This window comes from Arvicanthis niloticus, chromosome 6, assembly GCF_011762505.2.
Source record: "Arvicanthis niloticus isolate mArvNil1 chromosome 6, mArvNil1.pat.X, whole genome shotgun sequence".
Classification (NCBI taxonomy): domain Eukaryota; kingdom Metazoa; phylum Chordata; class Mammalia; order Rodentia; family Muridae; genus Arvicanthis; species Arvicanthis niloticus.
The window spans coordinates 58,726,653-58,843,052 of record NC_047663.1 but is presented as its reverse complement, the minus strand read 5'-3'; the positions used below and the strand labels follow the sequence as shown (position 1 = coordinate 58,843,052).

Here is a 116,400-nt window from a genome sequence, read left to right as displayed (position 1 = left end):
CAACATACCAGCCCACTGTCTACAAGAGACTGGATCTTTGATGATGGGCAGGACCACACCTTGACCAGTGTAAGTGTTCCTGTCCGGATGGAAGGGTATCCTGGGTCTCGGAAGCACAGGAGCCACGCAACCCCAAGGGGAGAAGGTATTGTAATGGAAGGGCATCCTGAGACACCCGGGCCCAGGAACCACACACTCTGAGAGGGAGCCTTCTCAGCAGAGGCACTGAAGCTCCCAGGAGAGGGAATCTCCAGCTGAGCTAAGTAGCTCAGGAGTCTCAGCCTTGCTCTACTTTTCTCATTCTTCTTTTCTCTTCATCGCTTCCTGGTTTCTTCTGATAGGAGGGTCCACCACACAGCAAATCTCACGAAAGATGTATTGGAAGGATGAATCCAGGGAGAGGAGGGATAAACCCAGGAGTGGCTGCCTCTGTTCCCACGAGTGGACAGGCTGGAGCTGAACGAAGAACAGGGCTTATACAGCTGTGGACGGAGCTTTTGGGGAGGGCAAAGATTTCCAGATTGTGGACTGGTAGGATTTCAAGTCCTGAGATTGGGGAGCACAGGGATTGGTGGGGTTTCCTGTTCAGGGATTGGTAGCTTTTTCAACCTCCTTTCCCTGCATTGGGCCCAAGGGTTAGGACAGGAAGATCTTCCTGGCCACAGGCCACAGGCCACAGGTTGAGGTGCCATCAATGCACAGCTGAGCTGTTTGGAAAGGCTGGAGAGGAGGTGGCACCACCTGGACAGCTCCTGTGGTGGCTGCAGACTGAGGCAGGAAAGGAGTTAAGGCTGTTGTTTTTACAGGTGCTGTCATTTTGGCACACCGCTCGGGGGACTCCAGCCAGGACCATTCTCCAGTTAAATGTAAACACGTCAGGACCTTGAAGATGCTCTAGGGTGCGGGTGTCACTAGACTTTCGTACCTTTTCCCAGTGCGGTCACATTGTGCATATTGTGGGAATGCCACTAGAGTTCTTTATTTGTTCTCACTGTGACTGCATCGAATAGATCCCACTGGCCTCTTTTCACCACAGTTTCAAATGGGGCAGGCCAGAGCTAAAGGCCTCTTAATAATTTCATCTTTTAACTCACTGTAGCGGTGCCAGCAATCCGTTCCATTAGTATTCATTTTAATTTTTATGACTTGATCTCCACTCTGGCGTCTCATGATGGTTTTTCTTTTGTGGGTATGCTGTTAGGTTTTAGGATTGCTTTGTTTTTTGTCTCTCCAGTCAGTCTACTGTGAGGTATTCCTCACTGTACTGGTGCTGGTCACGTCTCATGCTCTCCCCGTGTATTCTCAGTCTTTTCCTTTCTCTCATATTTACTTCCTCCTTTTGAAGACCTCATTACTACTCCCATATCTTGGATAGTTTCTGAAATCTGTCCAAATGTATCCAAGTCTCCCTCCAGCTACTCTTCCCGCCTTGATTTCTTTCTTTTAAAGCTGATCATCAGCCTCCACATGTTGCCTCAGTTGAAACATTTGCAATATTCATGCAGGACTTAGTTGTGCAGAGTTGAAGTGTGTAGTTCAGAAAATAGTTCCTCAGTGCAGACTTCCGTTGCCTGGTGTATGCATATGCTATATTATATTCCCCGACTAAAATCTTAACCGCGGGAGCAACCACAGCTGCTGGGCATTGCCACTATGCCAATGCTGTAGCCCGTTAACGACAGTTGGCCCCTTTAGCCTCAATAACTGTTGAAGGACAAACAGCTAAGTATGTTGGGGGGTAAACAACAAGTGAAGTATACTCAGGGTTTAGTTAATGATTAGGGAAGGGGTATAGACAAAGACTCTCATTCTAAAAGCATAAAAAGATTCTCAAAAGAATCATACTAATATTACAGTTAGGCAAAGAGATTTCAATCCAGATACAGGAGCCATTTATGACACCAAGTGGACAAGACCAGAAAGGAATCTCCATACGTTATATTAAAGCATTAACTATACCAGACAAAGAAGGTGTATTTAAAATGGCAAAAGAGGAACATTAAGTCATACACAGAGGCAGGCCCATAAGAATAACAGTAGACTGACCAACACAAACTTTAAAAGAAATTAGGGACTGCAAGGATGTTTTCAAGATCTCAAAGACAACTGCAAATCCAGAAGAGCGACCCATCATAGCTGAAAGAGAAACAAAGACTTTTTGTGATGAAAATAGATGAATATCTTTCTAACCATTAAGTCAGGTGTGCAGAAGATACTTAAAAGACATCCTTCAGATTGAACTGAAAAACAAAGCCATCCATGAGGCCACATGAGAGAGTAAATATGCTAGAATAATAATTGAGAGAAGGTGAGGAAAAGTCAATCATTACAAAGTTAAGAAGTGGCAAGGATCAATGTGTATCTTCCAATAATAATAATTGTAAACATTAATGGTCTTAATTCCACAATGAAAACACACAGACTTGGGATTGGGTCAAAAAGCAGGAACCATGCATTTGTCGGCTCTAATAAATGTTCCATGTCATAAAAGAGAACGACCACCTTAGAGTGGGAGGATGAAAAGACTAGAACATGGAACTGGGAGACAAGCAGGGCCAATTGCTCTAATAGCGATCACACAGACTTCAAGCAACAATTAGTGAGAAAAGATAACGATGAGCTCACACTGACTAAGGACAATTCACCAAGAGGACATTACTGTTCTAACCCTGTGAACCACAAGCACAGCCACACCCAGTTTCATAAAATAAATACTACCAGATATGACGCCACAGAATGACTCAGAACAATAGTAGTAGGTGACTACAAGACTCCATTCTCCTAAACTGACAAACTACCCAGGCAGAAAACTGAGAAATATTGGAATTCAATAACATCATAGATAATGGAACCTATCAGACATCTACAGAACATTCTATCCAAATACCTCAGAATATATATATATTTCACAGCCCACGGGCCTTTCTTTATGATAGATCATAGACACGCATTGGAGAAAACTGCATATCTACATGGATTTGTGTTTACCAGAGATTTAAGAGGTTGATTCATCAGGACATTGGACATAGTCTGCGACTTTATTGGCTTTGCTAAGCTGTATGGTGGGACACAATCTTCTTGTTTTAGGATAGGCTTTGGTGGATCTAAGTGACCTAGCTAACTTCTACACTGGACTTATAAAAACCGAAAGGCAATTTAGAGCAGAGAAGGGAAGAGCAAAACAAGAAAAGGGGCCTGTCTGAGTTACTCGATGGCAAATACAGCAAGATTTGTGTCTCCGTGGAGTTCATAGAGAAAAACCAGACAGCTCAATGACGTGCTTATAAGCTTCTGGAAGTTTTTAAAACCAGAGACGTTCACAGAGGACACAACTGATAAAGCAATACAGATTAAAACATGGTTAATCCTGTCCAAGGAGGGTACGAAGGGTGGGGATTGTTTGGCTCTCCTGGGGCACTTTCAGCAAACAGGTGTGGTTAGCAGAAAGGTGAGCACCACAGAGCTAGTCTGAAGCCTATCAGAACCAGGAAGCTGGCTCCACTGGCAGGCACACAGGCTACAATGTAGCACATAGGCTTCAGCCAGGCTCCTCAGAGACTATCTGAGGTAGGAAAGGGCACGCTGAGCCCATAGAACCAAAGCTTCCAAGGATGAAGCCAGATGGATAAAAGGAAAACACCTGTGGTTTACGGAGGGCCGGGTGAGGTAATATCTACCAACTGAGCCACCCTACCTGACGTTGCTCTTTTGATACAACTGACAGAGTGATGAGATATTTTCATCCTGTATTGAACTTTGTTAATGTTTCTTTTTTAGTATCTCCGTTGCTGCCCAAGGTCAACGGACACTTGATATGGATTATGGTGAGCCTGCAGAGATCTTGCCAACCCTCCATAAAAAGACTTCTTTACATGTTAACCCATGAGTGTCTTAAAGGTGAAAAAGCACCAGGAGGAGCAATAAAGACAGCAGTTAAAAGTCTAAAGGACACTCCCTGCATGGGTAGAAATGGGAACTTCTTACTCATAAAAGTGGTTGGGTAAAAATCTGATACCAGAGGCGGACAACCCCAGTAGGAGTGGGCCAAGGAGACTGGATCTTGGCATCAGCTGCTGTGATAAAATACCGTGACCAAAAGCAACTCAAAAAGCAACTCGTGGAAGGGTTTATTTTGGCTTATAGTTCCAGAGAAAGAGAGAGGAGAGAGAGAGAGAGAGAGAGAGAGAGAGAGAGAGAGAGAGAGAGAGAGAGAGAGAGAGGCTATTATGGTTAGGAAGGTATGGTTGAGGTAGCTAGAGCACTCTCTCATTCTCTGCACATTGTCCAGTTGTGGTTCTCTTTTGAAACTTCCATCTATTGCAAGAAGTTTCTCTGATGAGAGCAGATGATGCTCTGACCTATATGTATAGCAGCATGTTGATTAAGAGTTATTTTATCTCTCTCCTCCAGCCGAGCAAGACACCCAAAGGAAAGAAGGACAAGGGGAAGAAGGTGGCCCCACCCCGCCGTCGTCAAGAAACCGGAGGCCAAAAAGGTGGTCAATTCTTTGTTCAAGAAAAGGCCCAAGGACTTTGGCATTGGGCAGGCCATCCAGCCCAAAAGAGATCTAACACGCTTCCTCAAATGGCCCCGCTACATCAGGCTGCAGTGGCAAAGAGCCATCCTCTATAAGCAGCTCAAAGTACCTTCTGCCATTAACCAGTTCACCCAGGCCCTGGACAGGCAGCTACTCAGCTGCTTAAGCTTGCCCACAAGTACAGGCCAGAGACAAAGGAAGAGGAGAAGCAAAGGCTACTGGCCTGTAATGAGAAGAAAGCTGCTGGCAAAGGGGACGTCCCAACTAAGAGACCACCTGTCCTCTGAGCAGGAGTCAACACAGTCACCACCTTGGTGGAGAACAAGAAGGCTCAGCTGGTGGTGACTGTCCGTGATGTAGACCCCATTGAGCTGGTGGTTTTCCTACCTGCCCTGTGTCGAAAGATGGGGGTGCCTTACTGCATCATCAAGGGAAAGGCCAGGCTGGGGCACCTGGTCCACAGGAAGACATGCACCACTGTTGCCTTCACACAGGTTAACTCGGAAGACAAGGGTGCTCTAGCTAAGCTGGTGGGAGCCATTAGGACCAATTATAATGACAGATATGATGAGATCCGCCGCCACTGGGGAGGCAACGTCCTGGGTCCTAAGTCTGTGGCTCGCATTGCCAAGCTGGAAAAGGCAAAGGCTAAAGAGCTCGCCACTAAACTGGGTTAAAAATGTACACTTGGGTTTTCTGTACATAAATATAATTACAAAATTAAAAAAAATTATTTTACTGCTATGTTCCTTTAGCAGAATAATAGTAATAGGTTTTCCCTTAGGGCCCATAGCCTGTCTCGTCTCGAGCTCTTGGCCATTTTATCCCTATCAGGTATGGGTTCTGTTTCATGGAGTGGGCCTTAAACTACTTACTGTTTTGTGGAATGTTCTACAGATTCTATTAGGTCAACTTAATTTATGATGTTATTTAACTCCAGTGTTTCTTTGTTTAGTTTTTTTTTTTTTTTTTTTTTTTTTTTTTTTTTTGGTCTGGACCACCTATCTATTGGTAAGAATGGGGGTATTGTTAGCATTTATATGAGATTTTAGCTGTAATAGTTTCCTTTATGAGCTCGGGTGCCCCCGGGTTTGGTGTATAGATGTTTAGAACTGTAGTCTCCTCTTGGTGGGTTTTTCCTTTAATGAGTATGCAGTCTCTTTTCCTATCACTTCTGATTAGTTTTGGTTTGAAGTCTATTTTGTCAGATATTGAAAGAGGTGTGTGTGTGCTTGCTTCTTGGTTCCATTTGCTGGGGATACCTTTTTCTATCCATTTACCCTAAGGTAGTGGTTCTCAACCTTCTGAATGCAGTGACCATTTAATATAATTCTTCATGTCGTGGCTATCCCCAGCCATAAAACTGTTTTCATTGCTACTTCACAACTGTAATTTTGTTACTGTTACAAACTGTAATGTAAGTATCTGAAATGCAGGATATCTGCTCTGTGACCCTCTAAAAGTGTTGCACCCACAGGTTGCAACACTTGCTCTATTTGATATTCATTTTTGATGGGGAGGTATTTTTTGGATGAAGCAGAAGGATGGATAACATTTTCTATTTTGTTACTCTGTGACTTTTTATTGTGTAATTGAGACTATTAAGTTATTAATAAGCAGTGTTTATTTCTGTAATTTTTATTAAATTCTCCACTTTTGAATAATTGTTCTTGAATTATTTATTCCTTGTTTCCTCTTGGGTATAGCTAACCTTCTTTTCAGACTGAAGTCTTTCTTCTAGTGCTTTCTGTAAAGCTGGACTGGTGGGTAGAAATTGGTTAAATTTGTATTATGGAAGTTTTCTCTCTCTCTCTCTCTCTCTCTCTCTCTCTCTCTCTCTCTCTCTCTCTCTCTCCTTTTAGTGTTTTATCATGCCAGGTTTCTCTGTTTAGCCCTGGCTGTCCTGGCACTCTCTTTGTAGACCAGGCTGGCCTTGAACTCAGAGATCCACTTGCCTCTACCTCCTGAGTGTTGGAATTAAAGGGGTGGAATTAAATCACCACCTGGATATGAAATGGTTCTCTTTCTCCATTGGTTGTGACTAATTGTCTTGCTAGGTATATTAGTCTGAAATGCCATCTGTGGTCTCCCAGGGCTTGTAGAATATTCATCTAGGCTCTTCTGGTTTTTAGACTCTCCACTGAAAAGTCAAGTATTATATCAATGAACCTGAATTTACATGTGAGTGGTCTTTTCCCCTTCTAATGACCTTTCATTGTTCTGTAAGTTTTTTGTTTTGTTGTTGTCAGTTACTTATTAATTTTATTTATTTATTTATTTGGTCCTATTTGGTATTCTGTATATGCCTCTTGTACCTTGGTAAGCATCTGTTTCTTGGGATTGAAGCAATTTTCTTGTATGATTTTTTTAAAGAATATTTTTGGTGCCTTTGGCCTGAGCTGCTTCTTCCTCTATAGGCATTATTTACAGGGTTGCTTTTTTCATAGTGTCCCAGATACCCTGGATGTTTTGTGCCTTGATTTTTTTTTCTAGATCTAACATTTTCTTTGACTGAGATATCCATTTCTTTTATCTTGTCTTCAAGACCTGAAATTCTCTCTTCAATTTTTTTTTTTTTAATTGCTGGCGAGGCTTACCCCTGTGTTTTTCATTTGACATCCTGCGTTTTTCATTTGCAGTTTTATTTTAGTTTGGGCTCTCTTTAATGATTTTATTCCTTTGTTAAATTCTGCATTCATGTCTTGAATTAGTTTCATTATTTCATCCATCTGTTTGTGTTTTCACGTTCCTTAGTTCCTTATCATTGTTCATCAGGCATTTATTTGCACCCTCTTTAATGTCCTTGAACACATTCATAGTTGGTATTTTGAAGTCACTGTCTACTGCTTCAGCTAAATTGCTTTCCTCTGGATCTATTGCAACAGGTTTCTGGCTTCTGGAGGAGGCATATTGCATTAAATTGCTCATGTTTGTGTTTTTGTGCTGGGATCTAGGTATGTGGAGTTAAGTTGGAAGTGTTTCTTGCTGCAGGTATCTAATCTTGTCTTTGTTAGGTGGGTGTTCTGTTCTTTAGTTGCTGCTGTCCACCCTGGGTCCTAGTCTACTGTCCACCCTGGGTCCCAGTCTACTGTCCACCCTGGGTCCCAGTCAAGTGTGGTGGCTGTGGAGTCCCTGGTAGAAAGCTGTTCTGTATGTCACTTAGGAGTCATAAAAGAATGGAGACAGGCTAAAGGAAAGACTGAAATGGATGTCAGAGAAGAACCAGGGAGAGCCTGGGTCTGCATGAAGAGGCTAGGTCCTAAGGGGAAGGAGGTGAGCTAGGAGGAGTGGCCCAGGTTAGCAGGCTGCAGCAGAGATAAGGGTAAGTCTGGGGGAAACTAGAATGGAGAACAGGAAGGAGGACAAAGGTCACCCACCTGGGTCCCAGCCAATGTGGGTCCCTGGCAGAATTTGATTTTTTCTGGTCAGTGGGCGTCACATAGGAATGGAGATGGACTAGAAGAAAAACCTAAAAGGGGAAGCAAGGAAAAACTATGGGGACCCTGGGCCCACTCCAAAAGGCTGAGTCCCAAGTGGATGGAGGTTGGTGAGCATAACCTCAGGGCAGATTACCTGCCAAATTTGTACAGCTGGTATTTTTATGCAATGAGTTTTATATTCTGAATGGTGACATTGGCTTCCCCAAGTAAAATGTGATTAAAAAACACCGCTAAATTGTGTGTGTGTGTGTATCCACATATGTGTGGACGGCGAATAGCAATGCCAAGTGTCTTCCTTAATCATTCTCTACCTTGTTTTCTGAGCTAGGGCCTCTCACTGAGCACGGGGTTCCCTTATTTGGATAGACTGGCTGTCCAACAAACTCCAGGAACTGCCCTACCTCCATGTCCCCAGCACTGACATTACTGGTGCACACTGTCACACTTGACTTTTGATGTACTTGAGTGCTGTGGACTGACTTCAGGTCTCTGTGCTTGTGTGGCATTTTACAGATGGAGCCAGCAATCAATCCGCTAAATCATCTTTACCATGTAACGCCCACGTTTGCTCTAGTTTTCAGATAGCCTTCTACTTTCCTTGTCACCTGTCCTAAGTGAGTGGTACTGTATGGTTCAGGGATTCAAGTACTACTTGGTAGAAACTCCTCCTCTTTCCGATCTTCTCACAGGTATACGAACTGCTGAGGGATATTCTGATCTGATGCCTCCAGAAGTTGTGAAGTCTAAATAAACAGTTCAAATGTAACTGGTTTCTTGAATGATGCAGTAGTGTTTATGCTTGGTCTTTCTTTACATTTTATTATTTTCAGGACAGAGTTTCTCTGTAGAACTGGCTGCTTGAAACTCACTCTGTAGACCAGGCTGGCCTCAAACACAGAGATCCACTTGCTTCTGCCTCCTGAGTGCTGAGATTAAAGACATGCAATACCATGTTCAACCCTTTCTTTACATTTAAAAGTATACTCATAATAATTTAAAAGTATTGTACATAAACTTCTGACTATATATAAAAAACATCTTTATTGACAGGGCATTAGAGCAGTCAAATTTCATAGGAAATAATTAAAACTTCCAAGATTCATGTTCGAATACAAACATGTAGTTATGTTGAAAATAAGGCATAAAAAGGACAAATAGTGAAATACAAAGGACCAGAGTCCCACCAGGAACTAACTTGAAGCAAAATCCCTGGGAGTGATTTAAGCTGCAGGTTCTAGTCTCTGGATGGATTCTGCTTAATGGTATTCAGGAGGGAAAAAGGCATTTCTCAAGGGATGTGAGAATGAAAGTATTGGAAACAAAACTGTAGGAGGGGCCAGAGAACAATGCTGCCCCATCGACGCCTGTAAACTCAGGCTGGTAAGTACTTTAGTAATTCATTCTGATGGATGTGTAGCTGCTTCATTAAAAATATGCATTTAAAAATATATATAATAAATACAATTTAAGTGAATAAAGAATAGAAGTATTTGAGAGCACACAGGAGCACATGGGTGGTTGGGTTGCTTAACGTGTGTCAGGTCCTTTATAGGCATTGTCATCTTACTATTTATATAATGTAGTTTTTTGAGAACACACATTTGCTAAATGGGGATGGGAGAAATAAGACTCCCATCAACTTTGGAAAGCTCGCATTGGTCTTATTTCATTAGTAAGATTTTAGACTCCAGTTGAATTGCTCCGTCTAAGCTTTGAGGATGCTGAAAAAGTCTTAACTGACAAAATTAGAGATATACAGTAGCTTCCTAAGGGCAGGAGTACTTCAGCACTCCATTTCTCATCTCTTATTTTCTCACTCTACTGCTCCCAATATCCTGTAGCCTTAAAAATTGAATAGATTGTCCATGGTGATTCCCTCTCCAAAGGGCTGACTGTGCCCCTTTCAGGCATGTAGCAACTTGGAAGAAAGCCAGGCATGCCCAAGGTCTTTGGTGAACAAAGAGTACTTGTTTCCTTTGCCTTCCTTTGGCTGCCTACATGCATGTCTACTTAGTCATGATAGGTAGTGTCCTCTGATGGTTGTATTATCTTTCTTGACCTAGGTCAGAGGCATGGACGAGCAGCAGGTCTCCTTAGTCCTCATTTACGACCTTCCCACCAACAGGGAAAACTACACCCACAGAATCCATCTAGGTGGTTGGTTTGGCCATAAGGGTGTGGCTATTAACGTGGTGACAGGGCAAGAGGACTCTTTCAGACATTGAGACTTTCTACATCTCCACGTTGCTGACCTGATTTGAGGGGCTGTCCTGCTACATGGTCCTAGCGCAGGGTTCAGTCCTGGGGCGCACTGAGGAACAGCTGGAGCGGGGAGGGAAGGGGGCGAAGGGATGGGCATCTTGTTTTTTGAGGCAAAAAGAAAAAAAAATCAAGTAGATTGAGAGGACTACTGAGCTTCTGAGTGTTTGCAGTGGGAAATGCTCCCACCTTGCTTATCAGTCTGGCCTAAGAGAGTAGACTGGGTTCATTCCCCAGTGACGAGCGAGTTCATTACCACTTTCCTACTCCATCTGATTTCTTATGGTTTTATCCTTCCTCCTTCCTTCTTGACATGGGTGAGCTAGCACCGGGCCAAACAGCAAATATTACAAAAGTTAGGAGATGATCTGCAATGAACCAAATATGCCTTTCCAAAATTCAGGTGTTGAAACTTTATCACCAGGATGGTGGTATTAAGGGGCACCTTTCGGAGGTGATGAGATCAAGCCCATAGACTTCTCATGACTGGGATCAGTGTGTTTAGAAGCATCTGAAGAGACTAAAGCTCTTCCCTCAACCTGTGAGGATGAGGTACCTTCTGTTAAAAAGGAAGTAGCCCTCGACCAGACCCAAACATGCTGGTGCCTTGATCTCTAGTTCAAAGTTTCAAGCCTGCATTTGAATTTTTCTCTTGGGTCATTAGGTACAGATCTGTTGTCCACAAGCTACTCATGTTTATGAAATTGGTTACAGCAGACACATCTCTGAGTAGCTACTCAATTTTGATGTTGTACACAAAAGCAGCCAGGCAACATGTAAACACGCAGTGCAGTTGAATTCCAATACAATTTACAGAAATAGGTGATGGCCAGACTTGGTCAAGAATTCCAAGCCTAGTTTGCCAAATCCTGCTCTTGAGGATGCTATACTGATTAAAGTAAGAAAAAGTATATCAACTTTTCTTGGCTCAGCCATTCTCCTAGGCTGACTTCAAACTCTGTACTGGCTAGTTTTGTCAATTTGACTTAAGCTAGAGTTACCTGGAAGGAGGGAACAACCTCAATTGAGAAAATGCCTCCACAAGATCCAGCTATGACATTTTTCTGAATTAGTGATTGATAGGGAAGGGTCCAACTCATTGTGGGTGGGGCCATCACTGGGCAGGTGGTTCTGGTGTCTATAAGAAAGCAGGCTGAGCAAGGCATGGCAAGCAAGCCAGTAAGTAGCATCCCTCCATATCCCCTGCATCAACTCCTGCCTCCAGGTTCCTACTCTGAGTTCCTTGTTCTGACTTCCTTCAGTGACAGACTATGATGTGGCAGTATGAGCTAAATAAAGCCTTTTCTCCCCTATTTGCTTTTGGTCATGGTGTTTTACCACAGCAATAGAAATCTTAACTAAGACAGACCCTAGGCCTTTCCGCCCGACTTAACCTCCTTAAGTGAGTTTCTGTTCATTCCAAAATGTCCTTATGAAGAGTCCCTTTATCCTTATTTCCTATGACTTCCATAACTCCATTCACTCATCAGGCAGTGCTTTGCACCACCACTGCTTCTCTAAGCTAGCTCCCTGGCTCCTTTTAGTCATAGAACACAGTCTACTGAAATGAACAACAGAGGGAACGTGTGGTGGTCTGAATAAAAATGGACCCCATGGACTCATAGGGAACAGCATTATTAGGAAATACAGGCTTGTTGGAACAGGTGTGATCTTGCTGAAGGAATTGTATCATGAGGGAGCTGGCTTTGAAATTTCAGAAGCTCAAGCCAGGTCTACTGGCTGGCTCACTTCCTGCTGCCTGTGTACCGAGATGTAGAACTCTCGGCTCCTCCAGCATCATGTCTGCCTGCATGCCGCTATGCTTCCCACCATGATGAAAATGGACTAAACCTCTGAGCTGTAAGCCAGACCCAACGAAATGTTTTCCTGTATAAGAGTTGCCATGGTCATGGTGTTTCTTCACAGCAACAGAGAGCAAGAACATACACTAGAATGTATAGGAAGGCAAAAAACTAAAAACGTGCGATTACTTTTTCCTAAAATTTTATTCTCCAATAACCTGTAATACAGAATAGAATGATCAAAAGCTGCCACTGTGTATTGTTTTACTCAATAGTTACTTGAGCTTTCTTTTTTTTGTGTTTCTCATCCTCTCGATGGCTTTTGGTCACATCAGTCACTCACAGAAATAGGACACTATGATTTCATGGCATGTTTACTTAAGAGGTCAGGGATAAAGACCAACTAATGCATGGAAGATAAGAATAATAAAATAATGTGAGCAAGCATGAAAGTCAGATAAGTGGGAGAAAGAGATGTTTATCCTTGGGTAAGTCAGGGCTGTCCTGTGAGCTCTTTTTATACTGCAGAGTATGCTAGGGTGCCACACAGTTGCTTCAGCATTCTTGAATCAAACAACACGTTGGTCCCTATCAACTTTTCAGATATGTTAAAACTGCAACACACCCAGAGAACTTTTTAAAGGTCACAGAGCACAGCTTACCAAAGGCTGAATAAGGTATCAGAATGAACTCTCCTTGGTGATCTGATTATAAAAGCCATGGACTCCATGAATGGCACAGATGAGAAAAGGGGACCTTGGCACACAAAAGGCAAGGGAAGACTGACCTATTGGGTACTGTGGGGTAGCTCCAAGGGAAGTAGAGAATTTTCAAAACAAAAGGATAACAATGCCATTTATTTGAATCAATGAGCAATACAGTTCATGTAAACCCAACCTAGAACCTTTTATAAGTACATTTAGTTATGGTCATCAGATTAGACAACACTCTTTGTGGGGGATGGAATCCTAAGCAGTTTTCACCTCTCAACTTTCATTTAGTTTTTAATACAGAAATCACTCTTGAAGGAAATGATGCAGTGGGTCTGTCTGTCTTTGAGTTGAGAGCAACAACTCTGTATCTTCCTGAGGATAAGGAAGCCTAATCTACGACACAAGCCTAATCTACAAAGTAGATTCCTTACTACAAAAGATTTCCTTACCAAACAAAAGGCTTCAGCAGGCCTTGCTATGACCAAGCATGGTGAAACCGGGTTTCACAATGTTCACAATAGTACTATCTCCCAAACATTTCTTGAATTTAAAATTGGGCATTTGGAAAACTAAGAAGAAAAAAATATTGAGAACTATAGTCAGAGGTTTTCACTATTATCAAGCCACTGGGTATAAGGGATTTCCCATCTGTTCAAAGTTATACACTGGACAAGTGAAATCACACACACACAGACACTCCCCAGGGTCACGTTATGGTCCTCCTATTTCAACAATTAAATAGTAAACCCAGCGACAAAGCCAACCTTCACGAGACACTCGGTACATTTTCAGGACTGCTCTTCCGTGTGAGTTTTTTGATGTCGGATGAGGGATGAGCTGCACTTGAAACTTTTCCCACACTCATCACACCTAAAAGGCTTCTCTCCCGTGTGAGTTCTCTGGTGTTGAATCAGAGCTGATGAATGAATGAAGGCTTTCCCACAGTCTCCACATTTATAGGGTTTCTTTCCAACGTGAATTCTTTGATGCTTTGCAAAATTTGAGCTCCGGCTAAATGTCTTCCCACATTCGTTACATCTGTAGGGCCTTTCTCCGGTGTGGATTCTCTGGTGCTGAACAAGGTGCGTGCTCTGACTAAAAGTCTTCCCACACTCGCTGCACTCATATGGCTTCTCTCCCGTGTGAACTCGCTGGTGCTTCGTAAGCGATGAGCAGTGGCTAAAGGCTTTCCCACACTCTTGACACTTATAGGGCTTCTCTCCAGTATGGGTTCTTTGATGCTTAATGAGAGCTGATGAGTGGATGAACGCTTTGTCGCACTCGTTACATTCGTAAGGCTTCACTCCAGAATGAATCAGCTGATGCTGGGCAAGGTGTGTACTTCGGTTAAAGGCTTTCCCACACTCAGCGCACTCATAAGGTCTCTCCCCAATGTGAATTCTCTGGTGCACTTCGAGGGATGAACTTTCTATGAAGGTTTTCTTGCACTCGCCACACTCGAAGAGAATTCTAGTGTGGGTTCTCTGGTGTTTAGTTAGGTTGGCTCTGTGGCTAAAGGACTTCCCACACTCACTGCAAGTGTAGGGCTTCTCTCCAGTGTGAACTCTCCGGTGTCGGAGAAGCACTGAACGGAAAGTGAAGCGTTCACCACAGTCATCGCATTTATGAGGTCTTTTCTCTTTAAAAGGTCTCTGCCTTTTCATTGACTTTGATTTCTTCTTCTTCTTCTTTCTTTTCCTACGTGTATGAAAGTCATAGGATCCTGTGGGATCTCTGTCACCGGTCATAAGGAGAGGTTTCTGACTGAAGCTTTTCCAACATACATCACTATCTTTTTCCACAGGGAGGGAGTTCGTGTGAGCGGACATTTGTCCTGGGTCAGTCTCCCGATTCCCTTGCTGATGCTCTAATCCACGCTCACATTCAAGAGCAGTTTCCATGCCGGAGTCAGAAGCAGTATTTTGTGTCAGTTTGTCTGATTCTTCTTTGGAAAAGTCTAGCACTGAAGTTGACTCCTTGCTCTCAGGTCTGGTTTCCACGTCTGAAAAGACATTGCAAATGCAAATGTTCTTTGTTTTCTGTGCTTAACAGTAACACAGTCCTATAACAGGTAACGATTAATGAAGATGAAAGCATGCCTTTATGGAATAAGTAGGTCTGACACTCTTATTGGATGGCTTGTAAAAACAGAAGGAAATCGAGGGAAATAAGTATGAAGATGAATAGGCTGTATCCAGGAGAACTGGATGTGGGAAAGGTGGTCAGAAATATAACACAAGGAGAAAAAAATATGAAAAAAAGTGTCAGCAGAGGAACAGGCAGTGAGTACATTAGAGCTGGATAGGAAAGCCACACTGTATAAGAATCTGTTCTGCTATAACAAATAGCTAGAAAATGGCATACACAGATATGTATAGCTAAGTATGTGTAGTTTACTAATATGTAGCACAACAGTATAATACTATGCTATTATAAATGCTATTCAGGATAGTAATTTAAATAGTATGGTATTAAAACATGGACATATAAGTCTAGAAAGAAATTCAAATATCTATAAGGGAATTGGGCTCACCTAAAGGTAGCAACACAAACCAGTTGCAAAGATTACTTAGTAAATGATGCTGAATTATAGGCTGTGAGCTTGGAAAAGATACACTTCACATCATTTAAAAAAAGAAGTACCCACACAACAGAACTGGATTCTTTTATAATAAAAGTCAGATTATCTTTCTGACACCGGAAGGACAAAAAAAATTCACAACAGATAAACTTAAATTAGTATGGGCTGGGGCTGGAGAGATGGTTCAATGGTTAAAGGCACTTGCTGCTATGGTGGAGGACCCAGGGTCAATTTCCAGGGTCCACAGGGAGGTTCAGAACACTGCAATCTCGGTACCAGGGGATTCAACATTGTTGCCAGGCCCTCGCTCATACATGTAAAGTAAAAATAAATGTTTTAAAAAATGATTTTAATTGTGTGTGTGTGTGTACATATGGGTATGTATGTGTGAGTCAGATGCCCACAGTGGCCAGAGGCCTTGGATCCATCCCCTGGAGATGGAGTCATAGGCAGTTGTAAGCTGCTTGACATGGGTGTTGAGAATCAAACTCAGGTCCTCAACAAGAACAGTATGTACCCTTAACTTCTGAGCCATCTCTCCAGCCCCTAAGATGAAATCTTAAAAAAAAAATCAGTAGCAGTGAGAGATGCCACTTGAGGCTGGAGTACTTGCTGCCCTGTACAAGGCTTTGGGTTGCAACCCAAGGAATGAAAAAAAAAAAATCAGTAACTCTGACCTTGAAATTTGAAAGTTTACTAACTTTGGGGCTATCAAATATGCCCCAAACTAGAAGACTCAATTCCTCCTCATTTTGTAGCCCTGGCACTATGAAGCATTAGAGTCTAAAATACACGAACAGCTCCAACAAATCAAGAATCTCCCCTCTCCCCTCTCCCCTCTCCCCTCTCCCCTCTCCCCTCTCCCCTCTCCCCTCTCCCCTCTCCCCTCTCCCCTCTCCCCTCTCCCCTCTCCCCTCTCCCCTCTCTATGAATAGGCAATAATCATAAATGCTCATGCAGTTCAGATGAGAAATACAAATCAAGAACATGAAGTGACATTTTTTACAAGATGGACAAGAGCCACTGAGTCAACTGGTGGCCCATAAACCAGTATGTGACACCTTAAGGCCCATCTATCTTTCTTCCAAGCATCTACTTTAAGTTCAGTTCTCATGAGGAACACAGTAATAAAAGATGATCATGTGGCTCTGCTAACGGCCGGAAGGTGAGAACAAACTGCCCCGTTTATTCCCACAATGCACTTCCTCCACACTCCCTATTGTTTGAAAGAAAAAAATGTACAATTTGTTACATATTAATATAGATTGATAACAAAATGAAATGGTGGAGCTTAAAAATGATCACAGGAAAAGACGTAGCAATAAAGTATACATTTTTATGTATACATGCGTGTGCATACTTACACCTGTACATGCAAAAACAAGAATGATTCACACCAACTTCAAGACAAAGTGGCTACTTCTAGAGAATGAGAGAATGAGAGAATGAGGCCTTTGTCTGAATCTCTAAAACTTTAATTTCTTAAACAGTGGAAGACATCACACATCCATAGGAATGGCTAAAATGAAACAGATAATATTAACTGTTGATATGCATGTGGAAAAACTAGAAGTTGGGACTTCTCTCAGTGGAGGGGTACTTGGAAAGATTTCATAAATCTCTTTGGCAATGTCTACATTTTACACACACACACACACACACACACACACACACACACACACACACACTCATCAAGAGGCATGTGGAAGAATGTATACAGGAGCAGTGTTCATACAACCCAGAGTGCACACTCTCTAAATGCCTGTCTGCAGGAGAATGGGGAAACTGGGATACTGAAATGAGCACGGAGAGTGAGCTGATCTCAGCAACATGCCTCTACCTCACGGGGAAAGCTCAGGAAGGAAGCCGGACCCAGAGAACACATTCTATTTAAATAAGTCATTCTATTTAAATAAGGTTCACCGGATATCAGAACTAACCATCGGTGTTACCAGTTGAACCAAGGTCACCCTTGGGAGAGAGGTGATTGAACACTGGGCACAAGAGTGCCTCTCCGGAGATGAATTCTCTCTTGATCTAGGCAGTAGTTACAGGAATGTGTTCAACTTATAAAAATTCACAGAAACATAATGCTTTTATGCATTTTACTGTTGTAAACAAGAGGAAAGAAAGGAGCTGAAAGTGAAAGAAAACATGCTTAATTTCAGCGATGGTTATTTTATTTTGACATATGTTTAAAAGCATCAGATTTTCAAATATTTTGACAATCACGGTGCATGGGCATTTCTAATGCTCTCTTAAGCTGTGAAAAGCACCACTTGTTCACTCTTCTGGATGCGTCCGGAGCCCCATTGGCCTACCTACCTGAGCCACCGCACTTGGGAGACTTCTCCTTAAGCTCCAACAGTTCTTTTCCACCTTCTGAATCATAGTTGTCAGGGTTGGAAATGGGAAGCCCTGTTTATTAAAAAGAAAAATAAAGGAAGAGAGTAAAATGAACGAAATGAGACTTTATGGTGGGCTAAATTCTCTATTGGAATTTAGGCCCATGCCCTTCAGGTACTGAGAAGACAGGATGTTGTGAGGCCATCTGGGGTGAGGGAGGAAGGACCTCTCAATGGGTCTTAAAATATCTGCAAGAGTCTGCAAGCCTGGTGCAAGGTTCAATGGAGTTTATAAAGGCAAATTTATCTGTTGTAAAGGAAGACAAGTCTTTCAGTTTCCTTACTGTCCAAGGGGTCAATTACAGAACAATAGTTATAGAACAACATTGCAGATCAATCTTTGATTTGGGAAAGAATATGAATAATATAGGTCTTCAGGGGCATCCCCAAATGGTGACTGCAAGTACCACTTTTGTCTTCCAATGTTTTTTCCCTTCTTCCTTTCCCAATTACTAGAATTTCTTTGGGGATTTATTACATGAGGGTTTGACAGTGGCCACCATAGTCAAATAAAGTGCACATGCTCACAGACACACAGACACACATATGCACAGGTAGACACACACACACACACACACACACATACACAGAAAGACAGACACACACACACAGACACACACACAGACACACACAGACACACACACAGACACACAGACACACACACAGACACACACACACACACACACACACACACACACACACAAAGTGATGCACCTAGCTTCCAAAATGGGCCACAAGCACACCTTCTTTCTGCCTTATTCTGTTTCCCTGATAGATATATGCCTATTAGTTGAATTTTCAAAATGAAAGTGTCTCCTTTTTTTGTTCAGCTCTCTAACTGGAAGAATAACCTATGCCCAGAGCTGCTGATGGCCACTTTACCACATAGGAGGATGCTAAGTTAATAGTTAAGATAGGGCACAGACAAGTCCATTGACTATAAACAAACATACAGAATTCCAATGACACGTTTGCTTCCCTAAGTTCCTCCCCATGAAGCTAGTGTGCATTAGGCGGTTATTTGACTCTTGACACACAGATACCTAAACACTTCACCAAGGATCTAGAATAGAATGGGGCGGGATTACAGTTCAGTGGCAGCGTGTGTGCTCAGTACTTGCACGGCTCAGAGTCAATCCTCAGCATCCAGTGAAATACAACATTTTCTTCCTCTATGCCAAAAAGGAATATTTTAACACTACTGAATGAAAAGTGATGACAGCCCCGGAGTGGATTTCAGGGTTATAGGAAGAAACTGTTCTTACAAAGTGAGACCAGGTTTCTGTAGTTCTCCAGCATTACGTCCCTGTGTGCAGGATCCAGCTTCCCCCATTCCTCTGGTGTAAAGTCCATGGCCACATCCTTGAATGTCACGGCTTCCTAAGACACAAATATATATATATATATATATATATATATATATATATATATATATATATATTTTTTTTTTTTTCATCATCTTTTAGTTTTACCTGTGGTGGCTATTCTTGGTTGTCAACTTGACTATATCTGGAATTAACTATAAACCCAAGCAGCTGGCCACACCTGTGAGGGATTTTCTTTTTGTTCATTGGATCATTTGAGGTAGGAAACCCCACCTTAAATCCATATCTCTTCAGTAGACCCACCCTGAGTCTGGACCACATTTTCTCGTGGTGGCTGACATAAAAGACATAGGAAACGGAAGCTTTTGCTTTCTGCCTACTTGCTCTCATTCTCGCTGGCAAGCTATATATCCTGCCGCTGAGGCATTCCTTCACCGGTATTAGAGCCTACTTCTTTGGGATCCTGACATATACTGAAGACTAGCCGTTCAGACCACAAGTCTAGCCTCATGGACTGAACAACTACAGGATTCTTGGACTTTCGGTTAGGCGACAGCCACAACCAGACTAGCTGGCCCACAGTCTCTCAGCCATTCTGACAAATCTCCTTAATGTATATGCATTCTATCAGATCTGTTCTTCTAGGGAACCCTAATACATCACCTCCTCCTTTCATTCCCTTCCCAATGGAAATAAAGCAGAAGGTCAAGATGTGCTCAACAAGAGAAGTGATGGGTTTTCTAATAGTGTTTAGAAAACCAATAGTCTAAGCACTTTCACCGAGTACCAGGCACAGTGTGAGACCCAACATGAAGTAAGACTATGTTTGCACCACTGAGAAACTACCATTTTTATGTGAAAAAAATTTTAAGATATATGTAGTGAGAAACAAAGAGAATGTCTGCATACTTCCCCTATGAGTCCTTAATAAACAAACAAACAAACAAACAAACAAACAAACAAACACTATGACATAGCCTTCAGGAGGATTACAGCACAGGGGTTGCAGACAGAGAGGTCACAGAAGGAAAGAACTAGCAGTGAGCAATGGCCATTAAATTAGAAAATGTGATATGCTGATTAAGGTTACAGATGTAATTCAAAAGTGCTTACGAGGAAAATGCCATAAGGGTCAAAGAACACCACCACTGCCACCACCACCAACAATGCCAAAAGGGGGAGGTTGGCTACACATTGGAACTGAACCTGCCCCTTTAAGGAAAGCGATAAGGAATGGAAACAATATTCCAAGTTTGCTGAAACAATGTAACAAATGCTTCTTACTTGGACCTAAAGCACCTTCTATTTAAACACTCATGGAACATTTGCAAAAAACATCAAAGTAGATTTTAGTAAAGTTCCAAATAGGAATAGAATAAAACCATAGCTGATGACAATTGCAAAACTATAGTGGAACATAAAAACAGAAATAGAAGCAAAATGCCAAGCCCAGTCTTAAATGGCTAAACACCTGGGAGATGCATAGCACTCTTGAAATTTCTTAGATTTGAAACCCCTTTTTACCGTATTTTAAAAACACATAAATACAAGAAAAGAGCACACAAATCGTTTCATAGAATCAGAACAAACTCAGAAACAGAATTACAGGACAAAAGCAGAAACTTTATGTGGATTCAGTACTATAGTCACAACAGACAGCTGTCCTCTGTAGAGAAAGAGAAGGGGGGTGGAAACTTATACCTAGACATAGCCATCTTCTGTGCTGCTTATCAAATCAGTAAGAACTAAAATTAATATACACATTTTCTAAACCTAATAAGAAAAAGATGAAAAAAAAAACCCCAACCAACTCAGATGGATTTGAGCACAAAATTTCCAGAATTAGCATTAACTAAAATCTAATAAAAAATTTAAAAAGACAGACTTTAAAAATATCCATAAAAGATCCAATCTGCCACGGTGCCCTAAGAGTCTTCAGTTTAGTATCCAGGCATGGAAATGCACCAACTACTCTCTCTTATTTTGGTATCTGTACCCCAATTTTTCTGTCCCTCTATGATGGATAACTGAAGCCATGGGGATCAGATAGAACTGACTCCACCTTGGAGGCACAGGTGCAATGTGTCTACACGTATGTGCACAGCTGTACAGCTAGACATGTGTCTACACGTGTGTGCACAGCTGTACAGCTAGACTCTGCAATTACTCCTGGCCAACACCAATAATGGTGCAGAAAATGGCTTTTTGTATGCTGCTAGAATTAATCTCAGCAGTAGGAGAACCCCTAACCTTCAACCTTAATGATGTAAGCCTACATTTGTTTGATGATGGCACAAAAAAAGAAAGAAAGAAAAAAGGAAGGAAGGAAAGAAATAAAAGAAAAGTCTGCTTAAGGGCAAAACTCAGAGTTTTAGAAAAAGGTTGACAATTTTGACATGCTAGCTCTCCATGTTACTGTCTGAATCCTTTATCCAGCTGGACTTTAAATTAGTTTGGTCAATAAAGACACTTTTTTTTTTCACAAGCCAGCATAAGATGGGTATCTCCAGATGGCATGTGAGCCTCTTGGGTTAATAAAGTCTGCAAGACTCACAAGGCAGTTGGGAAAGTCCAAAAAGGGCCAGAAGTCATTTTTACAAACATTATATCTAGGAGAGGCTGGCTGAGGGATCTCTGGGCTGCAGAACGCAGTATGAACACTGTCATTAGTACAGCCACCAACCATTCCATATCCAAGATTTAACTGAGTGGGTATCATCATCACCACCACCACCACCACCACCACCACCACCACCACCACCATCACCACCACCACCACCACCACCACTACCACCACCACCATCACCATCACCATCACCATCACCATCACCATCACCATCACCATCACCATCACCATCACCATCACCATCATCTCTTCAGCATTTAAGGTGTTTTCTTAAGTTCCTATTGACAGCCACATGTGTGCTGCTTCCCTTAGAGAAGTGCAAGTTTTAAGAAGTATATGCTAGCCGGGCAGTGGTGGTGCATGCCTTTAATCCCAGCACTTGGGAGGCAGAGGCAGGTGGATTTCTGAGTTTGAGGCCAGACTGGTCTACAGAGTGAGTTCCATGACAGCCAGGGCTACACAGAGAAACCCTGTCTCGAAAAACAAAAACAAAAACAAAAACAACAACAACAAAAGAAGTATATACTATATTAAATTAGCTTTCCATATGGCAAAATACAGAAATTAGCAGAGTGGGGGGGAAAGAAGAGAAATGTGGCTTACCTGCCTGTAGAGAGACAAGAAATACTAGATGGAGAAGAGAGGTACTATGGGTAAGTAGAAAATATTTCCTACTGAGTCCATTAGTTTCTTAGAATTAGAACTCAGGTCTCTAGATGGGCTCTGTGGACAAAGAAATGCCACATCAAAAAGAGTGTGTCTGTGCTCTGAGACACAAGGTGGGATTTGATCTCAGTAACCCATGGAGACTCACCTGGGATCTGGCTGTGAGTCTCAGAGCAGCCACGTCTCCTTCTGCACTTTTCTCTTGAGAAAGGAGAGAATCCTGGGAAGACAGAGCTAAGGGCAAGAAAGCAGTAGTGACTGGGTCTGGACCCGTCCCTCTACTCAGATTATAATCAACACCCCTTCATCACACCACGAGTGCTCCCTGTTAACAGGGGGTCCAAAACAGCTACTTTCCAGTACTGTGAAATATGCTCAGGCATGTTGCTGCTCTGGGCTTGATTTCAATTGTTCTACTCATGACACATCCGCTCAAACAGAAACCAGAATAAGTCTACAAACTAGAGTAAGTTCCCATTATAATCTACCTGAAGTGGACTCAGTGGTTAAAAACAATCCTTTTAAAGCTTCCTTAAAATGGAGATTGCTAGATCTCACCTCCAAATTCCGACTGGTTGAGTTTGAGGTGACATCTAGCAACCTGAAAAGTAACCCTGGAGGGAATTTTGGCACAGTAGGTCACAGAGGGACGTTCAAGATACACTGGTCTCTTAGTACTGAAGTCAGCCCCTAACGTCTGTGCCTGTGAAGCAGGTTGTGAACGACCTGTATTGAAACAGCCCACACAGTAACTGTTGATAAAGTGGGATAAGGCAGGATACACACACACACACACACACACACACACACACACACACACACACACACACACACACACAAAGAGTCAACAACAAAGCTGAAGCTGAATTCTTGGAAACCAGGATGGGACAATAATTTGGAAGAACTTGTGACTACATTGCGACAATGTATGCACTGGTGGGTCCATTGTGCAGCACACTTAAGTGGACTGGGGACTGGCCCATAGTAAGCCCTGCAGCTTCTCAGAGTCAACCTATTGTCAAGACAGCGTTGACAAATTGCCATCTTTTCCCAAGAACCATTTAACCCACGACAACGGTGGGTTTTCCCTCAAAAGGAAGATTTCCACTCTTCCACAATGCACACCAACCCACGAGCAATTCTACCTCTTTTCTGGGGCTCTTCAGCCAAATCCGTCTCCATGATCACCGCCTCTTCCATGCCCCCAAGGTTCTACTCTTGTCTGGTTCGCGCAGTCAGCAGTCCACGGAGCGTCGAAGGACTTCTTCCCTCTTGGGCTCTGCAGAGAGTCTCTCAGATCACGTGCGACCTGGAAACCAGGGAAAGCATCCTGAATCTGAGTCCTCACCTGTCTGTTGCTGGCGCTTGGAGCTGTCCCCTAGGGGACTGAGTGCCCAAGCGGTACAAGGCACAACCTCTCCAGTTCTCCAGTCTGCACCGGGGTCCTGGATGGCTTGTGGGGCGGGGAGGGAAGGGGACGAAGCTCAAGAACTACGAACTCCAGTCCCACCTGGCAGAGAACGACCACCGGACCACCGCCGAGGTAAACGGAGAACCTCAGCATCCCACCAAGCAACTCACCTCCCATCCCAGGCCTGACAAAGGCTAGGAACTTCTCGGGTTAGCTCTGAGTCGCGCATGCGTGACATTCTGCTGGGCAAAGGCAGGAACTACAACTCCCAGAAGCACCTGTGAGCTGCCAGACCCCCGTTTCTTGGCAGGTTGGGACCACGAGTGGCTCAGCGGCACAGCGGGATCCCTCCCTCTCGCGAGAGAAAAGGGTGCATCGTGTGTGAGGTTGGACGTGGGAGGTACAGTGTCTTTCTCTGCACCTTTGTCTGCACAATTGCGTCTATGTAGCATCAGCCCAAATTTCTTTACTGTTATCATGTGTCTATGGCTTTTAGCCATGGTTTTGCCCTCCCCAAACTCATCTTTTGTCTTCAAACTATATGAAAGCTGTAGTTTTAGATCAGGATTCAGGTAGTACTCTCATCCATTCCAGTGGTCTTGTATTCAATCTATTTTGCAATCGTAAAAACGTGTATGAGCAGAGCTGAAAATATTGCGCCAGTTTCCACACACTTGAGCAGTAAGTTCTTTGCAAGGAAGAATATTCATATGTCAAAAGAGTTGGACTCTCAAGGGGCTGTGGTTCATTTACTCCAATTGTATAAACAGCCCACCTCTTTAAACTCTCTGCGTCTGAGCAGCCCCACCTCAGTGAGTTCATTTGCTCCAATGCACCATTTGCATAGGCCGGAACCAGAATACACTAACTTTTGATTCTCACCGTCTAATCACCAGATCCTTTCGTTAGATTCAACTCTCCATTGTTCATTTCTCTCTGTTTCTACTATGTGCTGTACCCTCTTCTGCATGTCTGCCTTTGCTCCTACACTCCTTCTCCTCCACCACTTCTCCCTCTGTGACTATTATGATCCTTCCTTTTGAAGACATCCCATTTCCTCTACTTCCGTCATCCCCACTGGCTTCCTACTTGAGGTCTCATTGTGCTCCAGACTCATTAGATCCAGTCTCTGTCTTTCCATTGGGAGAGAGAGACTCAGAGGGAGGCAATGACCCTTGGTAATCTATGCCACTTTTTCCACTTCAGATCTGTATAGGTGCAATCCTCCCCCCCCCAACACACCCAACTCTCTTTTTCTGAAAACCCCCCAAACCCCGACTTTTCTTCTGTCCGCTGGTTGTTTGTTTGTTTGTTTGTTTGCCTCACTTGGGATGATTTTCAACAACTCCTTACGACTCCGTTTACTTCAGTGGAACGTGAGCAAGAATGTATTGGGGCCGAGGCAAAGAAGGCCGTTTGCGCTTGCCTGCTGGTACAGGTGGAAGCTGAGAAGCTGCACAAGAAGTCTTCCCATCCAAATGCCCTGATTGGGACCCCAATAAATCCACCAGCTCTCAAGACTTGGGCCCTTTTCACAGCTACCTATGTCTGGGATTTAAGGTTCAGCTTGAAAACCCACTAATTTGTCTAAGACCACTGAGGTTATCCAGGGAATGGAGGAATCTCCTGGGGTGTTCCTCAAGTGATTACAAGAAGGTTTCCAAATTTACATGCCTTATGACCCCTCTTTCCAGAGAATATTAAATTTGGTCTTTTCTTAGTGATTGATGGGGGGATTAGCCCATTGTGGGTGATTCCATCCCTGGGCTAGTGGTCCTGGGTTCTACAGGGAAGCAGGCTGAGCAAGCCAGTAAGCAGCATCTCTTCATGGCCTCTGCATCAGCTCCTGCCTCCAGGTTCCTGCCTTGTTGGAGTTCCAGTCCTGATTTCCTTTGATGATGAGCAATGATATGGAAGTATAAGTAAAACAAACAAACAAACAAACAAACTCGTTTCTAACTTGCTTTTTGGTCGTCATGTTTCATCACAGCAATAGAAACTCTAAGACAGTGTCATATGTGGTTTATATAATAAAGTTTCACTATTGTTTATGGGCCTATTCCTCTGTTCATCTTAGCATTTTTTGCAGTCTCTTGAGTGTTTACTCTCTTTAAGCCTTGTATGCATGTATGTGTGTGTGTATGAACTTGTGTGAGCATGTGTGTGTATATATGTGCATGTGTGCATATATGTGCATGTGTGTGTATGTGCATGTGCATGCACATACATGTCAGGAAGCTATAGGAAATCTTTGGGAAAAGGTACAACATTCAAGGTAATGGGAAAATAATATAATCGACTTGGGTGGCAACCTTAGGTGTGTTTTTGGGAGACTATGGCAACAGGAGAGGAGAGGCAATTTTTATAGCATGGCCTCAGTTGTGGTAAAGTTAACATAAGGAGGGGCTGGATATTAAAATCCAGGGAAATCTGCAGTGGTTCACAGGGTACAAACAACCACTGTGCCTATGTCCCATCTGTTTGGTCACCGGCTGGGTTCTCCCTAGAACCTTATAGGTTTATCATGTTGAAACTATCTGATTCATACCTGTGTTCTCTAATAGCCTATAGATTTCAAAAGAATCAATGTATATATTTTGTCATTTTATCTTAACATATAACAGTGCCAGTCATAAAGTATCTCTGTCTTATTTTTGTGACTAGTCATATTGAAAGCACTGTGATTTCCTCTCCATGCCAGTGGCTTCTTTCTGGCACAGGGAACATTTTTACTTCTTTCTCCACAGACCTGGAGACTAGAGTCAAAACCAAAGGAGGTACTGTCTTGTCTGGAAAAAAAGTCCTATGAAGGCTGATGCAGGGACCCCTCGGTGTCACAGAGGCTGGGGACATGATGGCCATTCAAAAACCCAACAAGGAACCTAAGAGACTCAGGAAATACTTGTTTGTAAAAAAGACCTTCTATAGAGAACAGTAAGCCACACATCCCAGGTCTGGCAGACATGTTGGTGTGAAGTCTGACTCTGTCCTACAAGCAAGTGTATTAAATATTCTTTAATACACTTATATTAAAGAAGATGAAGATACCGATGAAAAAGTTATTCACTATAATGAACGTGGTAAAAAAATTTAACAACGATTCAGTTCATGTTCAATATTAGGAACTGAGTATCAGTAGCAAAATTACAGTTATGAAATAGCAATGAAATAGATTTATGGCTGGGGTTCCTAAGACCACTGGAGATGTGTGTTTTTCTGATGGTTATGACCCACAGGTTGAGAATCACTGCTCTAGTTCATTTTAGAGGAAAAAACTGGAATACAATCATGCGAAGGCCTTAATGACCACTCCACTCAGCATCAGAAAACCGACATTAGAGAGGTCTTATGACTTATGTAGAAAAGTCTGTAGCTGGGATTCATACTTCCCCAAATATAACAATATTCACAATGAGGAAGAATGTAATCTGCATAAAAAAACAGTAGTTCAGAACACACTCCCCACTGATGGCCAGAGAATCCAAAATGAAAGGCCACTTTCTGAGGTGAATATAGAAAAACTTCTGGCAATGACTCTTCTTTTATAGTACATCCATGCTGAAGGGAATCTGTGTGAATGCAGGGACTGCAGAAAGACCTTTAGTTATCCCCCACCAACAGATTCATACAAGAGAGAAGCATTATGAATGAAACCTGTGTCGTAAAGCTCGTACTGAACCCCAGTCGGGTTGCATTGGAAAGAGTAAGTCCAACACGAATCCACAGCGCGAATGCTGGGATGTGGGAAAACCTCCAGTCACAGTTGCTCCTTTATTGTCCATCGATTTGTTCACACAGGAGAGAAATCCCGCGCCTGTAATGAGCATAATGGGGTCTTCAGGCAGGGGTTACAGCTCTACCAACATCAGAGAACTCACACCTGATAGAATAGAAACCTTCTATTTGTAATGATGGCGTAAAGGTGTAAAAGCCTTTAGTGACCAATAAGCCCTGATCCAACACCACAGGACTCACACTGGAGAAAAAAAAAAACAAAAAACAAACAAGCTACAAATGTAAAGAGCATGGCAAAACCTCCAGTCAGAGCTCAACTCATATAAAAAAAAAACATGAGAAAATCCACACTGGCGAGAAACCGGATTGTAAAGATTGTGGGAAGGTTTTCAGCTAAAGATCATCCTGTTCTCAATGTCAGCAAGTTCATAGTGGACAGAAACTGTTCAAATGCCAGGAGTGCTAGCAAGCCTTCAGTAGAAGTGCCCATCTCACTGTGCACCGGAGCACCTACACTGGAGAGAAGCCTTCCCACTGTCATGAGTGTGGCAGAGTGTGCAGGTCTGGGTCAGCCCTAAGTAAGCATCACAGACGTCACATCATAGAGAATTACCCTAAATGTATAAATGAATGCATTCAGATTTTATTTTGTTAAATACTAAAGATTCCTTTCCTAGGTGGTTGTAATTGAGATGTTCTTTTATTTTGGGGGTGGCTCCATTTTTTCCTCCAAAATATTAGCATCCAGGATGTCACCCATCCAAATGAAAAAAAAATCTGAACTCTGGCATAGTTGAATGAATCAATAAGTACGTATGTGTGTGTATAAGTGCATTTTTAACTGTGCCTGAAAATGATTGTTACCATGCATTGATCTCCCCCCAAAGCCTCAAGAATAAGCTAAAGAATTGCACTTGTTCAGAATTGAGCCTGTTCCTTCTTTTGCTGATGGAGATTATGCTATATCCAACCAGAGTAGGTGCTTATGGTTAATTATTTGTCCCAACACTACCTTCCTATAGATCTTCATCTGAATACGTCGTCATTCCCCACAGCACATCTCTTCCTGTGTTCAGATATGGTAGCTTTACTTTGTTCATTTTGTGTACACTTCAAAAAAGAGCAAAAAAACCTCCATCCCCAATAATCCAAACATCAGGACCAATGACACCACACACCAAGAGAACTGGAAAGTTTATTGTTCATGCATGCAGAGGACTTTTAAGGAGAGTGAGGATATATAAGTTGGCCCAGAACGCCAGGAACGAAGAGTAGGTTTGGGTGTGTCTTGTTAGTGACTGGAGTAGGGGGTGGTGAAATAAACACCTAACTATAAATATCTGATCATAGGAAAAATAATGACATTTAATTGTAGTAAACATGATCATACATGTGCGTATGTGATCATATGTGTGCGTCTGTGATCATATGTGTGCGTCTGTAAGTTTTATCTTTCACAGATCTCTGTGACTTACCTGGGACTTGTGTAAATGTGCTTAAGCATCCTGGGTTTCTTTTCTTTCTATTATTCTCATTTGGTAGCAGTTCTTTATTTTAAGGACAAAGCTACCATTTAAAATGATTTCTCATCTCATCTTGAATCTTTTGTATCAAAATATTTCAAATAAATAACTTTTTTTTACTTGATGTTTTCTTTTTTGTTTTATTTGTCATTAGAAGGCATTTCTTTTAAGTAAAATAACAACATTTCAATGAAAACACAGGCACTGTGTCCAGAATCTAGCAGAGAATGGTAGTGGTTCTCTTCTTCTTCTTCTTCTTCTTCTTCTTCTTCTTCTTCTTCTTCTTCTTCTTCTTCTTCTTCTTCTTCTTCTTCTTCTTCTTCTTCTTCTTCTTCTTTCTTCCCTGCCCCTTACTGATACTTTAAACCAACTAATGCATTAATCTATCTGATATTTAAGTGCCTTGATGACATATTCTTAGATATGACTTTTTTAAAAAAAGGACTTATTTTTCCTTTGGCTTTAAATGGTCATGTTACCTTTTTTTTTTGTTGTTGTTATAAATTGGCTGGGATAAGAATCTTGAAAAACTTATGAGAAATGAAGAGGTGGTACTTGGCCAACCCAGTGCCTCTGCATGGGTTGCTGCCATTTTTGGTTGGCATCTTCCATGAGGGTATCACCATCTTTGGCTGATGTGACTACCACATTGTATGTCTTGGGTTGCTATTGAAGTGTGTGTGTGTGTGTGTGTGTATTGGGTGCAGCAACAATATGTATATCTTCCCATAGTTATATCAGGGATGAGGTCAGGGTCTCTGTACTGGATTTGGACTAATGTTGCTTATATTATGTTTATTTGGTCCCCAAAATTGTTTGCGAGAGAATCCACAGGTCTGCATGTAAGACACTGAGGGACCCTGCCCTCATTTCCGAGCCCGCTCAGCCTGTGGTCATGATTTAGGAAGATGGCAGCAGACTTGGGGCATGCTGCTTTGTTCAAGGTCTTGGAGCTCAGGCTTGAAAAGTTCAAATCATGGGGACAGGAATGCCTGGGGGCATGCTTAGTTGTTGTTGGGTTGGGTTTTTTTTTTGGGGGGGGGCACAAACTTTTAGCTGATAATAAAGGAGTCTATCCCTAAAGGTGTCTGCCTCCCTCAGCAGCTAACACTCTCAACAGAGAATGTGAGAATCATTTGCCCCAAAGGCAAAGGGGCCAACAGATCAAAGGAAATGGAGATAAATCTAGAATTGTACAAAATACAGTTTATAAGATCTGTGGCCCAAAGTATATCTTAGCAATACAAGAGCTCTCCACACCCCGAGGCAAGAGAAGGGCATATGAAGACAAAGGTGGCTTATGGACAACTAATAAGTGTACCAACTGTCTTTGAAAAACTGCTAACACATCAACTATCAGTTAAGAAACGAGGTACAGCAAAAGGAAAAGCTCGGCTATCGATAGCTTCATTTATCTTAAAGGCTTTAGACAGCCTGCCAGGGTCACCTAGTGGACAAGATGGCAGTTACAACCAGCATGACCATAATAAAGTCAATTACCATCCCCGCAAGGTTACAGAGACACCCAATGGAGTGGGTTATATTTCCAATGTTGGAACCTGTTTAGAATGTCACATCAGAGGACAGGCAACCAGAATCATCTTTTCCAAAGAAAAGGAATTAAGCAGGAATTAAGTCTGGTGAGGAAGGCAGGAAACTTTGAAAGCCAGGCATAGAGGAGAGGTGGGGCTGGCTAGGAAGGACCGCCGAGTGTGACCAGCAGAAGCTGTGCCTCAGTGGAGAGGGCTATGTGCTGAGGAGCCATTGGGTGCTGACTCAGGCATGTTCATACCAGCTTTATGAGCCAGGCTTCCTGGAATGTGTTATTTCCTCCCGAATAAGACAAATGACACTGTGGAGGTGCAGCTTCAAGAGAAGATTTTATGACAAAAGAATTTGATTACTCACAGAATGTGAGCCTTACACAAATATTCCTCATTAGGATGTTTCGGGCTCTCTGTGGTTCAAACGCAAATGCCGAAAACAAAAGTCAACTTAAATACCAATCAAAGGAATTATCCAAGATAATGAATGGTATTTATCTGGGAATATGTTAAATCTGAGAATTATGAGGAGAAAAAAAAAAAACAATCAGATCACAGTTGTCCAATTAAAGCAAGCTGCATTTGGGGGTGCACCTGGGACTGGTGAGCCAGCTGCCTCATCCTAAGTCAGGATTTGAGAGAACAGCCCCTGATGGCTTCTTGAGGTCCCTTTTATGTGAGTGACAAGGTGTTAGGGATGAGGCAGTTGGCTGTTATACATTGTTAAAAAGAAACAATGTAGAGGAAGGAACTATGGTAAGAATTATGTCATGTGAATGGGGTTGCAAACAGTTTATGCCAGATCTAAGAAACAGAAGCTTACTTTTAATTACAAATAGAAACCTTAACTTGCAAGGACTTAACACAGGACAAACAGGAAACTTACTCTTTTAGCTCCAAACAGGAACCTTAGCCTGCATAGGACAAACAGGAACTTCTTACTTAGAAAACTTGCAAGGAATTAACAGAGGACAAATAGAAACTTATTCTTAAGAGTCTCAACTACAAGCAAAACCCCTAGCCTTCGAAGTGTATTTTTCCTGTTTTGGTCTCACAAATAACATTTTGAGTGGAATGCTTATGCTATAGTAAGCTATGGGCACATTCAACAAAGTCCAGACAAAAGGAAGCTTTACGGATAAAAAGGGAAGACAGTTCATATATTACTTAGACACACAGGTCCCTGGCCTTGTCGATAAGAAGCTCATTGGTGGTGGTGCCATTGCTTAAGGAAGCTGCTCTGAGAGCGTCTTGTGTGAATTGTTGCAGTCTACAGAATGTTAAAGATAAACATTGTTACAAAAACCTGTGCAGAAGAAAATACACAAAGCTCACTCTTAGAACCGCAAGTCCTCCAAGCAGAATTTGTCTCAGACAGGCAGGAGGGCTCTAATTTTGACTGGAGGAGAGACTTAACCAGGAGGAAAACTTATCTAAGTGCCTTTACTAGTTTGTTAGGGCTGTCAGGGCCAAGGTTTTTAATGCCAATAATTCATGTCACATTTCTACCCTCCCTACTTCCTGGGTGGTTGCCTTAGCATGTGGGGAGAGAAGCCACGAATAGTGAGTGTTTATGGTTTGTGTCATCTTGATTATATTCACAGGCTTCCATAAGCTGGAGAACTAGGGTTTCAGTAAATCTGAGGGGCAAGTGATCAGTCTTTGGTCAGCTTCTTGTTTCACATCCTAAGAGAGCTCATTTGAAGAAGGCTTTAGCTCATCAAGTTCTGCTAGGCCTGGGACCATAATATTATTAACATATGAATTTATTCAGCATTTTAATGTCATTATTGTTTTCTCACAAACCCCAGTGTAAGGAGGTTACAGTGAATACTGTATTCCTATTTGGCAGATGAGCAAAATGATGTATTCCTGCATACACAACCAAGATGAACACAGCAAGGTCACACAGTCAGGGGTGCTGAGATAGGGACTCTGGTCACTTCACACTGCTAACTCTAGTTTTTCTTTCTCACTGTTTCTGTAACACGTGGTTAAATTTCCTCGTTACAAGCCTGACTCCTTACTAAAATGTCCTCTGTGAGACAGTAGCTATTGACTCTCATTCAAGTGAGAACTCAGTGCCTGTTGTTTAGTAAAACCCCAGTGCCCGTGTTAGAGAACTGGCCAAAAGAAGGAGCTGATAGAGGAAAGAACTGATGGGGCAAGATAGTGCAGAGGCTCCTCCATCTTGTATTCTTGCTAATGCCGTTTCTTGGTTTAGCTAGAATCAGATATCCTGGACAGAGAATCCTATGGAAAACCACCAAGCGCTATTCTAGGAGCCAAAGGTCAGGATAGCTTGTAATGCCCAAAATTAACCAGTAAGTCCGACCTGCTCGGGATCCAGGTAACTTCCTGGGATGCTGCGAACTGTAGCTCTTAGAAAATAACAAAGCCTCATGGGATTATTTGTTGTCAAATATCATTTGTTGTCAAAGGATTATGTTGTCAAATCGTGGAATTGACAACAGTCCTAGCTAACTTATTTTAGCCTTTGTTAAAACTACTTGCTTATGTTGACGTCCTTCAAGCTAACGGCTTGTCTTAACTTCTGTTAAAACTGTTTGTTTCAAACTGTTTCCTTCCACGAAGGACCCTCACTCTGTGTCCACTTGCAGCTCCTGAGCAAGATGCCAGGATGTGACTTCTGCTTTTAGAAATACCATTTTTTGGACACTCTGGGCTACACCTATGTCCCCTGAACAACTTGAGTGTGGTCACAGCTGACTGGAAGGAAGACTTTCAGTTGGCTATTCACTATGTCTGAGTGGTCCTCTCTGGTGAGCTCCTTGTAACAAAGTAGATTGGTCTGGGCAGTACAGAGTACAATGTACTGAACCTCCAGGCAAAAAAGCCTTAGGCAGCCACAGATCCAGTAGGAAGGAAGAAGGGGTTTAATGTTAAATAGACAAATGTAAGCTACAGGCAACATATCCTATTGCAGTTAAGATTCGGTCTATCAGCGGGCTGCTCCACACACATGGATGAGTATCTGAATGGTTTTGGTAGACTTGTAGGGTTGGGGTATCAACAGGGCTCCTGAGTGGGCCGAAGGGTGGTTTCAGATAGGATGGCTGTAGTCTTATCAGGTTGAATTCCCACCATTTCTTTTGAGCATTGTGGTGCGGTGTGTACTCCTGAAGTGTATTTATTACATATGCTGTTCTCCACCCGAGGAAACCCATGAGTGTAATTCCTCTCCTACACAACTAGGGGAGTAGAAATACAGAAACAGTTCTGACCACCTGGCTTTCAACAAAGAAGCATGAAGGGAAGCTATTTGAGTAAATGTGTATCCCAGGAGACATGGAGAATGAAGCTTCTGAGGTTCCAGAGCCATAGCCATCCTTTTGGGGACTTTGATAGTTACAGGTCCAAAGGAAACTCCAAAAACCTAACCTCCAAGAGGTAGCCTAAAAATATTCAAATATGAGCTCAACCTGGACGATAGAAAGATTTCTGGCAGTTAGATAAAAGCCAGCATTCCTCAGGAACTTGTGAAGCCAATTCCCCTCCGCCAAAGAAATCATTCCCCTTACCTCTGGCATGTGGCTCTCCAATAAACATACATATACCTGTCCATACTACCATCCTGCTCTCTGCCGCCTCACTTTAAACTCCCTCCAGCTCATGAGTATCCCTCCGCCAGCTGCTCACCCTTCTTAAAAAGTGCCTGTTGGCTCTCTCCTTTGCTCTTGCTAACCTCACTATTCTTCCTGTTTTTTCCCCCTGCTATTCTCCCCTCTCTCATAGTTACTTCTGGCCTTGTCCAGTCTGCTGGCCATGTTCAGTGTTCAGTCTACTTCTTTATCTCTCTGCTTTTGATTCTTCTGGATGCCTCTGAATCAATCTCTCTCTCTCTCTCTCTCTCTCTCTCTCTCTCTCTCCCTCTCCCTCTCTCATCTATAATAAAAACTTAGTCATACCATGAAATGGTCATGTCAGCACCCCTGTACCCCTTGCATACATCTGGTGCCAAAACCCTTGTACACAGGCAGGACAGAGAATATGTTGTTTATCTTGAAAATGATGTATTGTTTTCTGACCCTGGTCACATGCTAAGCTTTTGGACCTAGAATGAAAAAAGGTGTGTGTGTGTGTGTGTGTGTGTGTGTGTGTGTGTGTTCAGGGTTCTGAACCTGCAGTCCCTACTGAATATTACAGACGGAAGTCCAAGTTTTTCTAGTTATAGTTGGTGAGAAAGAGTAGCACGGCGGCCATTCTCTGAGATCTTAGCCTCTGAAGGGCTAGGCCTCACTAGTAAAAACAAAACCTGTAACTTGTACCCAGGGCTGCCTGTAGCCCTTTTTCAGCAAGAGACTGACTTACCCTGGCCATTGGCTGCCTGAACTGGTGAGGGGTGACCATGCCCTGGCTAGTCTGCCTGGCTAGTCTGAGGTAATTCTCTCCTTTATGAAGGTGAGTGCACCTTCCTGGAATGCATGGCACCTCAGCAAGCAGCAACATTAGAGGAGAATATTGTGACTGAGGGCTAGGTGCTACCAAGTCCCAAAGGCTGGAAGTCTGAACAGCAGGGACTTGGGACCTCTGTCTGTGCCACCTCTGAAAACTATGCCATGTCCCATGCAAGACAGAATAATTGTCACATATTTTAAAGGTTTGGTTTGTTCTCTATGTGTAGACTGTTCTGCTGTTTTAGTCATTATTTGTGAAGATAACAAGAGTTTACTTGGACTGTTACTTTGAGACTTATTATACCATGATTCTTAGCGCTGTTGTGGAGGGTGATAAGAAGAGTCAACAGAAAGAACACTATTCTTTCTATTCTAAGGAGGGTACAACTTAACTACCACGTTCTTGAGTCTGGGATGCATAAGAGGGGTGGGGGGCAAGTTCTCACTCTTCGTTCTAAGGGCATTACAGACTCTGCCAGGAGGATCCAGAATGAGGCTTCTGCTAATCCTGGCCCTTCGAGCCTGGGGAATAATAGTGGAGCTGAGAGCATCCCCGACTGCTCAGGGAGGAAATGGTCCTGGTGGCTCCTGAGACTGGTGGGTACCTGTAGCTGAAAGAGCAGCCAAAGCTGACATCAGCCAGTTTCTTCACCCAGAGCCTGTGATCTCCTGGCTCTGCTCTACTTGCTGAGTAAGACAGGCAGGGCTTCTCTTTCTTCCTGTGCTGTTGGCAGTCTGTCCTCTGCACCACAAGAGTGTTCTCCTGTGTTGTGGAGGAAAAGCATGTCCTGCCCTGAGGTGGCCCCTCTTTCCCAGGAGCATCTGTCACTGTCCCTGAGGGATGCTGGAGGCTTGGTGATTTGGTGGCGACACCAAGATCTCTGGAAATGAGAGAGATGATCCCTTAGGCTTCCCACGTCCTGTTCTTCTCTTTATTTTGTCCCCTGGCTTTTCTAGCAGCAGATACCACAGCAAACCAAGGGCCCTTTTGATTTGGGGAGAGCTGGGCTAGAGGCCTTTGGCCAAGGGCAACTTCCCTCTCCCTCATTTCCAGGAGATACAGAAAACGCAGGACTGTTTTACAGAAGGGCGACACAAGTTCAAGAGTCCTGAGGTTCGGGGGATTGGCTAGAAAAACTAAGAGTTTAGAGCAGTGACTTAGAAGTAATTCTTCCAACAGCATCAGCTGTCAGTCCTGACAGTCCATTCCTTACTAATGTGCGCTATTCCTTGCTAATGTTCACTATTCCTTACCAATGTGCACCATTCCTTACCAATGTGCACCATTCCTTACCAATGTGCACCATTCCTTACCAATGTGCACTAGTCCTTACTAATGTGCACTATTGCCTTGCTTTTGAATAAAGTTTCTTTGACACTTCGCAATCTGTGTGGGAATCTTTTTTCTTCCATTTCTGAGTAAAACACCCCAAGCAGATCACCTCCCGCTACTGGCTGTGTATGTTGTGTGAGTCATCACAGTTCTGGGCTAGGGAACCGCTTTCAATTCTGGGAAAGGATGGTAAACCACACCTGGTCCTGACCTTCCTGGTGACAGGTTTTTCTTAGGAATTAGGTAAAATTATAGTGGCTTTGATTAGATGAGAGAGATACTTCATTTTACAAAAGTCAGAGACCTGGGGGCTTCGAATGAAGCCAAGGAGACTTTCCCTGTGAGGCAAGGTGAGCTGTAGATGTGGCCAGAGAGTAGGGTTATCAGCGAGTAAGTCTCAGGGGAAATATTTATAGTGACTGGGAAGTCAGATGTGAGGAAGGAGATCCATGTACGTGCTTCAGCTCGGGTGAACTCTAACAATATCCCACCAAATGAAGCTAGCTAATCACAGAAAGATGCACACCTATGCTTATGCTGAGAATAGTTGAGATACAGGAATAGAAAGTAGAATGGTAGTTTCAGGCCTGGAGGGAGAGGCGATGGGGAATTACTGGTTATTGAGTGCAGCTAGTCAGTTGTGCAAGAGGAAACGCTCCAGGGACAGATGATGCATGCTGCCTAATGCTATTGAAACTTGCACTGAGAATGGTTGGAAGGCATACGGTTTTATTGTCTGTGTCTTGTGTTACGTGTACTCTGCAACAGTGTAAAATGAAAAGAAACCTGGGTGTAACCAAAGTTGGTGAGAAGCACTCAGGGAGAATTTCTGAGAACAGAGGGAGCGTTGAAGTGGAAAGGGAGGCTTGAATCTTCCTTCACTTTGGGAAGTGACTGGGAATCTGGCAGAAGACAGGCAGGAGGAGGGGGAGAAGGAAGGTGGCCTTGGGGACAGTGCTATGGTTTATGTGAGTATATACCCTAAAGATTCGTGTGCCAAACACTTTACCTTCTACGTGTACTAGTGGGAGACAGTAGGCTCTGAGAGGTGGCGCTCACTGAAACGTGGTTTGGTTTTAGAAGGAGCTGTTCTCAGAAGGATGGATGCAGTTCTCTTGGGATCCTGATCACTTCATGCAAAAATAAACTAATGGATTGTTATATAGAAAGACTGCACCACGTGCTTGGCTTTTTCTGTATATGGCTTTGTTATGCGGTAATACAGTTAAAAGGACTTTGGCCAGAAGCCAATCAGATGAGATTGCTTGATCTTTGGCTTTCAGCCTCCAAAATTTGAGTTAAACAATGGCCTTTTCTTTATAAAGTGTACAACCTTGGGTGTTTTATTTTATGGCAACAAAAGTAGACTAATATAAGCAACATTTTTGAGAAGGCAGGGGAATGGCAGGCATCTGGGTGTTGCTGTGGGGAAAGAGGACTCCTGTCTTTCCTATGATTTGATAACTAGATGAGAAAGGGGATAGGGTCAGCTGAGAAGTGGGGAGGGAGACAGAGACATTAGGGGACATTCAAGTTCCAGTTACTGTGTAAGGTGGCAAAAGAAACTAACGGACTGACTAAAATTGTTGGGATGTTCTGGGTCTTCATAGAAAGGAAGGGGTGGTCATCACAGAACATAGGAAATTAGACAGAAGGGTATAAGAGAATCCACAGTTTTATATCTTCAATCTTCTGGGTTTGAGGTGTTGAAGGGCATCTAAGGCTTGGACAGTTGTGTTCCAGTCCCTGGTAGTGGGGTCAGAGCTTGGGCCTAGCACAGACCTCCTGAAGACCCTGCTTAATGATAAAGAAAATTCAGACATTTTGATGGCTCCCGTGACAGGCCTCTAGAGAGACCACTGTCTTCCATTCTATGTCCTGATCAGATAGTGCAAACAAAGCATTGTTCTCACCCCCAGGGAGCTCAGGCACAATCTCTAGGAACCAAATCAGAACTCTGTTTGCTAGCCTTGGTTTAGGTCAGTATCTCAGTTATGAAGTTTAGAGAAAACAGTTGATATACCAGATGAAGGTGGGACACAGAATCAAGTTTCCTACACTGTCACGACTGGGCAGTGTCTGTTAACTCTGGGCATTGATAAGGGGACAAGTGCTGCCTGTTCACTGTGTTAAAGTGTTAGTCATAGAAGGGGGTGTGGGGGACAGGAAATAATTCCTTAATGAAAGATGAAAAAGTAGGAATGAGACAGTGAGAGAAAGAATGAGAGATGAGTGGGAACCAGAAGATGGAGATAGCAGTCTCCCCTCTTTCTCTTCCACCTTTGAGGCTGTAGAATGTGGCAGGCAGGGCAACCACTTCCTTTCCTCATTCTGAGAGAGGTCAGAGACTGAGAGGCATGTGGGAAAACCAGTTCGTCTTCTGGTAAGGTCTTGGTCATTCTGGAAATGTCTGTTAGTATTGAAGAAGTGTCTAAGAATGAACTGGGCTGGTTGAGCAAGCTCTCTGTTTTTATGTCTGGAGACAATAAATCCAAGAAATAAATAAGGTTCTTGGAATTGTTTTTTGGAAACCTTCAGAGGGTGGGACACTTAGAGACAAGGACGCTTGGGGAACTTGGCTAAAAAGTAGACTCTAGGAAATCATGACATGGATGCTCTAGAGTGTCTTCAAATAGGGCTGAGCTGCATCTGGGATGAGTTTGCAGCCTTTTGAGTACTCCAATTCTGAGAAGCCTGTGGATTTCTTGGGTTTTTGACAAGTTCTGCCAAGAAATATTTCTGGGTCTGTCTAGTTTACCCCAAGGAAGCAGAGCTGCATGGTGATGCCATATTAGATTAATCTCAATCCTGAAGTCCAGAGCTCACTGGACCAGAACTCCTCTTCCCACTTTGTCTCTATTCCAAAGTTTTGCAAATCCACCTGAGTCCATATAGGGAGCTGAACAAATTGTGTTCTTGTGGGGAGTGGAGAACTTAGAACTTCTCTGAGACACAGAAGTTGGGGTACAGGGCCCTAGAATAATCCTTCTGTTAAACAATGTGTTGTGGGCATGCCATGTTTGGAAGAGCTCTTTCTCCCCAGGAACCACTTGCTTCTCACCCTAGCCTCTAGCCACAAGCTTCATCCCTCTCCTCATCCTCCAAATTCATACACTTAGGTCAAAACCCCCATCATCTCAGAGCATGACTGCTTTTGGAGGTAAGCCTTTGTTAACAGATAATTAAGGAAAAAATGAGGTAAAATGGTTCCCTAATTCAGCTTCACTGATGTCTCTCTAAAAAAGAAGCAATCAGGACACAGACAAGCATAGGGAAGATGGTGTGAAGAACAGGGGAGGGTAAGCCAAGGAGTGCAGCCTCAGAAGACTGCAGTATCTCCATGCATGGGAGCGCACACTTGCAGCACTGTCGAGAAATTAATTTCTGTCATCAGTGTCCATCAGTCTGTGGCACTTTGTTATGACAGCCTGAGAGGATGAGGACACCTCATCTATGAACATTTTTATTAGCTGGATGTGGGGCTGGTTTAGCAATTGTCCCTTCATGGAAGTCACAGAGTAAGTAAGATATGTGGCCAGGAAAGGATGGATGGAGCTATATGTGGAAGGAGACAGTGTCTTCCCTTTTCTACCCGATCCCCCCTCCCAGAACCCATTCCCAGTCAGTGCACTAGCTGACACTGGAGGGTCAGGGTTATAAACATACATCAATCCCCATGGTTACAGAACCGGGCTGCTGCAAAGGATGGCAAACAGAGAGACCATGAGTTTTGTAAAGGAGAAAAATCATATTTGAAGGCAGCTTAGCTGAGCACGGAAGGGGAGAATCACATTAGATCCAGTTCCTGGAGGATAGAGTCTGGTGCAGATGTATGAGATAGGGAAGAGTGGCTGAGGTGACTGTAATTGGTCTTCATGGCTCTTTATGGAATGCATGTTCAGGATAGGCCAGTGTTAGAATGTTCTGAGGGCAAAAGGTTTGGTCCACAGATGCCAAAAGGTCATCCACTAGTCACCTGCTCAGGTCCAGATGATTCAATTTCAACAAAAGGCCATCCAGTTTCGGAGAAGTGACCCAGGCAACTGTTACCATCAAAGCCCACATGTTAGAGATGTTTATGGCAGAGTGGGAGAACCTATCCACCTGTGTAGCCTCTCAAAGAAAGTCAACTAGAAGAGGGGCTAGGAGGATGGTTCAGTGGGTAAAGTGTTTGTTAGGTGTGCATGGTCACCTGCATCCATGCAACGGTGCTCCATGCGGTGGTGCTTATCTATAACCCCAAGAGACAAGAGCATCCCTCTACTTGCTGGCCGCTGGGCTAGGTACCTAGCATGTTCCAGGTTAATTGTGAAACCCTCTCTCAGAAAATGAGGCAGAGAGAAATTGAGGAAGACACTAGACTTCAAACTCTGTCATACACACACACACACACACACACACACACACACACACACACCTAAAATAAAACTAAAGTCTGATAAAACAGATAAAGCTAGATTGATTATTCATTTATTTATGTCAGTTTTTGTGGTGGTAGGACCAAGCTGGTGGCTCATTTAGCATTTAGGATTAGCGGCTGCCCTATTACCAAAGTCCTTACCTTTTTGAACCCCTTTAAAATATATGAAGCAGGGAAAGAGAGAGAGACAGAGAGAGACAGAGAGACAGAGAGACAGAGAGACAGAGAAAGGGAGAGAGACAGAGGGAGAGGGAGGGACGGAGGAAAGGAGGGAGGGAAGGAAAGAGGGAGGGAGGGAGGGAGGGAGAGAGAGAGAGAGAGAGAGAGAGAGAGAGAGAGAGAGAGAGAGAGAGAGAGAGAGAGCGAGAGAGAGCTTGTGGGAGCTTGTGGGAACACTCAAAGCCGCAGAGGCTTACAATAGAGCTCAGGAATCTTGCTTTCTTTCCAGTCCCACAGGCACACGTGGTCTCCCGAAGAGCCTATGGGAGGTGAATGAGTACCATAAGAATAGAAGTTTCTGGGCTGGACTAGGAATGGGAAGAAGAAACTTGGGCCAGGGAACAGACATAGGAGCCAAATGGCAAGGCAGTTCTGAGCCTTGTCACTGTGGCTGGCTACTGGCCAATCTGGAGGAGCCTCCTCCTATCTGGGTAACTGAGCTTCCTCAAGAGGAAGGAAACAGTTAATGTCTCAGGGTAGCTGCAATCAGCTAGGCGGGGCTCTCTGGGTTGACTTGGGCTACACAGATCCTGAGCCAAGGGACCGAGGAAGGACGCCCTAGTCCTAGTCCGCAGAGCCTCCAGATGGCTGAATTGGATCTGATTGCCCCAGGGCCTCTGACCGGGGTCACTGTTCACCCTTTGGCCCCTCTTGGCCCAGACCCTGAGGCAGTTATCCCAGTAGAAAAAGAAGATGCGGGGCCTCTCAGCAAGCCAGACGACAAAACCCAGGAGCAGGGTCCTGACTCCGCTCCTGGTGATGAAGAGGAGGGGCAGATCCTGTGTGACTTCTGTCTCGGGGCCAGCAGAGTAAGGGCAGTGAAGTCCTGTTTGACCTGCATGGTGAATTACTGTGAGGAGCACCTGCGGCCACACCAGGAGAACAGCAAACTGCACAGCCACCAGCTAACCGAACCCGCAAAAGACCAGGATCTGCGTACCTGCCCTGCCCACCACAGCCCTTTGGTTTCTTTCTGCCACACGCACCAGCAGTGTATCTGCCAGGAATGTGGCGAGGGTGAACACAGAGGCGACAGTACTGTCTCCCTGGATGCAGCCCGTAAGAACAAAGAGGTGAGTGATGGGGTCTGTCCACATGAGAGGGGCCAGTGGGAGGTGGTGTCCCCAAGGGAGAGGTCACACATGCTGCCATTTGTGGCTCTGTTGATGCCAGTTTGTTCCGAGTCAATAGACAAGAACTTTAGTCATAGTGCCTGGGTGTCGATCTGGTGTGAGTATCTATAGCTGCTGGCTTTGGAAACAAAAGTGGGTCACTGTCCCCATCTCGGTGTCCCTGTTGCTCTGCAGTCTCTATTGTCTCTGCCCTTAGGTGGGAATTTTCTGCTGTTTCTAGTTAGTGTTTGGCAATGTGTGTTTGGGTGTGGGCTGCAGAAGGTTAGCCTCAGGAGGATGGTATTTCCCTCGGGCAGGATCTGTGAGGCATATTCACCATCAACCCAGGAAATACAAACCTTGGCAGAAGTCCAAGGGAAAAGAAGAAGCCTCAGACTACATTTCTCTCTCTCTCTCTCTCTTTTTAACCGCAAAACCCACAAAAGAAGCTAACACAAAATGTTGCATTCCAGTTAAAACAAAACAAAACAAAACAAAACAAAACAAAACAAAACAAAACAAAACAAAAGGCCAAGCCAACAGAATTTGAAAGCACACTGAAGTTAATGCCAAGGACTACTTAATGGAAAATACAAGGTTTCTTACCAGATAGGCTATCAGGAGTGCCTAAGAAACACCGTGCTCGAAGTCTGAAATTTTACTTCTATCAGATTAAGAAACCGTTTCTGGAGCACTGCTTACCTTTGTCCTAAAGCCAAGAGCCCAGATGAGACCTTGCTGGTGGACTCCAAAAATTTTCCATGTTTTATTTCTCCTATTTTGAGTGGCCCCAGTAGGAAGCATGGTTGACTCGACCCTGGTTCATGCTCAAGGCAGTTTCCTCTCTGCACTGCCCATGGTTGACACATCCAGAGTCTTTTTGTGGCTTGTGTCCCTAGGCAGTGAAGGAAAGCGGTGTCTGGGCAAGAAACTTTCCTAACTTAACCTTTGTGCCTGTAGCAGAGGTAGACTCTCTCTAGTCCTGATGGGTGTAGTTCTGCAGAGTTCTACACTCCAGATGCTAATGAGTCATCACTTCCGGCCTGGGAAGCCACTTGTCAACTGTTGCCAGTGTTTCTAGTATCAAGGGATGTCCTGTAAGGAAAGTATGGAAGTCAACAAATACATCAAAGGAAAGGGCCCCGCCCAACTTGAAAATACTTTTTTTTTTTTGTGGATTTTCCCATCCGATAGTTCAGTAATTATTAGGTGAGGGAGGGTTCCGAAGGTCTTTGTTGTACTTGTTAAAGTTTACACAGTTGATGAGAGAGTCGTGGAAGCTTCTGGAATGCCATCTTATTGGAGAAAAATGAAAGAAGACCCTCAAATTGCAACATTATAATATTTATTCATTTGTTTTATATGCGGGTGTGTGTGCCTGTGGGTGCATGCATGTGCACATGTGTGTTGAGGCAGAGATGCAACCTCAGGGATGCTCTTCAGGAGTTGTCAAATTTTTAAAAAGGTCTCTATACTCAAGAATATCCTATAGGTATGCAATGAAATATGATTACATGTACTCCCATATAATCATATCTCTTCAACTCTTCTGTATCCACCCAATATGCAACTCTCAACTCAATGTCCTCCTCCTCTTCCTCTTTCTCCTCCTCCTCCTCCTTCTTCTTTTTAAAATACCCTAATAAGTCTAGTTAATGCTGCCTATTTGAACATGGACGTGGGGCCATCTATGAGAACACGGGAACCCTGTCAGACCATACCCTCAAAGAAGAGTCATTCTCTCTCCCTCAGCAAGTATCAACTGCCAATAGTTCTATGTTTTGCTTGAGATGGGACAGGCTTTCTCTTTTGGACTGAAGTTAACCAAATAGGCTGGGCTGACTGGCTAGCAAGACCCAGGGATCCACCTGTCCCTTCCTCCCCTGCACTGGGCTCTGAGCACTATGCCTAAATGTTTTGTAGTCTGAAAATATTTTAGATTTATTTTATGTGTATATTTTGGCTACATATATGTGTAGACACCACCTATGTGTCTGGTTTTGGTAGAAGTCAGAAGTGGGTGTCAGTTCCCCTGGAACTGGAATTATGGACTGATGTGAGCTGTCATGTAGGTGCTTAGAACCAAACCCAGGTCCTCTGCAAGAGCAGCAAGCATTCTTAATGGCTGAACCATCTCTCTAGCCCCCGGCTTAAAAAAGATTTATTTATTTTTCTTTTACATATATGGATGTTTTGTCTACATGTATGTTTGTGCACCACTTGCGTGCCAGGCACCAGAAGTACAGACTGTTGTGAGCCACCCTGTGGGTGCTGGGAATTGAACCCAAATATACACATAAAATAAATCTAAAAGATTTAAAGATTGCAAAGCATTTAGGCATAGTATTGTGTGCTCATCTCCCAATGCTGGGGAGGAAGGGACAGGTGGATCCCTGGGTCTTGCTGGCCAGTCAGCTCAGCCTATTTGGACAGTAGTCAGAGCTCTTAATGGCTGAGCCATCCCTTTGGCACACTCAGTTTTTTAAGATGTGAGTTCTGAGTATTGAATTTGGGTTCTCACGTTTGTGCAGCAAGCACTTTACAGAGTGAGCAAGTATTTACTCTCCAGACCTAAACAACAACAACAACAACACACACACACACACACACACACACACACACACAGAGAGAGAGAGAGAGAGAGAGAGAGAGAGACAGAGACAGAGAGACAGAGAGACAGAGACATTAGAGATATTAGAGACATTAGAGACATCTAGGCCCAGCATGTTACTATTCTCTTTGGATATAGTATCTGAATTTTACTATTTTCTAATTGGAAAGCCTGTGCATGACAGTGTTAAAAAAACTCTATCAAATAACATAAGAGAGTAGAGAGGAAGTCCTCCACCCTGATTATAGATTCCACATCCTTCTTCTCTGATCAGAACATCTGTTTGGTTCCTTCGGAAATGCTCTGTGCTAACACAGATGCAATATAAACTGAAGTATAGACCACTTAGTATGCCATGGAGGCTTGGGTGATGGCGCTTTGGGTAGGAGGAGCAGTATGGAGCACGCACGGAGCCCCAGATGTGGAGGAGCAATATGGCGCTCCAGATTAGACATCTTAGGAGAGCTGTGCAGTACAAAATGAATGAGGCATTCTGGTTGAGAGGCTGTGGGGAGGTACAGCCTGTGTCATGCACCCTTCTGGTTTTTGGTTTGCTTCAGAGAGCTATGTCCTTTGCATCCTATGTCCTTATTATCAGACAGGGGCATGTTTACTAAGTAGGAACAGTCACACTCTGGGTGGCTCCACCAAGTCTTAGGAGTCAAAAGATTTCTTTCAAGGAGCCCAAGAGGCCAGTTCAGGAGACAGTATCTTAAAGATACAAGCACCATTAGCATTCTTTTGAAAAACATATTAGATATATCTTAGGTTCCAGAAGCCAAGCAGTCCTCTCAGCCAGTCTCTCCTGCATGTACTAGCTTTCTGAAGGTCACTTTGGAGCCAGTAAGGGCTAATAAACTCATGCAGGCATGTTGTGTACAGGAAATGGCAGAGCGAGGTCAGCTGGGAGGGCACAGAGTGACGGTTCTGTCAGCCATGTGAGCCCTTTCTGAAGTGCTCATGGTTACTACCAGTTAGACTGATGGATGAAAACTGAGGGGTTGGGAGCTGGATGCACCTGATCATTTGTCCCATCCGGATAAACTTCCAGAGCCCAGCTGTTCTCCAGGGAGCTCAGTACTCCTCTCAGCTCTGGGTCAGCTTCCTGAGTCTCCTTTTTTATCTTGTCAAAATCTCACCTGCCACCAAGGAAATGAGGTATTCATCTCTCCTGCCTTCTGTCTGTCTGTCTGTCTGTCTGTCTGTCTGTCTGTCTGTGTCTCTCTGTCTCTCTGAAATTTGGGTTCCTGGGACCACTTTTGTTATTTTCTCTGTCCCACAAAGTGTGTATGGTTCCCTTCTGCTCCTCAGAGTACATCTGATGGGGGAAGTGGGATGCTGGCTGTACCGTGTACCCTCAGAGAATTTTGGCTCAGGAAGGGAAGACACACACATGCCAAAGGGCTGGTGAAACACAACTGCTGTGTGTTTGAAGGAGGGACTAGAAGTGACAGCAGGGCAGTGCTCCTGGAGGAGGGAAGGCCGAGCTAAGTCTTGCCTAAGGCCTTTGAAGACCACTAGTGCTGGGCTAGCTTTAAACTTAACGTTGATTCCAGATAGTCAAGATGGACCCTGATTGCATAGACTCCATGAAGAGAAGGTATCAACCATTCTAGAACTGGAAGGTTTTGAGTTTGTCTGGAGAGCTGTCAACCAGCATCACCCAGTCGTTTGCAGGAGGCCAATAGGTGTAATGGGGCCACTCAGGATAATACTTTCTCACAGAAACCTAAATGAGTATCTTTGGGTCAGTATTATATAACCTGTTTGCTCACAAGCACCATGCTATCCCATAGTATGTGTTCCAAGAGCCAGGAGTGTGGGTGACTTAGTCGATTTTGCTGGCATGTCCGCAGGTTCCGATCCAGTCAATGAGGAATGGAGTCAGACTCCAGTTCTAGCTCTGATGATACTAAAAGTGAAGTCTGCCTTTCGACAGAGTTCACAGTAAATGACTTGGCCAAGCCCTACAGCCAGGAACAGGGTCTTCATGCCCGAAGTACCATCCTTTCTCAATGCTGTTCCAACCCTGTGCTGCCTGTGCTCTCAGGCACCACGGTCCGGCTCTGAGGCAGGGTGTGCCAGGTCCTGGGATGAGTGTGTGGCTGCTGCTCTCTTAGGGAACCCCGAGGTCAGTCTAAGTCAGCCTATCATTTTCTAGGAACAGGAATAACTGGAGAGACGAGGCACTAAAGCAGCCCCACCTTGTGTGGTAATTGGGAGTGTTTCCTTTGTGGTGACTCAGAGCTCCTCGCTTGGTGCATAGGCATTCCTTTCTCCTTTTATGGAAGTCTGAGGACAGAGGGGAGAAGCCCTTTGTTGGACACCCCAGGTCTCTGTAGGGCTTGGAGAGATCAGTGCTTTTTTTTTTTTTTTTTTTTTAAAGTCTTTGGGGGCACCGCTGCTCAGATGAGCCAGGTTCTAGGCATGCTCTGTGTGCCTTCCAATTCCTTCCAGCAAGCAGTTCACATTTCCCTTCTTGTCCAGAATGGGTCACTGCATAAGATTCCAAGCTTGCCCTCCAACAAGTCAGGCACCCTTTTTCTCCTTTTCCTGGTGCCCCACTGCTAGGCACCAGGTCTCAAGTATCAAGGGTGTGCGCTTTAAGGTGCCTTCAGCTCCACTCCAGTGATCAAGAGCTTGAGCAAAGGTTGCCTGCCTGCCCTCCACAATGTCCCAGTGCTCTGCCTTCAGCTGTTTCCCCCCAGTGTGTGTGTGTGTGTGTGTGTGTGTGTGTGTGTGTGTGTGAGAGAGAGAGAGAGAGAGAGAGAGAGAGAGAGAGAGAGAGAGAGAGAGAGAGTGTTTAGTGGGGTGTAGAGAGAGGAGTTGGCAGGGTTGGAGGGAGGTGTGAAGCTCCCTGAGGCTTCATGGGGAAACAGCCAGAGACTTACTGACTTTAATTTATGACTTCTAAGGTCTATTAGTTTAAAACACAGACAGAAGCATAAATCTCATGCCCTTGTGGACACAGGAAAGTGGCAGTGACTTTGAAGTTTGCAAAGGCTTAGGTTCTCTATGTTGACAAATTGGTTTTTCTTGGCAGAAGAAGGTGTTCTCTGAGCCCAAGGGATAAGAGTGAAAGGTCAAGGCTGGCAGACCCAAGATTCCCAGGGAGGCACGTGCTCTGGCTTGGGCAGGGGTGTATGGAGGGCAGAACCTGCCTGCATGGGGTATAGCTTGAAAGGAGCGAAGGCAGCAAGCAAGGTGATTGTTGATAACTATCAGGGTGGCATTATTGACACTACCCATTTGCAGTGTACCTGGCTCTGTAGAGTTCTTATTATCAGAACTAATTTTGTTTAGTTCACTCTCTCATACCCTGAGGACGTAGGCATTGTATCCCTATGCCCCAGGTAAAGAAATAGATATTTAGAGGCATTATGTTGTAAAATAATGAGAAATGCGTGGCTGTTGGTTAATTGCTTTTCTTGGTGTTCTGGCAGAATACCCGAGAAGAGGATCTTAAGGAAGGCAGAGTTTTTGCTTTACAGCTTAGGAAGGGTACAATCTGTCATGGTGGGAAGGCAAGACGGATGGGGCCTGGGTTAGCTGTTCATGTTGAATCTGCAGTCAGGAAGCAGAGAGCAAATGCTAGAGACATGACTCAGTAGTTCAGAGCATTTGCTGCTCTTCCAGAGGACCCAGGCTCGACTCCCAGCACCCACACCAAGTATTCAAACACACGGGGCTCTAGGAGTCATCTCATATTCAAACCGGAACGTTTTACCCATCCTCGTACCCCCATAGGCACATGGCTGCTTCACAATGAAAAACACAGTTCAAAAATCCCGTAGTTTTTAACAGTCCCAGTACTGTTCAAAAGTCCAAAGTCTCTTCCAAGACTGAAGGCAATGTCCTAACTGTGAGCCTCTGTAGGATCAACACACAGTTTACACAGTTCTGATAGACAAGGCACAGAGTAAGCATTCTCACTCCAAAAGGGAGGGATGGGGCAGAACAAGGAAAAACTAAACCAAAGCAAGGTAATTAATATATTACATATAATACATAATACATATTACATAATACATATGTATATATATTTACATACACACAAACACACACACAAACACAAAGGATGAAGTGCTAGTGGTCTCCTGGGACTGAACTCAGCATGAGCCAACTGCCATGGCCCGAGATGAATGCTGTGCTGGTATGTAGGTCATTTATGTCCCACTGTAGCCACCTTCTGCCTGTGCCCTGAGAAGTTAGTTCAGGATGAATTCAAAAGTAGTAGACTAATTGTTTGGCAGAGGAAATCTCAAGACTGACTAACGTTCAGGCTGAGTCACACAGAGAGATATTTAGTAATTTATGTATGTAATATATGCTGGAGGTCTTAGAAAAGATGGCCGGCAGAAGCTTTCTGGACACGCCACCATGTTCCCATACTAGAGTCTGGTACTGGCTGGTGGTCTCAGTCCCACTGCCATCCTCAGGGTTAGATAGATACCTCTCAGTCAAGTCAGCCCAGGGCCACTGAGATATTAGCGGGGTGGTAGCATCTGCCTGCCACCAGCCTTGGGGTTAGATATCACAATACTCATTAACCCATTAAATCAAAATTCTTAATGCTTATAGTTAACCAATCAGATTTATATATCATCAAATACTCAAATCCCAGGATGCCCACACAATAATTTCATGGCCAATTGATAATGGTAAGGTGCCAACACAGATTAGACAGTATATCCCAACTATCCTAATCTTTTCATAACATCTCTGCCTAAGGCTGGTCAAAGCTACACTGGTTGACGCCTGCTCCCATCTTCCGCTCCCTCTTTTCTTCTTCATCTCTCTCTCTCCCATGCTTAGCTTTGCCTCCTTGTTCCCTGTCCAATTATAGGCCTCCCAATGCACTAATATTTAAAATAGATAGTATTATATGTTATATATTTGTTACCTTGCTTTGGTTTAATTTATAATTTATATGTTTTATAACGTCATGCTCACTTCTGGGGCTTGGGATGAAACTATCTGGGTACCAAATGGCACTCTCTTCTGGGCAGCACACATAGCCTTTTTCCTGGGAAGGCTGCACTCCAGGCCTGCAGCTTTCTTTAGAAGATACCCTATGGTTCTGGGTTTCATCAAATTTCATCTTACTTTCACACAGCATCCTTTCAGGGCCTCCTTGGAGAAGGTCATACTGCCACACATTGTCTGGTCACACTAGCTTTCTGGTGTCCCTTGCAAAGCCAGAACCACATGGCTGATTCTGTCAGGCTCCCTGCCAGCCCAAGATGTAGCTCGGTCCCCTTGAGTGACAACTGTAGTAGCCTCTCTGTATGCCTTGCTGGCTGAATCTTCTAAAACACTTCACCAGGAAGTTGTTTGTTGAGCAGAGAACCTCTTCTATGACAATCCCAGTTTAGTTTCTCTTGTTTCAAATATCTTCAAAAACTGGACCTTTTGATGAGAGGTCTTGCTCTCAAGACATGTTCCCTATGTCCCATGCAGAGCGTGAGACACTTCTCTAACAGGGTGAATCCCTTTATCTGTTTACAAATGATTTAGAATCCACCTGTTTGCAGCTTTCAGTTTTGCTATTTTCCTTGACTTGCACATTTTCTGGACACCCCCCACCCGCCGTCTCTCTTTCTGTCTCTTGGGTTAGTTACCATAGTGAGCAATGCTTGCCATGCTTGACTCAGCTTGAATGTTAGTCAGTCTTGAGATTTCCTCTGCCAAACAATTAGTCTACTACTTTTGAATTCATCCTGAATTAACTTCTCAGGGCACAGGCAGAAGGTGGCTACAGTGGGACATAAATGACCTACATACCAGCACAGCATTCATCTCGGGCCATGGCAGTTGGCTCATGCTGAGTTCAGTCCCAGGAGGCCACTAGCACCTGTTTCACCCTTTATGCCTCTAGGGCAGCTTCTGAGAGCAGATTAAATGTCATGCTTTCCTTTCTGGGGAGAAAGGCAGGGACATGAAGGACAGCAAAAGCCACTGCCAATGGGGACTATTTGTATACCCCGTTCTCTTTCCTCCTTAATCCTTTCCTTCTCCCTTAGGTGGACCTTCGGTGCATGCAGTTGGACCTGGAGCAGAAGCTCAAGTTGAATGAAAATGCCATCGCCAGGCTCCAAGCCAACCACAAGTCTGTTTTGGTAAGTTTGGTTCAGGTCACTTCTCTGGCTATTACGTATTTGTGTGCCACTGCCATTTGGGGTTGTAGGACACAGACTGAAGCCCTATCAGAGATCTCAGCAAGTGAAAGTAGTAGGCACAGTCGGCCACTTTATGAGGTGCCTTCACCTTGCCAGGATTTCTTAGAAGATTGGCTTAAGTAGGTTGAAGAGATGGCTCACTGGTTATGAGTACCAGTTGCATTTTTGGAAGACCCAAGTTCAATTCCCAGCACCTACACAGCAGCTCAGAAACATCTGTAACTTCAGTTCCAGAGTATAATGAATACTTCTGGCTTCCATAAGCACCAGGCATGTGATACATAGACATAAATATAGGCAAAAAACTATACACATAAAATTGTAATAAAAATATTTTTTAAAAGTTGACTTAAGTTTTTAAACCTGGTAAATGATTTACCTTTTAATAATATGAAATAGATCCAGATTAATAGCTTTCCCAATATTATATGTGCATATTATTTCTCTCTTTCCTTTTAAATTTTGCTTTTTGACAGTTTCACTTTGTAGCTCACACTAGCCGAGAACTCACCATATGGAGCAGTTAACACCAAACTCTTAGCAATCCTCCTGTGGTAGCCTCCCAAGTGCTGCTGGACACACACCACCACATCAAGATCGTATATGCTTTCTTAATGAGGAGGAACGTGTATATACGTGTGTGCTTGTGATTGGAGGTGTGTAAGCCAGAGCTCCAGGGAGCATGTGTCTCCTGGTTTCTTCTATCTCAAGAGGGTGGTATGCTGGAAGCTGGAAGCTGGAAAAAAGAACCAAGAACTCCCAGACTTGTGAGTGGCATTTGGTAAGGCCATGCTATGACAGGATGCTTAGCTTTAGGCTCTTCTGGCTTGTGTTCAACTTCCCAAAGTAAGTTCCATAAATACCTTTCATTGATGACAAGCCAAGAGCTACGACTCAGAAGAGAATATAGGTCACCTTCCTTATGGCAGTGAGTTGGCAGTATCATCTTGCATGCTGAGAATGAATGATTCTATGCATCTGTCTGTTTGTCCACCATTCATCCATCCTTTATCCAATTGCTCACCTGTATGCTCACCTATCATTTATTTATTTACATACCCATCCACCCATCCATCTACCCATTCATCCACCCATCCACCCATCCCTTCACCCACCCATTTCTTCATCCACCCATCCCTTCATCCACCCACCCTCTCACTTATACATTTATTCTAATCTATTACCCAACGTAATTTCTGTCTCCTGAGTGTTTATAACCAACTAGCTGCTGAAGGATAAAACCTTCCTTACCCACAGTTGTTAGATCACAGGCCTTCTAACTCATGTGCTTTCTATGTCTCCCAGAAACCAGCCACATTCCTGCAGTCTCTCCCTCATAAGACACATAGTTGATAAGCCTTTCTTCTCCCTTAAAGCTTCGGATAGGTTTATGGTCCTACTCTGTTCTGTCAGGAGCAGCTTTGCTTATACACTGAAGGCCTAAAATCAGCCATAGACCTAAGTCAGCCTGCTAACACAAAGTCTCGGGTCTCTGTGGAAAAACACTGAAACAGATACCTATAAGATATTGTAAACAGACAGCTTTGGTGGAAATTTACCAGCCTAGATAGGAACAAGTAGTCATAGATCTTGTAGATAGTCATAAACCTTGGGTAGCCTTGGTAGATAGTACCAACTTAGATTAAGACAAGTGAATCATAGGCGGAGTCATAGTGTCCTGTCCCCTGAACCTTCACCCAGTTGATACTCTGTTCTAAAAGATATCTGTACTCCCCCTAAACACCTGTACTCCTGCGTCATCCCCTTCCCCACAACCTGCCTTTTTGTGTATATAACCCCTGTGTGAAAAAGTAAAAAGTATAGTTTGATCAGCCTATAGACAAGCCATGATTCTTTGCGTTTACCTGTCCCCCATCTTCTCTTTCAGGTGACCTCCCCAGGTCCCTGTTTAATACCCTGCTGGCCAAGACACTATGCTTCCCTTCATGCCCCTTGGCATGGAGGCTAAGTCAGGCTAGATCACAGTGTGGCACTTACCTCTGACTCCCATGCAAACCTGTCAATGGAGGAGCTCCCTATATTCTAGGAGGGAACTGACATGCCTACAGTCTCCTGTCTCTCTCTCCAGGACCCTCATGGCTGCCTGTGGCCATGAGGTGTGCACTGAGAATAAAGCTAAGTAGTCTCTCATGTGAGAGGTCAGCTTCCTCTATACAGACCTTGTTTTCTTTCTTATAGGTGTAATGCCTTTCAAAAGAAAGAAAGAAAGAAAGAAAGAAACAAAGAAACAAAGAAAGAAAGAAACAAAGAAACAAAGAAAGAAAGAAAGAGGAAAATAACAGTTCTTGTAACATCCGAGAGACTTGATTGGAAAGTCCTCGATGATTTAAAGAATCACACAGGACATTACCTTGTTCTGGCTCTTTAATTTGATCCCTAATTAGTTCATATAATAACATGGTGGCCAGAGAGATATTGCAATGGTCCTCACTACAAAGAATGTGGAGACATACAGAGAGATGTTAGGACCTGCCTTGGACTCTTCTCATTGACTGGATGGGAGAATGATTTGGTGACTGCTGGGCATGCACACCACCTTTAGGTTTTTAAACCGTTAGCTACTGACCACTTTGATATATGTTCATGGTTCTCTCTCTGCATAGTTTACCTGTCGTAGTTAGGGAAGTAATTGGCATCCGTCACACATTTTACTCACCTGTAAATTTCTCAGTGGGAAGGTTGAGGAAGGAGAGGCCACAGCAGAAGTCTCATCCATCCTCCGGTGCCTCCCTTCCGCTAGCCTTCCTCAGGATGCTCTCTGATGGATGTGCTCTTGAATTTCGTCTTCAGACTAATGCAGTTAGCTTCACCTAATTGTTCTTCTATGAAGAACCAACATATTGTAACTATGGAGGCTAAATGAATTATGTTCCTTTCCCATGGCACCCTCATGTTGATTGCCATGTTTTTTTTCCCATTCCTAGATTTTAGAGTCAGTTTAAAAAGTGGCCAGAAAGCAGAGAGGCCAAACCCAAGCAGTGTGGCACTGCACAGGTCTTAGCAAACACCACTTACTAACCCAGGAATTCTTGACTAGTGAGACTAGTGATCTGCTCGTAGAGACCACTCTCCTATGCACAAGAAAAGCAGCCCAGGGTACGTACAATTCTGGAGCTCTGAGTAAAAAAAATCTCCACAGCCTCCATATCGTGTAAACACACCCTGGTTTCAGAAAGTGAACACAAGCTTTTATGGTGACCAACAGCATGTGGGGAGCTGAGACCGGAGGACTGCTGAGTTTAAAGCCTGTCTGGATAGGGAGTAGGCAGAGCATGGAGTTCTTCCTTGCTTCTACGACTCATGACACCCTACTGCTTGAGGGTGGGAATGGTGAGTGAGCCAGAGTGCTGGAATGAGTTCCCATCCCAGGGCTTTTCTAGGTCTGAGCTGGAGGAATTTGGGGAAAATCTGCACTCTGCCCTCTTTCTTAATGATACCACAGTGAATCTGCTTCTAGCTCTGTTCAACTGCCCCGTCATAAGGAAACCAACAGGTAATGGAAAAGCTGATATGCAGTGAGCATGTGGGCATTCCATACACTTTCCAGGATGCGTTCCGGTATGTGTGTGTGTGTGTATGTATGTGTATTTTTGTGTATGTGTGTTTGTGTGTATGTGTATGTATGTATATATGTTTGTTTGCATGTATGTGTGTGCATATTTCTGTGTGTATGTGTGTTTGTGTATATGTATGTATGTGTGTGTATATGTGTATGTATGTGTGTATGTATGTGTGTGTATGTATGTGTATTTCTGTGTGTGTATGTGTGTATGTGTTTGTATGTATGTGTGTATGTATGTGTGTGTGTATGTGTATTTCTGTGTGTGTATGTGTGTTTGTGTGTATGTGTGTTTGTGTGTATGTGTTTGTGTATTTCTGTCTCCGTATGTGTCTGTGTGTGTATGTATATGTATCTCTGTGTGTGTGTGTGTGTGTGTGTGTACACATGCACACCATTTGCTTGTTTTCTTTTTTGTGCCATCAGCTGTAGATCTAGGGCAGATTGGAGACTATGTGTTCTAGCCTTGCATTGCAAGGTCTAGCCAGAAGCAGGCAATGGTTCTCCTATCTGCTGCCATCATTCCTTCTTGACTTAGCTCTTCGAAGGTGTTGGCTCCCACAGACACTGGGACAGCCCTTTCTTTACCAGGTTACCCATTTTGAATGGCTGTCTGCCTGGAGAGAGGGATCTTGCCTGGGAGAGAGGGGTGCTTGTGTGCCTCACCGAGGAGATTAACTGCTTTTGCTTCCCTTGGAGGCCTGATGTCCAGCCCTGGCCCTCAGTTAGGAAGAATAAAAAACAGAACCTGAGAGAGAGCCCAGATATGTGGGTGGGGGTGTGCGAAAGATGCTGAGGCAGGTGGAGGATGAACCGTGGGCTTTGCGGTGGGGAGACAGGGTTTAGGGCAAAGGAAACAATACTCAAGACTTTCTCAGGAAGTGCACAGAGTCATATGCAACTGCTTAGGTGTCACTTCCTTCACCAACACTTTTTTAAACCTTTGTGAGGACTGCCTGCAGGGAGGAAATGGAAGAGTCTTGGGGGGCTTCTGTCCCCTAGAAACATTGTAATCTCAGATGCACTTTTGGCTCAGTCAACAGTCTATTAAACAAGGCATAATGAGATGCTGAGAATGCTTACACAAAACAGCCCAGTTGTTTCTCTGTCTCTTGAAATGTACTTATCAAATATACTGAATACTGGTACTGCCATTATGACAATCAATACTCTTTCACAGGGGTTGCCTAAGACCATCAGAAGACTCAAATCTTTACATTATGATTCAAAACAGTAGCAAAAATAGTTATGAAGTAGCGATAACAATTTTACAGTTGGGGGTCATCATAACATGATGAACTGTATTAAAGGGGTCACAGCATTAGGAAGGTTGAGAACCACTGAATCAATATATACTAAACCGTTAGCAACACTCCTCTTCCTGAAGGTACAGAGTCTTGTGGAATCAGGGGACCCTCAAGGCATCAGGCCCGAGGCACACCTGTGAATGGGACTGTCTTTTCATACAGGGAACTGTAAAAGCAGGAATGTCAGATCTTGATTCATCAGTATATACGGAGAGAGTACATCTATTTCCCCAGGAACCCAGAATTCCTACAAGAACAAAATTGTCTTTTTCAGTCTGGTGTTCCATACTCTTTGGGCTTTTTGCCTTCCCGGTTATGAATGCTGAGCTTTGGCCAAGTTGGAAGTCTCTGTAACAAAGTCTTGCTTGCCTCCCTCTCCATCCCCATCAGGTGTCGGTGTCAGAGGTGAAGGTTGTGGCTGAAGAGAAGTTTGGGGAACTCCTTGCGGCTGTGAGGAAGGCCCAGGCTGATGTGATGCTTTTCTTAGAGGAGAAAGAACAGGCTGCACTGAATCAGGTCAATGGCATCAAGACCCACCTGGAGCACAGGAGCATCGAGATGGAGAGAAGCAAGCAGGAGCTGGAGAAGTTGGCCTCCATCAGCAACACTGTGCTCTTTCTGGAGGTACAGAGGCTGGGTGAAGCAGGGGACCTCTGAGGCATCTGGCCTGAGACACACCTGTGAATGGGACTGTCTCATTGTACAAGGAATTGCAAAAGCACAGGAGTCAGGTCTTGATTCATCAGAAAACAGTAATCCAGGAGGGATGGAGAGGACTGATCAGAGTAGGGGATGTGCTGGAAGGTGGGTCAAGGTCTAGGTGCTGTATGTTCCAGATAGAGAAGGCTTCTGCAAAGACAGGAGCATGAAAAATCAGGACGGGTTTAAGGAGCCATGGTGCTTTGACAAGGAATGGGTATGGCGTCTATAGTGATGGAAGATGAACCTGGCAGGGCCAGACAGGTAGGCAACTGTGAAGGACTTAAGGGGGGCAAGTGAAGAGCACAGAGAATCGGAGGTTTGCGTGACAGTGTGAGACTAGAGAGACTGCTGGTTTTCAGACAGGGCTGAAACTGAGGAAGGCTTAGGAAAGGGAACGGAACTTTCCATCTCACAAGATATCACTGTACACAAGAGGCATGAACCAGTTAGCGCTGGGTCTCAAGAACCTGCTGTCTTATAGGATAACACAATACATGGTCCTAGATCTGACTTTAGATACCACTGTGTAGCTTTAAAAGAACAGTCACCCAAACTCTCAGGGGTATCAAATTCCTCACCTAGCAACAATGGCAGGGCAGAGTAAATAATGTGTAGCTTTTCTTTCAGTTTTACTATTTCAAATACAAACAATTTCTTGCTTTCGTTTTTGAAACAATCCCCTTCTATTTACAGAAAACTAAATACTTATAGTGAAAAACAGAAATGTATGAAAAACAAACAAACTGCTTGCAACCTTAGTACCCAAAGGCAGCCATAGTGAATCTTTCATCAAGTGAGAGAAGGGTACCAAAGATGAGAGACAAAAATATGAACAGGATTTCTTGTTCTTTACATTGGTTTGCTTTGCAATTTCAAGACACAAAGAAAATGTGAATATTTGACTCCCCAGTCCATGGGATTCTTCCAGGATCTCTTCTAAAAAGTATAAGAATAAGTTCTTTTTTCTCTGTTTGTAATTCTTCTTCCTCCTCCTCTTCTTTCTCTTTCTTTTCCTCTTCCCCTTTCTCCTCCCCCTCTTCTTCCTCTTCCTCCTCTTCTTTTTCTTCTTATGGAGATGTCATATATCCCAGGCTGGCCTCTAACTCACTATGTGTCTGAGGATGACCTTGAGCTTCTGATCCTCCTGCTTCTACCTCCCAAATGCTGAAATTATAGGTAGCAGCCACCATACCAGATTTATGACACAGTGTGGGGTCAAACACAGGGCTTCATGGCTGTGACTCTTTAATACAGTTCCTCATGTTGTGACATCCCCAACCATAAAATTATTTTCATTGTTACTCATAACTATAATTTTGCTACTGTTATGAGTTGTAATATAAATATCTGTTTTCTGTTGGTCCTATAGGGGGTCATGACCCACAGGTTGAGAAATATTTGTCTAGCAGCATAGCAGACTTTCTGTGCACTTTCTCTGTGAAGCATGCACTGTTATCAGCCCATTTCCCAAATGCAGAAAGACACATGCCAAGAAAATCTGCCTGATTCTGTTTCTCTCTCTACAGGAGTACTGCAAGCTTAAGAAGACAGAGGACACTGCCTTCCCCAGCGTTTACATAGGGCTGAAGGATAAACTCTCAGGCATCCGCAAGGTCATCACAGAGTCAACTCTGCACTTGATCCAATTGCTAGAAAGCTATAAGGAAAAGCTCCAGGAGTTTTCCAGGGAAGGTGAGGCACTTTCTGGAACAGTGATGAAGAAAGGGGGAACCTGGGAAGGGAGGGAAAACGATCCATTTCAAAGCCTTTTTTTTTTTTTTTTGCTGATGCTGATGTAAATTTTGTGTCATTCTGGAATCTTCTCCAGCAAGGGTTGTCTGGTACATTGAGTGTGTCCAAGTTCTCAGGCACCAGACCTTTGAGAAGCCTGGGGAAGCACAGCCCCTTTTCTTGGGTTCTTGAAGCCACCTGGACAGGAATTCATTTACAACTCTCTGATTTTTTTTTAGAGGAATATGACATCAGAACTCAAGTGTCTGCCATTGTTCAAAGAAAATATAGGACCTCAAAACCTGAGCCCAAAACCCGGGATGAGTTTCTTCAATGTAAGTTGTGAAAGGCTGCCACATTGAGACATGCTGAGGGCAGAGGAATGCTTTTTGCCAAGGCAAGAACCATTTGTAGAGGATTCGCATTCTTGTAACCTTCATCTATTCTTAAATAATACACTTTTCAGCTTTTAATTGAAAGTTTTTTTGAAATAAATTAAAAATGCAAAAATTGGATAAAAAATTCCTACATATTCTACTATCAACCAGTTTCTCCAAAACATTGACATCATACATAACTATGATACATCATGCAGGAAATTAGTATTGTTGCAGTATTATTGACAACATTGCAGTTTTTTTCCTGGATGTCTTAGCTATTTTTGCTTTGCTGTGATAAAACATCATAACCAAGGCAATGTATAAAAAATATAAAAGAAAGTGTTTATTGGGAGCTTACACTTTCAGAGGGCTAGAGAGTCCATGACCATCCTGGCAGGGAGCATGGCAGCAAGCAGGCATGGTGCTGAAGCAGTTGCTGAGAGTTTACATATTGAGACACAACCTTGAGAGAGAGAGAGAGAGAGAGAGAGAGAGAGAGAGAGAGAGAGAGAGAGAGAGAGAGAGAGAAACATAAGCGTTTGAAACCCTAAAGTTCATTCCCAGTGACACATCTCCTCCTTTAGAATTTAGAAGGCCATACCTTTTAATCCTTCCCAAACAGATCCACTAACTGGTGACCAGTTAGTGGATCTGTTTGAGCCTTTGGGGGATCAAATAGTTGAGCCTTTGGGGGCCATTCTCTTTCAAACAACCACATTGGCCCAAAGTTGAGCCCAGGAACACAGATGTTTCCATGTGTTCTTGTTTCCTTTCTGTCACTGTGATAAACCACTCTGAACAATAGTAACGTAGGGGAGGAGATTTTTTTTCATCTTATGTTCTGGGTCACAGTCCATCATTAAGGAAGTCAGGGCAGGAATTCGAGGCAGGAACTTGGGGCAGAAACAGTGAGGGAATGGTGCTTTCTGGCTTGCTCAATCACAGCCTTATGCTTAGGGGGCATTCTTGTTCAGCCTAGAGATGGTACCTCTCACAGTGTGCTGGGTCTTCCTGTATTAGTTACTATTAATAAGCTCCCCACCTCCAACTTGCCTACAGACCAATCAGATCAAGGTGATCCTATTGAGGCTTTCCTCTTAGGTGACTCCAGGCTATGTCAAGTTTACAGTTAAAGCTAACTGGGATTCTTGTTTCCTGAATCCTTGCTGACCTGTACCAATCCCTCAGGATTTCTTTACATTTCAAGATTTGGGTATTTTTAAAAGTCCTGACCATTTGTTATGTGCTTCATTTTTAGTCTGTCCTTATAAGATCTTATTGTTACTGCATTGATGTACTCTGGAAACATTTTGTTCTTTGACACAGGGTCTCAGCATGTATGTAGGCCAGGCTGGCTTTCTTTCCCTCCTCCTCTTGCCTCTGCCTCTCAAGAGCTTCAACTAGAGATGCATGCCTGGGCTGGAAAGATGGCTCAGCCATTAAAGGCTAGGGTCACATCCAAAAATATAAGAGACACATGCCTATGCCCAGCTGTTACCCTTTTCAAAAGCACCGTACTTCTAGCGCCCACATGTATTGCGCTCACCTCTTTTGTGTCCCCTTCGCCCGCGAAAAAGGACACAGAGGCAGTAATCGGGTATCACTACAGACGAGGCCTTACTTCTTGTAACAGCAAAAGCGGAAAAGACCCCAAGCCTGGGAAAGTCACTGCTATATATACCCTAGAGTGGCGTGTTCACTTCTGATTGGCTGTTCACTCATCACCCCATATTATGCCCCGGGATGGGCAGTGACTTTGGCGCGCCTTTTGCCTTTTGCACCTGCGCAGTCAGTTGTTTACAAGTGGGAGGACAGGAGGTCCGCACCATCTTGGCACTGCGGCTCCCAACACACATGGGCACCCACAACTGTCTATAATTCCAGTTACAGGGATCCAATATCCTCTTCTGACCTCTGAGGGCACCAGGCAGGCACGTGGTGCACACTATGTGCTGCTTTGTGGTAGAATAAGTTTAAGAGAACTTATACAATAATACTAGAGACTTGAAAAACGGAAGTATCCTCACCACTGATATACAACAGCAATGCATATGATATATGTGAGGTTATACATTAATCAACCTGCATTAGCCATTCTATGGTATAAATGTATTACAAAATATCATGTCATGTATAATAAATACAAGCACCTCTTAAATGTCAATTTGGAACTTCAAGTGAGAAGGTCCTTCAGGATAGTATACACGTTCATGAGATTTCTCCTCCCAGCCAGACTTCCCTATAGCCAGTGCTCATCTTGGTGACGTCCTTCTGAAATATGCCAGTGAGCTCTGCTTCTATTCGATTCTGGGGAGCAACTGCTGGCCCACCTTTTTCTCTGCCTGTTACGTGGGCCTCAGCAGCCCATACTATCTCGCTCCTGTTGCAATGCTGCTTTGCTTGGAATGTCTTGGCCTCCACACACGTTATTCCCTCTTGTTTCCTTTCAGAAGCACATGTTTATTTTAGAAACATAATTAATACCATATAACAAATGTCACTTGGTTTTAAAATGAAAAGTTAAGAATATCTTTGTGTAATTTGTCTTTCTTATAAGTGTTTTTTTTTAACAAGCATTCAACATTTTGAATATTATTTTAGGTAGTAATACAACATATCTTTTGAAATATTATTTTTGTTGTGGACATGCTAGTGACACTATTCCAGCTAAGATGTGCCTCTGGCTTAGATGCAAGTGATGCAGGTGATGTAGGAGTCTTGGAAGGACTGGCTGGAGTCTACAGGACCTCCTGCTGTCTGGATTGCAGGAGGGATGAGGGCAAAAGTAATGATTTTGTGTTACTGGAGTAGTTGGGCAGGAGGTGCCCTAATTAGTCTTTGGAATTGCATTTGACAGCATGTCTAAGGCTTTGCCATGTTAAATGCTGGACAAATGCTTAACAAATGAATGGGTGGGTCAAATGTAGGTATACAATGTCCTGAATCTCTCACCTCACCTCAGATCCATGGAGTAACACCGGACTTCCTGTGTACAGTCTATGAATGAATGAACGAGTTAATTTCTTTATTCAGCTCAGATGTTACAGCAGGTGACAATCGACTTGAGCTTCGGAAAGCTCCACTGGTTTTCACCTACCCCTTCTCCTAGGGAGCACTGGATGGGAAAATAAAACCAAAAGATGGGTGTTTTCTCATGTATTCCTTGTGGGGGGTCACTTGGGCTTAAAGCTGTTTTCTGTGTTTCCTCAGATGCATGTGACATCACACTTGACCCAGACACAGCACACAGGTATCTTCGCCTGCAGGAGGACAACCGCAAGGTCACCAACACCACGCCCTGGGAACACCCCTACCCGGACCTCCCCAGTAGGTTTCTGTACTGGCGGCAGGTGCTGTCCCAACAGAGCCTGTACCTGCACAGGTATTATTTTGAGGTGGAGATCTCTGGAGCAGGCACCTATGTTGGCCTGACCTGCAAAGGCATTGACCGTAAGGGGGAGGAACGGAACAGCTGCATTTCTGGAAACAGTTTCTCCTGGAACATTCATTGGAATGGGAAGGGCTTCACAGCCTGGCACAGTGACACAGAGACCCCGCTCAAGACCAGCCCCTTCCGGAGGCTTGGCATCTATGTAAATTTCCCAGGAGGAACCCTTTCCTTCTATGGCGTAGAATATGATGCCATGACTCTGATTCACAAGTTTGACTGCAAGTTCTCGGAGCCTGTCTATGCTGCTTTCTGGCTGTCTAAGAAAGAAAATGCCATCCGGATTGTGGATCTGGGAGAGGAGCCTGAGAAGCCAGCTGTGTCCTCAGTGGAGGCTGCTCCCTAGACTCTAGGATCTGACTCCCAGACTTTGCTAACTGTGACAACTGGGCAGGAGCTGGTATTTTAAGGTGGACAGAATTATCTGCTGATGTTAGTTGGCTTTAGACATTGTGTGAGTTCTGAATGAACTTTCCTGCCTGCTTCTCAATACAGTTCTTGCATGAATGCAGAAACTCTAGGCACCAAAGCCTCTCCCCAAATCTTCTAGTGATAGTCTCCTGTCTGCTCAGGTGATTGTCAACCTTCGTCCAGAATTTCCAACTAGGGATCTTCAAACCATAACCAGACTGCACAGGGATCATAATAAATCACAAACACGTCTCTGTGCATTTCTTATGTACTGGCCAGAGTTTGGAGTGCCTTCTCTGTGTTTGTTCATGGCATCTCCATGGGGTAAATGTTTATATTGTCTTTATGCTACACATTAGGGGATGGTGGCCAGGATGGTCAGCTAACTTGTCTAGTCACCCAATAATGGGGGGCAGAGCTGGAATTCAAGTCTGTTGTTGGACTTGTGACTATATGCTATGCTTACCTCATTAGATCATGAATGTTGTGCATAAGAAGTAAACCACATGCTAAACCACACAGCCAACAGTGTTTTCAGCATCCCTCTTAAGAGTTTGTTTTTTTCTGCATGTGCCAGGCTCAACTTGGTCATTCAGCCTTGCACCATCTGAGTGAGCCCTCATCCCTCACACATCATCAGCAGTATCAGAATCACCATCAGCATCAGCATCAGCATCAGCATCAGCATCAGCATCAGCATCAGCAGTACATAATGGTTTTGAACAGCAAGATTTAGAATAAATGTTTTAGCAAGGTCCTTTCGAGAGGAGTAGTCATCCCCTCTTCTAAGGTTACCCAGACTTCATGGACTTGTCTATTTTCTTATGCAAACAGATAGTTCCTCAGGTATTTGGGGACAGTATTCACCTCTCCCAGGAGCAATACCTGTGTGTTTGCTCTAAGTTGATACTTTCTACCACGATTTCATTTTCCCCTGACAACCTGTTGATGACTTCATTCTCCCTTAGACAGATGATGAACACCCATCAAGCCTTTATGCACACCATCTTAAGATGGATTTCTGTTGCCCTAACCTAAGTTCCTGATGGGCTTTACCAGAAATATTACTTCCATGTCTTTTCCCATGACCTGTGTCAAGGCAAACCTTCCTGTTCAACCAGTCTTGTGATCCTGTCTCAACCGTGTGTTCCTTTAGACTTATTTGATGTGATTCTAAGACTGTGCCTTTGTCTCTAAGGACTTAAATACTTTTCACCTACTTCCTTATGTCACTGGTGTGCACTGAGATATTTTTTGTGACCTAACGCATTACCTCTCCTAGCAGAAATAGTTTTCCTGCAAAATCAATGGCCTTCTCTCAAGTCTGAACCTCGTTTGATTCAGACTTACTCAGATTATTGAGATTCTGAGAGGGCCAAAGGTTTAGCCACACACTAGTTTCTCAGTAGGAGATCTGTGCAGGGGTAGGGATCACTGTTTGCCTCCCTTTCCTGCTGAACACAATCAAAAAGGTTTTTGGTTTTATTTATTTATTTATTTATTTAATCTTTTTTTCCTTTTTATTTGAGATAGGGCCTCACGATGTGGCCTAAGCTAGCCTGGGATACACTGTCTATTCTTGGCTGGCCTCAGACTCAGTTCTCTCTTCTTAGCTTTCCAAATGCTCGGGTTATAAGCATGAGTTACCAGTGCAATACTCAGCTCAACAAAGGACCTTTTCAGTGGCAGAGACCAGTGTTTGAATGTCTGGAGTTAGCAGTTAGAGAAACTATTCAAAGGAGAGAATCCTGTCTTCCTGGCCTGCCTTTTCTTCTTTTCTTTTTTAAAAAAATTTTTTTTGTCTTGAATTTTATTTTTAATTGATGTACAATAACTGTATACTTATGGAATTCAGTGTGGCTTTTCAACACATGTATGTAGTAATAACTAAGAGTGTATACTTATTCCTATACCAAAAAATATTTATTTGTCATAAGAATATTTCAAATCCTGTCTTCCAATTGTCTTGAAATAAAACTGCTTTAAAAAAATTGTTGCTAGTATTTGCCACAAACTATTTGAGACACTACTTTAGAATTCTGCTTTAAACTAATGACACATTTGTGAGTCTGCTATTTCCAGAAGTTTTTTTTCTTTTTGAGACAGGGAACTTATAAATGCTGAGATCACAGGTGTGCAGGACCTGTCTACTGAGATTATAGGTGTGCCACCCTGTCCGCTGAGATCACAGGTGTGCTGCCAGGGTTTTGTGCATTCTGTGCAAAGCTCTCTACAAAGCATCCCCAGCTTTTTTTTTATTTAAACATTACATTGATTGATTGATTTGGTGTGTGTGTGTGTGTGTGTGTGTGTGTGTGTGACAGAGAGAGAGAGAGAGAGAGAGAGAGAGAGAGAGAGAGAGAGAGAGAGAGAGAGAGAATCATGGCACATACATGGAGGTCAGAGGACAACTTGTAAGCCTGCCCCTCCTTTCTTTCTTCCTTCCTTTCTTCTTTCCTACCTTCCTTTCTTCTTTTCTTCCTTCCTTTCTTCTTTCCTTCCTTTCTTTCTTCTTTCCTTCCTTCCTTTCTTCTTTCCTTCCTTCCTTTCTTATTTTTGAGACAGGGTTTTGTTCTTAGTGTAGCTGACTTGAATTTATGACCTTTCCACCTCAGTCTTACCTCAAAGCCAGGTATTAAGCTGTGTCCCACCAAACTTGATCGTTCTTAAGGAAAAAAAAAATCAAAACTCTCCTCATCTCTACCATTGTCTCCAGTTTCTCAAAGGTTCAGTGTCCTGAAGTGTTATTTGATTAGGCCAAAGTATCCAAGCTGATGTGCAAAGAGCCAGTTAGCTGTCTCTTCCCCTGGCTTGAACTTTTCTTTTTCTTACAGCGTTTGCCCATCAGTTTTCAAGTTCAAGATCCCTTTTGATGTGATAGATCAAAGCAAATTCAAGAGTCTCACGTATCTGTTCCCTTTCCTCGGGCACCTCAGGTGATGGACACATCGCTTTTCACTTTCTTTGTAAACTAAGTTAGCTGTAGCAAGTAAAAGTGAAGGGAAGGGAAAAAGGAGAGTTAGCAAAAGGCTATTTTCGTAGCAAGCTGTTGATTTTCACTGAGCTTGTGGGGGTGTGTGCCAACTGTTTGTATTTGACTATTGAGGTTCCCCTGTTGTGTGAAGTTACCTCAAAACAAAGAGCAAACCAGACCTCAATGGGAACTCACTTTGATGCAGGTAGATGTGATTTTAGCCATTGCCTGATATTTAAAACACACCTTTGTTTTATTTATTTATGTATTCATTCATTTATTTGTATGTATGTGCGTGCGTGCGTGCACGCGCGTGCACTCACGCGTGATAAGGCATGTTGGGTACATATAGAGGTAGGGGGACAATTTGCAGGGATTGCTTCTCTCTTTCTACCTGGTTGGCTCCAGGAGTAGAACTCAGGGCTTTGGGGTCATCAGCCAATGCTTAAACTCAGTGAACACTGCCAGCCCTAATTCAGCCTTATCTTAGCCTTTTGAAATCAAAATCCACTTGGTGCTATTTTCCAGGGATTCCGAGTAAACCTCCCTAGCTTGGTGATGGACGACGAGACACCAGTATTCTTATCTCTGTCTCAGTCAGTTTCATGTTTCTATATCAGCACACACAAGACTGAGCAAGCTGTAAGGAAAATAAATGTGTCATCCATATTTCTGGAAGGTAGTAGGTTCAGCGTCAAGGGCTTTACATCTGTCTCATCTCTGGGTGGAAGGGAAAAGGCAAAGAGACTGTTTTGCAGCCTTAATTCTTTTAAAGTTAGCATGTCTTCCGTGACAATGGAGTCCTCATAACCCACTCATGTCCCATCTGGCCCCACCCCGCATGCTGCATTGGCTGTCAAGTTTCTAACATTCCTGTTCCAGCCATGGCACTTTTCTACTAGGCTCAGCATATTTTGGTAACAAATGCCAACAAATCAAACTGATTCAAAGTGCCACCTCTAAAGTCTACACTATGAGGTTAACCTAGAAGACAACTAGTTGTGTCAAACCATTCACACGAGAAGAGAGAAATAAGAATCAACTATTTAAGACAATAACAAAATGGCTGCATCTAAATTCACCGCTTCTAATTTAACATTCCTCTCGGCCTCTTCAGTGACTGAATAATGTAATGTGTCTGTCACTCATCTCCCTGGTTATTTTCCCCAGCTCTACAGTTGATGGCCTCTTCTCAGAGCCTCTACCACATTAGCCTGGAGACTGGAGGAAGGAGAGGTATGTGAGTTTCCGGCTTTAGATAGAACCCTTCCATTTTTGTACTAATATCTCCCCCATCTGTACCACTTGGGTATCTGGGTGTCAGGGCAGGTAACCCTTGCAGGGAGGCTCATTGTGCCATATGCACGTGAAATGCATACTCAGCAAGCCTATACAGCTCACAGAGAGCTAGCCACTTAGGTCGTGTAGGCATGCTTGCCTTCTATCTCTAGTTTTGGTTTGCTTGGAAATTGTATTCAGAAAGTCCCACTGTCTTCCAGAAACACTGGAAACCAGAAGAGAAGCATGAAACTGTGTCATTTATAAAATCGGTAAAGTGGCGCTTGGTCATGCAATGTTCAAATCCTTTCCCCAAATCAATGATTTAAATAGTGATGTTGACGAGTATCTAAAACAAGGCATGTGTATATGCATCTCTCGTCTCACGATAAAATGTCCTTACAGGCTCACGTTCAGAACACTTGTCCCCAGCTAGTGCTGTTACCTGGGGAGATAGTGGCAACTTTAGGAGTTGGGGGGAGGGTGTCTAGCTAGAGAAATAATCATGGCCTATCCTCTTGAAAGGGATACCTGTCTGTCTCAGTTACTTTTCTATTGCTGTGTTAAGATACCATGGCCAGCCGGGCAGTGGTGGCGCACGCCTTTAATCCCAGCACTTGGGAGGCAGAGGCAGGTGGATTTCTGAGTTCGAGGCCAGCCTGGTCTACAGAGTGAGTTCCAGGACAGCCAGGGCTACACAGAGAAACCCTGTCTCAAAAAACCAAAAAAAAAAAAAAAAAAAGATACCATGGCCAATCTGACAAAAGAGTTTAGTTGGGTTTCCGGTTCCACAGGGTTAGAGACTATGGGGCTGAGTGAAATCACAGTGGCAGGCCACTGGAGCAGCAGCCGAACACTCACACATAGATCCATAAGCAGAAGCCAGAGAGGCACACTGGGAACATTCCCAGTCTTTTGCAACCTCAAACTCCACCCCCCACTGGCACACTTCTTCCAAAAAGGCCACACCTCCTCCAACAAGGCCATTCTTCTTAATCCTTCCCAAACAATTCTACCAACTGGGAACCAAGTATTCAAATATGTGAGCCTCTGGGTTCATTCTTATTCAAACCACCACACTATCCATGGTTCTCTTCTTCCCCTTCTCTCTGACTACTGGTGGCCAAGAAGAAAACAGTTTCTCCTCAGAGTCTTTTACGATAGAGTTCTTTTTCGATAGAGTTCTTCTTCGAAGTGGCCAAACAATGGAACCAGCTGACAGCACATGAAAGCCTCTAAACTCAAGAGCCACAATAGCCCTCCTCCATTAAGCCATTTCTCACTGGTATTTGGTCACAGGAATGAAAAAGTTAAATAAAGACTCAAGAGTAAAATAATTTTTTTCCAGGTTTGATGGTGCATCTCAATACTTTTGATGGTGCCAGAAGAAGGTGGATATCTGTAAATTCAAGGCCAGTATGATCTATATAGCAAGTTCCAGACCACCCAGAAGTACACAGTGAGATCCCTCTCAAAAAACATGTTTTTCACTAAAACTTTCATCGAATGTTCACAGCTAAACTTTAACCCTTTATAGGCCTTAGTGGCCATTATCAACAGGATCCCACTTTAGTCTTTTCAAATAGGACAGCGTTCTCAAGAAATTTACATAAAGCTGGGTGGTAGTGGTGCATACTTTTACTCCCAGCACTCAGGAGGAAGTGGAAGATGGATCTCTGAGTTTGAGAACAGCTTGATCTACACAGAGTTCAAGGGCAGCCAAGGCTATACAGAGAAACCATGCTTTGAAAAGCAAACAAACCAAAACAAAAAAGAAATGTATATAAAACCCTTACCATCCTTTCTTCAGACCTATCCTTCTGTTTTTTCTTCTTCTCTATCTTCCATTCAATCACAAGTGTAAGTTTGATCTGAAGTTTTATTTTCCAACTAGATGATCTGGACTTAGTGTTGTGCTTACAAGGTGAAGCCACTGGTGCAGTGTAGCTAAACACTGCTCTGAAACTCCATAAATGTAGCCAGGGTCCGGGAAGGCAGGTGAAGCAGGGGACAGGGATTGGCTTAGGGGTCCCTTGAGCAGATGTCCATACAGGGGCAGGGTTCTGATCTCTTTTGTCCAGCTTTCTGGGAGTTAGTTTCTCCAGAAGCTAGGGGGCATACTGGACTCCCCACAAGTGGACAGATCTCTCAATAGCCAGCCAGCTCCAGAACACATGTCATACTGAGCAGAACACTAGTGCTGTAAACAGTACCAGCGGCATTGAAACATCCACCACCTAAAGGTTTCTTGACTTCTAGTCACTTCTCAAGCAAGCGCTGTTAGAAAAGTCAGTCATCCAGACACTGGGAGGCTCTGGGTCCTCACTTTTGTTGAGGTTATGATGAGCTCTTTAGATGTCCCCCCAAATAGTCAGATTGGTTTGAAAAGTAAGGCTAAGTAGATATTTTTACACATTTTTAGTGCTATTTTTGTATATTGTTTCTCGTTTCTTCTCTCACCCAGTCCCAGCAGTCCTGAGAATCTGCTTTTTCTGCCACACAGATGGAAGATCAAATGTCTCAAACAGCAGAGAGGCTAAGTAATGTGCCTGAGGTCATTCACCATGAAATCATGATGGAATTAAGCAATGTATGCTTAGGTCTAACTGGAGTGACTCTTACTGCTTCTTGGTATAGCGCAGGCAGTCTCACAGATTAGAATCCTGATTTAGTCAGACCTTTAAAACCAAGGTGCTTGTTTCAGCTGTGGCGCGTGTGCAGGAATTCCATCTGCTCTCGTGTATCCAGGCTTTGGGCCTCCCCCTTCCTAGCTGCCTTTTTTTGTCATCGCCATGAGTTAGATCTCAATGCCTCCTATCTGTTCTCTAGATCTCTCTATACAGGAGAGGGCCAGCTTTTAGAATTTACCTCATTAGTCCCCAAGCCCAGCCCCAATATGTGACCACCCATGGTGGAAACCATCACTCCAGGTCACTCCATCACCTGGAGTGATGGTTTCCACCGCCTTCCTCCAACTGTCCTAGCCTTCAGCAGGGCACTGGAAATCCATAAAGTCTCATATACCAGATTAGTAATGAAAATAACATCGGTGGACTCAATGGAGCCTATAGAGTTTATCTAAACCTAGGTGTCAGTCTAACACATCTGCTTTTCTCCCCGTGGTTCAGTGGGGGAAACTGAGGCCTGCTCAGAGGGGCTGTGTAGCTTGCTCAAGAGAACATAGCTGAGACATGAACCTGGTCTTGTATGAAGGAGGAGAATTATCTCAGTACCCATTGGTGACCGCAGTTAGGTCTTTTCCAGGGCCCTCTACTCCCTGTCCTTATTAGCTCTTTTGAAAAGTTTTGAATCTGTGAGAAGCTGAAAGATGAGGAGAGTGGGCACTTATGTACTCTTTCTTCACACCCCCTAACTCTTAGGGGTTGGTTATGCTTGCTGTTGAATATTTTACAAGGCTCAGGGAGGCCCTTATCTCCTTCCAGTATGTAGAGAGGCAGAAGTCTCCTTGAAGAGCTGCATGTACATGTGTTTGGCTCTAATGGTCCCAGTTGTACATCTGGGGACTATGGAAAGTTGGGGCTGAAGGGAACGTATGTCAGATAGCAGGTAAGACATACATTTCATGCTGTTTTTCTTTTAAAAGATTCACAAAAGTACACACACACTTTCTTGATGTGCATCTGAGTGTAGGATACACACACACACACACACACACACACACACACACACACAGGCAAACACTGTAGTGGAGATCGATTGCCGCAGATAGTCCCAATAACAATACAGCAGCTCCCGATCATGGGAAATTTTGCTTCAGGGTTGCCCATCAACACAGTCTGAACCATTATTAATAGCATCACAAGAAAAGTAAGCTTGTGATCTCAGCAGCTGGGAGGCAGAGGCAAAAGGAACACGTGTTTGAGGCTAGTTTGGCTTGGACCCAGCCAGACCCTGTCTTCAAAATAGTAAATTTTTTTTTTAAAGGAGGATAGTACAGTCCTATAAAACAGTGATATTTTGAAAGCGAGGCATCATTCACATACTCTACCACACACTAAGGTACATTGTTCGATTTCATGCTTGGTTGTTGTGTTGGCTAGGTTTGTATCAACTTGAAACAAGCTAGAGTCATATAGGAAAGGGGAGATTCAACTCAGAAGGTGCTCCCAATAGACTGGCCTGCACTGGGGCATTTTCTTGATTGATGATTGATGCAGGAGGGCTCTTCTCATGGTGGGCAGTGCTACCCCTGGACAGGTGGTCCTGGGTTCTATAAGAAAGCAGGATGAGTCAGGTGGTGGTGGTGCATAGCACTCGGGAGACAGAGGCAGGCAGATCTCTGAGTTCGAGGTCAGCCTGGTTTACAGACAGAGTTCATCCTGTCTCAAAAATCAGAATAAAACAAAACAAAAAAAAAAGAAAAGAAAAAAGGAAAAGAAAGAAAGCAGGCTGAGCAAGTCACAAGGAGCAAACTTGCTATAATTTCTTACCCCCTATAAGCCCCTATGAAAAACACACAGCTCAGTTATTTTTATAAGCTATATGCATAGATTGGTCAGATCTATCACTATGCTAATTTATTCCCCAGCTATGAGACCCCTTGCTACTTGCAGCTTCTCCAGACCACGTGGTTCTGTTCCATATTGGCTTCCACCTCCTCTTCCTCCATCCTCCCTCTTCCTCCATCCTCTCTCCTTTTTCCTCTGAGACCTCCCATCCCACCGTTCCCTTCCACTACCCAATCACAGGCTCTAGTCTTTATTTGACCAGTTAGGGGATGGTTCAGTGAGATGACCTGAGTATGTGAGTATGTGATCTACTTCATGTTGGGGACAGCCCCTCTTGAGGAAGCAGAATTAACATCAAAATATAAACAGCACCAGGGCAACCCACAACCGCAAGCAGTAAACAGTGTTCCTCCATGGCTTCTGCATTAGTTCCTGCTTCCAGGTTCCTGCCCCAACTTCCTTTAATGCTAAACCATGATGTGATGTGGAAGTGTAAGCGTAAGAGACCCTTTCCTCCCCAAGTTGCTCCCTTTCCTCCCCAAGTGGCGTTTTAGCACAACAATAGAAGCAGGAACTAAGACGGTTATTGCTGGACCTTTCTTACTTAGTCTTATTTATCAATGTGTATAGGAAAACACATTATTCAGGGATTGATGTAACCGTAAGGCTTTTGCCATCCTCTGGGGTCTTAGAGTGCATCTTCCATGAGTGAATGGAGACTCTTGCCATGATGACAGTAACCACAGAGAGACAGTGTGTAGTGGGGGTTTACACCGCCCTTTACTTACACTGTGCTATGCAGTCTTTTTGGTGTTGTGTGCACAGTGTCTCACTTAGTTCTCACTTGCCCTAAGTGCTGTGTGCACAGTATCTCACTTTATCCTCTGTGAAGTAGAAAGCATCACCATCTCCATTTTCAGACAAGGAAACTGAAGAAGATTAAACAACCTGCTGGTATTCGAAGAGCAACGAGCAGCTGGGCTGGGGCCCAGACTTAGAAGCCATATACCCCAGACCTCATAGTCTTCACTACAAAGCTACAATGAGACCTCCTGCCACATGGATGGGCAGCTGACTGAGCCTAAAAGTCAACTCCCAACATATCCTTGAGACAACTGAAAATTCTGTCCCAGAGAGTGGTTCCCTGTGGGTTCATGGCTAGCACTGAGTAATTAAAATAACTCACATTATTGTTAACACATGTGTTTTACTGTGGCAATAACCAGAGACTGAATATAATATGCAGGGCACTGCAACTGACTCTAACAGCCATAAGTGTAAGAAGATTACACCTGAGCTTGTATTTATGAATATTTAAAAGTCCTTAATAACAGCAACCGAAAGATACTCACTTTTTAGAAGAAGTCATGTTATATTTTACATTTGGTTAAAAACATAGGTGCTATAGAAATGAGATGACCATCTCTTCCAGAATATACAGCAACTGTCTCTACTTTTGTGGTGCCAGGGTTAGGAGATTTACGGTAAAGCCATGTTTCCAAGGAAGTCAGTACAAAAAGCCAGACTTCTACAGGCAGTTTCTGGGTCAGATCAGTTTACCATCCATCGCAGTGGCTTACGTTTTCTCCAGATGTTTATCCCGAAGAGGCTCCAAAAAGGCTATTTCTCTGCTTACCTTGTCCCTCTGGTGTTTGGTGGTGTTGCTAACGGGCAAGATTTAAATGAACTGGTCATCTCAGAGTCATGGAAAACACGGAACCAAAACTCAAGCAGGCCCCCTATTTTCGTTGTGAAAAGGGACCCAACTGGGTCCCTATGTGCCAGAAGTGTGAAGCCTGTGTCTTAGCATGGAAGATCTTTGCCACCAAAGAGTGGTTCCGGAGGGTCAACGACATATCCCAGAGGAGATTTCTAGTCAGCATCTTGGGGCAGTTGAATAGCCTGTACTTGTTACAGTATTTCCAGAATATCCTAGAGACCACCCAGGGGAAGGACTTCATCTACACCAGGTCTCGGACCAAACTCAATAGGAAGGGGGGAAAAGAGGAGGAGGTTGTAAAGTCCTCCTTGGACCAGATGTTGGATAAAAAGGTGGAGCAGAAGATGAAGGAGATCCTCAAATGGTTTGGCAACAGCACCCACCGGACTAAGGCAAATTATACTTTATTGCTGCTGCAGATGTGTGACTCAAACTTACTGCTCACTGCTGCCAATGTGATCAGAGTCCTGTTCATGAAAGAGTGGAACAGTATCTCAGGTGAGAGCTGAAGGCCCAGAGACCAGACACAGGCTTGGAAGAGGGGCACAGGTACAGACAGTTCTGTAAGAGGTCACAGATACAGACAGGCTTGGAAGAGGGCACAGGTGCAGGCAGGCTTGGAAGTGGGCACAGGTGAAGAGTGGTCTGTAAGTCACAGGTGCAGACAGGCTTGGAAGAGGACACAGGTGCAGACAGGTCTGGAAGAGGGCACAGGTGCAGGCAGGCTTGGAAGGGCAGAGGCTTCCCAGAGCTCTGGTATGGGACTGTGAAGTGTATCCTGACATCCCATCATTTACCAAAGGAGGGGTTGCTGAGTAGGACTTCATTCTAGAAAACTGTCCACTGAGGAAGGAAGGACAGACCCTGGGCACTGAACACAGATTCCTGCCTGCCTTGGGCCCAGACCCCTGCAAACTGGTGTCACTTCTTTTTTGCACTAGGGTTTGACTGGGTGTAGGAGGGATGTGATGGAGAAGCTGTGTTTTGTTTCTCATCTGCCATGGGCAGAAACCAAGCCAAATAACAAAACTTACAGCTTGAAAAGAGTTTCATCTTGCTGTGCTGCTTGCTTAAACATACAACCAAATCTTAGTAAGATGCTTTAGAGGCTAAACATGGCTAAAAGTCCAAAATTGCCCAGGGTACTAGTTTATAAGCAACAGTTTGCACCTGAGTCTCCAATAGGATTTGATTTAAAAACAAAACAAAACAAAACAAAACAAAACAAAACAAAACAAAACAAAACAAAACAGACTGTGGACTTCTGCCAAGCCTGGCCCAGCAGCTGGTCAGAGACCTTGTCAAGCTGTCTGTTTCTGGCTATATAGATATTGCTAGACCCAGTTGGGAACCTTCTTGGTCCTGGGTATTGCCAAAGTCTTGAAAGTGTTTGACTGGCTGGTTCTGGGCAGCAAAAGCAGAAGAGAGGCCAGAGACCTGTGATTAGGAGAGGTCAGAGGTCAGAGAAGAGAAGGTTTAGCCAGTGGTGGGTAAAGAGTGGGAGGGTTGGTCTCTAGGGGAATTTTGAAGGTTTGAGCTCTGGAAGGTGGGTAATTCCTGGTCTCGAAGGACATTTGAGTTGTGGACAAACTTGTAGACTAATGGGCCCCTCCCTGCTTTTACAGATAGGGTCTGGCTTTTCTTGGCTGGCCAGGAAACTTAAGACCTTTCTTCCTCAGTCTTCCAAGTCCTGGGATTACAGGCATGCACCACCACACATGACTTTTAAAGGAATGCCAAAGCTATGTGACCTAGGATGCAATTAGATCCTCACAAAAGAAACCGATTGGTTTCAAAGATGTATTTATTTGTATTTTGTGGTTTTTGCCTATGGGTATGTATGGGCATCATGTGAATGTCTGATGTCAGTGGACACCAAATGAAGGAGTCAGAACCCCTGGAACTAGAGTTACCAACTGTTGTGAGCTGCCACGTGAGTGTGAGGAACCAAGCCTCTGTCCCCTGCAAGAGCAACTAGCACCCTTAGCAGCTGAGCCATCTATCTGTCCAACCCCTCTCTCTGTATCTTTGGTATCAAGGACATAATTATTGAGACATGTGTGAAAAATTGAGAGAATACAAGTGCATTAAAACTAAGGTAGATTAGTGTGCAGCTCCCTAAAGTCTGGGGAATATGAACCTTGGGGCTTGGTTACCCAGCATGGCAGCAGAAAGCCTGCATCTGCCCCTAGTGCCTTCTACTGCAGTGTGTTCTAATGTGCAGTGTGCATTGCATGTCCATACCTCTCTTGTGATGGCTCCATCCCATGCTGTAGGAGTCAGCTATTTGCCTCAGGGTTGTATAAGCCTAGTTATAGATTGTGGCCAGTTTCTTCGTAGGAGAGCAGCTCTCTTAAAATGTTAAAAGTTCTGGGGCTGGAGAGATGGTTCAGCGGTTAAGAGAAAGCTCTGCTTTGCAGATGTCTCTTTTGAGCTTCCAAGGCCGTCTTCATTCAAGCGTACATATCTCCACACTGAGATATAATTGAAAATAATAAAAATAGATATTTTTAAATAGTTGTGATTTCCAATCTGATACAGGGACAGTTATATGTTGAAGGAACTCAGCCAGAGTGTCAGGAGAAACCGGCCCTTCCTGCAGCTCCTTCCATGACTACACCACTTTGCATCCTTTCACGTAGAGTGCTAGCCAAGTCCGTGGCATAGATTTGCTGGCAAAGCCTCAATGGAGGCTTTCTGAGATTTTTTACTTGGAAACTCAGAGGCCTTGAATCAAAACAGCAAGCCTCTGCTTTCTTTTGCACATGTTCGTGTCTCTATAACTGTGTGTGTGTGTGTTGGGAGGGTGCTGTTGATTCCAGGCCTCCAGCATTCATAGGTGCTCATGTTCTTTTTAATATAAAATAATCTTATATTTGTACAGAATCTACGTAACCCTTCCGGGAATGTTAAAGTGTCTCTGGTTCATTTATAAACCAACCACAGACCCAGCCATGGCAGCTGCTAGGCTGCTCAGAGACTAGTGACAAAACTCTCCCCCATGTCTGCTGCAGAAGCGGCGTTTTAATTTTTATTATCAGTTCACGGTTGGTTGGATCTGAGACATTCAGGAAACTGGCTTTCCTCATTCAAATAGAATGAGGAAAGATAAGACCCCTTCTCTCTACCTCATCTCTCTCCACACACTTACTTCAAGGGCAAACTTGTCTACTCTTTGTCCTTCAGGCCTCTGTGACGAATCCCCCGATGTGATGTTCTTCCCTGAGAAAAACTACAGTGCTACACATGACACCTCATATGTCTCTTGGGCAGCTAGACCCAAACCTGTGTCATTCCCAATGTCCAGACATTTAGGTAATAAACTCAGGACTGAAAATGTGGACAGAGAAACAACAGGTAAGTCAAGCTCTATGAAGACTTCTGACATAGCATGGGGGGGGTGGTTAGGTAGCTCACCCTACAGATTTAAAAAAAGAAAAAACTTTTGTTGAATCTTTTGTGACTTGATGGCTTCCTACATCGATAGTTTGACTGAAGATTTTTCCCCCCTTTGGGATGGTTATGATGTAGTAAAAGCTTTTTTGTTGTTGCTTTTTTGAGTCAGTCTTAGAATGCATCCCAGCTGACCTTGAACTCACGATGCTCCTAGACTCACCCTCTCATCACAATCATAGGCACCAGCTACCGTGACATTATTTTTGCTTATGATGACCGTTTCAGAACTTGACCTCATATGAAGTCAAAGAGCTTCTCTAGAGGAGCTTGGGAACTCTCCATGGAGTTGGAGACTCTGGAAAGGCCAGAGAAGCCAGGGACATCAAATGTTAGAAACCAACCTTCATTTAACATTAGCCATTGGGCTTTTGGGATTTTTTTTTCTCATTTAATCCTCACACCTGGTAAGAGGAGAAGGATTAAAAACTGGTCAATATTATCACTAATGATCTTGTCCTCCATGGAGATCAGAAAGGAACTTTCTAGAGCTTCCTTGCTTTTGTTTTTGCCTTCTGTCCTAGGCCAGTGTACCCTATGTCTCCTGGGCTCTGGCTTGGTACATGGTGGCCGTCTAGAGTCCAGCCCAGTTATTATTTTTGAAGCACTGGATCCAGTTTTGTGAGGAAAGTAGTGAGTGAATAAAAAAAGAAAGAAAGAAAGAACGAGAGAGAGAAAGAAAGGAAGAACAAAAGGAAGAAAGAAAAGGAAAGAAAGAAACAAAGCAAGAAAGTGGAAGGACATGACGGCTCCTAGGTATGAGGAGGAGAAGATTTATTGTCAACATGAGAGATCACAGCCAGAGGTAGAGACATCTAGGAGAGTCCAGAGTGAACATGACCCTGAGATAGGCTATGTGAGGAGAGGAGAGAGGAGAGAAGAGACAACCAGGGGAGGCTTGGGCCAAGAGACTGGCATAGCCAAAATGGCTGAGTTATAGGGGCCAGAGGAGCTGTAGGGAAGAAAGCCTAGCTCAATACCTGGGCTGGAGAGTTCAGGGTAGGGGACTGGGTATGACAGTAAGGAGGACCCTGTAACAGGTAGACTGAAGGATGTTGGGAGAAGCTGGTGACTAGTGTCTGCTTTGATAATTAATGGACGCCTCAGTGAGCCCTTTGTCCCAGGTTTGAGACCTAACAAGGAGGTATGTGATTCCAGACCTGAAGATCTCCCCAAGTGGGTCTTTGAAGCCAGGCACATGTGGTCACTCATGTGGACACTAATCCAAGTTGGCCTGGAATTTGCTATGTAGCTGACACTGGGCTTGAACTTGTAGTTCTCACCTGAGCCTCTCAAGTGGTGGAGTTACAGGTGTGCAGCACCACATCCAGTTAGGGATGTGCTATGTGAAATGAAATGTCAGTTGATTCTGTCATGTGTGAACCTCCTAAAGTCTGCTTACAGAAACCTGGACGGCACAGCCTACTATGTACCCAGGCTAGGTCATGCATGCCATCTTTCATGGTGTGAAACATTGTGTCATTGTGGCAGTCCATGAAATAAGCATGAGAAATACAAGATACCTGGTAAATGAAAACTTCCAATTTTAAAGGCACACAGAACAGCGTACTATCTAGTCACCTAGCTTCACTATCAGCCTCTAGCACCAGCAATGGCCCATGTTTTAGCAGTCTTGGTATTTTTGTGATGCTGGTGATCGAACCTAGGACCTCACACTTGCTAGTAAGTGCTTTGCCACTGAGCTAAACCTCTAACCTGGCAGTTTTAGTTCATTCTCCTTCCTGAAATTGCTTCATTTTTTTTTCACTAGAGCATTGTGTGTGTGTGTGTGTGTGTGTGTGTGTGTGTGTGCCTTCCCAGTGCTGGGATTACAGATGTGTACCACTGCACCTGGCTTTTAAGTTAGTGCTTGGGATCGATACCCAGGTCTTTGTACAGCAAACACTTTACGGACTGAACTATCTCCCCAGTCCTCACTAGTACGTTTTATAGGAAATTCAGGAGATGATGCCATTTCAGTCTTTGCTATTGTAAACATCTTAAGCTGAAAAGCACCCTGTACGTTTGAATCAGGAGGTTCCACTTCAGGTGGGAGACAGATAGATTAGAGTATTCAGTGGCCTAGGGGTAGATTTATTCGGGGGCAAGCTTTGCAGTGGATTTGTTTGGGGGACTAGACTTACTACAGACTCAACCATCTCCCTTTGTCTGGTTTTGCTCTAGAGGGAAAAGGGATGAGTTCACTCCAGTGTATCTCTGAGATGAATAAAGAGATTTTTGGAAAAGCAGGCACATCCCGGCTGGGAGACGACAGCATGCTGCTGAGCCTGGATCATGTCCAACTCCTGTCTTCTGGGTACAGCAAATATCGGGACTTTATACGTGACCTGCCTCTCCATCTCTCCAAGTACATTCTAAGTATGCTGGGTAGATGAGGGGATTTCTCAGAGACTTCCCATCTGAGCCTAGCTCGGGGCGGGAGTGTTTCTGGCTCCATCTTCTTTCTTTTTCTCCAGGATTGCTGGATAAGAACAGTCTGAACAAGTGTCTCTTTGTAAGCCAGCATTGGGCTATTCTGGTCCAGCAGGTCAAGGTGGACCTGTCTATGCACCCCTTCATTCAGAATCAGATCACTCTCCTGCAGGTATTTTGTGGGTCTGAAAGGGTTGTGTCTGGGACCAGCTTTGTTTTCATACTAAGGTTGAACCTTTGTGTCTCCCGGGTAGACTCCAAAGATGGCTCCTATTCATATTTGCAGCACTCCCCTGTGCTCTAGCCTCCCTGTGGGTCCTTATCTGTCCTTCTATTGTCTTTGTACCCAGCTAGGACAAATACAGAAACCTTCTGGGTAGCTCGTGGGGGATGGTTCTGTGGGTGCAGGTGCCTGCTACAAAGTCTGATGGCCTGAGCTCAATCTCTTGACCCCACAGGAGGAAAGAACAAATGTCTGTAGGTTGTCCTCTGACCACACATGTGCTGTGATGTAGGTGCCTCCCCCCCGCCCCCCGCCATGACACACACAAAACAACCAAAAAGGCAAATGTACCAAACATTGCTTTTAAACAGAAATCTCTCGGGAACACAGGGGTTTCCTAACCCTCAGAGTGCTGGGTTACCAGCTCAACGCTATAATATTTGTCTAGCATGGTCAAGGCTCTGGGAAGTTTAGGTTGTGAAACCGTCAACTGTCATTAACCAATGAATGCATCATCATGCACAGCAGAGAGAACATACTTCTCTGCACTTGAAAGACTATAACTTACTGTCCTCATCTATCGGGAATTTACCAAAAATAGCTCTCTTGAATGACCATCTCTCGAACTCCAAGATCCCAAGCCAACCCAAATGTAGAGAGGCAGAAAATTCTCCCTCTTCATGAAGAGTTACAGGGGCCACCACAGTCACAAAGCCACGGATGAGTGTGTGAATCCGCTTCAAGATGTCCACATTATTTATGAGGCTCAAAGGCATTGGGTTTAGGTCAGCAGGACGTTTACTCCAACACGAAGCATAGCCAGCACTGCTACCTTTGTTTCTTGCCTGAGACCCAGCTCTGAACCATGTTGGCCCAATGGTGACAAAGGAAGAGAAGCAGACACAGTAAGGCAGGCCACTGGCAGGAGCTGCTCCCTTCCCTGCCAGGCACTTGATATTCATTAGCTTTCTTGATATGTCCACTCATGGTCTTGATGCAACTGAGCAGGCCTGGGCTTCAGGGTTTGAACATCTCCAGATTCCATCAACAATGAGTTTTTCTCCTTTCTATGGGAGAGTAGAAACAAAGAGGTGTCGTTTCTTTTGCGTGTGTGTCTGTATGTCTGTCTGTGCATGTGTGTCGCCGAGTGTGTGTTTGAAATATATATTTAAGGCTAGGGATGTATCTCAGTAGAAGAGTGTTTGGTTCAGCCCCTGCACCACAAAGTATTTTTTTCTTGAGATGACAAATATCATGTAGAATGCAATGATTTGAAGTATATGCACAGCATGGAATGGTTAAATGTCTCTAACAAATGCATCAAACTCATACCATAGAGAGAGCACTTAGCTTTGCATTTAAAAATACAATCTATTATCATTAGCTATTATGAACTTACCATGCAATAGATCTCTTGAACCTCCTCCTGTCTAACTCTATGTGTCCTTTGACCATAACCTCTGCCCCTTGCTCCCTAGAAACCACCCTAGTCACTATTCTGGTAGTCACTACTCTTTCTACTTTCTATGACATCAACTTTGTTAGATTCCATCCAAGTGAGATTATGTGTTTGTCTCTATGTGCCTGGCTTATTTCAATTAATATAATGCCCTCTACCTCCATGCACATTACAGCAAATAATAGCATTTCTTTCATTTTGTTTGTTGTATTCCACTGCATGTGTGTGTGTGTGTGTGTGTGTGTGCGCGCGCGCGTGTGCATGTGTGTGTGTCTATGAGTGTGTACATCTTTAATGGATTCTTACCTTAGTTTTATATTTTAGCTATTGTAGATAGTGTGATAATATACACAAGGCTACAGATGTCCAAGAGTAGTATTTTTTTCTCTCTTAACCATCTAGGGGTCCTACACAAGGGGAATAGATCCTAATTATGCCAACAAAGTCTCAATCCCAGTTCCCAAAATAGTAGACGATGGGAAGCGTTCACGGTCAAAAAATCAGAAGTGGAAACTGAGAACAAAGGTGGGTTTCAGTGTTGTCTGAGGTAAGTAGCTGAAGGGGTCATGTTCCCATTGGCCACTGAAGGCTGACACCCACAAGCAAAGATACAGGCTCTTGGGAGGCACCAATTCCTGAGAAGGCCAAAGTTTATCTGTATTATTACCCACATATAAGTCACTCTTCTACATAAGCCCCGATGCCATCATCTGCTGGATGAGTGGGATTCATTGGGCTGTCCTCTCAGTGGTCTGTGTCAATGGCAGTAAGTCATCCAGTGGAGATTTCAGAGGCTGGGAGCAGTGCCAGCCACGCCTCCCATTCCCTTGAATCCTAGGAGTTTATTCATCTCAAGGCTACTTGAGGCTGCTCTTTGGAATGGGAAGGGCACGGAAAGAGGGCTAAGGCTTGTCTAGAACTCCAGGATTCTCACCTCATTACCAGGTTCATTCTGCTGCTTGATAGAGGGGACAATCAGTCACCTATAGCTCCCCTCGCCAGTACCTAGGCAATAATGCAAAAGAACAAAGGGAAGGAATTTGGAGCATTGAGCACTTACTAGCTAGGCATTGTAGTTACCCCTAAGATCATTCCATGTCTGCTGCTCTCTATTGAAGTTCTGTTTATTCTAAAGTCTGTTCAGTTGGCACTAAAAAGATACTCAGTGAGGGGTGGTTTGACCCCTATGGGTTCCCATAGGAGTACAAATTATACCATAGAGTATAATTTAGAGATGACTTATCTCTTGTGTTCTTGTGTGTGTGTGTGTCCAGGCAGAAAACCCAGAGGGAGGGGGTGGTAACATGGCCCGTGAAGGATGGCGAGACTAGGGTTAACTGAGAGCCTGCTGCCCTCCCAAGGGTCAGGTAGCTATGCAGCTCCAGTTAATCATGCCACCGAAAACCATGGAATCTGACCATCCAGACCATTTGAATTTTCAGGAGAAGGTAAAAATCGGTGGTAGGTAAAATTTCTTGTATTGATAGGTGTGGTAGCACCTACCTGAACCTGAAATCTCAGCTGAGGCAGGAGTATTGCCTAGGCTACGCAGTGATTTCAAGGCCAGCTTGAGCTGGCTCGGACACAAACAAAACAAACAAAAACAACTTCTTGCTTAAAAAAAAAATTTGATAGCAACCAGTTAAAAGATTTTTTTTTGTATTTTCCCCCCACAAATAACATAAACTAGAAAAGGCATTTGTCAATCTTATTTACCTGCAAGTTTTCATTCCAGTTTCTTTCATCTACCCATTTTGTCAGTAAAGAAAGTGAGGCTCAGAAAACTCAAGGCCTTCCATGCAGTTTAGTGACAGAGGTACATTTTAAGCACACACACACACACACACACACACACACACACACACACACACATACAGAGAGAGAGAGAGAGAAAGAGAGAGAGAGAGAGAGAGAGAGAGAGAGAGAGAGAGAGAGAGAGAGAGAGAGAGAGAGAGCTTTTCTAAGTATGTTTCTCTTTTATGTGTGACAAGCTCCATGGGCACTGGAGACAAGGCAGGTCTTCAGAGCATCTCCATGTGGTTAAAGATTAAGAAGAGTGAACAAAGGGATGAAGGCATCTGAAGAAGAATTGATCAAAGGATCAACAAGGGATGTTCTTGGGCCTGTCTGATACAAACACAGTGTTTGTTGCAGGCTGCTCTTGGGACAGTCTCTTCCTTTCCTACCAGAAGAAAGTGTGACTAGTGAGACTCTTTCCAGATTTCTGAGGGCTTGGAAGAGGAATGGAAGTGTTTGGTTCAGTCATCTATACCAGAAATTTTCATGTCTGACAGGCTAAAGCCATTCAGAAATTGTGTGGTGAATGGCTGGAGGGAAGGAGGAAAGGGGGAAGAAGGGAAGATGAGAAGCAAAGAGAACCACTCCGTTGAGATTTGATAAAACTCATGTCCCCTCCTTAAGTCATCTCAGAAATGTCCCCTGTAAGGTGAAGAGAGCTCTGTGTGGGCCAGTGGTCTACTTTGTAAGTCATCTGCAAGGGCACTTAGGGCCATGTGTATCTGAGTACTGGACTCAAAGGCAATGAGTGTGGCACAATGTGTTCTGTGCTATCGGGTACCTGGAAAAATCCTGATTTAGTGCAATGGTTGGTCAAAGGCAGCTGTGATCTGGTGTATGACCATGCCCATGTGATCTTGTCCATGTGAGCATGTTCGTGTGAGCTTGCCTATGTGAACACTTCCAGGTGAGCATGTCCATGTGAGTTTGCGTGTGTGAGCATGTCCATATGAGCTTGCATGTGTGAGCATGTCCGTGTGAGCTTGCATATGTGAGCATGCCCGTGTGAGCTTGCCCGTGTGAGCTTGCCTGTGTGAGCTTGCCTGTGTGAGCTTGCCTGTGTGAGCTTGCCTATTGAGCATGCCCGTGTGAGCTTGCCCGTGTGAGCTTGCCTGTTTGAGTATGTCCATGTGAGTTTCCCCATGTGAACTCATTTTCAGGAAAGTTGTGCTCCAAGCAACACTTAGAATTTAGCCATGAAAGTGCATAGAGCCAAACTGTAGAAAATTCAGAGCTCAAACCTGAATTAGTACCTTCATCTCAGGGTTTTCTAGTGCACAGGTAACTTACGTGTCTGCTTATGGGCCTCTCCCCAACAATCCCAAACAGCAACTACATCCTTGAAGGGAAGAGACTGGGGATGGGGACAGTATATCTAGACTCTGGGTAAAGTCCACGACGATGCTGACGCCATTTTTTCTTCATTAGAACGATTACAACTTGTGGTCTGCTTACCAGAACCAGGAAACTCAGCTGGTCCAAATGGAGGAAAGGAATGTTTTCTGTGGCACCTACAACATCCGAATTATCTCCGACACGTAAGTATGTTGTGAGGAGTTGGGTCTTTTAGGACCTTAGAAGGCTCCTTAGGCTTCTCCAGAAGGCTTGAGAGGCACTGCCCCTCCCACAAGGCTCCAGGCGTAGTAAGAACCTGTTTGAACATCACATGTTTGATCTGCGCCCTCCTCTGCTGCCAGCCCCAACTTCATTAGTTTTGGATATTCTGATCAACAAACTTTTGACAGGTTACACGCATGAAATCTTTGGTTCTTTACAATTTCACTATTGTCTGATTCCAGCTTGAGAAGGAATACCTGCGGATAGGGAGAAAAGTCCTGTAATCCCAGTCAGTGTATAGAGAAATACAAGTCTCCTGTGTCTGTGTCACTGAGAGACAACCACTAATATTTGCCTTAGTTAGTGTTACGATTGCTGTGACAAAACATGATGTCCAAAAGCAACTTGGGAAGGAAAGGGTTTATTTAGCTTACATATGTTGAATCAGCATCCATTGAGAGATGCTAAGGCAGGAACTCAAACTGGACAGGAACCTGGAGGCAGATACTAATGCAGAGGCAATGGAGGAATTCTTCTTACTGGCTTGCTCCTCATGGCTTCCTCAGTCTGTTCTGTTACAGCAACCAGGACCACCAGTCCAGAGGTATCCCCACCCACAATGGACTGGGCCTTTTCATATCAATCACTAATTTAGAAAATGTCCTACAAGCTTGCCTACAGCACTGTCTCATGGAAGCAATTTCAATCGAGGTTCCCTCCTCTTAGATGACTCCAGCTTATGTCAACTTGACATAAACCTAGCCAGAACAACATTGAACTGTATGCTCCAGAATCATGTTTTTAAACATATAGCACATACTTGAAGGAAATGGGAATATATAATACATTTCTGTATCACAATACAGTAAAATGCTCTGTTTAAAATATGAAGATGTATTTATAACAATTGAACACACGATATCATCTAGATATGCCACAAAAGCCTTTATTTATTTTCGTGTATGTATGTATGTATGTATGTATGTATGTATGGGATAGAACATGGGGCCTCACACATGCTAGGTCTGTATGTACCTCCCACGCAGTTGTAACCCCCAGCCTTAAGAAAGTATTTTAATAGTTTTTTTCCTCCATATTTTTTGGCCTAGTTCCTTTCTCTTTATTCACAAGGTTTGTTGAGTTGCCTGTATTTTATTTTTGCTCAGCATGAGGATAGCTTGACAAATTGTGTGGGGACAGCTGCTCTTAACGTGTGTGTAGTGGGGTGTCACACTTTAGATGTGACATAAGGGATCAGGAGGTAAATACCAAGATTTTCTCCTGTTCAATGCGATTTCGCCTTCCTGTTTGCTGGAACATTGCCTCCCTACTCTGCGACTGTGGTGTAAGTAATAGCAGTGTTCTCTTTCACAATTAAAGATGGCTTTTTTCTGGACAAATTATTTGATCATGCTGTTCATATAATATCTAATTCTATAGTAGTTTTATGATTGGGAAATCAATTCATCTCACCTGGCAGTGGTGGACTGACTACAAAGCGCATTATGAGCAGGGGCGAGCCACAGTCTTCTTTATTGCCAGTGGTACTTGTTAGCACAGAACCCAGGGCCTAAGAATTGCTACTTGGATATTGGTTAAGGGGGGAAGACAGGAAGAAGTGGAAATGCAGTGCACACTAGACTTCCCAACCATATTCCTGTGAAGTTTTCTATGAGAAACAGACTTCCACGATCAATTAAGGTTGGCAACTTTTGTTCAGACTAATCTGACATTTGGGGGATCTAGCATGCATAAGCAATTTTTAAAAATATAAATTTACAGATGTGTTCAGGGTTTAATCCTCCTTGACACAGACTTCTGTAGAGTGAGGAAGGAATCATCAGGTCCTATTATCACTTGGCTTTGCCTTCTGAAAGGCACTGAATTTCTTATTACTCCACCACTGTAGATAAAAGTCAGGTACTATGTGGGCCCAGGAAGGATGCTAATTCTTTCCTATAATCTGTCCCCACCACCTTCTGAAACCCAGGTTTGACCAAAACAGAATCATCCACTATAATGGGGGAGATCTAATGGCAGTGTCATCCAATCGGAAGATCCACCTCCTGGACATCATGCAGGTCAAGGAGCTGCCCATCGAGTTCCGAGGCCATGCTGGCAGTGTCAGGGCTCTCTTCCTGTCCGAGGAGGACAACATTCTCCTGAGCGGGAGTTACGATCTGAGCATCAGGTGAGAGGTATAAGGTCATGATCATTGTCCTGTCTAGGGCCAGCCAAAACTAGGTAGCTTTTGGGAGAAGCAAGCATGGATTGCTTTGTCCATTTTATATTTATTTATTTGTAGGTTATCCTGAGTTACATTACTTCTAGAATATCTATAAAAGCAGGGTTCTTTTTGCAAGATACAGGATTTTGTTTACTGTTTAAAATAGATGTGTAAAGTTATCAGATGTTGGCATCGAAAATTAGAATATTTTTCTGTTTCTTAAAAAATATTCTTAAATAAACATGTAATTTATATATTTTAAAAAATAAATCCTCTCAAGAGAAATTAGTTCTTTATGGGTGGGAAATATAATATGGAAGCAAAATCATGTTTAAACTGGGTATATTCATATATTTTAGTTTTAGAGGTTTATTTAAAATTTTTTAAAAAATATGTATTTGTGCATGCCTGTGGGTGGGTATATGGCTGAGTGCAGTTACCCCTGGAGCATAACAGAGGATGTTGGATATTCTGGAGCTAGACCACTGTGAGCTGTCTGTATGGGTACAGGAGCCAATCTCGCGTTAATGGCTGAGCCATCCCCTCAGCCTGTCATATTAAAGAATGTAATAAATATTCCTGCACCCATTGCTCAGACTGGGAAAGAGCCCTTCCCTGGCCTCTGAGTGATCTCCTCCTCCTTTCTTTTTTCCAGACAGGTGGTGTTGCCCAAAGCTCCATACTGATCACTGCCTCGCATTTCTTTATAGATTTTTGCTTCTTGCTTATATATTTTCAAAAATATCAACTATTTGTTTATACCTCTGCTTCAAGTCAAAATAGATGGAACGGTACCTTGAAAACTAGCTCTATAGCCAAGGCTCACAGCAACCTTCCTGCCATAGCCTCCTGAATGCTGGATGCATTCACGCACCACATCTGGCTTTGTGGTGTCTTTGGAAAAGCCCTGTTTTATTTTATTTCTGCCTTTCACCTTTAGGTTCTCAGTCTACCTACAATTCTTCTTTGTTATGACAGCCTCTTGTTTTAAGAGGCTCTTCATTTGTGTCCCCAACACTCTCAGCGTCATTCGTGAAAATAAAGTCTCCCGCTGGTCTGCAAGGCTAGCTGTGCCCTAAGACTCACATCCCCACCTCCCATTCCTAGGCTCTCTGTTGTATTTCACGTTTCTGTGTGGCTGTCCTCGCTCAACAAGTGTTTCAATTACTTTGGTTTTTAAATCTGCATATGTGGTGGGGTAAGTCCTTTATCTCACTCTTCTGTGGCTATTCTCTGACTCTTGTTCGCTCTGGTTTATTTTTGGTTTTGAACATTAGGGAGCGGGAACTGAGCGGGAACTGAGCCGCCTGTACATGACGGTTCACACTGCACGGCCATTATCAGTCTGCACAAGGCTTCACTTCTGTTTATCTATCCATTAGTTTACTCTGTTTCATCTCTGCCTTCCTTCCCACTCCTTGGGGTACTACCTAACCTCTGCCCCAGTGCTGAGGATCCAACCTGGGACTTCACAAATGCAAGGTACTGAGCTCTAGCTACAGCCCCAAGCTAATCCCTCTTGATGTGTCTCCACCTTTCCTTTTTGGAGATAGAGTGTGTCACTGCCTGAAACTCACCTAGCAGGCTAGGCTGATTGGTTAGGAAGCCCCATGATCTATCTGCCCATTGCTCTCACTACAAGCACAGGTCGCCACGCTAGCTCTTTATTAATTATGTAGGTTATAGGGGGTCAAACTCAGGCCCTTGTCTTTCTTTCTTACTCAGTTATCTCCCAAGTGCCCTTCTTTTTTTCTGTTTAAAACTCTTGTTATAGCAGTCTAGTACACTCTCATTAAACCTCACAACTCCACCCCATTCAGAACGGCAGCATATCCTTATGCTTTCCAGTTGGTTAGAGATAAAGGAATGGTTTTGAGTTTTGTAGGTTGATATGTGGCCCATGGACTTTCTTACCTGTGACTAGTTCTAAAGTGAACCCTGTGCTGATTTACTTTTTCTATGAAGCTGATCTTACCAACTCCAACAGTGACAAGACTCTGTTGCCTGTTTAACTATCTAGCTATCTAAAGGAACCCTACACAGTAGGATCCTCCGGACCTTCAGAAAGTCTCTAAAACGTGCCTTCATTTCTGCAGGTACTGGGATGTGAAAACTGGGGCTTGTGTAAGAATCTTTTATGGCCACCAGGGGACAATCACTTGCCTGGATCTATATAAGGACAGGCTTGTATCTGGAGCAAAAGATGGACAGGTGAAAGGTGAGAAATTTGCCTTAGTTTTCTTTCTTCATCTCATTTTCCCTCCTTTTCCCTTCCTCTCCTTCTCTCTCCCTTCATTCCTCCTCCTCCACCTTAGACAGGGTTTCTTGATAAAGCCTGGGCTGCTTTGAATCCTGATCCTCCTGTCTCAGCCTCCTGGGTTCTAGGATTTCAAGCACATTCCACCTCACTCACTCATTTCTATAACTAGCCTTTATTCTGTTATTTGCACATCTATTCATGTATCTGTCAATCTGTCCATTTAACACCACCTGAGAATCACCTGCCTAGGGAATGTTACCACCCAAAGTGGGTGAGTTATTCCATTTAGTTGATGTAATTAAGATAAGCAAACATGTTCTGAGGCTCATCACCCATGTGATTCTTGATTTTGTCAAGTTAATAATTAGCAATACCATCACAATCACTGGGACAGTAAAGTAGCCACAATCAGAGCTACAAAGAGAAAAAGTAGGATTTGGACTGGCCTGCCTGGCTCTCAGTCATGTGCTCCTAACCATAAGCAACATTCAAAGGGAACATAGAAATAAGAGTAAATGAGGGAAAGCTTCATCAGCAGGACACTATTTGAGTGTGATCTTAAGGCAGGTAGTAGAAGATATTCCAAGCAGGATGAACAAGGATAGACAGTTGCACATGAATGGACAGGTAGATGGGGAAGACTGTACTGAGTACTTCCAGTTCTTTGGTGTGGCTGGACTGCTGTGTGTAGTGTTGAATATGGGTCTTCTAAGCTGGGACTGGTTATAGGGCACTTTTTGCATCTTGATGCAACACTGAGCCTTAAAGCCATAGGTGTGTTTTCAGTTTGGACCCGACATGGGCTAATGTATACTTGAGACAGTAAGTCAGATGTGAGTGGAGGAACATGGAAGAGGGTGACTATGTGGAGAGAGAGGAAAAATTTCTAGGACACCTCGCACCCTAGAAAACTGCTGCTGTATCTTCAGAATTCTTGAGAACAAGCAGCATGAGGGAACTCAGATGGAAATGGCTTCATATTCAACGGCTCAGGCCAAAGAGAGGCTTCCAGAGGGGAAATTGCTAGGACTTTCTCAACAACTGATATAAAAAGAAGGCTAGAAAAAGCAAGTAATAATGCCATTAAAAAAACCCCAAGCTTCCAGGCATATAAAAAACACAATTCATGGAAATAATAAAGACTGTAAAGGGAGAACAAAATAGGGAAAAACTGGAGGGGAGGTCGCAGGTTCAGTTTTAGACATGTTGAGTATGGCAGGCAGAGCAAAGATCGAGTGAAAGTATTTACACTTAATCCTTGGAACTGGTGACTAGATTATCTTATTATCTTGTGCTTGGCTGTGTTCCCCTAAAGATTCATGTGTTAGAAGCCTGGTCATCACTGTGGCAAGTGGAAGTGACATAGGGCCTGGTTGGGAAGTCTTTGGGCCAACCAGGGGCATTGCCCACAGAAAGGATTGTGGGACTCCTGGCAACCAGTTTGGCAATGTTCCTACATGCACACGCACATGCACACGCATACATGTTTCCACCATGAGGTGATACAGCTAAGCAGGCCCTCAACAGACCAGAACTGATGTTGGCACCATGCCCTGGAACCCTCAAGCCTTTGGGCTGAATAAAATTTCATCATAAATACACATAATAGGTGTTTTGATAAAGAAATAGCATATAGACACATGATAGGTATTTTGTTAAAGCAGTAGCATATAGTCACATGATAGGTGTTTTATTAAAGCAATGGCATACGGACACATGATAGGTGTTTTGTTAAAGCAATGGCTTATGAATTAATAAATCTTGGGAAGCAAAAAAGATTGTTTTTAGATATAGTTAAATTAGTATCTCCACCTCAGAATGTGGAGATTATTCTGGATTACTGATGGTGGGCCAATGTATTCATGTGGCTCCATAAAAAACAGAGAAGTGTTCTTGACTGTAATCCAATGGAGATGTGACTGTTGAAGAGGGTTGGAGAGGTGGAAAATTGCTGACATGGAAGGTGGTAGAACAGATCATGAACCAAGGGACAGGGTAGCTTCCAGAAGGCCATAGAGAAGGACAAAGAAATAGATTTCCCCCTATAGGGGAGCATCAGCCGTGGTATCGCATCTCACATCTATAAAGGACAATGCATTTATATTTCAGCTAGATTGTGGCACTCTGTTCTAGCAGCCTTCAAGAGCAAATACAACGAAGGAGAGATTTCTGAGGACTTTCATGTGAGAATTTCCCAGAAACAGATGCCCTGGCCAAGGGCTCTAGATAGGTGGATTTGATGGTTGCTAATTTTAGTTTCCTCTGTGTCCACAGGAGACTGATACCAGAAGCTCCTTTTCTGAATACCAGCCACATCTGAGGATGCACGTCCTCCTATGTGAAATAGCACAATACTTTTATTGAACGCCTATACATCTCCCTGTGTGCTTTAAACCACCTCTAGTTGATATATAATGCATAGTACAATGCAAATGCCATGTAAATAGCTGTGGTTCAACATTGTTTAGTACCAGTGACAAAAAGTCTATGCGTACATTCAAGTACACAGTGTCTAGTACAGATGCCATTTTGGCCACCACATACTTTGGTTTGTGGTTGGTTAAACCCGAGGACGTGAAATGTATGAATATGGTGGTGTGAACTCATAATGAAAGATGCAAGACCTAAGTGTAGGTGAAATTTCTTCAGGAAAGCAGGAGAAAGGAGAAGAGAATGCAGAGGCCTAGGGAGTCACTGCCTGCCAGGGATAGGCAGAGAGAAAGTACACAGGAAAGGGACCCAGAGGTGCTCAGACTCAGTGAAGGACGGAGTCACGCTCCTGACTGTCATATATATCCTTACCCATCCAAATGAACATCTTTGCAGCCATTGGTTTTTGCAAAAGCCATGGGGGGAAACTGTCTAAATGAGGGTTTGAGACAAAAGAGCAGCCGCAGCCTGGAAGCCATCCAAGAGTCTTGGTTTCCAAGGTCCCCAGTTGGGGAATTCTGACTAAGTACAGGGTAGGAGCTCAAGTCCCAGCATTATGACCCATGGTGCCATAGGGCTGGTAAGGAAAGCTCGTGCCTCCTCAGAACCTCACAGCAGGGTTGGGCCTGGGGAGAGGACAGTTAGACCCTTACCTCATGTATAAAATCTGAAGGGCACCAAAATAACTGAGTGACCAAGATACATGTTCGAGTCCAGCATTTTAAAAGGCCAAACCAAGGCTCTAAATCCACAATTAACAAAATACCATTTTGATCACTCTGTCCTGGGCTGTGGCCCCCTAGCCTGCCTGGCCTTTCAAGAGCTCTGCCATCTGCCTGGGCTGCCAAAATAGAATAGACTAGGACACCATTGAAGTAACAAAAAGTAATTTCATAGTTTTCAAGTTCTTTGAAGCAAAGCACTTTACCAACAAATCTTTAACCCTGCTCCCCGCCCCCATCTCTGAGACAGGGTTTCTCTGTGCAGCCCTGGCTATCCTAGAGAAAGTACTCTGTAATCCAGGCTGGCCTTGAACTCACAGTGATCTGCCTGCCTCCACTGCCTCCTGAGTGCTGGGATTAAAGGCATGCATCACCACTTCCTGGCTAACTTTTCTTTTTTTTATACCTGGTGATATTATAAATGGGACAAGATATACATGTGGAAAAACAAGGGAAAGAAAGCTCAGCTCACACCAATCCCAACGGAACAGAGACCCCAGACCCCTGGTTTCAGTTCCCAGCTCTCCCCTCAGTCCTTTTCTAACTTGAGGACTGAACTCTAGGCCCCAGTTTCCTCATCTTCTCAGTGGGGAGGAGAAACAGTGTTTGCCCAGCGATGACGAGGGCAGCCCAGGGCAGACACTGTTGTTCCTTGCTTAGTGTTGATGCTTTGCAAGTCTCAGCGCTGGACATCTTTCTCTTAGGTTACTTGTTCTGTCACCTCAGGACAAAGGTACTTTTAGGGGCTGGTGAAGTAGGACTTTTGGCTTCCATCCTAGAACTGTGGCCCCCACTTGAAACATCTTGTAGCTGTATTTGTTCACATATCCATCCCTTCTCAGGGGCTCTGTGTCACTGCTGTGAGCCTGGAGGAGTACCAGCCAGATGAAGGTTCTTGGGGAAGATTCACTAAGTGCTGTTTTATGATAAGAAGCAGAATTTCACTATAATCTTCTCCCCTCCCTCTCACCTCTCCTGTTGCCTCTCTCTGTCAGAATGGGACATAGGGACAGGGAAGTGCCTGAAGACATTCAAACACAAAGATCCCATCCTGGCTGCCAGGATCAGTGAGACCTACATTGTGAGCAGCTGTGAGCGAGGCATCGTCAAGGTGTGGCATGTTGTCACCGCTCAGCTGCAAAAGGTGAGTAGTCAGTGAGCTGGTACTGGGGCAAGAACATTGGGGATTGGTTCAAAGGACATGAAGGTCTGTTCTTCCATGTAACTCCCTAGACCATCCTCAGTCAAATGAGTTATATAGCCAGCAACCAGGGAAACCCAGAATCACCCAAGGAAGGGTCTCCAAAGACAGTCAGGGTTGGTCAGGATCACCCGGCCCCATCATGTTCCACACTATGAAACAGTAGGTAGATAAAGGCTGCATGCTGACTCTGTGCAGTCACAGCATATGAGCCCCAGGGTCTTCTAAGAGGAGCAAAAGCAGGTACCCTTCCGGTACCAACAGAGTGCTCTCCTAGAATATCCTGCCATGGCCCTAGCTGGTGGTCTGGAAAACAACACATTTTTTTTTTCAATAAAATATTTGTTCTTTTTCTAAGAACCAATTATTTTAGTAAAGCAAAAGAAAAAAAAAAGTGCTGGAAAGGCAATAGACATTGTCTTAGTCTATTCAGTATTTTGTTACTCTTAACAAAATACCCAAGACTATACTTTATAAAGAACAGAAACTTATTTGGCACATAGTCCAAGAGCACAGTGCAAGCATCCAGTAAAAGCCTTCGGGATGGGTCATGTCATGGTGGAGAGCATCAGATGATGAGACAGAGAAAACATGCCAGAGGCCACTGCTCTTAAGACAAAGTCTCTCCCAGGACAAGACACAAGTCCCTGGCCAGATCAATACATTACTGAGAGCACAGCATGACGATGCTATCATCTCTCAGAGGCTTATGAAGTTTGAACATTGACTTATGGATTTGAGGAATCAGTATCTAACACGTGGATTCTGTGGGGTGCATCCAAACCATAGCCTGTGTCCACAAACATGTCCTTGCTGGATTTGGACTCCTGGCTCTAGTAAGTACTAGTAAAATCTTGCTTGAGGTAGGACCACGGGACCACAGTGAAATGTGGGATTTTTTCCACACTGGTCTTGTTTGTGGTTGAGCCTCAGCTTCAGGCATTAGAATGCCTCTATATACCCTCTGAGTCATGGCAAAGAGCTGAGAATGACAGTGGACAAGAGTGACTTCAGACCTCTCTGTGTTCTAGGGAGATGGAGCTGACCCACCACAAGTACTTAACCTTAGTCATATTTCTCCCAAGTGTGGAAGAGCCATCTGCCAAGAGGGAGGCATGGGCTTCTCTGGCCTTCTTAGAGGAGAAGTTAAGTCAGATGAGGGACATGCTACATGAGGGGCAGTCATGGAAGAAGTGGGATATAGCTTTGGGGTTCTACTAAAGAAGCCTCCAACTCTGGCCAGCAGAGAAGTCACAGTCTAACTTGAGAGGGTCTGAAAGTACTGGCATCTTTTCTTGCAGACTCTCACTGGGCATGAAGGAGCTGTGAAGTGCCTGTTCTTTAACCAATGGCATCTCGTCTCTGGAGGTGCTGACGGTCTGGTCATGGCCTGGAGCATGGTGGGAAAGTACGAGCGGTGCCTGATGGCCTTCAAGCATCCTAAGTAGGTGCTGGGGAGAGGGGTGATAAATATGCAATCGTCAGTGGATCAGTCCCTCTGTGTGCTGCTGCCCTAGTGGGGTGGAGTGAGAGTAGGTCTCCCTGGGTAGCCCAGGTTGGCTTGGAACTTGTGATCTTGCTTCAGCCTACTGAGTGCTGAGATTAAAGAAAACATGTGACACACAGTAAACTCACATCTGTTAGCTATTTGGTGCCCTGGCAGATTGTCCCAAATAATGCCAACTCTAAACTTAGTACTCTTGGACTTGGTCTTTATGCCTGGGAAATGTGCTTACAGAACCTTAAAATGATCCACGTGTCAAGGCCTAAAAATAACAAAAGACATTTAAAAAGTTTATACTTCAAAGCTTACGGACTAGGTTCTGTTCCAGGCCTCCAAATGGATTTCAATTTTTGATTCCAGTCCAGATTTAGTGCTGATGGCTGCTCGGTGCCTATTAAGTATTCTGAAGTCATAGTTGGGCTTACTTGGAATGGCTATTGGGCCAATTAATGATTCTGCTGTGCCTATGGTTTTATAGACTACAGGGATAATGCTTCTTACCCACAGTGCATTAAAGTGCCAAGAAACAAAATGCTATATTACTTGATTAAAAGAGTCAGGGGATTCCTTAGGGGAATCTATCTGAGGATAGTCATTTAATAACCTAGGCTCTAGATTTCTCGACACTCCGTATACACCAGCCTTATGAGAGGCATGTGGTATAAGATATAAGATATGTGTATACATCCAGATGCTCTTTGTAGCACAGGATAACTACATTATTAGCTGGTGAATACTAGGAAATGCCTGTGCTCAGTGGATTTACCTAATCCCTGGGGAAGGAAATCAGAGTGGGGAAGCCTTTCAGTGTACCACCTAGACAATCAAGCTGTGACCTCAACAAGGCAGTCAACTTTATGATGTCCCCTGAAAAGTGTTAACTGTATGTTTTTAAATCTTTCTAAATAGCACCCAGCAAGACTTATCTCAGTCTCACAATTTGTCATCTCATTAATCCATGGGCCTTCTGTCTGCTAGAAGACAACTTCAGATACTACCACTCTCCATAGATGTCACCAGCAACATACGATTCAGATTTGGTATTTACAAACTTTAGAGTTACTCACTTCATTTTATGTGTGAGTGTTTTGCCGGCATTTTGGTTCCTGTAGGGGTCGAAAGAGGGTGCTGGATCTCCCGGAACTGGAGTCCCAGGTGTTTGTGAACCATCGTGTTTGTGCTGGGAACCATGTCCATGAAGGAGCAACGAGTGCTCTTAATCATTGAACCACCTCTCCAGCCTCATATTGGTCCTTGATACCTGGCAAGGATGCAGAAAGACCATAACTACCTGGAGGATGTGGCTAAGGCCTTGTTTGCAGGCTCCTCCACCCTTCTGTAATGGTGTGAGCTAGACATAAGCTGCTCAAAAAATAATTGATTGGCAGCAAACATTTATTTTATAGAGTGCTTTTCTGAAGGATTCTAGGGATTGAATTGGTAGTCATCTTTTGATAGGCAGGCAGTTGCTATCTGGAAGAGGACCTAGAGAAAGGAAACTCTTTAATTCAATGTTTTCAACTAAAATTGTGAGTTTTGATTATAGTGTGGGAGAAGGCTATGAGAGAAGAAATCTGAGCATGAAAAGTTGGGTTGACAGGTGGTGATTTTATACTCTGGATTTAAAAAAAAATAATCTTCAATGTCTTTTCCACAATACACACCATAATTAACTTTTTAAATAATTGAGACATAGCTTCCATGATATAAAACTCACTTCCTTAGTCTATAGCAGTTTATAGTATATTCACAATGTTGTAAATTACCTATAGAACTTTCCATCCATCAGCAGAAATGTTCCCTAGTTCCTTCCTTCTTTCTTGAACCTTCTCTCGTGTCCTACTTCTTTTTCAGTGCTAGGAATTGAACCTGGGGCCTCCCAGCCTAGGCAAGCAGCCCCAGCCACACCCAGAGCCGGTCCTCTCATATTTTCTCGGCCAGTTTTAGTAAAGACTTGCTGAGTGTTTATCAAGCTTTGTTGATCTCATCAAAGGATTAACTTTTTGTTCCATTGATTTGCTGTGTTTTTAAAATTAACTCAATTAACTTATGCTATAGATTTTATTATTTCTTGCCTTCTGCTGGATTTTGCGTCTTGTTTTCCTTCTAGCTGTAAGATAAAATGGTTGTCACTGATCAGAGAAATGTGCGTATCAGTGTGATCACATTTCCCCTGAGCATGCTTTAGCTGTTTTGTTTCTATGGTCGGGTCTTGTTATAAAGCCCTAAATGGGCAGCCTTGACCTGCTTCATCTCCTGAGTGCTGTATCTTCATTTTTATCTTGGATGTTTCCTAAGCTTGAGCTCTGGACATGTGTGAACATCAGATTCCTGGGAATACGCTCTTGGGGACTTCTCACTCCCCAACATTTTCCTGGATTTTTAGTTAGCATATCGTTTGCCCTACTGTGTTTCTAGGACCTCAGGTAGCAAGACCCCAATTATCTACCTGTGACCATTTCCAGGTAGCAGATCCAACACTGAAAGAGTTCTTAGGTAACAAAGATAAGCCTTTAAGACAGTCTTCTAAGAAGCCACTAGACAGCAAAAATAACTCATCATGATGGCAGCCTGTTCAGTTCTTTCTCCCACCAAGACTGTGGCTACTTTTCTCATGGCTTCATCTGTAGTGAAGAATGGACTAGGGTTAGTTAACATGGCAGAAAACATGGCATTCTTATCAACTCTAAGGCCATTTTCCTGTCTAAATGCTTCTAGGGATACCATAAGCCTTCTGTGGTTTTCCAGGATTTTGAAAAAAATAAATAAATTCTGACAGTCTTTTTAGTTTTTGTTGCTGTTACAGAAGGGTGGAGTTTTGTAGCTCCTGTCTCCGTCATCTCCTCTGATGTAATTTCTCCAAGTAAACTTCAGAAAGCAAGAGCAAAGCAGGAGACATCTACAGGCCAGAGAAAACCTAAAAGGGGTCTGAGCTAGTTTACGACCAGTAACCAACCACCACCTCTCAGGTACTGGACAAAGATAAAACAAACAAACAAACAAACAAACAAACAAAAAACCCAGTTAGTTTAATTGTAGCAAACATTACATGAGGTGGAAATTTGTATTCCTTTCCGTGGGGTGTAGGATATGTGTGTCAGGAGGAACCTGAGGAAAGGCTGGGAGGTCAAGGTGCTTCTTCAGTGGGGTATAAAGCAAGTATCTGGTGGTGTTAGGTTTCATAGGTTTCTGACTCTGAAGTCTATATTGTCACTATAGGCTATACTGGTATGGCTTGAACTATCAAATGTCATAGGAACCTGGGGAAGTATAGGCCCAGCTCAGCAAAGTCAAGAAAGACACAGTAAGGGAAAGCCTTTTGCACAGGGAATTTCTATCTTCTCAGTGTTGGATTACTGCACGGGGCAGACTAAGAGTTGCTTAAGGTATCAGAATGCTCAAACTTTGTTGGATGTTTAAATGTTTGAATAAAAGCTCAGCTTGATATCTTCCCCTACCACCTAAGGAGGTGTCCAAGGCACACTGGGCTCCTTGCTCTTTTTAGATATGCCGAGCGTGCACCTGCTTCCTGTGGTCGTTGCTGTTTCTTTTTTGATAGTTGTTAGGGTGTTGAACAGTCTTCATCTGGCCTGAGATCAACCAAAGTTAAGGCCAAATAGGGTAGATGCCATTCTCTTAGCATTTCTGACTATACTCTGAAAACACCTACTCAGAAAACACACACACACACACACACACACACACACACACACACACACACACACACATATTTAAGACCTGCTATAGGTTAGGGACCACGCTATGTGTTGAACATTCAATGGAAAAATACAACATGAGCTGTTCCTAAGAGGATCTGTCTGTGTAGGTGAAGTTTGTATATATATATATATATATGTATATGTATATGTATATGTATATGTATATGTATATGTATATGTATATATATGTATATATATGTATACATATATATACATATATATACATATACATATATATATACACACATATACATACATATATATATATGGTGGGAAGGAAACGGAGAGAAATCTGTTTCATTTTCTTCTCCTTCCCCTTCTCCTTCTCCTTCAACAAAGTGGCAGACGAATTAGATGAATGAGGCCATGGCTGGTGATTTTTGGTTACTTTAATGAGTTACCCAAACCTGGATGACTTGTAAAGACAAGAATCTTCTTTAGCTAACAGTTTTAGATGCTGGACAGTCTTGTCTGTCTAGCCTATGGTGAGAGCCTCACTGGTAGCATCTCAGCATAGTGGAGACTTAGAAAGGACTGATTGCACAAAGTGGCCCTGCTTTCTTACAATGTCTTCCTCAACTACTAACCGGAGATGTGTGTGAGGGCCGGGCCTCCAATGCTTTAATCAGCTTCTAGTAGGCCCCATCTCTTAAAAGTTTCTCTCAACGTTGGTACCCTGAAGACCAAGACTCTAACATATGAACCAATTGGGGACACACTCAACCCATAAACAAGCCATAGCAGATCTAGGTGGGTAGATCATGACTAACAGGCTTGCTTTGCATGTGACATCTAATAAGTTGATGTGATTAAATTAAACTTTTCAAGGCCATCAATAAAAAAAAAGGCATTGCAATGATCAGAACTGAATAAACCAACTTGAACCCTGTAATTGCAGAAAGACTGTTTTAGATGTTTCTATCTGAGGTTTTTCCCTGGCTCTCTTCTTGCCCACTGGCCAGCACAAAAAGACACAAGTCTTATGTTAAGGTATAATTTTCTTTAAGGATGTCCACTGTCAGAAGGAATGAAAGTCATTCATTAAAGAGGAAAAAGAGAATCTATAAATTTAAGATGTCTGTTCATATAAACATAACCCTTGAGTCAGGCAGGGGTGGCACATGCCTTTAATTCCCAGCACTCAGGAGGCAGAGGAAGGTGGATCTTTGTGAGTTTGAGGCCAGCCTGGTCTACAGAATGAGTTCCAGAACAGCTGAGGCTAAACAGAGAAACCCTGTCTCAAAAAAACAAAATGATGATGATGATGATGATGACGACCCTTAGCCTCCTACTATTCTTTCTTACATAACAAGACTGTTAATACAAGAAATGGTTCTAAAAGAATTTTTTTTTTTAGAAAAGAAAACCAATTCTCAGCATAAATAAGTAGATAAGAATCAAATTGCATGAAAAAATAAAATGGCCATCTGAGGTATTAAATGTTTCTCCCCAACTCCCTCTTAAAAGCACCATTGTCCTCTGCGGCCTGCGATTAGATTGTGAATAACTACAGAATGAGAATGGTATGTCTCAGGGATGGTACATGATTTAAATCTAGAATTATAAAAGCTGGAAACACTACCTCAAGGTCCGGAATGGCTCCTACTTCCCAACCCCATTCCAATGCTCCAAACTGTTTGCACAAGGCAGGTGTTGTCTGCTGTTCTCTTCCCTTCCAGGGAGGTGCTGCAGGTGTCTCTCCTCTACCTCCGGGTCATCAGTGCCTGTGGAGACGGCAAGATCCGAATTTACAATTTCCTCAATGGGAATTGTCTGAAGGTGATAAAAGTTGATGCCAGAGGTGACCCTGTGCTATCCTTCTTTTATCAGGGCAACAGGTGGGTGGTAGGTAGATGCGGAGGGCAGAGGCATGAGTAATTCTATGTGACCTTTTTTCTTTCTCCTCTGGGACTCTGGATTTATTGGCAGAACACAGCAGGCTGTGCTTCCTAACAGCTTGGCTGAGGGAAGTAGTCTCTTGTGGGACTAACTGGCCTTTGCCCCAGACTTAGTGACCAGGGCCCATGCAGAGCTGTGTTTACTCTTAAGTGTGTCACAATGCCCAGCTTGAATGATTTCCTTTAAGTCTGAGTAAAAAGAAACCTGATGAGACAACTTAATAGAACCTGTTCCTTCAAAGGCCAATTCAGCATCTCCAGCCCAAATGAGTCACTGTTCCAGAGTTTACATTGTAAGTTAAAGTCTTAAATTTACAGCACTTAGGGAGGAAACACACACACACACACACACACACACACACACACACACACACAGAGAGAGAGAGAGAGAGAGAGAGAGAGAGAGAGAGAGAGAGAGAGAGAGAGTATTTCAGTTTCTTCTTATAGTTCTAGGAAATCTAGACACACAGAGGAAAGCAGTTTGTTTTGTACAAATGAAAAAAAAAATCAAATTGAAAGAAATGACTGGGGGATGGGAGCTACCCGAGTTCCAAACCTGGGATGTGAGAGCAAAGAGTCAGAGGTAATACAAATCACCATGCTTTATAACTGTCTCAACTATATCCAGAGACTCTGGAGGATGCTGTGAAGTCAGATGGAGCTTTGTGTGGAAGCTCAGCAATGGAGAGGAGGCTTCCTCATTGAGAGTAGGTTTATTATTATTATTATTTCAAGGGTAAAAATAGAAACACTGAGTCTAGATACTGAGCTCAAAAAGAAGAGTGAATTTCCTGACATCTGTGTGTGAAGTGCCTAAGTGTCTGTCTTGGGCATCCTAGGTACTTGGATTAAGTACTCCCGAACTGGAAATCCACTGAAGAGGTATTCCAACCTGAGCAGTGGAGCAATCAGAACACACACTTCCCTTTCATGATTAATTCACAAAGAAAAGAGTTACAAAACTCCCCACTCCCTGCCTGATGCTCCACTTTCTCCTGGCAACACCCTGAATTAGCCCATTCTGGTGGTCACTGCCTGGCCACAGCTCCCTCAGCCTAGGGACTGGATAAGACCCGACTGCCATGTATGCTCTGGTGGTCTCCATGTTTCTGTGGGCGCTTTCTCATTTTGGTTCCAGGATGGTGGCCCACACGGACAGCAGCATTCTCGTGTTCCAGTTTGAGAATGTCAAGTGGCAGTACAGCTCGGACAAAAACAAAGCAAAGAAGAGTAAGGACAAAGAGGAGGAAAAGGAAGAGGCCAGCCTTGGGGATGTGCATTCCAAGTCTAGCATTCAGGGGCACATCCTGAAAGACTCTGCATCCAGTAAACAGGAGTTCTCAAAGCCCCGGGTTCACCTGAAACAAACCAGGAACCTATCTTCAGGTAAAGCAGCAAAATCAGTGTGATTCCAGGAAATGCCAGGGGGATAAATGGGGCGCATGCGTGTGTGTGTGTGTGTGTGTGTGTGTGTGTGTGTGTGTGTGTGTGTGTGTTGAAGGGGAGAGATGGGAAGGATTATTATGGACAATTAATTAAGTTATTACTTATTATATCCCCAAGAGACAGACCCAAAGTTACTATACACAGAAAAAATGTTTTATACAGAATGTGTTATCCTTAGACTTCTGAGAGAGAAAATGATAATTATAAGGCAAGTGTATGTGGCTGTATAGGTGAGGTACATATACTGTTTGTGCTATTTATGATATCTAAAGAGCAAATCATGTGGGTTATGATATGTAAAGCCAGTGTTAAGTGTTGTAGAGTGTGGACGGTATGGTGCGGTGGGAGGGGCTGCCTCAGCAGGTCCATGTTGAGGTATCCCTTGCCCCACGGAGTACCAGCCATACGATGGGTCTGGTATAGAATAGAGTTGATTTGGGGGCATGAGATGGGGGGGGTGTTGAGAAAGGAATAGAGGCAGAGAAAGAAAGGGGAGAAGGTGAGAAAGAGAGAGACAGAGACAGAGAAAAGAGGCCACCAGGAAACACATAAAGAGAATGGGGGAAGGGGAGAGAGGGAGAAAGAAGTCAAAGAGAAAGAAAAGGGTCAGAGAGCAAAGAGTCAGAGCAAAGAGAGGCCAAACTCCTTTTTATAGCAAGCCAGGCCTAGCTGGCTGTTGCTAGGTAACTGCTGGGTGAATCCTAGAAGGAATGCTGACATGCTAACATTCCTCCATTTTGGTTTAATTAAAAAAAATGAGAAACTAGAAAGAGGACATGGAGAAGGAGGATCTTTAGCTGCTTCCTGCTGACTTTGGGATGATGTGTGTCTCTGGAAAACCTAAGAAAATGGGGATGTTGGTCCAGTCTTAGGAGAGTTGGCTGTTTCATTGCTGTCCAAGGTCTGTAGGACCATCTGCAGGTAGGAAGGTGCAGGCCCAATAGAAGCATCGGTGAGAGTAGACTGGAACATCTGTGGGTTGCTTCTCTGGAGCTGTCCTGGATGTAGATTTTGAGGAAATGCCTGGACTTGGCAAGATCCTGAAACATATATACATATTAGAGGCAGGAAATACAATTAAGTAGATTTGGGGGAAAAAAAGTTTTCTTAGTCATGCATTTGAAACCCTTAGGTCTTGGTGGTTGGGGTGAGGAGAGTCCCTAAACCAGGGAACAAGGGAGAATCCCACTCTCTGGAATAGGCAACAGGTAGAAACTTAAGAACTTGGGAGTCTCTGTCATAGTAAGCTTAAACATTTAATGTTATATCTGGATCAAGGAAGAAAGAGGTTTATAGTGAAGGTAGGAAAAAGGCTGTGCATAAGAAACCTTCCATTTTCTAGACAAGAAATCCTCTGTTGGCAAGAGGTTTTTCAAAAGTGCCTAAGTGGTCATTTAGAGTTATTATCTAGTGGGTATTGGGGCCAAATATAGTATGTGATTTTTTGGAAGTCTTTAAGACCAGGAGGTGTTCCAGTAGAGAGCCGGGAAGTAGTGGTGAAGACATACCCATTGAGTGAGAAGGAAGGGTCTGGAGAATAAATATAATAACTTGGTGAGCGAGCAGCCAGGCTAGATTACCAGGTCAACATGCGGCAAATTAGGGGTTGAGCTGTGGGAGAACCATTTACCTAGGCCTAGGATTTTCAAGCAGCAAGATGGTGGGGGGAGAAAGTGTCTTGAGGAGGGAGATCTCACCCAAGAGGTCCTAAGATGAGGAGTTAGTGAGAAGGGCCAGTCATGAAGACTGTGAATACTTCTGTCTGTAAGGACACCAAAGGGTGGCTACAAACTCAACAGCCCTCCCTTGGGACCTGTGGCCATTTATACTGACCAGTGGGGTAGCTTACCAATTCATGGGTGTTTGGATGGAGAAGTCTAGTGGTCTGATGGCTAGAAAGTTCATGCAGTGGTGAATCTGTGGGTTTGTAAATCCGAGTCACAGCACCAAATGATATGTTTTGCAAAGTCAATGAAACATTTTGTAGAGTGCTACCGCACCTTGCTACTGCACATGGTGCAGTGGAAGGGGGTGCCTCAGTCAGCCCATGTTGAGACATCCCTTCCTGCACTGAGGTACCAGCCATATGACGTCTAGTATAGAATAGAGTTTATTTGGGGACATGGGAAGGGGGGTTGAGAAGGGAGTAGAGGTAGAGAAAGAGAAGGAATGGGAGAGAGAGAGAGAGAGAGAGAGAGAGAGAGAGAGAGAGAGAGAGAGAGACCAGCCAGGAAAGTGTGGACAGTGGGGGAAGCAGAAGAGGATAAAGGAAGAAAGGGGTCAGAGAGAAAAGGGTCAGAGAGTGAAAAGTGAAGAGAGGCCAAACAGTCCTTTTCATAGCAAGCCAGGCCTAGCTGGCTGTTGCTAGGTATCTGTTGGGTGGAGCCTAGAAGGAATGCTGACATGCTAACAGGTTAAACTAGCAAGACTCTTTCCTTCTAACTGTCTCTGTGGCATGAAGTTGGACCCAGGATCTACAGAGAATACCAACAGGTCACCTACAAGCTTATCACACTGCAAGTGACCAGCTAATTTTGGAGAAACTGAGAGTTTCATATAATGCTTAAAGCTTGAAATTCTGTGGGAAGGGTCTGTGGAAGCGGAGATGTGATGGCATCCAGACCTCAGAGCCTAGTTACTACTAGTATCAGCAGCAAGAATCATACAGTGGTCAACTGAGTAAAAACCAGTTCAATTATTGCTGTATCCGCACTTCTCAGCTCTAATCAAATTATGTAATGATTGTGGTCTCTTCCTCAGTCTTAATCTAATCACGTTCATAGACACATTTGAACAAGGAAAAGCAAACGCACCACACAGGGATGGCAGGAAGGAGATGTTAGCAGGCGTGGATGATGGTGTAGAAAATCTGGAAGCAAAATTGGAAGCTGAAGACAAGATGAACGATGATACTTTTACTTTTGAATAAGAGCTACAACTTCACACCCCTTCCAGTCTTTCTGTTATTTTTCAGCCCAAACTGCTGCTTCTTTGGGCGTGGTACGGTTATTCTTCCTCCTTAGAAGAATCAGCTTCTTGTCTCATTACTAACTCATGGCCATGGAGTGAAAGTCTTTAGAAGTGTCTCACCTGTTTTTTGTCTTTGGTTCCAAACCTGTTTGTTTTCTCTTGTTCTGCATCTACTGGATTAATGGCTCAGCAGAAGAAAGAAGAGGTCAGGCTGGTTGGAGAGGATTTCTTGAGAGAGGAGAGAAATCGGTGTGTGTGTGTGTGTGTGTGTGTGTGTGTGTGTGTGTGTGCGCGCGCGCGCGTGCGTGCGCGCTCGCGTGTGTATGTGCATGTATGGTGATTGTATATGTATGTGTATGTATGGTGAGTGTATGTGTGTGAGTGCGATAAGTGTGTATGTATGTGTATGCATGTATATGAGTGTGTGTGTGGTGTGTCTGTGTGTGTTGTGTGTCGTGTGGATGTATGTGTGCTGAGTGTATATGTGGTGTGAGTGTGTGAATGTGTGGTGTGTGTATGATATGTGAGTGTGTGAGTGAGTGTGGTGTATGAGTGGCGTGCGTTTGTGTGTGTGGTGAGTCTGAGCGTGTGTGGTGTATGTGTGTGTGATGTATGTGTGTGAGTGTGTATGTATAGCTGTACCTGGAGAGTGAGATTCTAGGAATAAAACTGCCGAGCTAAAGGAAAAAATACATTTAAAACTAAAGGATTATTGTCATGGTTGAACATAAAAAAACCCCACAGAATCAATTCATACTCCCATTAATGTCATGAGTGTCAGCAGGCACGACAGCTCTGGGGATGGCCGAGTTCCTCATGTCGCTTACACGATGAGTGAAAATGGTATTTGATTTCCTTCAAGTTGATCATTAACAAATAAAATGTCCATCAGAGTGGATCATGGGGAACAGTTAAACCCAACCCACCACTACCGATATCACACAATGACCAAGATTTACACCATGAAGATCCATATGAATATTCACTTGAGATCTAAGACATTTTATCATACAGAAACTCCAAGAAACACCAAACAACAACAAAAATCCCCAGAACAATGAAAAAGAAAAATGAATCCCAATGAATCCCATGGTTTTTTTTTTTTTTTTTTTTTTTTTTTTTTTTTTTTTTTTTTTTTTTTTTTTTTTTTTTTTTTTGAGTTTGGAAGTAGAGGGGGAGATTCTGACAACCTATCCCAGTTCTATGTGTTTTTCTAAAACACTGTTCAATTAGCAAAGTAAAGATTGGGGAACGTTTGGAGTTTTACTCCTTCCTCTGTCCCTTTTGTGACACTACCTAGTGGCCGAGGATAACTATTTGGTGTGGGTTCAGATTGTTGTTATGTTCCAGACCAGGCCAACTGGTTTCTCTCTGTCTTCACTGAGTTATTTTTTTTTTTTTTTAAAAAAAACAAGGGCCTTGTTTTGCATTTCTGTGAGGTACCAGAGAGACTGGAAAAAAAAAAAAAACCCTGCAAAATGTGAGTGATATAAGAAATCAGTTTACCAAGAAGACACCTTTGTTAACTTACTGGTCTCAGGTACCTTGACTAGGAAGTGGTATATAGGAAGGATTCTGGTGAATGGTTCAGATTTAGTACTATTTTGTAAAACGTTTTGGGGGACTCTTCTTTAGGAATCTAATATGAGCCATGCTTCGATAGTTTGCATTAGGCAAGAGTGACTTTCTTAGAATGGGGGCCTGATTCCGGGAAACATAAGCAAAGCTGGTTAATCAAATGAGAATTGATCTTTGCAGTACCATTGTTGTTGACAATGTAGGTATGCTGTAAATATGCAAGACATGTTTTATGTGAGTCATGAATGAGGTGCAAGAGTCATCCTCACAGGGACATCTGAACATGCATGGGACACTGCAATTACATAGGCTTCCTTCAACTATGACACTCTTAACAATTAGTACAGTCATTAAGAACAAGCCCTTTCTGTTGTTGTCTTCTCTGCTTTCATCCAGGATGTCTGGCAGCATTCCTTTTGGGCAACAAGACCTTAGTATATCTCGCAGTTAGGATGGCTTTAGCTTTTATGTATAGGTGGTCCCTCCTCTCCACAGAATGCTAACATGCTTTTGTTTTGTCTTTGAATGAACAGATGATATGGAAAATTCTGTAGGCGAAGTCAGTCATCCATTGCAAAAGTTCTGGAAAGTTCCTTTGACACCTGACCGATTCCTTCTGACTATCAATGCCTTGCAACAAGCCCACAATTCCGAAGAGCTTGCCTATCCCCATAGGCCCAGAACTCAAGTCATTGACGCCTGGGGGCCTTCAATTTCATATCCGAGGAAAGTCCTAAGTCTCAAAGGAAAATCAGTTCAACACGCAGTTGATCAGCTGCGATCCAGCAATTTTCCTACAGATGTGAAACAAACCAATATTCCCCTTGAAATCCAGAAACTTCAGCCCAACTTGAAAAAGTCCTTGCACAGCCCCAGAGTCCAGGCCACTGTACCCCAGCCCAATCTTATCCGTCCCAAGGTCTCTGACGGCTTAAGGGCTGACGAGTTGACCAGTTCAATTGACGGGGCAACACGCCGTGCGGTCCCCCTGACCAGCATGCAGGTCATTAAACCAAACCGAATGCTCGCTCCTCGAGGTGGCACAACCACCCTGTCTCTCAAGAAAGAACGGCCTCGTTTCTACACAACCCTTGATCCTCTTAGAATGAACACTGGGTTCATGCTGTTGACTGTGAAGGAGGAAAAAGAATTCGCAGAAGCCAAGATGAAGGAATACCAAGCCAGTGTATCCACTAAAGAGGTCGACCCAGGAAAAGCCAGCAAAGCTGCATGGATTCGTAAGATCAAAGGTCTGCCTATTGATAATTTCATGAAGGAAGGGAAAACAGCAGCCCCTGAACTTGGACAAAATGTGTTTATCTAAACCAGGCTTGGGAAATTACAGCAGCAATTACAGCAAACAGAAAACCAAGTGAGTGTTGGTGTCTAGACCTTTCTTCTTTGACATTGCTTTGGCAATTCATGTGAACCTTTCTATGGATCAAAGAGTGGGACAGGGAGGGGGTGCTGCCTGCATTCTACTTAGTGAGGTGTAGGCAAGGTCACTGATGGGTGTCTGTGTGAAGAGGTGGCCATTGGCAGTTAGAGGCCACCCATCACTACCAACTTAGGGTTATTGTTGCTTCCAGAAACTCTTGAACAGTGGCTATCAGGATACTATATAAAAATTTCCTGGTATTTTTGCAGAGACCAAAACTCAGCTTCAGGAAATGATGTGGGGAGCTCAAAGGGCAGATTTGTATTTAGAACACTGTACGAGATTTTACTGGTCAGATGCACTCCATCAGAAGAAAATGAAGCATATTTTCTACATAACGAGCCATTAATCTCAAGTCTATTAAGCCTCTTATTTAAATACTCAGGGGGTGGTGTCAGGGCTAAGGTAGGTAATTTTGAAAAGAGTGGCTCACCAGCTCACTGGTGGATATGCTCACTGAAGGGCTCAGGACCCGAACAAAGAGTATAGTCTCTACATAGAGGCTCAATACCCAAGGCAGACTTTCCCCATCATTAAGTTCCATTTCTTGAAGGGGGGCGGGGTAAGGCAGGAGGACTGAGCACCTAGTTAGTTGGTAGTAGGAGGCAGCAGCCTATTCCAAAACCAAGCAAAGAAATACCTCCACCAATCCTCCAAGAAGGAAAACAAGAATTCTCCTAACAAGTGGGAAATTCACTTTCTTGTCAAATGTTTTAAATTTTCAGATGTGGTAAGGAATTCAAATTGCATTCATATAAAAAGTGAGAACAACCAAAAAAAAAAAAAAAATTCCACCCAACCCCACAACACAGGGTGGGTTTCCAAAAACATTGTCCAATCAGGTTTGGACATAGGTCATCTGTCCATCTTCACATAAAGATGCGCAATTACCTCGCCTGCTTTCTCTTTTTGGGGAATTTGGTTGATGTTTCTTCATTATTGTAACATTAGGTTTGACACAGTGCTGGCAAAGAACCAGATAAAACCTGAGGTTCCCTGAATAGAGTCCCTTCAGTTAAGAAAAGGTAGGAGAGACATCGCATAAGCCTTCCAACAGTCTGACATAGTTGAGCAAACAATATCGCTATCATTACAGTTGCAAAGATGGCTTTAAATTCTCTGAATTGCAGGTCTAGGCAAGATCATGGCATTAGCTGGTGACTTAAAACAGTAATAAAAACAATGCGTGCCACTTTACTAAATGTTCTGTAAAGCCATCATCGTCCTTCTCACTTTACAGCTGAGGATGTACATAGAAATTGCCTATATAATTGATACACAGAGGGCAGATGCACTGTACTGGCCTATGTTCTTGGTCTGAGGGTATGCCCTTTACAGTACCCCCACTGCTTACGCTAGTTTTCTTGTCTTTTTCTTACTCGTTTTTATTTTTATTCCTTTCCAAGGACACATTTATTTCCCAAGTATCTTTAAAATTTAAATCGCAAAAGTTAAGACTATACTAAAATGCAATACGAGGTTATAGAATAAAGCCACGCCCCTCTCAGGGCATCTCCGCTAGTGGTAATGACTCACAATTTGTACTTCACCGGTAGCAAAAACCATTTTCCATTCATAACCCAAGAAACTTCCCTTTAGAACCCACTAAGTTAGCCAACTCTTTCCCAAGCACTTTGCTTTCACTTAGAGGTGCAGCTCCTGCCCTGGCTCACACTTGCTCCGCCCACCTCCGCCTCGGTTCCTACAGAGCCTCCGTGGCTTGGTCCCGCCCACATACCCCGCCTTCTACTGCGAGCGTCCGCCGCGTGGACCCTCTCTTCCTGCCCCGCCCACTATGGAGCCCCGCCCTCGCGGTATGGACCCGCCTATTGCCTTCCGGTCCCGGGAGTTGCTCCCTCCCACGAAGCTGCTTCCTGGTGTGCTCGTGACGTTGGCTGCAGAGCCAGATCACATAGCAGCTGCGTTGTTGTGGCTCCCGGAAGTGGGGGGTGGGTTTGTGCCGGGTCGTCATGTTGTCGCAGGTGAGGGATGGCGGCCGGTCGTCGGTCACCCGTGCCGGTGCTTGAGTTGGGGACCGGGGTCTTCCCAGTCTCCGGAGGTTGTTGGGTCCGTGTGCCCGACCACTGCCTGAGCTGTAGGAAGGGCAGGTGGGTGGGTAGGAGTGCCGCGCCCGGGCATATTGTCGCTAGAGGGTTTGTGGGCTCTGAGGGATAGGGTGCACCGGTGACCCAGGAGGCACAGGGGCCTCCTGCTATGTAGAGGCGGGTCGTCAGGGGGAGTGGAGCACACTGGCTGCAGGGATCTCTGGGTGTGAGGTCGGGGTAACCCGTCTCCCCATAGCCTACCGGGATGAGAGGAATGGACTGTAGAACCCGGACACTCAAGTGCAGGGCAGTCCCGTAGGGAGAGATTGCCAGCGCCTTGGGTTCCAGTAGCTGTTACCACGCTGTACACTGAGAGTCACGATGGTTATCGCATTTGTACACATAGAGATCGATGTAGCCAGTTGGCTTTCGACTAGAGGTTAGAACACGTAATATATTTTCTTCCTTTAAAATTTTACTGTGAACTCCCATGTAGATTATATCACACAGGAAGTTTCTCGTCCTGCATTGTCAGGTTGGGGTGTTCGAGGAGATGGGATTTGCAAAGGGCAGGATGGGGGGGTGGCATGAGTGGGGGAGAGGCTAGGTTGGGAAAGAACATATTTTGGGATCATAATAACAAAGACATAGTGACCTACCAAGTATCTGAGGATGGGCCAACTAGAGAAGTCTACTTTGTGGAAATGTGCAGTAGAGAAAATCCATTGATGGTTTCAACTCTCTGAAGGTGCACTTAGATCGAAGGAGCCTGGGGAAAGACAACCATGCCATCTCTTCCTACTCTGAAGTCTGTGATCATGAATTTTCGATAAGCCCTTCTGTCTGCTGGGCATTTTTATAGTCATTACCTTCTCTCCCCCAGGCCACCTGTGCATTAAAACTTTAATGCTGACTTAAACATTTATTCCCTTGTTTTTTTTTTTGTTTGTTTGTTTTTGATCTGATAATTTTGCTTCTTATTTCACCAAGAAGCAGGACCCCCACCTGCACCCCCGACCCACGATTTTCATACCACTCCCCTCCCTGCATCTCTGCTAATCACCCACAGGTCCTTCTGTGCGTCTGTGGTACTCCATTGTTGGGTCGCAGCCGACGAATTAGTTTCACCTTTGCTCACTGGGAATGGTTCACCAGTTGCACCCTTAGTTGCCTTCCATTTCCCCTCTTTGGAAAAGCTTGTTGCTGTTAGCTCAAAGACATGCTTTAATTTCTTCTTCTTCTTTTTTTTTTTTTTTCACCTGTCTCCAACTGATTATAACTGCCTTGACTCAGCCTTCCAAGTGCTGGAATTACAGTCACAAGGGGCCACACTTATACTTTCTATTCTCTTAAAAAAGTAATCATCCCGGCATGACATCTCGGATATCACCCCGTTCATTGTTCTTGAAGCCCATGTGCATACCTGGAATTCTGTTTCATCAGTTCTAGTTGGGAATTCTTCTCTGTTCCCTGCTGTTCTGTATCTGTTCTTGTGTTTTTCCATTACTTTATTTATTCACTTTACATCTTCATCTGTTCTTAGGAGTTCACAGAAGGATGTTAGAAACTCAGCAATCTTTTGGGAGTCATCTTAGGAGCAGCATTCTTCAGGTGTCGGGATCCTCCTGGGAGCACTTTATCCCTCTTCCGGTGTGAGAGGTTTTATATATGAATTAGAAAGCTGCTTGAAAGAATAGGAAGAAAATGATAGAACAAGTCCTAGAGGCAGGATGGGTGTTATTCAGCCTCAGATAAGAAGAGAAAGCATCGTGAGAAGTCATGGAAACAGGATGCAGTCACATAGTTTTGTGAAGGAGCCAAAAACCATTTTAAGTGTATCCCCAATAACTTTAGTTTTTCTCTGTGACTCAGGAGAGAGTAGCTGACAATAGATGTCAGTGTTGGAGAGCACCATCTTCCAGGGCTTAGGCTGGTGTTAACTGATTATTAGATTCTCACAGGGGGTTTTCTTCAGATGCCTGGAGTTGTGGTAGAAGATCTGTAGGTGCCTTTTTCCCCATACCGTGAATTCCTGGTATTTGTAACTCATGACTTCACCTTCCATTTTGAGGATTGTGTAGGTTTGTATGTAGTAGGCACACAAGCACTGAATTTCCTTTTCATCATAGATATTTAATTTCCTAACAGGACAGTAACGATGACACTGAAGATGTCTCACTGTTTGATGCAGAAGAGGAGACAACCAATAGACCAAGAAAATCTAAAATCAGGTACAAGGTTGAGTTGGAGTTCTGTTACTGTCTGTTCTGTCCAGATCTTGGTGCTTGCTGATGGGATTTGTGTTGACATTTTTTGTATTTTTTTGTTTTTGTTTTGTTTTGATACAGTCCCACTATGTAGACTTGGCTGGTACAGAATTCATAGAGATCTTGCCTGTCTCTGCCTCCTTAGTGCTGGGATTAAAGGTGTGTGCTACCATACCCCGCTCCCGGTCTTACTTTTTGATATGAGAAAACATCTGACAAAAATCAGAAAGTGGGAGGAGAGGGAGAGGGGTAGGTATTGAGAAGTTTCAGTACATTGTTGCTTTCTGTTTGGCTCTGCTTCTGGGCCCTTGGTGATGCAGGGCATGGCAGTCTAGAAACAGAAAAAAAACATCATCTGCCTTAGGTGACCCACTCCTCCTATCTAGGCCCATCTCTTAGGGTTTCCCACACCTCGAACACCAGTACTACTGTCTAGGTGGCAGGAGGAGGGGTTGTCTGAGCTTCAAAATGAGGCAGAGTAGGTTAGGCATGCTTGTGAATTATATGCTGTTGATTTGTCATATTATGAGCTAGAGGTAACTTGAAATTAGTAGTTGGCGTGTAGATCTTGTTCAACACTTTCAAATTAGCAAACCTAGAAATCAGTTATTTGAGCAGTGATGTTTTAAAGTCTGTGCTGACTGCTGTTTTCTGAGAATGCACATTTCTTTATATGATTTTTTTTTTTTTTTTTTTTTTTTTTTTTTAGGGGATGGGGTTTAGAACTCAAGGCCCTGGGAGGCTATAATTTCTGTAGATACATTTTGATTTCTTTTGTAAATTTCAGAATTATATCTTGTATATATAAGTAGCACAAAGTTAAATATACATCTAAATGTATTTTCTGTAAAGAAATTAACAAGTAAACATTCTACTTGAATCTTGAAAACTATGCTAAGTGAAGGTGCTGGTCACAGGAGACAAAATATTGCATGGTTTTACTTACATGGAATGTCCATACTGGGTAAATCGATAGAAAGAAGATGATTGGTTGCTTGGGGCTGAGGGGGTTGGGAGGAAAAGAGGGATGATTGCCAGCGGGGACGGATTTGCTTTTTGGAATAATAAAACACTGTTAGATTGTGGTGATGGTCACACAACTGAACATATTTTAAAAATGTAATTTACAAAAATCCATGCGTACTTGTATGATGATGCATACATGCACTCCTGGAGGCGAGGACAGGAAGAGTATGAAGTTGAGGGTGGCCTGAGCTACCTAGTGAGACCTTATTTGTCACAAAGGAGCAGGGGGAGAAAAAGGAAGAGACAAAACTGTACGGTGACTTTGTCTTAGTGTTTGAAGTGATTTCTCACTCCGAGGCTCTTGTGGTGTGATTAGATAATATAAGCCAGTAGGGTCTGCTTGGGTGCTGTGATAGTTTATACTCGATGAGGTGTCAGAGTCAGCTCATGCAATAGATTTTCCTGTGACAGTAGAACCTAATTTAGTGGTGGGACTCAAGGGAGAGTAAGCTGTTTGCTTTCTCCTCCCCTTATTTCATGGTTGTGGGGCTGCTAGCCCTTGCATTGAAGCGTAACCATGTCACTGCGCCTTGACTTTTAGACACCCAGTGGCATCCTTCTTCCACCTGTTCTTCCGGGTCAGCGCGGTTGTGGTGTATCTCCTCTGCGAGCTGCTCAGCAGCAGCTTCATCGCCTGTATGGTGACAATTATCCTGTTGCTGTCATGCGACTTTTGGGCAGTGAAGGTAGGTTCTGTTTTTATTTTTAAGACTGTATTTAATATGAATTCAAATAAGGGATAAATAGAAAGGAACAGGACAGCATTGTGGATTGCTGCTAATTCGTCCGTCACTGTAGACCTTCTCTGTGTGCAGGGTGCACCTGATCACATGAACACTGCTCAGTCGTGGTCCCCTGTGCCAAGCTACAGAATACCACTAGCAGCCATAGATTCTACATATTTTATCCTGATGCCATTTATGAACATTCTGGGTATAGTTTCTGTGTAAAGTTCCAATATAGTTTGCAAATGTTTAAGAAGTATCCTTTTCGCCGGGCAGTGGCGCACACCTTTAATCCCAGCACTTGGGAGGCAGAGGCAGGCAGATTTCTGAGTTCGAGGCCAGCCTGGTCTACAGAGTGAGTTCCAGGACAGCCAGGGCTATACAGAGAAACCCTGTCTCGAAAAACCAAAAAAAAAAAAAAAAAGAAGTATCCTTTTTTGTTTTGTAAAAGCTCCAGGTACTTGGGGTCAGTCTTCACACCAAGGGGCAAGTTTGCCTCCATAGGATATTTTTCAATGTCTGAAGCATTTTTGATGCTTACAAATGGGGTTGGAAGTAAGTGCACATTTGTTTCAGTAGTAAAAATTATACTCTTAAGAAAATAAATATTGGTTAAAATCCCATTCAGAAGATAAGAATTCTGAGATTGGGTCAAAATCAAACTCTGACCAAAAAGATTCAACTGAAGCAGTGACATTAGATAACATCAGACCAATTCAGACACAAAGAAACTTGGCACTGTGCGATGAGAAGAACTAGGGCCTAGGATGGGCATGTGCTGTGTGCCTGTAATCTTATCACTTGGGAGGCAGGAGCAGAAGGACCACAAACGCAAGGCTAGCATGGTCTACATAGTGAGTTCTAGGTTAGCCAGGGCTATGATATGAGACCCTGCACTGGCTAATTTTATGCCAACTTGACACAAGCTAGAGTTGTCAGAGAGGAGGGAACCTCACCTGAGAAAATGCCTTCAAATATTGGTCTGTAGGCAAGCCTGTAGGGCATTTTCTTAGTAATTTTATCAGGGAGGACCCAACCCATTATGGGTATTGCCTTCTCTGGGCATATAGTCCGGGGTTCTATAAGAAAGCAGGCTGAGAGGCCATGAGGAGCAAGCCAGTGGGCAGCACCCCTTCATGGCCTCTGCAGAAGTTCCTGCTGCCAGGTTCCTGCCCTGCTTAAGTTCTTGCCCTGACTGCCTTTGAAGATGAACTATGACCTAGAAGTGTAAGCAGAATAAACCCTTTCTTCTCCAAGTTGCTTAGGTCATGGTGTTTCATCACAGCAATGGCAACTCCTAAGACAGACCCCATCTTAAAATTAAAACTAGAAAGAAGGAAGAGAAGACCTAGGAAGGAAATAGGGATGTGGAGGAAGGACAGGCGGTCTGTCTTAGGGAGAAGAAAGGGGGCTGCTCTGAGGTTGCTCGTTGCTTATCCTATAAGCTTCATGCATCCTGCTCTTGGCATGGCCATTTTTGTTTAGTCTTTAGTCAGGCCTGGAATGTAGGGGTTAACTGGTTATTCTAGGGAGAACTGAATTAGTGAAAAGATACACCAAGATGGTATTTATAATGCTTTAAATAATCGTTTAAAAATGTATGTTCATATTAATCTTTCCCAGAATGTCACAGGTAGACTGATGGTCGGCCTACGTTGGTGGAATCATATCGATGAGGATGGGAAGAGCCACTGGGTGTTTGAGTCCAGAAAGGTAAATGAATGAAGTGTGTGCAGGTTCCTTCTGGGTACCGAAGGGTGGAGGAGTCAAGGCTGAAAGCGCAGTGCATATCACTTGCCCCATTAGTATGAAGTCAGGCAGCCACCAAAGCACAGTGCTTTTGCTGCCTCTGTCTGGAAACAAGGCAGACACGGGCCAGGATCCTGAGAGCAGGGCAAGCTGTCTGTTGGCCTGCTCATGAGTCTTCCTGGTCACCTTCAGCTCTGTTGCCTTTGCTGGGCATCACCTGGGATCTTTCTGTGTTCAGCAGACACTTCTTCCGTATTTTTTCTGTCTTTGCTCCCACGGTCATTTCCTATTAGGGAGAAGATTGCAGCTGGGTGTAGGGTCAGCAGGCTTGGTCTACTCTTTAAGCCGGTGCCCTCGTAGCTGTGGGGAGCCCGTTTGTTTTGGCTCACCCTGCTTCCTAAGAGTGAACATTTCACTTTCTTGTGGAATTTTCTTTTGGAGACAGGATAAGAATCTTGGCAATACTACCAGTTTGCCCACTGCCTAGAAGAACCTTCCGAGTAATACTTCCCAGAAAGCGACATTGTTCTCACTGAGCTTGTATTCCAGTCATCAAATCTGCCTCGGAAATAACTCATTTCCTTGTCAGTTCCTGGGTTTTGCAGGGACATGCAGTCTCCGAGATGACTCTGATTTCCTTAACTCTCACCTTTCTTATGAATGAACGGCACTAGTGCAAGAAGAGTTGAGTTTCATGGCTATGAAAGGCCACGTCTTCCTATTCTGTCTGTCCTTCCTATTCTGAACATACAAAATTCTTGAGCCAAAACAAAGTCTAATAATTCATTTATTAAGGTTGTTTAGTGGCAGAGCCATTAACTTGTGTATTTGGTGACCCTAACTTGGGTCACCTCTATTAAATTTTGAGTTTAAGTGCCATGTGTTCTCTGTTTAAAAAGTGACTTTTACTGATAAATCTGACACCAGTGGTTGAAATGATGCTTGTATTGTTTGCTTTTATAGTCAACTCCTCAAGACAACAAAACCATTTCTGAGGCCGAGTCCAGAATCTTTTGGTTAGGACTCATCGCCTGTCCAGTCCTGTGGGTGGTCTTTGCCTTTAGTGCCCTCTTTTCCTTCAGAGTGAAGTGGCTGGTGAGTATCAGCGTTCAAGGGTAACTTGTTAGTCATCATCTGACCCATCCATCAGGCCCGGCCTGACTGGGCAGCTTTGTCTTGTATTTCTGAGTTACAGTCCTCAACGCTGTTTTTCCCTGACTATGGGCCACACACCAGCCTCCCTGGTATCAGTGCTGGTTGTGGTCCTTTAAGGAAACTGGTTGGTAAGATCTTCTGCTTGTTTATTTTGCTAGTACATCACCCCAGACCACAGGAGCTTAGGACAGCTGTCAGCTGTGTGCTGGCCTCATGGTGATTGGGTCAGGGCAACCCTTGAGGTGTCAGGCTCACTGGC

The 116,400-nt window shown here is 43.8% G+C and overlaps 4 protein-coding genes and 1 non-coding gene across 11 annotated transcripts in view; 4 read left to right on the top strand and 1 right to left on the bottom strand.

Moving 5' to 3' along the window:
- Positions 1-9,838: 9,838 nt before the first annotated feature.
- Positions 9,839-9,979, top strand: LOC117712147 (small nucleolar RNA SNORA67). The gene has a single exon (XR_004607216.1). It is a non-coding gene; the product is annotated as a small nucleolar RNA SNORA67 (small nucleolar RNA).
- Positions 9,980-12,865: 2,886 nt separating this feature from the next.
- Positions 12,866-43,056, bottom strand: Znf286a (zinc finger protein 286A). Of its 6 annotated transcripts, none has more exons than XM_076936617.1 (6): positions 42,772-43,056; positions 23,500-23,663; positions 22,503-22,588; positions 19,003-19,117; positions 17,658-17,750; positions 12,866-14,753 (listed from the first exon to the last, which is right to left on the bottom strand). In XM_076936617.1, the coding sequence occupies exons 2-6, from the start codon at positions 23,552-23,554 to the stop codon at positions 13,540-13,542; spliced, it is 1,563 nt and encodes a 520-aa protein (XP_076792732.1). In that variant the 5' UTR covers positions 23,555-23,663; positions 42,772-43,056; the 3' UTR covers positions 12,866-13,539. The 6 variants fall into 6 exon arrangements, with proteins under 6 accessions (XP_076792732.1, XP_034363793.1, XP_034363794.1 ...); XM_034507902.2 differs by lacking the exon at positions 42,772-43,056 and adding an exon at positions 23,936-24,033; XM_034507903.2 differs by lacking the exon at positions 42,772-43,056 and adding an exon at positions 23,865-23,924.
- On the top strand, positions 41,218-64,351 carry Trim16 (tripartite motif containing 16). Its single transcript, XM_034506684.2, has 6 exons — positions 41,218-42,030; positions 50,704-50,799; positions 56,137-56,370; positions 57,975-58,140; positions 58,419-58,514; positions 61,770-64,351. Exons 1-6 carry the CDS (start codon positions 41,542-41,544, stop codon positions 62,351-62,353), a joined length of 1,665 nt encoding a protein of 554 aa, XP_034362575.1. The 5' UTR covers positions 41,218-41,541; the 3' UTR covers positions 62,354-64,351.
- An 8,264-nt stretch (positions 64,352-72,615) lies between these two features.
- On the top strand, positions 72,616-107,112 carry Fbxw10b (F-box and WD repeat domain containing 10B). Of its 2 annotated transcripts, none has more exons than XR_013111270.1 (13): positions 72,616-73,357; positions 76,046-76,216; positions 78,497-78,691; positions 78,790-78,917; positions 80,830-80,952; positions 83,653-83,762; positions 85,772-85,972; positions 88,105-88,226; positions 92,416-92,564; positions 93,923-94,065; positions 99,524-99,623; positions 100,881-101,128; positions 106,270-107,112. XR_013111270.1 is itself a non-coding variant. In XM_034507036.2 (13 exons), the coding sequence occupies exons 1-13, from the start codon at positions 72,844-72,846 to the stop codon at positions 107,058-107,060; spliced, it is 3,054 nt and encodes a 1,017-aa protein (XP_034362927.1). In that variant the 5' UTR covers positions 72,616-72,843; the 3' UTR covers positions 107,061-107,112. The 2 variants fall into 2 exon arrangements, 1 of the variants encoding a protein (XP_034362927.1); XM_034507036.2 differs by having other exon boundaries at positions 99,524-99,682.
- Positions 107,113-109,013: 1,901 nt separating this feature from the next.
- Positions 109,014-116,400, top strand: part of Tvp23c (trans-golgi network vesicle protein 23 homolog C) — a 15,842-nt gene continuing 8,455 nt past the window's right edge. Inside the window, exons 1-5 of the mRNA XM_034507034.2 lie at positions 109,014-109,156; positions 111,368-111,450; positions 113,054-113,198; positions 114,861-114,950; positions 115,950-116,081. Of these exons, the coding sequence (XP_034362925.1) occupies positions 109,145-109,156; positions 111,368-111,450; positions 113,054-113,198; positions 114,861-114,950; positions 115,950-116,081 (462 nt within the window). The 5' untranslated portion in view covers positions 109,014-109,144. The remainder of the gene's footprint in view (positions 109,157-111,367; positions 111,451-113,053; positions 113,199-114,860; positions 114,951-115,949; positions 116,082-116,400) is intronic.

Coding starts and splice junctions, on each gene's coding strand:
- Trim16 (XM_034506684.2), top strand. CDS start 41,542: ATGGCTGAATTGGATCTGATTGCCCCAGGGCCTCTGACCGGGGTCACT. Junction 42,031..50,703: donor CAGCCCGTAAGAACAAAGAG/GTGAGTGATGGG, acceptor CTTCTCCCTTAG/GTGGACCTTCGGTGCATGCA. Junction 50,800..56,136: donor CCAACCACAAGTCTGTTTTG/GTAAGTTTGGTT, acceptor CATCCCCATCAG/GTGTCGGTGTCAGAGGTGAA.
- Fbxw10b (XM_034507036.2), top strand. CDS start 72,844: ATGGAAAACACGGAACCAAAACTCAAGCAGGCCCCCTATTTTCGTTGT. Junction 73,358..76,045: donor AGAGTGGAACAGTATCTCAG/GTGAGAGCTGAA, acceptor TTTGTCCTTCAG/GCCTCTGTGACGAATCCCCC. Junction 85,973..88,104: donor AGTTACGATCTGAGCATCAG/GTGAGAGGTATA, acceptor TCATTTCTGCAG/GTACTGGGATGTGAAAACTG.
- Znf286a (XM_076936617.1), bottom strand. CDS start 23,554: ATGGAAGAGGCGGTGATCATGGAGACGGATTTGGCTGAAGAGCCCCAG. Junction 22,589..23,499: donor TGAAGAGCCCCAGAAAAGAG/GTAGAATTGCTC, acceptor TCTTGCCCTTAG/CTCTGTCTTCCCAGGATTCT. Junction 19,118..22,502: donor GACTCACAGCCAGATCCCAG/GTGAGTCTCCAT, acceptor TTTGTGTCTTAG/GAAGCCGTGACATTCAAGGA.